The sequence below is a fragment of the Hemicordylus capensis genome, chromosome 6 (genome assembly GCF_027244095.1).
Source record: "Hemicordylus capensis ecotype Gifberg chromosome 6, rHemCap1.1.pri, whole genome shotgun sequence".
In the NCBI taxonomy this organism is placed as follows: Eukaryota; Metazoa; Chordata; class Lepidosauria; order Squamata; family Cordylidae; genus Hemicordylus; species Hemicordylus capensis.
The window spans coordinates 164527276-164670428 of record NC_069662.1 but is presented as its reverse complement, the minus strand read 5'-3'; the positions used below and the strand labels follow the sequence as shown (position 1 = coordinate 164670428).

The 143153-nt window shown below is 48.1% G+C and overlaps 3 protein-coding genes across 7 annotated transcripts; 2 read left to right on the top strand and 1 right to left on the bottom strand.

Moving 5' to 3' along the window:
• Positions 1-13554: 13554 nt before the first annotated feature.
• HHATL (hedgehog acyltransferase like) lies at positions 13555-48321 on the top strand. Of its 4 annotated transcripts, none has more exons than XM_053265267.1 (12): positions 13555-13709; positions 25933-26084; positions 28252-28319; positions 30282-30395; positions 33437-33631; positions 34303-34512; positions 39027-39198; positions 40699-40843; positions 43576-43611; positions 43777-43978; positions 46757-46898; positions 48019-48321. In XM_053265267.1, the coding sequence occupies exons 2-12, from the start codon at positions 25979-25981 to the stop codon at positions 48129-48131; spliced, it is 1503 nt and encodes a 500-aa protein (XP_053121242.1). In that variant the 5' UTR covers positions 13555-13709; positions 25933-25978; the 3' UTR covers positions 48132-48321. The 4 variants fall into 4 exon arrangements, with proteins under 4 accessions (XP_053121242.1, XP_053121241.1, XP_053121243.1 ...); XM_053265266.1 differs by lacking the exon at positions 13555-13709 and adding an exon at positions 16656-16872; XM_053265268.1 differs by lacking the exon at positions 13555-13709 and adding an exon at positions 20738-20860.
• A 15924-nt stretch (positions 48322-64245) lies between these two features.
• On the top strand, positions 64246-73904 carry KLHL40 (kelch like family member 40). The gene is made up of 6 exons (XM_053265609.1): positions 64246-65585; positions 68469-68629; positions 69783-69890; positions 70871-71056; positions 72762-72908; positions 73639-73904. The coding sequence occupies exons 1-6, from the start codon at positions 64434-64436 to the stop codon at positions 73748-73750; spliced, it is 1866 nt and encodes a 621-aa protein (XP_053121584.1). The 5' UTR covers positions 64246-64433; the 3' UTR covers positions 73751-73904.
• Positions 73905-74865: 961 nt separating this feature from the next.
• On the bottom strand, positions 74866-135971 carry ZBTB47 (zinc finger and BTB domain containing 47). 2 transcript variants are annotated; one of them, XM_053263652.1, is made up of 7 exons: positions 135643-135971; positions 97183-98622; positions 89950-90097; positions 89477-89592; positions 86011-86155; positions 84647-85115; positions 74866-82778 (listed from the first exon to the last, which is right to left on the bottom strand). In XM_053263652.1, exons 1-6 carry the CDS (start codon positions 135643-135645, stop codon positions 84694-84696), a joined length of 2274 nt encoding a protein of 757 aa, XP_053119627.1. In that variant the 5' UTR covers positions 135646-135971; the 3' UTR covers positions 74866-82778; positions 84647-84693. The 2 variants fall into 2 exon arrangements, with proteins under 2 accessions (XP_053119627.1, XP_053119628.1); XM_053263653.1 differs by having other exon boundaries at positions 74866-82775.
• Positions 135972-143153: the final 7182 nt, after the last annotated feature.

Genomic DNA, 143153 nt, shown 5'->3' with positions numbered 1-143153 from the left:
TGGACAGAATCTTCTTAGAAGTGAACTCACAGTAACCAGCCTTTGCTTCCTTGCTGCTAGAAGCAAGATGAGTCTACCAGCCTGTCTTCTGCTCCCTTACCCAGTCCAGTAAATTAGTATAGGGGTCAGGCAGTGGCAAGGAGAGAGAAGGGACCAAATTTATTATTCATTTATGTATTTATTTTAACTTATATACCGCCCAAACGTTCGTCTCTGGGCGGTTAACAATGACATAAAAACAATTAAAAGAAATATAAAAGGTTAAAACAGTTTAACAATTTAAAAACAGTATACAATTAAAACCTACAAATTTAAAAAGCTGAAAAAGCTTGGGTGAAGAGATGGGTCTTCAGATGTTTTTTCAAAATAGTCAGAAATTCAAAGTGAGCCCTTCAAATTGGACTGAAGTGGGATTCTGCTCCCCTGCCCCACCACTGAGAAGCATCAAATGATGGACCCTCTGAAGCACCAAGGTAGCCCCTGAATCAAAGTGATGCTGCTTTGCACAGCTTGCACAAGGGAGAGAAGAAGCGTTGGCACCAACACAAGAATGAGAGGAGAGGACACTCTAAGGTGGCCTAAATATTTGTAGTTTATTTGCCCCAAAGTATTTCAAGTAGTGCTCTTCATGAGGGGCACCATAATCTCTATCTCCTATTATAAAGTATTTTCATGCACCTTAGAAGTTTCCTCAATTCATATTTTCCAAGGACTATTACTTGCATCTTCCCATTCTGGATGGTCATTGCAGCTCCTGAGTCTCCAGTCTTAGTGCTGGATTTGAACCCACTTCCTGGCACTGATAGTATAGTCAAGGCAGTCCTCAACAGCAATGCAAATGGGGGTGGGGGGTGGGGAGGGAAACCTCGCAGATTTTGTGAATGTGGCCTTGGGAGTTTCACCCTCCTTTAACCTTTTTGAACAAAAACTACAGAGAAAACAGCCTCCTGCCCAGGGCTCCATTTGTGCAGGATACAATCCAGGAATCTGTTTTTCAGTACTAAGGGCAACGTAGAGAAGCAGTGCCTGATTCAGGACTCACACTCCAGACTGCAGTTGGACGGGTGTGTGTGTGTGTGGGGGGGCAGAATTCCTTGTGTTGACCTTGTGAAAGTAAGTCACGGAACACCTATGAGTTACATACCGATGTGTGTGACAAAGCCTCAGTAGTCCTTTGGTGGTTTTTTTAAGTGAAAAGGAGCCTCAGAAGTAGGGGCGTAACTATAATAGGGCAAGGGGAAACAGTAGTCTGGGGGCCTATGGCCTTTGGGGGGGGGCCCAGAGGCAAGTCACATGACTGACTCCCCCAGCCACGCACCCGCCCGGGCTTCCTTCAGCTGTATTCATCCTCCAAAATTGATGGGAGTGTTAAGACCTGGAGTTACCAGAACAGCACGTCTTTCTCTAGTACCATTAAATGACTTGCATCGTCCACAGTTTACAAAACCTTTAAAAAAATAATTTAGGATGATGTTCTATGAGCTGAGCTTCGGTGGTGGGGGTGCATTTTAAAATCATGTCTCTGGGCCCACTACAACCTTGCTACGCCCCTGCTCAGAAGGCTGTGCTTTTGTGAGGAGAAGGAGAGGCGTGGGTGTATCGGGAAGGGAGGAAGATGTGTAATCTTCCCCACTGTATTTTTCTGCTCAAAACTGAACCCTTCCCCAGCTGCTCTTCTTATCTACTTAATACTTACTACCTGTATATCCCACCTTTCTGGCCAAATGCTCAAGGCATTTTACAGTTTAAAACAATGAGGCTGTTCTCATGTGCACCCTAACCCAGGCTTGAGAAGCCCTCCTAATTTAGGCTGCACATTAGAACCGCTGAGCCTGGTGGGGCAGTGTTGCCTAGCCCAGCTTTTAACCCAGCTCAGACGGACCCTTAAGACAGGCTCCGGGATCGTATGTTTGCGAGGAATATGTTCAGCCCCTGTGAACACAGAGATGGGCACCTAGAGCGCTCATCTCCTGGGAGAATCCCTCAATGCATCGTGCATGTTGCGCGGTACATTGTGGGCTATCCAGAGGCTGGGACACGTTCTCCCGGCTTCTTGAACTCTGCGCTGCTCCACGGAAACGCAGGCCCGCACTCCCAGCAGTATATCCTTCCTTGTCTGGGGGGAAGGTGAGTTCCACCAGCCCTCCCACCTGCCTGCCCAGTCATGTGAACAATGGTTTACAGTCTAAGAGACTGGAAAGGAACAGGGAAAGAAGAGGAAAGTCAGCAACAGTTACATGCTGTTACATAATGGAGTTGCATAATGACCAGGTGGAAAGGACCCTGCAAGAGATCCTTCTGCAAAATGGCAGCTGGTCTCCATCAGGACCTTGCTGCCCCACCTCTCCCTCTGATGCAGCGAGGTGGAGTTTTCCTTCTCCGAGGATTCCTGAAGCACAATTAAACTTCCCACCATGTCCTGGAATCCCATGAGCGGAAAAGAAGCATAGGAGGATTCAGAAGTGACTTTTATGGCCAATGGGAAAGGGGCTGAGTGCCCCCACCCCTTGCTGCGCCCCCACCCAAAATCTCCTTCTCTTTGGAGACCTTCCTCCAAAATCTCACCCTTCCTAAACACACATACGTACGAAATCTCACCCTTCCTAAACACACATATGTACGAAATCTCACCCTTCCTACACACACACACACACACACACACACACACACACGGTTTGCTACTTATATTCCCATACAAGGTGTACCTTGACCCTGTGAAGCCCTGTTCCTTGGTCAGCAAAGGAGGCGACATCTGATGCAAGTCAATTAGCACCTGCCAGTCAGACCACTGGCCTGGAGCTCCAAGCCAGGCAGGCTGCCAGAGCCTTGAATCGCCAGCAGAGAAGGCTACCGTGCTCTTTTGTGCACCCCTAACTAGCATGTGAGTTCCCTCTGACTGTTTCGGTTGCATTTCATGTTTGTCAAACACCTTCCATATCACTGCATAGAACGGCATGGTATTCATAATTGGGCAGTAACTCCCATTTTCCTCACACACTGCCCAACAGCAAACCTCTGTGGCTTCTGAGACGGAAAAATTCTGGGGGGCTTTTCTGCCTCTCTTACTTCTGTTGCATCCAGTGCTTGTGGGGCTGTTGCCATGAGCACAACAAAGGCAGCCAAGAGCCAAAGAGAAAACTACAGCAAACATTGTGCTCTAAATTAAGCGACAGCCAGGCAGAGCCACGGATTGTGTTTCCCTCACCCTCTCCCTTTGCCATGAGAGTCTTTTAGCTCACAAGGGACACCTTCATCTCACTTTATTTAATCCTATTCGAGATATTCTTGAAATCCCAACCCCTCCAACTATTTGATGGGGCAATAAACAGTTCTCCGTGATGCAGGAGTTGAGCTGTCAGCGCTGATGTAGCCCCCAACGATGTTCATCAAAGAGATGACTTGCTTACTTCTGACAAGGTGTAGTCAGTCTCCACACTGGAATTGATTTATTCTAGTTTAGTTAGAGTGTTTATACCTCGCCTTCCACAAATGCGTTCCAAGTAGCTTACAATAACTAATGTAAATAACAGAATTTTTGATACTTTGAGACCTTCCGTAGTGTTCAGTTGGTGCTCCATAGCTATTTTTTTCTTTTTCTTTGAGTGCCTCCCAAGATTCCAGTTTTGCCAGTGCCCTCTGCATGCCACAGGGCATTGCTCTTCTAAGAGAGAACTCCAGTGGGCAGCTGAGAAGAGCCAGTCCATGGCTGAAGCATCCGAGAAGCAGGCAAGGCCAGGATGGACCTTGTTCATGGGACGAAGGCACCACAACGTGCCCCTCCCTCATCACTTTTGTGTACTGCATGTCTGTTCCAGACATAGACATGGAAGCTATTCTCACGACCACTGGAAAGCGGGCTAGGGGAGCTTAGACCGCTTTCCAGGGATCGTGGGAACCACCAGGCTCGAAGGCGAGCCCGGTGTTCCCAAGGCGGCTAGCCTGCCTAATTACCCCTCACCATGAAAATAGGGACTTCTTAGTCTCAGACCAAGGGATACCACCTAAATAGCACCCAACACATTATTGACACACTGGAGCTCTTCTCACAACCAATGAGAAGAGTTCCGGGACGGTCTGCACGGAAGGTGGGTTTAACCTACCTTCCCCGCAGACGATCTTTCTTTTCCTAGGCGGGTGGATCGCCCACACAGACAAGTGGCAGCTCCATCTGCAGCTCCAGGGGCCAGGGTGCCAGGATGTGCCACCACGTGTCTCCCCCCCCCGCCAGAACTCCAATAATGTTCTGCGCAAGTGTGGTGGGATTATTGAGATCCCCCCTCCCCTCTGAGTGTGCCAGCCACAGCTGCAAGCAGCTGACACACAAGCAAGAAAATCAAGGCTGACACAATCAAGGGAGCGCTCACTCCCTTGACCTCATTTAAGTGGGAGGCTACTTAGGCAGGTTTGCTGCCATATAGCCGCTGGGATCAGATCTGATTGGGCGGTTCACATGCGTGTGCAAAACGGACCGGGCGCCCTTAGCCCAGTTTTGCACGCACATGTGAATAGCCTCACTTTCTGTCTGCTCTTGATGAAATGGAAGGAGAACTGGTTTTGTGGTAGCAAGTATGAATTGTCTCCTTTGCTAAGAAGGGTCTGTCCTGGTTTGCATTTGAATGGGAGACTACGTGTGTGTGCAGGCACTGGAAGATATTCCCCTTAGGGGATGAGGCCACTCTAGGAAGAACTGCCTGCTTGCATGCAGAAGGTTCCAAGTTCCCTCCCTGGCGGCCTCTCCAAGATAGGTCTGAGAGAGATTCCTGCCTGCAACCTTGGAGAAGCTGCTGCCAGTCTGTGAAGATAATCGATGGACCGAGGGTCTGACCCAGTATAAAGCAGCTTCCTATGTTCCTCTGAAGCTGCCTGGTGTTCTTAGAGAATTAGAAAGAAATGGCTTTTCCCTAGGCTGGGTCTGGTCACATTTAAAAGTAAAGAGGGGGAGGTTCTTTTTAAAATTAAAAACGTAAGCCCTGTTCAGGTGCTGTGAAACCAGACACGGGGTACCACAGTGGAGGGGAAATGGGTGCACCCTAGCCCTGCCCTCTATGCGGCTGTGCTCCTTAGCCACACCTTTGAGCTTCCCCGGAGTCGGCACTCATCTGAGGAGGGAAATCCTGGGCACGCTTCTTCTGTGTGATTTAGAACCCTGGAATGCCCCTTTGCCCAGCTTCCCGAATGGGCACTGCGGTGAGGTGTGTACGTGTTTTGCGGGTCTCCAGTTTTCTTTTACCATGAGAGGTTGATTTTCAACTCGAGGTTTCCAAGTGATCCCAAGCAACATGTGGCTCATGCATCACATGGAGAAACAATAAGAGAGGAAAAAGTGGGAGCAATCCTATTCACCAGAAAGCAGGGGTCTCAGTTCAGGCCTTGGGAGAGTCCAGCCAACCTGTGCGGAAGCTAACCCAAAGCCAACAGAGCAAGATTGCAATTCGTGTGTGCTTTAAAAGGAGCCCACATTGCAATAAGACACAGTATCCCCTCTGAAATCCCAGCGATACTCATTAGAATAGGTGCTATGTGAAAAACTGGATGGTGACTCCATACCCCTAATGATTCATGAAGCCCGTATCTATTTTCACCTTTAAAATGTTGGAAGGCATGGCATGGGTGGGGCAGCCACATGGCTGGGTGGCTGCTCTGCCTAGCTTTGGGAAACGTGCAACCCTCCGTCCCCAGCACCACCCTGTAAGCCTTTGAAATCCGACGCCAGCTCAGCCTGTGCTCTTTGGAGGAAAGAATTCAGCTCTTGCATTCAGCAGCTCTGCTGTAATCGCAGTCCTGTACCCAGCGGGTGAGCTGTCTGGGCAGCTATTTATACCTCCTCCACATATTAACGGCAGGATTCAGGCTGGGCAGAAGTAAGGGGTGGTGATGGAAGGAGAGGAGAGCTGGTCTTGTGGTAACAAGCATGACTTGTCCCCTTAGCTAAGCAGGGTCTGCCCTGGTTGCATTTGAATGGGAGACTTGATGTGTGAGCAGTGCAAGATATTCCCCTCAGGGGATGAAGCCACTCTGAGAAGAGCATCTAGGTTCCAAGTTTCCTCCCTGGCTTCTCCAAGATAGGGCTGAGAGAGATTCCTGCCTGCAACCTTGGAGAAGCCGCTGCCAGTCTGTGAAGACATAGGAACATAGGAAGCTGCCATATACTGAGTCAGACCATCAGTCCATCTAGCTCAGTATTGTCTTCACAGACTGGCAGCAACTTCTCCAAGGTTGCAGGCAGGAGTCTTTCTCAGCCCTATCTTGGAGACATGGAACCTTTTGCTCTTGCCAGAGCGGCTCCATCCCCTGAGGGGAATCTCTGACAGTGCTCATACATCAAGTCTCCCGTTCATATGCAACCAGGGCAGACCCTGCTTAGCTACGGGGACAAGTCATGCTTGCTACCACAAGACCAGCTCTCCTCCTAAGACAATACTGAGCTAGATAGACCAATGGTCTGACTTGGTATATGGCAGCTTCCTATGTTCCTATGACAGTAGCAAGGGGACACATGGAGCACACACCGCTCTGAGATTTCCCTCCCATTTCCTGTTTTTTTCAAACACAAGCAGGCATTTGTTACATAGCTGCAGTTAACCTGGAGGGTCAGCCAGCCCTCCCCAGGCCTGTGGGCCTGCCCCAATCTCCAACAAAGAAAAAGGCTGCTGAGAGACTAGAAGAAGATTCTGGGATGGGTTAACCTTTCAGATGGGGAGAAGAGGCTGAGGAGGAGCTCAGCGGACAATAGCCTGCCCCCTTATATCTGGCCCCACACCCTGAGATGTACCTCCTTGCCCTGGCGTCAGGCTTAGCCGAAGCCCAGACTCCCAGCTGTGGGGTTTGGGGCCCCAGATGGAGCTGGTCATCAGTCCAAGTGGGCTTGATAGAAGTGTAGGCCAGAACATTCAAGAGTCAAGTGCCATGGCTGTATCCTTGCCTTCAATGGAACCATGAACTCTCGAGAACCCAAGCTCCACAGGAGAGTGCCCCCACATTCTTAACCACAATGAGTTATTTCTGTTGAGCCAAATGATCCAATTTGCCATTGATTTCCAGGTCAGTGTTCCCAGTTGCTGTGCCACACCCCCCACTTGACTGTCCCTTGCATTTGTATCATCTCTCAGCTGTCCCTTCACAAAGTGCTCCATTGTGCTTTTTGGCTGCAGAAGAATCTGGTCATTCTCTCGCTTGGGTTACAACCACAACACACAGTTCCTCCTGTTTCTCTCTGGTTTTCCCATGCCGGCCTTAAATGCACCTACTGTTCCTTTAGCAGCCTGGGAAATGCCATACCTGTTGAGGTAATCTTATCCCAGTCATTTGGGGGAAGGAGGGGTGCGTTAACTCTCTGCGTGCTGGGTGCCCACACCAGACTGCCCACCTGCATCACCCTCTGCAAAACAGGTAGGAAACTGCTGCAGGGCAGGTGTCCACCACTGTTGGAACTGGAAGGTGAGTGCATCACCAGAAAGGTCCCTTTAGGACACCTTTGGAAGCAAAGCAAGAGTGGCCAGAACAGAGGCAGAGAATACAAAAAAGGGAGGAAGACAGCTTGAACTTCACCAAGAGAAAGGACTAGGTTCAGGTAAGTCTGGGAGCATTTTACAGCTGAGAACTTTGGACAGGTCTGCACAATGAGTGAGTGAGCCACAAGCATCCAGCCATGTGATGTGGCCAGGTGCTAGAGAATATCCCAGTTTGGGCTTAATGCCATATGCAGTGCCAGATTTAGGCACAAGCTAAGTAAGCTACAGCTTAAGGCCTCATATTATGAGGAGCTTCTGAGTTAAAAGAAAAGAAAAGATGGAATTTCAAGTTTGACATAAAGTATTTCCATTTAAAGGCATTTCCAGCCCAAATAGGCTTATTGCAAGAGACCTGTTTTTGTTAGATGAGTCGTTTTCCGTTGCATCTTTGCCAAGTAAAAACAAAGCTTTCTTATTGCTATTTTCATTGTCCTTTTTTGTTAGAATGTGGTGGGGTTTTTTTGGTTTGTGTGTGTGTGTTTTAATGCTAGGGGGCCTGTTAAGCTTGACATATCTAAGGGCCTCAGCGTGTCATAATCTGGCCCTGGCAGCATGCAGCAAAACCTCTTATCGCTCTACCATTCTGCTATTTTTGGAAGGGCAGTATAGAAATAATAATAATAATAATAATAATAATTCAGTGGGCTTAATCCTGTGCTGAAGGAATCTCAACAGTCAAGAAAAACCCATCCATGCAGTCAGTCACCCTGGCACAAATCCACAGGCAGAGCGCAGTAGCCACATGGTTCCCATAAAAGTAAAGTGTGCCGTCCAGTTGATTTTGACTCCTGGCGACCACAGAGCTCTGTGGTTGTCTTTGGTAGAATACAGGAGAGCTTGACCCATTGCCTCCTCCCGCACAGTGTGAGATGATGCCTTTCAGCATCTTCCTGTGTTGCTACACATCCCTACTTACATCATATAGGTGATGGACATGTACATCTGCTCTGTTCTGTTCATGTGACTAGCCACAATCCATGCAGCCCCAATAGCTGGATGCAGACATGCAGAGAGAGGGGGGATCCATGGAGGAAACACCCTATTGCGTGTAGGCAGAGGTGCACCTAGGTAATTTCGGAGCCTGGACCTAAAGGCCTTTGGAGGCCCCCTCCCCTGCAAATTAAGCATCATCATGTTCGGCCAGGCGACCACACCACCCGGGACAGACTAAAGAGGATTTGTGGGGGGGGGGGGCCCAGGGGCTGTGGAGGCCCTGGACTTTGGCCCAGAAGAAGTCCCGGGATAAGAGCACCTCTGCCTGTAAGGATCCTGGCCTGTATGTGGGATCCTGCTTTCAGGATGCAGAATCTCCCTTGGTGGATCAGGGGACTTCTCTGTCGTTCAGAAAATACCCGCAGCTCTTGCGACTGTTCCCATACATTCCAGCAGTCCTGCTTGCTGTGTGCATGGTTTTGTCCTTCTGCTGAGTCCTATGCACATTTAATTAAAAGTAAGCCCCACCGAATTCAGTGGGCCTTGCACCCAAATAAGTGTGCACAAGATGGCAGCTTCCCTCTCAATTCTTCAACACGGTTCTGACAGCAGTCCTAGGTCATAGCTGCCAGCGCTTTCTGATGCATACTGGGAGGCAGATCATAAACTGAGATGCCAGCCAATGAAACAGGCACTCTATAAAAGTACCGCCATGAAAAACTGCCAAGCTCATCACTGTGACTGTCTTAATTATTCTGCCTTGAAGTGCACCATAAATCCAGGCTGAATTTGACTCAGCATATTTCTGCAGACAAGAGTTGACTGGAACATCCATTAGAGAGGAGGAGGGCAGCTTCTGCTTGCTGTCCCTGTGGGCACGCCATCTCCAGGCTTACAAGGGGATGATCTAGATCCGAGCAGTTAAAAAAATCAAACAAAACCTTTCCAGTAAGAATACATAATTAGGCAAACTAATTTTCACAAACTTGCCCTAATTTATTCCAGTTTTAAAACTGGCTTTTGGGGATAGAATGTGGACTGCCTGGAAGTGATGTTAAGCCGTTCTGTGGTTGCCCCGTTATGCTACCCCATCGCGGAAGCTCCCTAAGATTGATATAGGGCTGCCCGTCATGTTGGCCACTGAGAGAAGATCAGCAATTAAAACCTTCCCCAAGAAACAGAAATTGCTATGGGGCAATTCAGAGAGGCTATTTATGGGTCAATTTCTCACAAATCCCATAGCTAGGGTCAACAGAACAGGCTGATCCTGCAAAGAGGAAGTGTTTAAAGTCATAGGAACCCTAAAAAACCTTAATTGTGCATTATCTGTCCACACTGGGCAGACTGGAGCTGCAATCATGTTTTTTTTAAAAAAAATTTAAAGGGGTCTGAAAAAAGAAGGCAATGCGGAAACCATTTGACTGTAACAATATAACCATGACATTCTTTGTGTGCTGTGTTCCAGACAAAAGGACAAATATGGAAGCATCTGTGGTTTTAAGCTTCTTCCTAACAGTCATTCCTGAAAAGCAACAGGTCTGGTGAGCTTAACAAATTCCACAGAGTGGGTGTCACCACTAAAAAGGCCCTTCTCCTTAAGACTGGACTCTAGGTACCAGTGTTTCACAGAACAAATGGGGTATTCTTGGAACACTCCTCTTCTCATCCCAAAGATCGCTGCCTGAGACCAACCCCACCACAACATTACACATTGTGGAAGGCTCTTCACTGGCCATAAATTGTGTTTATTTACTCTACAGTAACTACATACAGCAATAGCATAAATAAACAATAGCCACACTGGCTTTTCAGCACAGTCGATTTGTAAATTTGCCTAATCTGAAAAAACCAACAAACCACCCTTAAGAATGTTGAATAGAATGTTTAGAACCAATTTCTTCTACAATTGCAACTTCCAATATTTCCAATATCCTCTCCAATAGAGAGGAGGGGTGGTTTGGGGCCACAGCCCAAGAGGAACGGGGTACAGCTTCTGCCCCTCTCGTGGTAGTCAGTGGAGGCCCGAGGCATTGCGGCTTCTGAGGAGATTTTCAGAATGCTGCCTTGCCACATGCCCCTGCTCTGGGGCAGCCCCCCTTTAAAGCTGACCTTTGTAAGCTTTGAAAGTGCATGGAGCAGCAGCCTCCTCTCCTCTCCCTTCACAAGCGTCACAAGGAGTGTGAGGAGCAGTGCTCACTGCAAAGCTGGCAAAGGTCAGATCGGTCCCCAAAATGTCCTCCCATGACAATGGCAGGCAGGCTCGTGCCATCCTGATGGCACCCCAAAAATCTTCCGCCTGAGGTGACTACCTCACCTTGCCTCATGAAAGGGCCGCCCCTCACAGTAGCCCTGATCTGTTCAAAATCACATCTCTGATACACAGGGCAGCCATTTTCTGAACAAGGAAAAGAGATCAGGAGTTCTAACCATAGAACCTCTGTCACGTCTTGCTTGGCCCTTAGTCTTGGAATGGAGCCAGATGCACTTACTGCATAGAATGGCCTCTCATAAGAAAGAGCACCTTTCTTATGAGGCAAGGCTACAACACCTGGGGCTATTTAGTTTAGAAAAAAGACAACTGCGGGAAGACATGATAGGGGTCTATAAAATCATGCACGGCATGGAGAAAGTGGATAGAGAGAAGTTCTTCTCCCTCTCTCACAACACTAGAACCAGGGGTCATCCCATGAAATTGATGGCCAGGAAATCTAGGACCAGCAAATGAAAGTATTTCCCCCCACACAACACATAATCAACTTGTGGAATTCTCTGCCACAAGATGTGGTGAAACCCAAAAACCTGGATGGCTTTAAGAGGAGTTTGGATAACTTCATGGAGGAGAGGTCTATCAGGCTACTAGCTGGAGGGCTATAGGCCACCTCCAGCCTCAAAGGCAGGGTGCCTCTGAGTACCAGTTGCAGGGGAGTAACAGCAGGAGGGAGGGCAGGATTCATTCCTGCCTGTAGGCTTCCAGTGGCATCTGGTGGGCCACTGTGTGAAACAGGATGCTGGACTAGACGGGCCTTGGGCCTGATCCAGCAGGGCTGTTCTTATGTTGTTGTTGTTTATTTACAATCTTAGATCAAACATCAATATACACAGAATATACACAGTAAAAAGAGAAAACAAAAACGGAAACAAAGTCTAAAATGTCATCAAATACATAAAATCAGGAACCTTTGACAGTAACCGATTGTTAATAGTTGCAACTCTGGAGTTTTCAGCTGCATTATACTATGTGCATGGTAGATGGGTGGAAAGGAAAGCACACACTGGCATTTTGTGCACCCATATTGGCATCCATGCTCATGAGAGTTGAGCTGCATCTGCCCCACTCTAGATTTAGCTTCTAGAGACCCAGGCCTGATTCACACAATAATTTGAACCTAGGTTTAATGTGGGTTACCAACATTCATGTGTTTGTGTGAACCCATGTCAAGGCAGGAATCTCAGATTCATCTAAGGCCATAAACCACCTTCATGTGGGTTCACACAATCATGCCAATGTCGGTAACCCACACTAAACCTAGGTTCAAATGGTTGTGTGAACCCGGTCCCCGAAGAGTGAAGGAGACTAATGCCTGAAGAATGGAAACTTCATTACCTGTGTGTGAATACTTATTACTTCTAAAAATATCAGCCCTGAAGGGACAAAACTGGGATAGTAATCAGAAAATAGGAGGCCTGGGAAACAGAGACCATTGGAGTCTATTAAGACTCCATCTGAATAGAGCCCTGTTTAGACATTATGCTGTACAATTGTACATATGTCTGCACACTTGTACATCTTTTTGTGTGAATGACTGTACTTGTGTTCATTTTTAAAGTAGCCTGCATACCGGCCCCTCAAATGCATGGTGCAGATAGTAAGTGTATTGCTATACTTGTGTTCAACATTATGAGGTCATTCACACAACCAAAAACTGTATTCTACCCGGGTTTGGGAGCTGTGTGTGCTCCCACTTTTCAGTTGTGTGGAAGCAAAGTAGGAGGAAAACCTGGGTAGAAGTGATTGTGTGGAAGCACAGTAGGAGGGAAAGCTACCCAGGTTTTCCTCCTACCTTGCTTCCACCCAATCACTTCTACCCAGGTTTTCTTCTTATCTTGCTTCCACATAACCAAAAACTGGGAGCACACACAGCTCCCAAACCCAGATAGAATGCAGTTTTTTATTGTGTGAGTGATCTCAGTTTGTGAATAGCTGTACCTGTCTACAGATCTACATATGTATGCACTGTATGCTCACTGTAAGAGTGTTGAACACAATGAGAAATAGGGTTTAGGTGTTAAGTATTGTTAAGCAAGGTAGGTTTGGGTCACCCTTTATGCCACCCATTGTCAGTCCAGAGTGATTTTGACAGACTGGCTGTAGAGTCATAGCAATACAGATTTCAAGGTCTGGAGCAAGGCCATTTGGGGGGCATCTGAGGTTAGATGCATTTCATCCATCTATTGCAATTGTCCTGGGGCCATCAGGAACAGTGATGGAGTGTCTAATGGCTTTTGTGAGTCCTGATCAGCCATGTGACATCCAGATGAAACTGGCAAGAAAGGAATCTGAATCGCTGGGCGCATTCAAAAGAAAGCCAACCAATCGGTCAGCAGACACAGAAACAAGAAATGCTCAACGGAGCATCAGCAAGAAGCCATGAAGAGCGTCAAAGTATCCATTTGCACCAGATGTAGGGTACTTCCATTCTTCATTGTGAGATGCTTTGAGTTTCTCTGAAAATAGAAAGAAACAAATAGTCTAAATAATAAGAGTATTTGTGTTTACCTGAATCCAAGTCTACGTTTCCCCCCAAGTTCTTTTATGTTAGAAATAGCGGGTGTGTGTGTGTCATTTTAAATTTAAGGTCCTGTAACTTTTGGGTAAATAGCATAACCTGTTTTTAACTCATATTTTGTAAGGGGGGCATCTTAAATTCAGGGTCATCTTCTATTTAATTTATCATTATTCACTTTCCCTTTAAGCTGGAGTCTTTAAGGCTATCAGGCTGACTCAGGCACTGCAGTAGGCTTCGTCCCAGCCATTACTTGGAAGGAGATGAGCACACGCAAGCCAGAAATTCTTCACTCCAAAGAAATGTCCCTGTGTGGGTTTCATGCCATCCGCAGTCTCTTCCTTGCAGCACTGCAGAGCCAAACATCCAGAGAGCTCCCTTTCAACAAAAAAACCCCACGATGAACTCAAAATTTCGAGGGTTTCAACCTGTGAGCGGCTTAATGAGTGATGTAGCGTGCAAAGGAAGAGAAGATTGAAGGGTCAGTGCTTTTTATTTCTCTAAAGCAAAACTATAGATTTAAATGGGTTTCCCACCTCAGGCCCCCAGAGGTTGTTGGACTACAACTCCCATCACCCCCGCCCACAATGGCTGTTGGCAACATCTGGGGACCCAGGATGGGCTGGGGATGATGAAAGTCATAGTCCATTAACATTTGGGGATCCCAGGTGGGGGACCCCTGATTAAAACTACGCCATGGGTCGATCTACCCCTGACTGAGGATTGACAACATTCTTACTGGCTGTGCTACTGTGTACATAAATGTGTGTGGCCTTCTTTTTAAAAACAGGAGCCCAGCTCACAAAAATGTGTTGGGAGGAGCTTCTCCCGTTGCTTATCTCCATGTTAGGAAACATTTCACCTGCTCAATGTCTGTGTCTCTGGCTGCTCATAAAGATACAGAGCTGGAAAACAAGATGGCAAGCCTACGGTGGGCTCTACTGCATGTGAACCTCTTGCAAGGTCCTCCTGAGATTATAACCCTGCAACTCAGGAGGTGGGGGCTGGGAGCTAAGGGTGATACTTGACAGATCAAGGGGTGGAGCTTGGTAACCTGGAGAGAGATCCACCAGGTGCATCACCTGGAGAGAGATGACACCAGGTGCATTAGGAACATAGGAGGCTGCCATATACTGAGTCAGACCCTTGCTCCATCTCGCTCAGTATTGTCTACACAGACTGGCAGCAGCTTCTCCAAGGTTGCAGGCAGGAGTCTCTCTCAGTCCTCTCTTGGAAGTGCCAGGGTGGGAACCAGGAATTTTTTGCATGCAGGTGCTCTTCCCTGAGCAGGAATATCTTCCCTAAGGGGAACACAGTGCTCACACATGTAGTCTCCCATTCAACTTCAAACCAGGGCAGACCCTGCTTCGCAAAGGCGACAATTCATGCTGGCTGCCACAAGATCTGCTCTCCTCTCCTAAAAACACAGGAGCAGGAGACAGAGCCTAATGGGCAGGAAGGTGGAGAAAACAGCAAAAGTATTTCCTAAGGCCAAGGAGAAAATAGCTGCCCCCCTGAAGACTGAAATGGAGTTGAGTCTTTCCCCTGAAGACCCCGAGAAGGAAGTTAATCCCCTGAAAGCTCAGGCCAGACACTGAGGGAGGCCTGGCAAGAACAAGAGTGAGTGGTGATGGCTGAGCAGCAGAGCAAATGGTCCCAGGTGAAGTCCAGTGCTTGGGCATCTCCAGTGAAAAGGATCCCATTCAGCACTGCAGGGGGAAACGTCTGGAGAGATGCTGTCAGTCAGAGTAGATAACACTGGCTGAGAGGGCCTGATGGTCTGACTCGGGTAATAAAATAATAAATAAACCTTATTTGTTAGCTGCCCCATAACACATTGTTCCAGGGGTGTAACTGCAATAGGGCAAGGGGAGACAGTTGTCTGGGGGCCCAGAGCCTTGGAGGGGGGGCCCAGAGGCAAGTCACATGACTGACTCCCCCAGCCGCGCACCCACCTGGGCTTCCTTCAGTTGTATTCATCCTCCGGAATTGAGGGGAGTGTTAAGACCTGGTGCTACCAGAACAGCATGTCTTTCTCTAGGACCATTCAATGACTTGCATCGTCCACAATTTACAAAACCTTTTTAAAAATAATACTTTTTGTTATCACTGTTCAGCCTCATTTAAGATTTCTTTACTTCATGAGGTGAACTTCAGTGAGCGGGGGGAGGCATTTTAAAATCTTGTCTCTGGGCCCACACTAACCTTGCTACGTCCCCGAATTGTTCTTTAGGCGGCTACACAGCATCAGATACAAACACATCACATGGCATCACATGAAAGAAGACTCTGTGTGTGTGTGTGTGTGTGTGTGTGTGTGTGTTTTACTGTGCCTTTAAGGAATGTGTGGAAGAGGGATATTGCACAGGTGCAGCTTGTCATGTTTCAATGCTGCGAGGACAGGAAAAGATGCCCATGCTGAAATTCTCTCCTTGACACAGAGTCATGTAGCACTTTAAATGTTTACACACTAAACACAGCAACAGCTTGACTGGACAGAACCCAGTTTGTCAAATGCCTGTAGAGGCCTCCTAGCTAGAGGGTGTTTTTTCACCTCTGCATTAAAATATTCTCTTCCAAACAGCCATGAAACTTCAGGATACCTGTGGCTTCTTGTTTGCCTCTGGGTCAGCCTCCCTTTACAAACTCCATGTCAGCAAGAGAGGACGTTGCGACTTTGCAGTCCATCTTTCTCACCCACCAGTCCCTTCATCCACCGAAAAGTAGAGTCCTGCCCCCTACAGTAGGGGTTCCCAACGTGTAGACCTCCAGATGTTGGTGAACTACAACTCCCATCATCCCCAGCCACAATAAATTGTGGAAAGGAGGGAGGGTGAAGACTGGTGGAGGATCACGGTGGGAGAGACACAGCCTCTGCATCCTCCTATACAGTGTGAGAAATGTGTGAGCTTCTTTTAAAGCTCTGGGATTGCCAGGTCTTAACCCGGAGATTGTGCCAGGCACACTCGCACAATCTCTGGGTTAAGACCTGGCAACCTCCCGGCTTCAGAATCTAGATTCTGCAGAACACGCTCACGCGTTCCTCTTCTTGCATGCTTCACGTTGATGCTGACTAGCCCTGATTTACATCTGGAGAACAATTCTCCCACCCTGGGCAGCGACAGTAGCCACTTCCAAAAGCCATGTCCCAGGGAGCAATTTAATCCTGCTGACCCAGAAGCCGGAGAGGAGGAAACACTTACCAGATAGCTGTTAGCCTGTGCGGTGCCAGTCGGGTTCCCTGACATGGCTGATTTGTTCTGTTCCAACACGGTCCTCTCTCCCTTTGCCCTGAATTAACTCTGGCTGCTGCTGCTGCTTCTCTTGCTTTGGGTCGTCTTCAGCAGTTGCTTGACAGGCAGCTGCTGGACCAACCCCTCTCTCTGCAGTGCTGCTCCAGAATTAAACTATCTGCAGCCTTCCACTCTTTGCTAAACTCACACCAGGGACCTACCAAGGAGGGAATCCTTCTGGCAAACAATTTCTAAAAGTCACAGGACCTGGTGCTTTCCAGGAGGACCTTTTCTTCATGCCTCTGTAAACTTTGGGCTCTTGAAGAGAGATCACCACCGGGGGCCCCCTCTTAATCCCGAGCTCCCCCTTATTCCTGAGGTCGGCTGGGGTGCTGAACTCTGTTTCTCAAGGTCAGTGAGAAGGAACTGCATGCTGCCAGGAGAGCAGATGCGGGTGGGGGACAACTGGGTTACAATGTTTGCACCAGGGAATGCTCTTTGCACTTGGCTGTGCCATCTCTGCTGAGTGGATTCAACAACTGGAGTGTGTGGCTAGCTAGAGAAGGGTTAAACGGGATCTGCATTGAGCTGGCACCGCAACTTGAATTAATTGCTCAAGTGGGTGAGAACTGGGACCGAGAGAGAGCTGCCTCTGGGGATGGCACTCACTCATCCTCAGTGCAGTGGTATACACCTGCAGTGCAGCTCTGAAGTCTCCCTGGCTGGCACATCCTGCACAGGTGTGCTGCAGCAAAGGAGAGAGGCAGGTAATGGGAGCTGCTCTGAAAGGGCCTTATTATAACTTTCAGCTCTGCCTCTGTGTCTTTGGGGCAGGATCCTGCCCCAGGAAAGGGACCTCCCGTGCTATCACATTGCACCGCAGCTGCAGATAAAGCAATTACGAAGCTAAAATTGGAGTGGACGGCGGCTGCCAGGCAGCTGACTTGCTTTTCTCTCCTTCTCATTGACTCCAGTAGTGCTGCTGCCCAGCCTTCTGCTATTTAAGTCCCTTGCTCTAGAACGGCCTCTCGCCCTCACTGCCCTCAATGGTGAAGCCACCTTTAAAACACGCAGTAAAATAAAGACAAGTTAAGTACAGCAGAGAGAGTTCACACACCTGCAAAGTGTCCACATTCATTTCTGCAGAGCTCGAGAAAAGCTTCCTGTTTTTGGTTTTTGGAGGAAGAAATTAATAACAAAGTCCAGGACCTGAAACCAGCCGTGCATCTTCTGTCCATCACAAGCGGCCTGTTTGTTCTAACTCCACTCTCTGGTGTTTGCAGCCTCCAAAGCATAACTGGAGGGGCAGAGCAGGGCAGGAGGAGACCCTTCAGGTATTTGGTTGTACGGGTTCCTAGAGACCGGGGCCCCAACCCAGCCAGAAGTTAAATAACTGTTATGTGCTGCAATGGTTTCAGTGGGAAAGCTGAGTATGTTCTGGCTTTCCTGCTGAAATCAGCGAGATGTAAATTTGGGGGGTGGTAGCTGCTGTTAATTTGTGCTTCGAATTTTCGCTCGAGGCACAAATGATGACCAGGCTCAAACTATCATACTTGGGACACATTATGCAAAAGAAGACTTTTGAGGAGACCATGGACAGCCAGGAAAACAAACAAATGGATCACAGAACAAATCAATCCAGAATTTTCACTCGAGGCACAAATGACCAGGCTCAAACTATCACACTCGGGACACATTATGCGAAAACCTAGCTCCCTTGAGAAGTCCATAATGATGGGGAAGGTTAAAGGAAAGAGAAGAAGAGGACGACCAGCAGCAAGGTGGATGGACTTGATTACAACAGCAATGAATGCACCACTGAGAGAGCTTCAGGGCCAAGCTGAAGACAGATCATCCTGGAGAGAGAATCGATCTATGTGGTTGCTAAGAGTCAACACCGACTTGACGACACTTAATCAATCAACCAGTCAATCAATCAAGCTGCTGTTAAAGCCCAGGAGCAGGTCCAGTGAAAAACGTCAGCAACCTGGGAAGAAATCCTTAGGGCAGGGCTGGGCTAACTTGGCCTTCCAGATGTTGTTGAACTGCAACTCTCATCATTCCCAGTGGCTGGAGATGATGGGAGTTGTAGTCTAACATCATTTGGAGGGCGGTTTGCCCAGCTTTGCCTTAGGGGATTGCACCCTGAGAAATCCTTGATACAATCACATAGCTGCTAGGTGTGGAATCAATGTCACATCTTAGCTCTTAAACGAGGGCCAGCAGCTGGCATACAGAACAAGGAAGCTAGCGGAGCAGGCTAACGACACGTCTCAACTAACTTCGCCAGAGAAGGGGCGATTTCTGATGACTTCCCCTTCCCCAGGAAGCCCTCTGTGCCACCTGAAAATATGTCCCTGAGGGCTGTGCAGCCCTTGGGTGGCACAGAGGACTACTGGGGAAGTGGGGAGGTCATCAGAAATTGCCCCTTCCCCAGTGCACTGATGCAGTTAGTTGGGAAGTGCTGTTAGCCTGCTGCTCTGGCACTGGCAGCATTAGTGCTTCCTTATCCTGTAGGTCGGCCACTTCCTTTTTCCTGTAAAACAGAAAGATGGCCCACAGCACTGCCTGATCTCCTGGAGCTCAAACTCTGATGCCCAGGGGGTGGAGTCTAAGAACTAAGGGGTTGGATCTGGTACATCGGGGGAGGAGCCTGGTGAGGTGGGTGGAGCCTAGAATGGTATCTGACTAGTCAGGGAAAGAGGCTGGCTGTGCTTGGCACCTAATGGTAGAACCTGATGAACATAGAACATAGGAAACTGCCTTCTGCTGAATCAGATCCTGGGTCCATCTCGCTCAGTATTGTCTATGTTGACTGGTCCAACTCACTCAGTATTGTCTGTGCTGGCTGGTAGCAGCTGCTCTTCAGGTTTCAGGCAGGAGTCTTCCCCAGCCCTATCTGGAAATGCCAGCAGGACTGAATCTGGGAGTTGTGCATGCAAAGCAGATGCTCCAACACTGGGCAATAGCCTCTCCCTGACATGGCGGGGGGGACTTCAAAAGCTCTCCAGCCAAGCAAAAGAGAGCCTGCCCCTCCTGTGTTGGGATTTGTGATCATTTAGCAAAGCACCAAGGAAGCTACCATTCCAGTTACAGAGTGCAGAGTTTAGTGGTTGCAGCTGTATAGAGTAACATGCATCGAGATAACTGTAGGGTCTAAACTAAATTGATTTATTGGTGAAGTACATTTGAGATAGGAAAGATCTATCTTATCTATCAGTCACATAATAAAGCTCTTCTCATGATTCATGAGAAGAGCTTCTATCAGGTCTGCGGGGAGAGTGGGCTTAGCCCACTCTCCCCGCAGACGATCCTGCCCAGAGCCCTGGGCGGCCAGATTGGCCATCCACACGATTGCCAGCTCCGTCATGGAGCCGGCAGGGGTAGTGGGGATCGGAGGCTGGCCAGCCCCCCAGAAATTCCAGGATGCCCCATGCGGTGCATCCTGGAGAGACCCCTGAGCCCAGGAGTCTACTCGTGTGTCACCAAGTGCCATGGTGATGCATGAGCAAAGAAATGAGGTTAGCAGAATGCTCACTGCATTAACCTCATTTAAGGGAAGGGTCTTTAGGTGGGCTAGCCGCCTTGGGAGCACCAGGCTCACCCTCAAGCCCCGTGGTTCCCATGAGCACTAGAAAGTGGTCTATGCTCCCTTAGCCCGCTTTCCAGTGATCGTGGGAATAGCCCCATTGAATAGGTAGGGAGAGAGATAGATGTTTCCATCTCTTCTCTAAGAGGAAAGGAAGAAGACTGACTCACTACAGGAAGTACCTGAGGAGTCAAAAGAGGGGTCTCCCAAAGCCCCTAGTGGTCATTAGGATAGTCGGTGCAAAAGGTCGATGCACTGGAACGCCAGCATCTTGGTCCTGGTCCCTCTCTGTGAGGTTTCATTCCTTTGCCTGGAGAGCACAAAAAGGAGGTCAAAACCCTGACGCTTCAGATCGGACCCTGAGATCTGGCACGTCTGCAGCTACGTTCTCTGTTCCCTTTTAAGTCTTCTCCTGGTTAATGTTACAGGGGAGCATTCGCTGAATATAGACAGGATTAGAAACTTCATCTCTCTGCTGATCGGGATTGAATCACATCTCGCTGTGAAATTCTGCCAGGGAGACCTACCTGCCTCTGCTTCCATCCCCATGCCTTGCCCTCTCCAGAGATGTCAAGGCCAGTGAGAGGGAGCAGGTGGCCCTCCAGGGAGGTCTCTCTGGCCACACCCCTTCTGGAATGCTGTGACATCAGGGTGTTCTGTCAAGGCGGAGCAAAGGACTGATGTCACAATGAGCAATGCCACCACAATCCCTCGCCACATCGCCCTGACGGCCTCACCATGATGGCAGGAACGCATGCATGTGTACATTTTTATGGGCAGTGGGTAGCGGCACAATCAGAAGAAAGTCAGGCGAGTACACAGGAACGTCGGAAGTTGCTTCATACCGAGTCAAACCCTTGCTCCATCTAGCTCAGTATTGTCTGCACTGACTGGCAGCAGCTCTCCAAGGCTCTCCCAGCCCTACCTGGAGATGCTGCCAGGGATTGAACCTGGGAACATCTGCTTGCAAGCATGCAGAAGCTTAACCACTGAGCTATGGCCCCATCCCCTAATGGGAATATTTTACAGCGCTCACATGTAGTCACCCATCCAAATGCAAACCAAGGCAAGCCCCGCTTCGCAAAGAGGACATTTTGTGCTTCCTACTGTAAGATGGGCTCTCATCCAGTCCCCACCAGTCAAATAGCTGCATTTAATTCAGTACATGGGGGAGAAGACAGCTCACCCCCCAATCTCTGCTTGTGCCCTATAAGTTCTCTCTCACATTTTGCAGAATTGTCTCGGAATCAAGAATATTTACTTGTTTTTAGTTCAAGTTCTTGAACTTGAACTACTTGTTTTTATATAATTCTGATTAAAACCCTAACATTTCGTGTGCACTTTGTCACCAAATCAGAATAAAACAGTGCCAGTGGCTTCCAGTCTGAGACAGTGGTTCTTAACTTGGGGTCCACCAGATGTTTCTGAACTACAACTCCCAGCATCCCCAGGCCACAATCTATTGTTGTAGTTCAACAACATCTGGCGGACCTCATGTTAAGAACCACTGGTCTAAAAAGTTGAGAGACATAAGAACAATGAATATAAAGGGAGGGAAAGCAAGAATATGTTAATATTTAGGCACATTTTGTATAAAGGTTGTTAAAGACAGTAATCACTGTTGTGCTATCTTACTGGTCAATGATCGCAAAGTACTTTGCTTGATTGTGATGCACGTTCAGTAAAGCGCTAAGAAGAATTTTGACTGTGTCTTTCCACACATTACATGGCAGCAAACTCAGGTTTGTTGGGACTAAAGCTTTAGTCAGACACTGAGGTGTATATGTGTTCAGGTCTCTGTAGACGTGTACATGTTTATGTATGAATGTGTTATGTACATGTGTTCCTTTTAAAAATGAACCTGGCTACAAACCCCTTCAAATGCAGGAAACAGATCGGAATTGTGCTACTGTATGTGCAGCATTCAACAGAATGTGTGATTAACTGTATATGTGCACAGATTTGTATGTATGTACACCAGCATTCCCTCTAACAAGGAATTCCAGATGTTGTTGACTACAGCTCCCAGCATCCCTGGCTGCAATGGTCTTTAACTGGGAATGATGGGAGTTGTAGTCCACAACATCTGGAATTCCCTGTTAGAGGGAACACGGGTGTACACTGTACACAGATTGCATGTAAATTGAACATCTATATATATGTCCCTTTGACGGGGAGCTATAGTCAAGCCTGCCTCTCTGATTAGTGTGCATATATGTGCTTCCAGACATGTTTGTCCCATTCATTAATCCATTACATTTTCAGTATGATTATAAAAATCTTAGGTGTGCACCTAAAATCCAGACTGTGTGAATCAGCCCTATTGACAAGAGGACATAAGGCCCATTCACACATTATGTCCAACACTCGTACAACGAGTGTACACAGGTGCAGTCATTCACATGTTACGTTGAACGCAGGTACAGAGGCAGACATACACTTCTTCTCCATACCCTGCATTAGAAGGGCCTGTATCCAGGTTCACTTTTAAAATGAACACAGGTACTGTCATTCACACAAATGTATATGAGTGTACAGACATCTCTATACTCGTACAGCATAATGTCTGACTTGGGCTCTTGTTAAAAGCTGATCATGGCAAACTTGAACAGGGGGAGCATTCTAAGTAGAAGAGAGCATCAATCCATAGTCTAGCCCGGGGTAGGTGACCTTGGCTCTCCAGCTATTGTTGAACTACACCTCCCATCATTCCCAGCCATAATTTATTGTGACCAAGAATGATGGGAGTTGTAGTTCAACAAAAGCTGGAGAGTCAAGGTTGGCTTCCTCTGGTCTAGTCTCTCTTTCCCTCTGACAAGCAAAGTTTTCCATGTGCATTTTTTTTAATGGAGCATTCAATAACACAAGCCACCCCTGTAGTTTAACAGGGTATTGCCCAGACAGATTTAGCATGTCAGAACTAGAACTAGAGTTAGGAACATAGGAAGCTGCCTTATGCCGAGTCAGAACTGTGGTCCATTTCTCTCAGCATTGTCTACACAGACTGGCAGTGGCTTCTCCAAGGTTGCAGGCAGGAGTCTCTCTCTCTCAGCCCGATCTCGGAGATGCTGCCAGGGAGGAAACCTGGGACCTTCATGCAAGTGGGCAGGAGCTCTTCCTAGAGCAGCCCCCTCCCCAAGGCGGAATATCTTACAGTGCTCACACAAGTGGTCTCCCATTCAAATGCAAACCAGGGCAGACCCTGCTTAGCAAAGGGGACAATTTGTACTTGCCGTCACAAGACCAGCTCTCCTGCCCTGGAGTTGCAAGGAGATTTTCCTGTGCCAGGAGTTCCCAGCCTTGATCCCCAGATGTTGTTTGTTGTTTGTTTGTTGTTTGTTGTTTGTTGGTTGTTGGATGACAGCAACCATCATCTCCAGCCACAGGGCATTGCGGCTGGGGATAAAGGGAGTTGTAGTCCAATAGGACCCAAGGTTGGAAACTCCTGAAATAGAGCTCAGGTGTTTATAGAAGTTGCACTTGCTTGGTTATGACCCAGGAAATTGCCATACATTGTGGGGGGGTTTATTTGTGCTGCATAAGAGACTTCTGGCAAAATGTCAGAACCTAAGCCACACATCTTGTGGCAATGTGTCCAATGGGAAGATATCAGCTACTCACAGTACATCTGGCTCTTAACAAGCAAGGCATGCTGTCAGAATCCTGTGGTGAGTAAAAGAATATTAGCTAATTATGAACCGTGTTGAGAAGGTATAATTTGCAGTACAGAATGCATTGTGATAGTAAAGTGAAATCGTAAAAAGGTCACTGTTGTCAACGTAGAAATGGCTAGTAGCATATGTGTAGAACTGCCAGTGTTTTCTGACTCCCTGCCTATGCCTTTAACAGATGGGGGCCCAGGAATTAAGCAGGTGAAACTTTTCCTTCAATAGATGTTCTTGCTAGCAAAAGCTTCACCAGCTAAATGCTTTCTGGCTTTTCAGGTTGTTGTTAAAGGCTTAAGCACAGAGTCAGAGAAAATGTAAGACAGGGCCCAGGAATGTGCATCCAATCCAGTTTGTAAACTGCATACTACTGCTGCTACTACTACTACTACTACTAATAATAATAATAAAATAGTTGCTTTTTGTAATTGGCTGATGGTGATTTCTGTGGCCACAGAAATCACCATCAGTCAATTACAAAAAGCAACTTTACTGGGGACAGCCTATATTTTGTGACAATATCTATAATAACCAACAGTATTGATGATAAAATTCAGCCATCCCAGGTCCTTGGGAAGGACTCAATGTCTGGATAAAACAAACCACTCAATAACACCTGTCTGACTGTGTAAACAAAAATAACAAATTAATTAATCATCCACATTCTGTTTAGAATATTCATTTAGATTATGTTTACACTGCTTTTCCGCACAAAGTTCTCAAAGCTACTTGCATAGCAAAAGGAATGGGAAGATGGCTTCTTGTCCCAACAGGACAGAGAGTTTAAAAAGAAACTCAAGGGAGACCCCAGTAACAGCAACTGGGAGGGATGCAGGGCTGTGCTGAAAAGGGGCAGTTCAGCTCCCCCTGCTCGATAGACAAGAACCATCACTTGAAAAAGCCAGGTTAGCAGGTTTCATGGGCTCCAGAACATGTGTGGGTTACACTTAATGCTTGTATAGCATGCAACCCTCTGTGGCTATCATGACTGAACCAAGGAATCCTGGGAAATGTAGTTTTGTAGACATTAGAAATGCAATGTTTTGATTAATTTATAATATTATTAAAAATATAATATATATTATTTTTAATATCTGCCACCTAGTTAAGCAGGAGTATCTTTGTAGTTGATTAAAAGGTGCCCCTGATTAATCAGGCAGCAGATTTTTCCAAATGCAATGTAAGTCATCATCATCCTCATCCTCATCATCATTATTATTACATTTATATCCTGCTCTTCCTCCAAGGAGCCCAGAGCAGTGTACTACACACTTGAGTTCCTCTTTCACAACAACCCTGTGAAGTAGGTTAGGCTGAGAGAGAAGTGACTGGCCCAGAATCACCCAGCTAGTTTCATGGCTGAATGGGGATTTGAACTCGGGTCTCCCCGGTCCTAGTCCAGCACTCTAACTACTACACCACGCTGGCTCCTCCTCCTAAAAACGGCATATACCAGGGGCTGTCTTGGAAGAGGCATTCCCAATTTCATCCAGGAGGGAAAACCTCTCCTAAGATTATGACTCTTGGAATACTTATATGCATCATCTTCAAACACACAAAGCATGCTTTGTGCTTCAGGACCATTGCTGTATTGTATGCGAATACAACTCATCCACTAAAGCTCGTATGCCTGTAATGAAGCCCAGGAATGTGCCCATGAAATAATCACATGTTCTTCCCCCTGTTTCCCCCTGCCTCCATTTCCCTCCCTTTCTTCTGTTGTCTCTCCTGTCGGTATTTTTAGATTGTGAGCCCCTTGGGGCAGGGACCTGTCTTCTCACTCTGTGTCAAGCACCATGCACACAGATGGTACTACATAATAAACAATATGATAGAAACACCCAAATAAGTCTTGGCATTCTCACAAAGTGGCAATTCCTCATATTTATTTGGAGGGGGGGGCATGGCAAGTAATTGGCTCCAGATCAGGTTTTTTGACAGGCAGAAATCCAACAGGGGTTTCCCCAGGGGCCGAGATGGGGAAAGCATCTGTGGAATGTCTGCCTGTCACGCATATGCTAAGGACCAGGGAAATGTGGCCAGAAAAGCATATATATACACAGCCATGATACCTATGATATGGGGCAGTTGAAAGGTGTGTGAGGGGTCTGGGTTCTGTGAATAAAACAATCTGAGTGACACCCGATGTCCTTATAGCCAAATGGTTAAGATGCTGACATATCTCCCCTTCTTTCTCTCCCCCCACCACCCTGACAGATCTGGATCAACTTGGAGTGGGCTGTGGTGGTGACCCTCTTCCAGCATGGGCATTAAGGCGGCATTGCCCTCTTATGAGTTGGCGCTCTACGCTCTCGTTGTGGCCTGTGCCATCGCTTATAGTGGTCATGAGGTCTTTGAAACCTCTAGAGGTAACTGCTCCTATCCAATCTAATCATGTCAGGAGAGATTGTGATGCTTTGAGTTGGTTGGGACAGGGGTGAAGACCTCTTCTTAGGAACATAGGAAGCTGCCTTCTACCGAGGCAGACCATTGATCCATCTAATTCAGCATTGTTTACTCTGACTGGCAACAACTCTCCAAGATTTCAAGTAGGATTCTTAAGCTAGGTTTCAGGTAGGACTCCTATCTGGAGATGTCAGAGATTGACCCTTGGGCCTTTTGCATGCCGAGCAGAGTTCCAGCCCCATCCCTTTCCCACCGAAAAAAGAATATTTTCACCAGTGCAAATACCAACGGTGATTTTGTGCTGCTCTCTGGGTCTTTGGTACCCCCCAGTAAAGTAAGCCCCTACTAGCTCCCATTTTATGGTTGGTGCTGGAACGTTGCACCATGTGAAATTTGAAACAAATGTTATGGTTTCTCCCAAGGAGAAGTATCTGAGAACATACAAGGGAAGCCCAACAAGTGTTTATAAGACAAGTGAAATTTCTTAGGGGTTTATTGCACATCCCTGGGATTGGCACCGAAATTTCACACAGAGTAAAGTTCGGTGCGAATTTCAGAGTTCTTCCTGAGGCGAAACATCTGAATATTTCCAAGGGAAGCTGAATGCGATTCTAACAGACAGGGGACCAGGGGCGTAGCTAGGGGAGAGAGGGCCCGTGTTCATCCCTCTCTCTGGCGCCCCCCGCAGAGTAAGGAAGATAATGAAGAAAATAGGGAGGGGTGGACCTGGAGGGCCCTCAGGAGCTGGGGACCCGTGTTCTTGGAACCTTTTTGCTCAATTATAGCTACGCCCCTGCAGGGGACCATTCTTAAGGGATTTCTGCACATCCATGGAATTGCTAGATATACGCGGAAGCCTTTATGCATGCCCTGAAAGCCCCCAAGGCAATCCTGGGCTCTGTTTCAGAGCACATACTAGAGACCAGAATTCAGTCTGTGCATGCAAAATGTTATTGGTGGATTCCAGAAGTGGGGTGGAACCACCTGAGTCTACCAGACCATTCATGGAGTGGAACAAAGTGGTCCCAGCCCTCCCTAGTACCAGTTAGCTTCCCCCAAAATGTGCCCCACATTTTCACTCTGAGGTGGAGCCTACAGTGCACCTCATGATCAGGCTGGCCTTGGAAGATCCTGCTGCCTTTAGATACAAATAGATCACAGTGTAATTCAGGACCGATAATTAGCAATCTGTGGCATGCCCAAATGAATAAATCTTGAAACGCTTAGGCAGATCCTAGCTCACAACAGCCATTTTCTCTTCTATATTTACTGTTCCTGTATTTACTGTGGGAGTTTTGAACTATCTCTGCACTGGACTATAAAGTCAGTGTGTTGTAACAGATAATATTGGTCTTTCAGAAGGAAGACCTGGGTTCAAATTCCCTTAATAAAAATGAGAATAAATAATCCATTATTTGCCTGTAGTCTCTCCAAACATGTCTAATTCTGGATAACATGGCACCCTATGAGGAGTCTGTTGTGCCAGGTAGGGATTGTGCCCCTCAGTTTGTTATCATAAGAAACTGCCCTATACTGAGTCAGACCATTGGTCCATCTAAGCTCAGTACTATTGTCCACACTGACTGGCAGCGTCTTCTTCAAGGTTTCAGACAGGAGTCTTTCCCAGTCCTGCCTGGAGATTCCAGTGAGTGACCTTGGGACCTTTTGCATGCAAAGCAGAAGCTTTACCACTGAGGTATCGTCCTATCTTGTAAGGGAATCTCTTACAGCAGGCAGTGCTGATATGTAGCCACCCATCCATATGCAAACCAGGGTGTTCCCTGCTTAGCAAAGGGAACAACACACACACACACACACACACACACACACACACACACACACCACCACAACTGCCTTCTGTGTTTATTGTTTTTGTGGCATGACAACACTGCCATGTGTCAGATTGCTCTTTACAACCTGGGTGGTGTCCAACCCCCTGACTTTCCCCAGGCTCCACCCCTTGCCCTTTCCAGAAGTTGGCAAACCTGCCCCTCGCATGCACTGGTGTGGGAAATGATCTTAACAAATATTGCATACGTATATTTTTCCGTGCAAAGTGACTGTGACGTCTCTGTGACATTTGCTTCATGTCGCCAAGGCTCCCTCAACAGAACCCATCTTCTTTTTCAGATGTCATGAACCGAAAGGCCTTCCGAGAGAACATAAAACCTGGATGGCATTACTTTGGCAGGAAAATGGTAAGCGACACCATGCCAAGGACTCTTTTGTCAATCAAGACTTAAGTAGAGCATAGTTAAAGCTAGAGCTGGAATGAGGATTCGTACATATTCACAATCCACTCGACTTCCCTGATGCTGTAGCGCCTTCAGAGGTGGGGGTGGGGGAGAAGGAGAAGCCCCTTACAGAAGTTCCAGCTGAATATAATGAACTAGCTAAACCCACACAGATATCTGTGCACTAGGACTTTGTTGCTGTCCTTATCCTCCGCCACAGCCCCTGCTTTATTGCTCAGTGTAAGCCACCCATTCTCACTCGCCCCCTCCCCTCCCTGCTGCTTGCTCACTCACTCTCCCCCTACCAGCTCCTCATCCCTATCTGCATATGGAATCCCCACCACCCAGTCACCACTGTGCTTCTGTTCTGTTACCTCCAATTGGTAAAGCATTGTGTGGGCGGGGCTTGCCACGCTTGACCTTAGTGTATTATATATATAGATGCTTGTGTTGGGGGAGGAAATTGCAAAGGGCGCTCTGCTTCTAGTGAGTGTGTGTGTGTGTGTTGTAGCATATTAGCAAAGAGTGGTGGAGTACCTGGTAAGAGAACCATAAGGGCAAATGGTTGTTTGAGTTTGGAAATGTGACTGGAAATTGGAAAATGTTGACACGTACCCATGCATTGGGGGCGGGGGGGAGAGTTACCAAAAAATGTTTTGTTTTAAACCATTTTGGTAACTCCCCACCCCCACCCCATCTCTTGGGAAATTTATTTCACGCTGTAGAAAGTCATTGCAACTCGTTTTGTACTAACACTTGTATTAATAATATACTGGGGCTATTCTGATGATCAGCAAAAATCGAGCTAGCCTCTGCTAGCCTGATTTTTGCTGATCGTCAGAACCACTGGGCTCGGCTGTGAGCCTGGTAGTTCTGGAGCGGGTAACCCGCTCAAGAACCCCTCCCCCAAAACCAGGTTTGTGGAGTGAGCACGCTACAAACCTGGTTTTTAGAATCGTGAGTAGCCGCAGCATGGCTTCACGTCATGCCTACTCACAAGTAGACCCCCAGAGGGGAGGCAAAAAAGCCACCTCCCAGCTCCGGGGGTCTCCCCAGTATGTTCTGCACGCTCACGCAGGGCATATTGGGGCTTCCGGAGGCTGCACCACCCCTGAGCTCCCCACCCCCCACCGACTCTGTCTCGGAGCCTGCAATCGTGTGCGTGGCCGATCCGGTCGCCCAGGGCTCCCTCCCTGCTTGTGAGCGGGGAGAGCGGGCTTAGCCTGCTCTTCCCGCTCACCGCCCCCAACCGGGTCTCACGGATCGTTAGACCTGGTCCACTGATTGCTAATTTTTTAAAAAAATTCTGGGCATTTTGCCCATGCATGGATCTCCAAAATAGTGAGGGATAGAAACTCTACTGTTTTCTCAATTCCTGTGAGACTTACTAGTGCTATAATTATTTCACTATATATATATATTTTAAAGAAGAAACAATGAGAGGGATCAGTAGTGCAAGACACTACATCCCCTGTGGGGAAACAGAAACTGACATGGGGCAATTCACAGAGAGGTTATTCAAGGGGCAATTACTTACTAATCCCCCAGCCGGGATCAACGGGAAGCAGCAAAATGAGCTGAAACAGCAAGCAATACACTTATTTCGAATTGCCAGGGACTGAGTGCTGCATGAAACTTACTTGTGAGTGGGCATTATAAAAGGGTTTTGGTCGTGGGGAAGAGCATTGCTGGTTAATATAGTGCTCTGTTATGTGCTTGAGAAACCTTCATTTTAATTCTGCTTCCAGCAAACTGAAGAAAAGCAATGCCTCCACAGCACTAGAAACTTGTTTGGAGACACTCCACGTTTATTCAGACAAGAGCAGCTTTAACCCGAGAGAGCTTGCTTGTGTTGTGGTGCACACAGGGCTATGAACAACACATGTGAGATTCATTGCTCTTTTTGACATGGTTCTGTCCTGGCAGGACACAGCTGACTTTGAATGGGCCATGTGGTTCACTTCATTCAGAAACTTCATCATCTTTGCCCTTTCGGGACACGTTATCTTTGCCAAGATCTGCTCCATGACTGCTCCCCAGGTCAGTGACTTCTATCTCCACCACCTTTGCAAGCACCGTGGCTTTAGCCAGAAATGTGGAGGAAAGCAAATAGCGCCGCCTGCTGGTGGAAGTTATGTTTCTATTGCACAAAGAACTGGTTAATCCAATCTCAACTCTTCTCTACAAAAACATAATAGCTGCTTTAGGTCCCATTGATTTCTGTGGGGAAGGGAAGCAGATGAGTAGATGTCACCTCACCCACTGAAATCCACGAGGCTACAAAGTGTCTGTATGACTCTGCATATTCCATGAGGGTTTTTTAATATAGTTAGCAACTGTGTGTGATTATTGTAGGACTGTGCTGCAAATTCTCAGGGAGAACTTCTGGCTCAGATTTGAAGGACCGAGGGGAACAAGAGAGGAGAAACTGTCTTACCTTTTTTGCTGGCTGCCTGCCCCCTTTTCCAGCCCTGCTTCCAGTCTGGTGGTAACAGCAGTCCTTTCAATGACCACCAGTTGGTGGCTGCCATGTTTTCCCCAGAATACTCTTGTAAATGGCAGTCTACCATCTTACTTAGGAAAGTCAGGGCTATTGCCACTTGTAAGCCTGTTCCTGTCTCCATTGTGCCCCTCCTGAAAATCATCCAAAAAACCCCCCATGACACTTTAAAAGGAATTTTAACTGGTGTCCTTCCCCACAATGTGATGCGGCTCTGCTTTCTGTTTTTTGTCCTGCTGTAGCAGAATTCTTACAAAGAAAAGAATGAAGATATAGAAAACCTGATATATCCAGATATACAGAAATAGCTTTTCTTCAGAAAGTGGTGTAGCAAAATCCAAACAGGCCCATGTTTCATAAGTGAACCCCCCCCCGACTCCTTTTTTTGTGCCTTAGGCACCACCCACATTTTTAAGAGACTAAGTGTTTATTTGTTTTAGCACTCCGGCCATTGTCCACTATCTGCACACCTCCCTGATGCCAATAAAGAGCCAGCTTGCCATCCACCCACTTCCCCCAGCAAAGAAGCTGGTAAAGGCTAATGGCACATACCGGGCGGTGATGTCATTAGCCCTTGTTGGCTTTGCCAGCACCAATGAGGGTCAGTGGGCAGCCCCCCCCCGGGCTCTAGCCCCAAGTGCGCCAGCTCTTTACCAATGCTGGGGAAGGAGGGAGACAGGTGGGCATGCATGCATGGGGGTCAGTGGTGCTGCCATTAGTTTATTTCAGAGCCTGGATCTAAGGGCATTCTGGGGGGCAACAATATACAGATTCTCTATTTGTTTTAAAGCAGCTCTGTCATTTGTAGAGCACCTAAATTATTGTAATGCAACTTCCCGACCAAGTTCTCATACATGGAGACAGACAGAGGAGGGAAAGGGAGTGGAGAGACAAGTGAAGTGAAAGAAGGTGAGGAGGGGGGAAGAGAAGGAAGGAAAGTGGGAGGAGGGAGAAAACGAAAGAATCTGCACATCTGAGGGTTGAGAATCCCTGGGGAAAGTAGGCAGGTCTCTCTTCCTCACACACTCCCAGCTAGAAGCGCTAGAAGGAAGAGTGTTTGGCTGCTTCCAGCTCCTTCAGCCTGAAGTGCTGCTGAGCCTCCTCTCTGGCCTCCTGCTCTCCCCTTCCCGTCTCAGAAGGGCTGCCTGCCAGACAAACTCGGGAGGTGGAATGGGCCAAAGACAGCGGCGTGTGCCTCTGCTCTAGAGTTGACTTAAAGGGCCAGCACACCAGCTCCTCCAACTGGCTGGGACCCTGGGTGGGGAGAAGAGAGGAGTTCTGTTGGCACTTCCGGGGCACTGGGGCGGGGTGGGGTGGGGGCTGGACCTCTGCCGAAAATGTTGCGCAAAAAGGTGTCACTGTGTGAGCGGCTGGCTGGCAGGAGTGGGAGGCGCCCCCAAAGGATTTCCCCACTAAGCTCCGGCCCCAGCCCTGGTGGGTGACCCCATTCAGATGTGACCCCGTCCAGCCGTTCACTGCTGCCCCATGGTTGTTTCTCCCCTGGTTTGGAAGTTTTCAGAAAAGCAGTCGGTATCGTGTATCAGACTCATATACATTACTGAGCAATCGCTGTTCTAGTGATACCATAAACAGTATTAACACTTTTTGTATGAGTTTAGTCATAACTGCTGACATACTTGGTCACTGCCCCAAGATTGTGGAATGCGCTCCCTGCTGAGATACGATCCTCCCCATCTCTGGCAATTTTCAAAAAACACCTGAAAACCCATCTTTTCACCCAAGCTTTCTCCACTTCCTAAATTTTTAGGTTTTAATTTCTGGTTTATTTTTAAATTGTTAAATTGTTTTTAGTTTTTGTATATGTTTTTAACTTGTTTTATTCTATTGTTAACCGCCCAGAGACAAAAGTTTGGGGCGGTGTACAAATTTGATAAATAATAATAATAAATAATAATAATACTTCATAGTTAGCCTACAGCTCCTCATACTGCTTGAAACAAGACCTGTGGCTTCATTTTAAATGTTACCCCCCAAAATGGCACATTTAAGTATATTTCAATTCATTTCATAGTCATCGTGTCTCAAATTATTTTCTCCCCCCCCATTTCATTGTATGGATATTATGTGTCCAAATCATATTTACTGGGTGTCCACGAACTAAGACTGGCTATCCATTTGGACACACAACTATTAGTTCAAAAATGCCCCCTGCCAATGGGGCAGCAAAAATGCAGGGTCACGTCCACCCTCATTGTTGCCTTATGCACTTTTTTGTCAATACAACATTTTGCACTTTCTGGCATCTTATGTATAGTATTGCACATATAAATGCTGCGATTTTATACTCCTTTATGTGTGGTTTTTCCTCCTTGTGCTGAATTCTGATGTAGGCAATGGCTTTTTCCTTGGGCATCTATTGCAGGGATGGAAAGGGATGAAATGGGGAAAACTCTAGTGGGTTTTCATGCAGCCCAGGGCATGAGAAGAGATCTGAAAGGTGAAGTCGTTGGGCTCATGAGAAGGGAGCCCATTCCAGCCTCCCAAAGTACTGTGGCATCAGAGGAGGAGGGACCACCTAGAGCTGTTAGCAGATGAGTGAAAGGGCTTTGTTTCCTCACAGCACAGGTCTGTGGTTTACATGGTCTATGGGATCCTGACTGTGCTGGTCACGATGGGCAGCACCTACCTGATGATAATCTTGGCTCACTGTCTGGTGCTCTACACCGTCTCACTGGTGAAGCAGAAATGGCTGTGCTTCATTGCAGGCCTTTGCAGCCTGGCTTCGTTCAAGATTGAGCCCTTCAGCACCTGGCAGGTATGTGTGCAGCTCAGGGGCGGCCCTTCCATGAGGCAAAGCAAGGCAGTTGCCTCAGGCAGCCAGTTAGTGGGGCACCAGCAAAGGCGGGGTGAGAGGCCCTCATGCATCCCCTTATTTTTGAAAAGGGAAAGAGGAAGGTGCTCACAAAGGGGGGAGGCTATTTGTTGCCCTGCCTCAGGGACACACAGTTCTTGAGCCACCATGGGCACAGCTAGAGGTGCCATCTCTGAACAGAGGCTTTTGCTGAGTCCTTAGGCCATACGATCACAGGAATCTGCCTTCTTCCGAGTCAGGCCACTGGTCCCTCTAGCTCAGTATTTTCTACACTGACTGGCAGCAGCTCTCCAAGGTTTCAGGCAGGGGTCTTTCCCAGCCCCACCTGGGGATGCTGCCAGGGATTGAAGCCGGCACCATCTGCATGCAAAGCTGGTGTTCTACCACTGCGCCACAAGAGCGAGACTGAAGCAAAGTTGATGCCACCAGGCCTGTTTGTTTAAATCTGGTTCTGCCCTGATTGTGGGGGGCAAAAAGGGTGTGTGGGTGAATGTAGGCAAATCTCCCTGTGCCTGTCTCTAACTTCCCTGTCACTTCTCTCCCCCTCTGTCACTTTGGTTCCAGCTGAGCTCACGGTTCCTCGGTATATGTGGTAACTATTTTCTTTTGCCCAGAACGGGTTTGTAACAGGAACTTTTGATCTTCAAGATGTTCTCTTTTACGGAGGAAGCGGCTTCAGCATCATGCGCTGCATGAGCTTCGCCCTGGAGAACTGTGAGAAGAAGGAAGGCAACCACTCCATCTTTGCCCTGCTGAAGTACAATTTCTACCTCCCCTTCTTTTTCTTTGGGCCTGTCATGACCTTTGATCAATTCCATGACCAGGTAGGTGTGTAGGTGTGTGCAGGGGACATGCCTTGTGGTTCTCATGGCTGCTTCACATCTGGTCCCCACCCCACTCAGAATTGATATGAATATCAAAAACCATGTGCAATATAAGGTAAATAATGTTATATCAGATGGTGCATTTGGAACTCTGCCACACATTCCTGTGGACTAGGAGCTTGCAGCCATGGAGATGTTTATGGTCCACACAAGCCAGCACAATGCAGTGGATGGTGTTGGGCTTAGTCATGGGGGACGAGGGTTCAAATCCTGTTCAGGTTTGAAGCTCACCTTGTGGTGTAGTCTGAAGAGGCAGACTGGAGAGCTCTTGTGGCCCTTGGGTCTTCGCTTTTCCCAGATGAAATGTGCAGTTCCTTCAACCTTTCCTACCACCTGAGATCGTTTTAATGGAGAGGCCAGGGACAAGTTATTTATTTCCCTTAAAACATGTATCCCATGGTATAGCCCCAAGAGGCTATCCCAGTAGCTTGCAAAATATTATTTCGATAAAACTACATTAGAATCTGAGATCAGGAATGGATTCCACACAGTGCCAGGTTATTCGGGCAGGTTCCTGCCCTAACTGATGGTTTTCAAACAGAGCCAAGGCAGTCATCTGTCAGGGATCCTACAACAGTCTCCTGCATTGAGCAAGGAGGTGGACTAGAAGACCTGTAATGTCCCTTCCAACTGTCTGTGATCCTTGGTCTTTCCCAGCCACCATTTGACCTTGACCTTTGGCCATTGACCATTAGGCAGTAGACTCCTGAGCAAATTGGGACCCTCTGCATGTTTTGTCACTGAGCTATGGCCCTACCCCACCTGTTGAATTTCTGTCTGTTGCACCACGTTTAAAGGCACGGAAGCCCTGCAGATTTTTTAAAAAATACCCACACACATATCTAATTGCTATTTCCCTTAGAGCTCAGAGTCCATAAACAGCACCCCCCCCCCACACACACTTAACTGGAATAACCCAGCCTTGCCAACAAATCTAATCACTATAACATTTGGCAGAGTGGCTGTTGGATTGCAGGCAGGACACTCCCTGCTTACAGGCAAGTAGGGGTGGACGAGGGGTGGTGGAAGAGGTTTCCAAATATAGAAGCCTGCTAGCCGAATTGGGATTTTAATCCGGCTAGGATCAGCTGTAACAGGCTGCTTGTACCAAGTTATTGACATCTTTGGCTTCCATCTGCAGGCATCTTTGACTTCAATCTATTCCAAAGAAATCTTCTTTTGGGCATTGGGAAGGGAGGAGATCTGCCAGGGTTTGGCTAGTGGCCTTTTCCATTAAGGTGACATGTTCTGGGATGCAGAAAAATCTGGGAGAAAGGAAGCCCTGGAGACATTGCTGTGTGCATTTTTGTTTCCAATGCCCTTCATAAACAGTACTCTCGGGGTGGGGGGGGGGCGCTTTTGCACAAGATGACGGTTGTTTCTGGCTTTCCCTGCTCCAGCTGGCAAGAACACCATGTCCTGGGAGGCAGGTCTGGCTGCATCCCTTCCTATATTCAGACCACCCTCTTCCTTTGATGTAGGCCAGTCACCCCTACAGGACACAATCTTTTTGATTCTGTTATTTTCTGTCGTTGCACCTTGGGTTTTGATGCATTCATGGAGCTGTTTTGTTTGCTGCTTTACAGTGGCCACTTTCGCACGTAACGGGAAACTGGAGGTGAAGGAGCCCGAGGTTGAATTTCTTGTATGTCTGAACATGTGCAGTTCCCTCAGAAAAGCGACCCAAGGTTTCCCTTCTCAAACTCCAGTTCGAACCCTCTGGTTGAAGTGAGTTCCGCTGCTGCTGCCTGAGGTTTGCGTTTGGCATTGTTATGTCCAAATTCAGAACCGCAGGCTGCGTTTCCTGTGACCAGAGTTCAGGGAGGAAGCTCCTCCCTCACTCCAGCTGTGATTGGCTACTGGGGCTGTCTTTCATGCCAGAAGGAAGCCGACACAGTCAGTTCCCCCTCCTCTCTGCAGTCTCCGAGACTTCAGTTTGCAATTTTGAATGTATGGGAAGCATGTGGGGCGTGGGGGGAGCAAAACTGTGGATCCATTGGGCCTGCAGTTTCCCGTTATGTGCGAAAGTGGCCAGTGATGGTGTTTTGTTTTTGGGGGTGTGTTTGTTGCTTCTCTTCTCTTGGGAGCTGCCTTTTTGGTAGAAAAGGAGAGCATAATTTTTGAAAATGAAATAATAAAGAAGGCTTGCAAACAATGGTGCTCTTCCATGCACTCTCTTACCCACCCCCAGAGCTACCCAATGGACTTACCCAATGCCAAAATTCCAGTTTTATATTGGAACAACACCTATCCTCAATATTTTCTACATGTGTTCTGGGTCCAACCTTGGATCCTCACATGTTGCTGAACTACAACTTCCATCATCCTCGGTCACAATGGCCTTCAGATGAGAGTTGTAGTCTAACAACATGTGGGGACCAGTGTTCTCTGTAACAGGGATTCCCAGATATTGTTGATTACAAATCCCATCATGCCCAGCTGCAATGGCCTTTGGGGATGATGGGAGCTGTAGTCAACAATATCTGGGAACCCCTGTTACTGGTGGGCACTGGTGGGGAGAGCCCCTCAAATTATTAATGCCTGAGGCATGCTAGAGAGTGAGCTGGCTTGAGATCACCATCACCCCTTCACTGAGCTGTGTATGTGCTACACTAGAGAGTGTGTGTGTTTCTTGGGGAAAGTTGTAGCAGCCTCACTTGTGTTGGAAATGATGCAAATCATCCGATGCTCTGGTGACATCAACAATTATTTATGAATTACAGTTAAAATGGGGTAGACCGTGATGGGGACAGTGGCTGTACATACTGCCAGCCAATAAGACTAATGTAAATGTGTTATACATAGCTAATGGCAGAGGCAGGAGGTGAACCGAATCCTCCATGTTCCCAATATTGTGCATTTATTGCAGGGGTCCCCAACCTGGGGTCCCCAGATGTTGTTGGACTTCAACTCCCATCATCCCCAGCTGACGGGAATTGTAGTAATAAGAACAGCCCTGCTGGATCAGGCCCAAGGCCCATCCAGTCCAGCATCCTGTTTCACACAGTGGCCCACCAGATGCCTCTAGGAAGCCCACAGGCAAGCAGTGAGGGCATGCCCTCTCTCCTGCTGTTGCTCCCTGCAACTGGTATTGAGAGGCATCTTGCTTCTGAGGCTGGAGGTGGCCTATAGCCACCACACTAGTAGCCATTGATAGACCTGTCCTGTCCTCCATGAATTTGTCTAAGCCCCTTTTCAAGCCATCTAAGCTGGTGGCCATCACCACATCCCATGGCAGAGAATTCTATAGATTAATTATGCACTGTGTGAAAAAGTACTTCATTTTGTCAGTCCTAAATTGCCCGGCCTTCAGTTTCATGGGATGACCCCTAGTTTGAGTGTGGTGAGAAAGGGAGAAAAATTTCTTCCACTCTCTCTCTACTCCATGCATAATTTTATGCACCTCCATCATGTCTCCCTGTAGTTGCCTCTTTTCCAAACTAAAAAGCCCCAGATGCTGTAGCCTTGTCTCATAAGGGAGGTGCTCCAGGCCCCTGATCATTTTGTTTGCCCTCTTCTGCACCTTTTCCAGTTCTACAATATCCTACCTAAGATACAATCACCAAAACTGTATGCAGTACTCCAGATGTGGCCATGCCATAGATTTGTTTAAGGGCATTATAATATTAGTATTTTTATTTTCAGCCCCCATCCTAATGATCCCTAGCATGGAACCCTAGCATGGAACTGCTTTTTCACAGCTGCCACGTACTGAGTTGACACTTTCAACTAGCTGTCCACCACAACCCCCAAATCTCTCTCCTGGTCAGTCACTGACAGCTCAGACTCCATCTCGTATATGTGAAGTTGGGTTTTTCTGCCCCTATAAGCATCTCTTTACACTTGCTTACACTCAACCGCATTTGCCCTTTTGTCGCCCACTCCCCCAGTTTGGAGAGATCCCTTTGGAGCTCCTCACTATCCATTTGGATTTCACTATCCTAAATAGTTTAGAGTCATCTGCCAATTTGGCCACCGCTGCTTACCCCAACTTCTAGATCATGTATGAACAAATTCAAGAGCACTGGTCCCACTCCTTACTTCCGGGGGGGGGGCACTTCTTACTTCCCTCCATTGTGAAAACTGTCAATTTATTCCTACCTTCTGTTTCTGTCCTTCAGCCAGTAACCAGTCCATACATGAACCTGTCCCGCCCCTAGATGTAATCTAACTACATCTGGGGAGCCAAGGTTGGGAGCAGTGTTCCCTCTAACAGGGATTCCCAGATGTTGTTGACTACAACTCCCACAATCCCCAAGCAAAAGCCGTTGTAGCTGAGGATTCTGGGAGTTGTAGTCAGCAACATCTGGGAATCCCTGTTAGAGGGAACACTGGTTGGGAGCCCCTGATTTAGTGTATGGCCTTGTTCCCCTGTGATGATCTCTTGCCATCCATAAACCATGGTGTGTTCTCTGGACTTACGAACAAAATGCACACTTTCTCACCGCCCCCAGGTGCATATCAGTGAGCTGCGGCGTAAAGACAAAGAGCTTTGGCACATCAGCATCCACGCCGCGGTCCATCTTCTGGCCATTGCGGCTGTGGATGTCTTCTTCCACTACTTCTATATCCTGACCATTCCTTCGGACATGAAATTTGTGAACCGTCTCTCAGACTGGGCATTGGGTGAGTAAGTGGTCCTGTCTGATTGCTAGCACTTTTTCTTTTCGCTTTGCAGGGTTGCTATCCAAGATCTTCTCGTAGGCTCTTAGATGGATTCCACGTTTCTGGAAAAACAGCCACATCTGTACATGCCAGACAACTTGCTCTGCAGCACTTTGTGTCTAGGGTTGCCATGTCCCCCGGCATTTAGGGTAGCCCCCGGATTTTGGCTCCTCCACCTGGCTGCTAAATTCCACCCAGATTTACATGGGTTTCGAATGCACTGCCCGGATTGCCCGGATTTTACTCTGGATCCAATCACATGGGAGCGCAGAGAAGGAGGGGAAAGTATACAAATCTGTCAAATAAATAAATTTTTAAAATGCAAATTAGTTGCCTCTTAATTTACATAATATGCAAATTAGGCCACCTGGATTTGTGAAGCTTGAATATGGCAACCCTATTTGTGTATTATCATTATCCCTGCTAACTGAACAAAGAGACACCTTTTAAAGTGGCAATCCCCTTATATTTAGCAGGCAGAGAGCAAATGGCCCTATCCACCCCAGCTGTTGCTGGTGTCTACCTTGTGTTTCTTTTTTAGATTGAGAACCTTTTGAGGACAGGGGGCCATCTTAATCATATATTATTTATTTTTCAATGTAAATCGCTTTGAGAACTTTGGTTGAAGAGCAGTATATAAATATTTGTCGTCTTTGTATGCCTAACCTACTTCACAGGGTTGTTGTGAGGAGACACTTAAGTATGTAGTACACTACTCTAGGCTCCTTGGAGGAAGAGCAGGATATAAAATATAAAATAAACAAATAAATAGTAGTAATGTCTGAATATGAAATAGAATGTGGCTGAGAGGTCCACCTTTCTCTTCTCTCTTCAAATCCATGTTTCTAGTCCTGATGGGTTAATGTGTGAAAAAAACAGGGAGTGTCAGACTGACGTGTACACACTATTTTTTATTATAATATTTATATACCGCCCTTCATCCTAAGACTGCGGGGCAGTTAACAACAAGATAAAAACAAGTCAATAAAAACAGAACAAAGACAGCTCAAAAGAGCCAAGGACAGCTCATTGGCCCAAAGCCCAGATTAAAAGGGCAGCCTACTAGAAAGACAAACCTGGCCAAATGCTTCCTTGGTGGAGGCCCAGCCACTTTCAAAATCAAGCCTTACCAAGCTTTCAAAGTGCCACGAGGGGCAGGAGGGCGAAAGGTGGTCAGCAACCCCCAATGCTCTCCTCACGCTTCTTGCAAACTTTGCAAAGAGTGTGGGGAGAGGCACTCCTTGCAGCGGTCAGAGTCGTGCGGAAGAGCTGCTCTGATGGCAGTGGAGATGCAAGGGGGACATCTGGCTGCCCTGCTTGTGGCCAAAATCCACCACCCGTGGGAACTGCCTCCCTCTGTCTCACGAAAGGTCCGCCCCGGTTGATGCTGCATGTAAAGCAATGCTGTTGTTTGCCTGATCCCCACTGGGCTTCTCCTCTCCTTCCATTTTCATGCCACAGCTGGCCTGGCTTACTCCAATCTGGTGTACGATTGGGTGAAAGCTGCCGTGATGTTTGGGGTCATCAACACCATTTCCCGACTGGATCACCTGGACCCACCTCAGCCGCCCAAATGCATCACCATGCTCTATGTCTTTGCAGAAACGTAAGTGCCCAGCAAACCCTTCGCAGGTTGAGGCAGAAGGGTGGGAGGAGCGGGGCCTTTTTCACAGTGGCCCCTCGAGGGACCACGCTTGTATTTATTCCAAGCATTTATATGCCACTTCTCCTTCAAAGACATCTTGAAAGCAGCTTGCAAAGCCAACTATGGCACTGAAACAAAAGAAACAGCTTTTAAAACAAATTGTTTTAACAGAGCAAGACAAGGAAATAGCATGACAATAGCAACAGTTGAAGGGGAAAAAACAGCAATAAAGTGAACAAAACAATGGCGGCAAAATGCAGGCAAAAGCCTGGTGCTGAACCTTTATTAGCTTTCAGAACAATGTTCACAACCCCCCACCCCACAACAGACTGGCTCTTGAGGTGGAAGAGGGTAATAAGGCCCCAAGGTTGTATTTTCGCCTTCTTGTGAATTCAAGTTTTACTGTTGCTTGTTTTGATGATATGATTATGCTTCTAATTCGTTTCTGGATTGTATCCGTCAGCTGTAACCAGGGGGTAGCTATAATTGAGCGAATGGGTTCAAAGAACCTGGGGACCCCAGGTCCTGAGGGCCCCCAAGCTCCACCCCTCCTACTTTATTCATTATTTCTCACACTCCAGGGGGCTTCTGGGTAGAGGGGCAAACACACAGGCCCCCTCTCCCCTAGCTACGCCCCTGGCTGTAACCACCTTCAGCTATGGAGGTGTGGTGCGGCCACACCTGGAGTACTGCGTACAATTCTGGTCACCACATCTTAAAAAGGACATTGTTGAACTGGAAAAGGTGCAGAAGAGGGCAACCAAGATGATCAGGGGCCTAGAGCACCTTTCTTATGAGGCAAGACTACAACACCTGGGGCTTTTTAGTTTAGAAAAAAAGACAACTGCGGGGAGACATGATAGAGGTCTATAAAATCATGCATGGTTGTCATGGCTCAGATTTCTGACTCAGAAGAGTCAGAGCAGGAGGATTCGCCTGCTAGTGAGTAGGGATGTGCATGGAACCACGCGGCGCGGTCCGGCACTGAGGGGGGGTGTCTATCTTTAAGCGTGGGGGGGTAGAACTTACCCCTCCCGCCACTCTTCCCCCTCCGGCGCTGCAGTTTAAATCGAAGTTTTTGGGGCGGCAGTGTTCCTCCCTGCCGCCCCTGCCCCCGTCATTGCCAGGAAGTCTCAGTAACAGGAGCACGCATGTGCGCATCGTAGTGTGACATAGTGTGATGCTGCGTGTGACGTAGGTGGCAAGTGCGCGCACGGCGGCGACGCACGCATGCGTGCTCCTGTTACTGAGACTTCCTGGCAACGACGGGGGCAGGGGCGGCAGGGAGGAATGCTGCCGCCCCAAAAACTTCAATTTAAACTGCAGCGCCAGAGGGGGAAGAGCGGCGGGAGGGGTAAGTTCTTACCCCCTGCCCTTAAAGGTAGACCCCCCCCCTCAGTGCCGGACCACTGGACCAGTCCAGTTCCGAACCGGTTCGGAGGCCTCCAACATGGCCTCCGAACCGGTTCGAGACTCTGGAGCTGAGGATTCGCAACAGCTGCCAGACATGATTTCTGATGGGGAGGAACCTGGGATTTTGCCTGCCTTGAGAAGGCGTAGGCAAGCTCAGTGGCAATCACGCAGGCGTAGGAGATCACAAGAGAGGAAGCCAAAGTGCTGACTCAGGGAAGCCTAATTGGCTGCTGGTTCTCTTGAGCCATATGTATTTAGCAGTCTCTCACTTACTCAGATGCTGTTTGCAACGTTCGCTGGCATGCAGACAGTGTGCTATTGAATTCAAAAACTTTGTCCGAGTTCCAGTTTTCCTTGTTTATGCTTTCTTGCTTTGTTCTGTTAATTCCTTGCTTCTATTGTCCTTCGCTATTTTCATTCCTTGCTCTGTGTTTTCCTTTCACTTATTACTCAGTTATTGTTAGAGGAGGGGTACCTAGTTCAGTTCAGGGGACTTAATTCATTTACTCTTTGTGAGCCTTTTATTTTTCACTCGTACAGTTCCGCTGCCGCTTTCTGTTAACTCACTGGGGAGTGCTGAAGGGGGTTGTAAATCCTGTTGGGTTAGCTGAGCTAACAGATTTACGACAATGGTGTGGAGAAAGTGGATAGAGATAAATTCTTCTCCCTCTCCCATAGCACTAGAAGCAGAGGTGATCCCATGCAATTGATTGCCAGGAAATCTAGGACCAACAAACGGAAGTACTTTTTCACACAACGCATAATCCACTTGTGGAATTCTCTGCCACAAGATGTGGTGACAGCCAACAACCTGGATGGCTTTAAGAGGCGACTGGATAACTTCATGGAGGAGAAGTCTATCATCGGCTTCTAGGAGGGCTATAGGCCACCTCCAGCCTCAAAGGCAGGATGCCTCTGAGTACCAGTTGCAGAGGAGTCACAGCAGGAGAGAGGGCATGCCCTCAACTCCTGTGTGTGGCTTCCAGCAGCATCTGGTGGGCCACTGTGTGGAACAGGATACTAGACTAGATGGGCCTCCTTGGGCCTGATCCAGTAGGGCTGTTCTTATGTCCTCATGAGGAGGCAGGATGTAAGTGCATAAATGAAAACAACAGGGTCCATGTTCCCGTGGTCGTGTGTCTTCCCTCCTGGGGACTATGCCCAGCTAGGGTGCCTTGCGCCATTCACACAGAGGCAGAAGTTGCTGTGCATCTAGAAACAATTCATGCATTAAAAGCTTCTGCTGTATCCATGTATCAAGATTTGCTTTTGTCTTGCAGGCACTTTGACAGAGGAATTAATGACTGGCTCTGCAAGTAAGTCTCCTTCCACTTACCTCTCTTAGGGCCCCGGGGAAATGTTCAGGTCTCAGAACAAATGATCACTTGCTTGTGATCGAGAAATAGGCAGATCTGGACAGTGCCTCCATGGTTCCTTAACAGCAGCATGATGGGTTGTGTTGTTGTTTTTTGGACACCCAGGTACGTCTACGATCATATCGGAGAAAACCATGACAACATCTTGAAGGAGCTGCTGGCCACCATCTCCACTTTCCTCATCACTACCCTCTGGCTGGGCCCCTGTGAGATCGTTTATATCTGGTCCATCTGCAACTGCTTTGGCCTCAATTTTGAGCTCTGGGTGCAGCAGTTCTTTCAGCTGAAGATGTTTGCTGGGATTGAAGTAAGATATCCTTCCACCACTACACAGTCACCCTCATAAGATGTCATATTTGATGCACCGACAATCTGTGTACAGGGTGCTCATGTGCAGATAGGAACATAGGAAGCTGCCATATACTGAGTCAGACCAGTATTGTCTTCACAGACTGGCAGCAACTTCTCCAAGGTTGCAGGCGGGCATCTCCCTCAGCCCTATCTGGAGATGCCAGGGAGGGAACTTGGGACCTTCTACATGCAAGCATGCACATGCTCTTCCCAGAGTGGCTCCATCCTCTAAGGGGAATATCTTACAGTGCTCACACAAGTGGTCTCCCATTCAAATGCAAACCAAGGAGGATGCTGCTTAGCAAAGGGGACAATTCATGCTTGCTACCACAAGACCAGGTCTCCTCCCATACGATCTGTACACATGCGCAGTTATTCACGCATGTCCAGCGCATGTATAGTAGTTCACTTTCTGCCTGTATCTTGAATTGGGGGGGGGGTCTGTAACCAGATTCCCTTTTAAAATGAACATGCCATTCACACAAAAATTTGGACATGGACAAAGACACCTATATGCACACACACAACGTATTGTCTGTATAGGCTTCGTTTCAATCTTGTAGGATCCTCCAGGCACTGGGGACTGGACATAAAATAACAATTTATGATGATATTGAGACTTTAGCTCTGTTCCCACGTTAGGTTCAACATTTTTACATTCTGTTTTGCAAGTAAAAGCATAAAGCCATTGTAAGATGGTTAAAGCAGCCACACAGGTAAAACCTTGAAAGGCCTGGGTGAAGATCAAGTTCTTTGCTTGGCACTGAAAGGAGAGCAACACAGGCATCTGGGCGCTTTCCAGATTACAGCTACAAGTGCAGTAAAATGCTTTGGCTTGGCAGAATCGAATTCACAACATAATTAAAGGATGTTGTGCAAATCCACCAGCACAGGGAGCAGTCTTTTCTAGACTGCCCCAAACTCCCTAAAATGGAAAAAATACAGCTATTTTTTAACAATGTTGTAGGACTAAAATGGAAGGATAAAATCCAAAATGAGGCATTTCTGAGGCATCGGAAATGTGAACAGCCCCTTGCCAACAGCGCAGGGACTGCGATGTCGATACACAGGCAATACAGAAGCACACTTTGCAGATCCGTAGTGACACTGTGGTAAGGGTTAATCTGGAAAGCGTCCCGGTGGGCATCTTTGGGGAGGAAGGTCTTGAAATATCTTGCTGCTTGTCATGGTTTTATTTTCTTGTTTTGAATTTTTGCTTTTATCTCGTTTTTTAAAAATTGAGTATGTGTTGAATACCTTGCTGTACATCATCTTGGGTTGCCTCTTGAATGGGAAAAGTGGGATGAAATCAATGAATCCAGCCAGCAGATCCCACAACTCCCTGTATCAGCCATGCCTCTTTTGCCCAAACTTCACGTTGGGTCTGCTGGAGAAAGGGCTGTCACAAGCTGGGTAACTTGCTGTTCTTTCTGGCTTTAGAGGAACTTGTCCTTGCCCAGCAGCAAGAGGCCCCGATATGCCAAAAGCTTTTGCTACAAGAGTGATTGGCAGGGGCATATCTAGGGTAGGGCAGGCAGGGCACGTGCCTCAGGCGCCACTTGAAGGGGGGTGCCATTTTTTAAAATGAATTTTTTTTTAAAATGGCCACCAAAAACAAAATGGCCACCACACGTGCTCAAATGACCTCTGTGAGGCCCTAGGCCATGCCAGGCCTTGCAGAGGCCATTTGAGCATGCACGGTGGCCATTTTGTTTGCAGCGGCCATTTAAAAAAATGCACATGCTCAAATGGTCCCTGCGAGGCCCTAGGCATTGCCAGGTATCACAGAGGCCATTTGAGCATGTGTGGCAGCCTCCAAAATGGCCACCATGCCAATTTTTGCAGGCCCAAACAGGCCTGAAAATCAGCCGAGACGGACTGCGGCAGTGAATTAAGAGGCCGGTGGGGGAGGGGGAACCTTTGCAGACACCACCCCCCCAGCCTTTAGGAAGCCCTCCCAAGGGGCTACAGGAATTTTTTTTAAAAAAATTAATATAATATAAGTTACTGGACACATATTCAGTTTGACACTATGTACAGAGAATCAAGGCTTGTGAATACTTATGAGCTAGGATTGTATTATTTGCTCTTACTTTGCTTCTTGTGATAAGTGAGTTAAATGTGATGTCTTAATAATATGGCTATTAATGGTGACTTTGTCTTTGAATCACTGTGAAATCCTTAGTATTAAGGCCACTGGGAGTTTCTTGCTCCTTTTCTCTCATTTTAACTAACTTTCTCAAATACTAGAATATATTCCAAGCAGTGACAGTTTACTCTGCATATCCTTTAATTATTTTCAGAGTATCTGTGAAAAGTCCAATTCTCCATTTATTTTTTAAAATTTATGTAATGGTGATGCTACAATGCATAGTAGAGAATTAGACAGGCACTTCTGTTTAGTTTTCCAAGTACATCTCCATATAGTATTTGGGTATTGCATGAACCCCAGCATACTGAAATTTGTAGTTTTTCAGCATTTTTTGGTCTGGCTACGTCCACTGCTAAATAGTTTTTGAAATATTAAAAGATTAACGAGCTTGACTTGTTTTTTTGAGCTGATAATATGGTAAAGTTATCTGAAAGATGGGTGTCAGATGTTTGGACAGGGGGGCGCCATTTCAGTGCTTACCCTAGGTGCTATTTTCCCTAGATATGCCTCTGGTGATTAGGATCACCCTCTTCCTCCTCTTTTTCTCTCATGCTCCTGCCTTGTGTGTCCTTCCCTGGACAGGCCAATATGTCAGAAGCAATGTCTCGGCGGATCAGGGCCTTCTTTGGGGCAGCCAATTTCTGGGCAATTGTCCTCTACAACATCCTTGCCCTCAACAGCCTGGACTTTGCGCTGCTTGTCAGCAACAGGATGCTTCTGACAGGTAAAGCTCCTCCCTTTCCCCTTGAATGGCCCAGTCCCTTTCCAAGGATGGGAAAGCATTTCCACAATAACTATGCCCATTTGCTTCCTTGGATATCACATGTTCTGCCCCCAGTTGTCCTCCCTTTCCATCAACAGTGCACGCATGCACACTCAGGCACCCCGTTTCAGCGGCCCCTTATCTCTAGAGGAGGATCTTATCCTGTGGGCTCTCCAGAGGCATCTGCTGGGCCCCTGTGTGAAACAGGATGCTGGACTGGATGGGCCTCCTTGGGGCTGATCCAGCAGGGCTGTTCTTAGGTTCTGATCCAATATCTTGGCATCCAGACCCTTCCTTCCCTCAAAACCGAGACAGAGCATTTAAGCTGCTCCCAGTGCTTCCCGCTGTGATGGATGTGCCCTCCCTGGTGCATGATGAGCTGAGCTGGCTCCAAAGGCCAGGAGCTCTTGTGCTTAAGTTTTGGGGCTGACCTCGCTTCCTTATGCACTAAGAGGGACGTGCCATTCTTGGTGCGTTAAGGGGCGGGTCTGCTCCTAACACAGGCATTTAGCAGGGGTGGAACTATAACTGAGTGGCCGTGTGCCAAGAAGACAGGCGGTCTGGAGTCCCACGGGGGAGGGGGGCAGCTGCCTCAAGCCCCGCCATAAACCAGCCCTGCTGTGGGTCCCCTCCCTTGGCTGACATGGCACCCATCTGTGAAATCATGATGCCACGTTGCAGCCAGCGAAGGTGGACACAGGGCTGTAGAGGCCAGTGGCAGCGGGTGAGTGTGTGTGTGTGAGGGGGGAGGACTGCCAAAAAATCCAGACACGGACTGCTGCCAACATTGCTACTGCACTGGTGTTTAAACTCCCTGCTTTTGAAGCAGAGTCAGCACCGTGTCCCACGGCACACCTGTTTTCCCCCATTTGGGGGAGTTTGGGGCAAACTAGAAAAGACTGCTCCCCCTGCTGGTGGGTTTGCACACCATGGCATGGCACCCTGAAGAGCTGGCCTAGAGATGCTCTGAGCGTCTCACAACTTGCCCCGACCCCTTTGCAGGAGAGATCTGGCTCTGCCTATCGGCCGTGCCTGGAGGCCTGCTGACGTCACCTGCTTCCCTCCCCACTCTCATTCTCAGGTTTCCCCATCAGCACTTTGTCCATCTGGTTCATCACGTACTGCGGGGTGCAGCTGATCAAGGAGCGAGAACGCCTCCTGGCCATCCAAGAGGAGAAGGAGAAGGCCGAGTAAAGGGGAGAGGAAGCCCAGCCGGCAAAATGGTAGCCACTGCCCGGGTTCTTCCCACTCACGCTAGCCAAAGTGCCCAACCCCTCTGTCCTAAGCCACGAAGCTGCACTTTGGCCATGTACTACGTCACCTGTGTAATACAAGTCCTTTCCCCATTGAAATAAAAAATATTTTCTATAAGAGTTGAACACAACCGTGACCAAAGTTCTTGCTGCCCTTTGGGGTGTGGGGGTGGGTGGGGTTGTATTTCAGACCATGCATGATATAACCTCCTGGGCAGAGCCAGGGAACTGGCCAGAAATAATAGTGACAATTGTGATAAGCCAGGAGATCCTAAGCATGGGTTTCCAGATGTCATTGAGCTGCCCAGAGATGGAAGCTTGGGGCAGCATACAAATTTGATAAGATAAAATAAATAAATTGGACTACAGCTTCCATCACCCCCAGCCTTAATGGCCATTGGCTGGGGATGATGGGAGTTGTGGTCCAACAACATCTGGGACTCATACTTGGGAAACCTTACTATAAAACAGGGGTGGGCAACCTGGGCTCATCAGCTGATGCTGACCCACAACTCCCTTCATCCCCAGCTGTGATTTATTGCAGCTGGGGATAATGGAAGATGTAGTTCAGCAACAGCTGGAGAGCCAAGGTTGCCTAGCCCAGCTATAAGCCATTAAATGGGCCTGTGTCCTAAATATGTATGCCAAACACAATAGCCCCTTTGCTTCAAAAAACGAAAGAAAAGAGAGTGTACCTTTGGGCCTACAATGATGACACTGATATAATTATATCCTGAGGCTAAGCTAACCCTTTTCACGCTGACATGCCCACTGTGGCATCCTGGCATGGCTGTTAAGGAACCCTTGTCCATAGGTTTCTGGAACATATGCCAAGGTGCACACTCAGTTCAGCCAGAGTATAGCCAGTCCTGCAGTCCAGTATTGTTCATGTAAACCACACCCACTGCCTTTAAAATGCAAAGTCATCTTCAGTGTATGCAAGAGTGGGCATCTATCTATCTATCTATCTATCTATCTATCTATCTATCTATCTATCTATCTATCTATCTATCACATTTCTATACCGCCCCATCCAAAGGCTCTGGGTGGTGGACAACAGGTAAAACACTACAACAAACAGCATTTAAAACAAACAGGTTGAAACAATATAAAAAGTTCAGAGTCATTTAAAACCAATTTAAAATACTTAAAAACAATTTAAAAACATTGGAAGCCCAGGCCAAGCAGGTAAGTCTTTAGGGCTCTCTTGAAGGTCAACTATGAGCCAGACTACGGATTTCTGCCAGGAGTGCATTCCATAGGCCAGAAGCGGCTACAGAGAAGGCCCGGTTCAGAGTCATCACCAGACATGCCAGTGGTAACAGGACCTCTGCCAATGACCTCAACGTGTGATGGGGATGAAACAGAAGAAGGCGCTCTCTAAGGTAACCTGGACCCAAGCAGTTCAGGGCTTTAAAGGTAATAACCAGCACTTTGTATTTTGCCCAGAAATATATTGGCAACCAGTACAATTGTTTGAGAATGGGCATAATATTTATTTATTATTTTGTGTATGTATGTATGTATGTATGTATGTGTGTATTTATTTATTTATTTATTTATTTATTTGATTTATATACCGCCCTTCCAAAGTTGCTCAGGTTTCTCCGGGTTACTTTAAAGACCAGTTGCTGTGTTTTGAACTAACTGAAGTTTCCGAACTACGTACAAAGGCAGCCCCACATGGGGCATATTACAATAGTCAAGCCTGGAGGTGACCAGCGGATGCACCACTGTTTTGAGATTCTTCTCTTCAAGGAATGGACGCAGCTGTCGAATCAGCTGAAGCTGATGGAAAGTACTCCTGGCCATAGGAGGAGAGCTACCAGGGTGAGGCCTGCATCCAAGACCACTCGCAAGCTGCATAACTGTTCCTTCAGGGGGAGTGTAACCCCATCCAGCACAGGAAGATCTAATTCATTCCTCATATTCCAAACCTCCACAATGAGCACCTCTGTCTTGCTTGGATTCAGCTTCAATTTGATGTCCCTCATCCAGCCCATTACTGCCCATAGGCAGGCATTTAGGGAAGTCATGCCATTGCCTGATGAAGCTGACATGGAGAAGTAGATTTGGGTGTCATCAGCATACCGGTAACATCCAGCACCAAATCTCCTGATGACCTCACCCAGCTGTTTCATGTAGATGTTAAAAAGCATTGGTGACAGAATGAAGCCCTGAGGGACTCCATATAATAGCTCCCATTTTGAAGAGTAACCATAACAAAGCTTCACCATCTGGAATCTGCCTGAGATATAGGAGCAGAACCACTGCAAAGCAGTGCCTCCTATCCCCAACTCCCCCAGGTGATCCAGAAGGATACCATGGTTGATGGTAACTAACACCACTGAATCCAGAAGACAGGTGGTATCAAACATTGCTGATCGAGAAGCACCAGCAGAGTCACACACCATCTGTAGATTCCCTGATCAAGGTCATCCATCAGGCCGACCCATGATTGATTAATTGCTTGATTGATTGTCGTCCACATAGATAGATTCTCTCCAGGATGATCTGCCTTCAACTTGGCCTTTAAAGTCTCTCAGTGGTGCAATCATTGCTGTTGTAATCAAGTCCATCCACCTTGCTGCTGGTCATCATCTTCTATTTCCTTCAACCTTTCCCCATAGCCTGCTTTAAAGCCAGTTTGAAATGGGTCTAGATAATTGGTTTCCACCAAAACTGCCTGGAGCTGGTTAGTCACCATTCAATCACCTTGCCTAACATGGGAGATTGGAGACTGGCCTATAACTATCTATCGCTGAGGGATCTAGGGAAGGCTTCTTAAGAAGTGGTCTAATCATTGCCTCCTTCAAACAAAGGAGCCATCCTACCCTCCCTAAGTTAAGAATTAATGATATTAACTAGGCCATTTTCAACAATTTCCCTGCTAGATAGAAGCAGCAAATTCGGGCAAGGATCCATAGAGTAAGTGGTAGATCGTACAGCCTCAAGCAGCTTGTCCACATCCTCAAGCATCACAGATTGAAACTGATCCAATCTAATACTGCAAGAGGGATTGCTGGACACCACCTTAATAGACTGCAACCACAGTGGAGTTCAAGTCAGCCTGAATACAAGAGATTTTGTCGACAAATAACCCATTAAAGGTATTATAGCAGAACATAATCTCCGGGGACTGGTTTGAACTGGAAGGAGCCTGAATCAAACTCCTCACAACTTGGGACAACTCTGCCGAATGCAAAACTGCAGAAGCAATGTGTGCAGACCAAAATTGTGGGGTTTTTTTTGCTATACACACCGCTCCTGCATAAACTTTCAAACGGACACTATGCTGTGTTCTGTCAAATTCAGGCCGAGTTCTTCTCCATTTGTGTTCAGTCACCTACCTTGCTGCTTCAGACTCCATAACTCCTCTGTATACCAAGGGGCCACTTTTAAAGCAGGTCAGCCGGGACGCTTAGGAGTGATCATGTCAACTCCCCTGGTGAGTTCCCTATTCTAGGTTTCTACCAGGGCATCGACAGAATCACTGGCAGCACCAACATTGAAACCCTCCAAGGCCTTTTGGAATTGTACTGGGTCCAGCAGCCTTCTTGGATGGAGCATTTTAATAGGTTCACCACCCCTGCCAGGCTGGGTTGTGGCCATGAAACCAAATGTAACCAGGTGGCAATCCATCCATGACAATGGGGAAACTACAAGATCCCCCACCCATGGAGCACCCCCCTGATCTGACCAAATTGAGTGTGTGACCAGCAACATGAGTTGGTCCTGAAACTAATTGGGATAGGCCCATAGTTGTCATAGCCGCTATGAACTGAGCTGCACCAGACAAGTCAGCCTCAAAGTGGATATTGAAGTCCCACAGCACTAAAAGTCTGGGTGACTCCAACACCAACTCCAAGAACAACTCTGTCAGCTCAGTTAGGGAGTCAGTTGGGCAGCGGAGTGGATGGTACACCAACAGAATCCCCAATACACCCCTAGATCCCAGCTGCAAAAATACACACTCAATATAAGTCAGCTGTCTCACTGGGGCCCTGGTAAGGGAAATGGTATTCTTATGGACCACAGCCACTCCACCCACCTGGACCACTTCTAGCCTGCTCCACAAGAGATGTTACCATCCAGGCCTGATTTATATAACAAATATGCTCATTAGCTAGCATACAAAATTAGGCCTGTCCCATAGTGTCACATAGTGACCAAGTTCTTTTATATAGTGACCATGTAGGATCTGGGCGCAAGGAAGAAAGGAGATCAAACCACTCCTAAAAGGATTCAATGGGCTTTATTGAGTATGAAAGAATAACAACATCAATTCTAGCTGAGCAGAAAGTAGAACACTCTATCAATATTACTAACAGTATTTAAACAGAACATCCTAGCCAGCACCAATGTTCAACCCGTGTTCCTAACTAACAAGAGCCCCTGGTGGCGCAGTGGTAAAACTGCCGCCCTGTAACCAGAAGGTTACAAGTTCGATCCTGACCAGCGGCTCAAGGTTGACTCAGCCTTCCATCCTTCCGAGGTCGGTAAAATGAGTACCCAGAATGTTGGGGGGCAATATGCTAAATCATTGTAAACCGCTTAGAGAGCTTCCAGCTATAGAACGGTATATAAATGTAAGTGCTATTGCTATATGTGTGTGTATTAAATCTCAGATATAGACAGAAAAAGGGGGGGCAAGGAAGGCTGAGGGCTGGCATGGTTTGGGGAGATCAGGAATTAGTAGAGGGAAAGGGGGGGAAGGGGAAGGAGGGGAAGGGATGAAGGGATCCAAGGCTTGTAAGGGTAGCATATTACCAGGATCAGAGAGACTTGAGAGCGGTGGATCTCTTCAGCTGAAGGAGCAAGGCCTTTGGTTGGAGACAGGAGCTTTTGCAGTTTGCTCAGATCATGGCTGAGAGTCAGAGCACCATGGCTGGGGAAGTCTTGACTTCTCACTGCGCAGTAGAAGTCACAGACAGCTCCTGTCCATGGACAGAGTTCCTGCTTGTTGCCCCACGGCTTAGCAGCAAACTCTGGGATTGCTTGTGAGCAGATCTTGCATGTAGGCACAAGACTGCTAACTCTCTGTCCAGTAGCCTCATTCTTTATAGTTGTATTTTCCTTTGATCTATTCAAATCTCATCTTTTCCTGGGTCCCAAAAGGTGACAACTTGCTGCTACCTTCTGGATAATGTCTTTTAATTATTCAGGATATTGGCCAGTCCAGAGAGATCTGAATCTCATCTTCTGTAAACTGTGTGCTTGGGGGGGGGACATTGCCCGAAGCAAATCTGCATCTCTGAGCTACAAATGGCATCTTCCCCGATTTGCCAGTCTGACCCCAAAAGGTGTTAAAGTGTTAGTAAGGTAAGAATTAAAGTCTATAGCTGTTTTCTTTGTATGCATCTACCTATGCTGAATTTCCATAGAGAGCAATTGAGTTAATCATTGACAAGGATTAACGCTGACTTCTTGCAACAGGAGAGGGGAGATCAGCCTCTGGCCTCTTCCTCAGACATTATCTGGTAGTGAGTCACATATTAGCATTTGGATTATTCAGGCCTGGCTTTTGTGCATCCATGAGTATCTATTTCACAATACAATGCTGGATCTCCTCTTCCCTCACAGACCAGTTGAGATCTGGGGTGTCAGTTTACCCTGAGTTCAGGTATTATTTCATTTCTTAATATAAAATGAAATCAGTCAAAGGCCTCAATTCCACATACTTCTGAGTTGGTACCTTTAAGTCTGAGGTTGGGGTACTGTCCATAACAGAGGGTAGCCTGGTGGGAGAAGCTGGGCCCAAACTGGGCCACTAGCCTCCCCCATCTAGGTCTCAGTTATACAAGCCAGGTCGGCTCCTTCATCCATGATCAAGTCATGGATGATTTCGGTCTTATTCTGAATCAACCTGACATTGCAGAGGAGCATGGCCAAATCCTGTGCGTAACTGGGACTACTCCCCAAGGCCTGAGAGATGACAGGGCAGCTGGAAGTGGAAACAGTTTCTAAATTACTAGTTTCCCTTCCCCTTAATGTCCAGCTGCTCTGCCAGTGTCAATTCATCTATTCCCCACCACAACAGTAATAGCTGCCCCAAAGCTGCTGGACGCACCCCCTGCATCACCCTTCCCAAGAGAGCCCAAACACATGGCAGCAAAAGGCCTGGTGCAACCCACTTAAAGGGAGGATTAACAAACTTTAGCCCAGACTTCCAACCCTACCTTACTATAACCTCCCCCCCAGACCTCTGTCCCATACCGAAGGCCTGGCACTAAGGGCTGACCCCCTTTGGCGCCCAGCTTTGGCTGCCATCCACCACCAGCCGCACCGCCGGCCCTCCCTCTATCCTTATAATCACCCAAAATTCAGAGTCACCCCTCTCGCAGGTGGCTCCAAGCTGGGGCAGATGAAAATTGGTACCCACAGGTGGAGTTGTCAGGCACTCAAAAAAAAGGAATGAAAGAAGCAAAGCAGCAGAAGAACAGTTAGGCAGAGCTGGTCTTCTAGCTATCCAAGCTAGGCTAGAGGGTGGGGAGAGAGGCGAGGCTGTGACATACCTCCAGGCTGAGGCCAAGGAAACAAGCTGACAAAATCCATGCTCCCGTATCTTCTCCTCCCATCTACTCCCTGCAGCTGCTGGTGTCCCCTCCATCCTAATAATCCCCCCAAACTTTGAACCTTGTGGAGAAATTTGCCTCTCTCCACTTTGCTCTCTTCCCTCACCTTGAAATGGTACCCTCACTGTAAAGATGATGACATTGTTTTGCTACTATGGGAAGGATGCCAAAGTATCTCTCCATACTGGGTGAATGGGTAAGAAATGGCAAATACGAGTGGATGTAAGTGGCTGGCATTCTGTGCAACATCCTGTGTGCTAGGGATGTGCATGAACTGGTTCGGAGGCCCTTTTATGGGCCTCCGAACCGGTTCGAACCCTCGCTGGCTTGAAGGTTCAACAGTGCAGGGGATGGCTTTAAGGGTGGGGGTAGGTGCACTTACCCCCCACCCAACACACACCGCATTTCCCCTGCTGGCACACGGGTCCTTAAGAGCCCGTGAGGGCGGCAGCATACCTCCCTGCTGCCCCGTGCTGCCGTTTACTGGATGTAGCTGGAAGTAGGAAATGTGACTGCACGTGTCGCTCTCTCACGTGCGCACGACATGCACAGCAGGGAGGTACGCTGCCACCCCAACGGATTCTTAAGGACTCGCGCCCCTGCAGGGGAAACGCGGCGGGGGTGGGGTCCCCGGTCCTAGTCCGGCACGCTAGCCACTACACCACGCTGGCTCTCACTTGCAAGTTGTACACTTGCACAACTGTGTGTACATTGTATTAAAATGCACATGGGATACTGTGAAGAGTGGCAGCCAGTGAGTGTAAAGTAATGCACGTTGTGGCAAAACATCCTGACTTTAGATATACATGGATGGGGTCTGAGCTGGCCATGACTGCACAGGAAAGAGAGTTGTGAGAGAGCTCCATGCAAATGTTCACTCAGTGTGCAGCACCCATGGAAGGGTATTATAGAGAGCTAAAAGATATTATAGAACTGGAAAAGGTGCAGAAGCAGGGCACCAAAATGATCAGGGGCCTAAAGCACCTTCCTTATGCCGCAAGGGAGGCTACAGCATTTGTGGCTTTTTACTTTAGGGAAATTGGTGACTAAGAGGAGACATGATATGACGTGGAGAGAGAGAAATTGTTCTTCCTCTCTCACAACACTAGAACTTACCAGAAGGCATCCCATGAAACTGATTGCCAGGAAATTTAGGTTTTTCACACAGCGCCTAATTAATCTATGGAATTCTCTGCCACAGGATGTGGTGATGGCCACCAGCTTGGATGGCTTTAAAAGGGGCTTAGACAAATGCATGGAGGGCAGGTCCATCAGTCAGTGTCTACTAGTCTTGATGGCTACTTTCAGGCTCAGAGGCAGGATGCCTCCGAATACCAGTTGCAGGGAAGAGATAGTAGGAGAGAGGGGCATGCCTTCACCTCCTGCTTGTGGGCAATTGTGGGAAACCAGATGCTGGGACAAGACAGGTCTTGGGCCTGATCCAGCAGGGCTGTTCTTGTGGCCCTATGACAAATTCCATTCTTGCAATTAGTAGGATTGAAAATAAAACTGGCAGTAGCGTAATGTTCTTGTGCATTTGGAATGCAACATACACTTCTGGTCATCCCATCTCAGAAAACTTCCCCATAGCTAATATGGCAGAAACATAGTGCAGGTCTCAAGCATGAACATGAAGCACGGTGGGGGGAAATAAGACCAGAATTGGAGCCCGACTCAGTCAGACCTGGGGTCCATCTAGTAGCCCCTTCTTGCTGCACCATTTTAGAACACCCAGATGCCTTGGCCCCCTGACCCAGGGGCATCAGGTGGGATTAAGAGAAGAGGACAAAAGCTCCAAAGACCATCTGCAAGATGTTTTTGTTTTTGTGCTCATGCCAGTATCTGTAGAAGCCCTTTTAGAGGGAGAAATCTATGGCTGCTTCTCATTTCATTTCTTCTTTTTTGGAGAAATCCTTTCCATACTGTATTCCCAGGTTTCTGTATCACAGGATGCACAGTCAGACAACTCTTAGCCCATTAGGTAAAGTGTGCCATTGTTTCCCATTGCCTCCTCCCGCACAGTATGAGATGATGCCTTTCAGCATCTTCCTGTATCGCTGCTGCCTGATATAGGCGTTTCCCGTAGTCTGGGAAACATACTATTAGTATGATGTAAATCTGGCCATAAATGGCCAGTGCCTTGCCGTCTCCTTCTCCCCATGCTGGTGACCCTGAGACAGAATGCTGTATAGAACTTCCTGGACCATCAAGAGGCCAAGTTGTGAGCCAGTCCAAAGGGGAATACCTGGATGGCTCCTGTTGCTCATCAGACTCCCTTGGGGAACAAGGGGTTCAATTTTCTCTCTCTCAAACTGCAGGGGACTTGCTAGCTCTGTGGGTGCCAAAATAAAATTCTGGGGTTCCCGAGCTGGGGTCCCCAGATGTTGCTGTTGGACTACAGCTCCCATCACCCACACCCTCAATGGCCTTTGCCACTGTGACTGGGGATGATGGTAATTGTACTCCCACAGCATCTGCAGGCTCCAGCTTGGGCATCTCTGGCCTAGTTGGTGCCGACTGGGAGCTGTTAAGAAGAATCTAGAAGATTCATGTCACCCTTAAAAATATATATCAACCTCATAAACCACCCTCCTCACAATGACGACCCTACAGAAGATGTCACCAGCTGCCCCTCTCCTGATTCTCGGTGTGACTCAGGCTATGGGTCACAGTCCCTGGCTTTGAAGTGAGAGGCCCAAACGGCAGAGCTCCATGACCCATACATGAGGGGCCCACAGTGTCCGAATTCCATGCCCCGTTCCAGAAGAATGGCTGCTCTGACTCTGCTGACAAGGAGTCTAAATTTAAACAGGCAGCTGGGCCTGCTAGAATTCTACGGACGCATCTGAAGTTAGAGCAGTCCAATGGAGCTATGACGACACAGGAGGCTGGACAGGCGAGGAGGTTTCCATTTCACAAGGTGAAGGACTCTGCTGAGACAGAAGTCTTCATTCAGGGTTAGCAACGCAGCTAAGGGCTGGAACAACATTAAGACTGAATGGAGCCAAACGCACGTTTCCTTGAGCCAGGATTTGGAAGGCCCTGCATAGGCAGATTAAGGCATAGGCAATGGAGGCGTCTGCCTACGGTGGCAAAATTTGAGGAATGGCAACTTTTTAGCAGCCACCAACATCATGCCCCATCCCACTGGGCAGTGGAGATTTTTATAGGCAAAAGGGGGGGCTTTCCCCTTATGCGCCCCCCTCGTCACAGCGGCAAAATCCTCTTTGCCTCTAGGCGGCAAAGAGGTTAATCTGCCCCTGAGACCCTGGCTGGCCTGCATGCCCACCAGCTGCACCTATGTGCAGAGCCAAATGTCTTTGCATCTTTCTGTTCAGAGAAAGAGAGAGAGATGGATGCTTTGGAGCAGCAGCTTGTCATGGTCAGTTTGATGTTTGTACGACACCTTGTTTTGTCAGTGCTTAAGAAATCACTATCATCGTCATCGTTATTGGCTTATGTGAGACACACAACTAACAGAAACAGAGTGATTTGCAGAACGGCTGATGCAGACTTAGAACCAGAGCTTCAGCTGCTGTAGAGAACTAGCGTTACTGTATTTTCCCCTGTTATGAATCGGGGGAAGAACAGTAATGCTGGTAGTGCGGCCACTCATTCTCTACAGTAGCATTGCTGCTTCCATGGCGGCGTCGGCGTCTCTGCACATCATTCCGTCTCCATGGGGTGTGCACATCCTGTCAGCTATTATTATTAACATCATGCAACTCTTGCTACAACAGAACTCAAAATGGCTGCCGCCCTAGATTTCACTTTTCTGCTGGTGTTCCCCACAATTGCTTCCCTCCATACACCCACTACTGAATACTTTAGTTCCTACTATCATTGCAGCACGTCCACACCAAGGAGACTTGGACTTGAGCTGGGATTCTAAATATTTGTGTCTTAAATTTTAGCTACATATGAGATATACATATTATGATTTGTCCCCTCCCTCTTATTTTCCTGGCTGATTCTATTGCATCCTATGTTCTCGGTCTTTGACAATAATAAAAGGTGATGTATTATGATTTGTACACTACAGTGCAAGCAAGTTGACGTCTCTATTAACAAGTTGTTCTGGTAAGAACCAATCTACCTACTTTCCTTTCACTGTCATCTTTACTGATAGTCACTTTCTTCAAATTCACGCGTTTTTTGTTGTTAAACGCCAGTTGTAATATGCAGAAGACAGTAAAACAGTAATTGCCAGAGCCTCGTTTGTATGAACAAGCTGGACTGTGTGTTGATGGAGGATAGCAATGAGTGAGGAGGGGGTATAAGAGATGAATCGTTATCCCTCACACTTTGATACTATACATAACAAAATATCAATTTGAGAAGCAAAATCAAATCCTGTAATAGCCATAATAAAGTAAAATAATAGATACAGCTTTTTCTACTTCTGAACCAAATTTGGTGTAGTGAGAGGAGAGCTGGTCTTGTGGTAGCAAGCATGACTTGTCCCCTTAGCTAAGCAGGGTCCACCCTGGTTGCATTTGAATGGGAGACTAGAAGTCTGAGCACCGTAAGATCTTCCCCTCAGGGGAATCCTTACCCTATAGCAATAGCAATAGCACTTACATTTATATACCGCTCTATAGCCGGAGCTCTCTAAGCGTTTACAATGATTTAGCATATTGCCCCCAACATTCTGGGTACTCTGTGCCACTTTGGGAAGAGCATCTAGGTTCCAAGTTCCCTCCCTGGCAGCATCTCCAAGATAAGGCTGTGAGAGACTCCTGCCTGCAACCTTGGAGAAGCCGCTGCCAGTCTGTGCAGACAATACTGAGCTTGATGGACCAAGGGTCTGACTCAGTATATGGCAGCTCCCTATTTTCCTATGTTCCTATGACACATAGGGTAAGGAAGTGCACGAACCAAGGTTTGTGCACTGGTTTGGTGCTGCAGGGGTGGAAGCAGTGAGTGGGATCTTTAAACAAGAGAAGAGCAGGTCCTTACCGGCCCTCCCCTGCCACATGCAGCTTCCTGCTGCAATGGCGCTGCCAAGAACCTGCTGTGGCGCTGGCATGCACATAGTGTCCACACATATACTGGTGCCATTTGCGTGGTCTGCATGGTGTTGCGGACCATACAAATGGTGCCCGCACATGCATGGATACCATGTGCGTGCCAGTGCTACACACGTGGGTTCTTGGGGCAGTGCTGTCACAGCAGGAAGCAACATGTGGTAGCAGAGAGCAGGTAAGGACCTGCTCTCCTCTTTTTTTTAAAGATCCCGCTCACTGCTCCCCTCCCCTCGTCCAAACCAGTTCAGTGCCAAACCTGCTGTTTGTACACATCCCTAACACAGGGGTACCTCAACGGTGGTTTCTTCTTCTGAGTAAACAACATAGGCATCCCAACCAGCAGAGATCCTAGGCAAGAATGTGGCCTATTTTTTTATCCTTCCTTTCAATTCCTCAGCAAGGCATAGAGGAACTCATGGGTGGGGGATGGCTAACTACTGATTAACCCTGAATAGGATTGATCCCATGCTAGGACCTTCCAAAGAAGTGCAGCAAGGAAGTCCCAGAAACAATTCTCACTCTCCACGAATAATCTACTATGCTGGCATAGTCTGCCCTTGAACATGGAGGTTCTACATGTCAGCCAAACTCCCTGTGAAAGAAGAAGCTTCATTTCCTCACTATGATCAAGCGAAGTTTTCATATTCGTGGGCTGTTTGACTCTGAGGTAGAACCTCCATGTTCAATCTACACCCAAATGTTGGTTTCTTGGTGTTTGGGGATAACATCGACAGCAAATATGCCATTTAGGTGTCCCTTTGTGTCCCTACAACTATACACAGTTTGGTTCATATTGGTCCAGGCATTGCGAAGGTGATGGGGGGAACACACATGGACACACAGACACATGGGCACACACAGAATGCCGGGTGATCTCATCAGCTTACTTTCCTTAAAGAAAGTAAGCTAAAAAAATGCTAGTCCATATTCACAAATGGTATTACAGGTGACTGTCGTTATTCACAGGGATTTCATTCCCACCAATTTCCATGTGGATAAAAAAATTGTGAATAAAGAATCCTTAATCATATGGGGATAGGGGCATTCGGTTCCTTGAGCTTAAAAAACCACTAAAAAAGCAGGAAGAGGGCAGAAATAAGGGTAGAAAAGCATAGTACCTTGTTCTCCAGGAATGCCCCCCAAATCCTCTTCTTTTTCAATTTAATTTAAAAAAAAAAGCCACAAAATGGCTCTGTGATTCAGAATGGAGGTCAGAAATGACACCAGAAGTCTTTTCTGGCTACTCAGGAACCTCAGCTAGGCAAAAATTGCCTATTTTTCATGCCTCAGATACAGAAACTGGGTCTCCTAATGGCACTGCAGGGAAATGACTTTTGACTAACAAGCCAGAGATTGCTGGTTTGAATCCCTGCTGGTAAACCCCTCTGTTGGGCAGCAGCGATATAGGAAGATGCTGAAAGGCATCATCTCATACTGCACGGGCGGAAGCAATGGTCAACCCCTCCTGTATTCTACCAAAGACAACCACAGGGCTCTGTGGGCACCAGGAGTCGACACCGACTCGACGGCACACTTTTCTTTTAAGATCCACCTGCGGATATATGAAACCGCAACCTGTGAAACCATGGATAACAAGGGTCTCCTGTAAACAAGGGGTTTACCATTGCTTCCGCCCATGCAGTATGAGATGATGCCTTTCAGCAAATAAACATGGAAAAATTCTGGCCACAGTTCCTGTTCAGCATGGGCCAAAGTCTTGTTGGCCAACACCTACCCTGTTGCTGATCTGCCCTCCAGGCTTCACTGAACAAATACTCAATGGATGCTGTGTGAATGGCTTGTTCTCCCACGCTGTCCCCCACTTTATGCCATGCCTGCTCTCCACTTACCATGCAAGGACTCTAGAGCAGACAGTCTTCATGCCACAGGTCATGTTGGGCTGGTATGCAGCAGCTGCACATGCACGCACCCGACACATCGCAGCAAAGAGGCCTGGGGCTTCTGAAAGATTAAAGCACTGGTCAAAATGTTAAATCCCCTCGGAAGGGAGCAAATTAATGCAGATGGGGAAATATAATCCACAGAAGCAGAGAGGATTACGACCGTGGCTTGGAGTCTGGACAGCACGCGGCTCTGAAAAGCTTCTCTAACCCTTTGTTCACTGCAAAAGACATACCAAGTACAAACGGGCTTATGAGTGGCAGCTGTCACTTACCCACCATCCCCAAGGAAAAGGAGAATCGTTGGAAGTCTGTATAGGCTGGGTTAAGGGAACACCAACTCTGTTCCCCAAAAATCCTACTTCCGCCATCAGAATAAGATTGCTTAGGAGGAGAGGGGGAAATCCATCACTTTGCTTACATCGTAAAATGTGCTCACTTCTGAGATCCAGGTTGTTGTTTTTTTAAAGGGACCTTTTGTAAACAACCATTTTACTACAGTTTTGATCTAGAGATCACAGTCAACCCGTTCGATTGTTTTAAAAGAAAATGAAAAAAGCTGGAAAACTTCTGCCTTAACAACGTGAAGACTGAAATCTATCCTACATTGATATTAGTGGGAAGATATTCTTTGGGATTCTAATTTTTTGCTGGGATCCTGGCACTCCTGCCCTGCCTAGCCCTACCTTTTACCCCGGTGTTTAGCCCCTTAACCCTGGCGCTGGAGTTGTGTGTATGCTAAGGCAGCATGTTGGCAGCAAGACGGGCAGGCAGCAAGAGCGCCCAGCTGAGGGAGGAACCCTCATTGGCCCATGGTCCTGGCACAGTGCATTGAGGGATGCCAGAGGACTTCCTGCTCTGCCACTCACTGTAGCATAACTTGTGTTTCTGCAAGAGTGTCAGACCCTGGGGGATTTGTGGGAGGGGGAGAGGCAAGAGCCTAACTCATTGGCAGCATTATGCACATGACTGATGATTGATTAAGTGCCATCAAGTCGGTGTTGACTCTTAGTGACCACATAGATTGATTCTCACCAGGATTAATGCACATACTTGCATGTTAAAGATTCCAGCAGAGACACAAGTTTTGGGTGGTATAGAAATATTTTTTTAAAATAAGAAATTACCCAACTGCGGATATGTGAAACCGCGGATGCTAGATCTGTGAGTAATGAGGCCCTCCTATATCCTTGTTACAAAGACTGATTCATTATTAATGAAATATAATTGTCTATATTGGAGCTGTGATAAAACTCTTTTCCTGAGAGACAAAAGAATAAACGGTACAAATAGAGAGGCAAGAGATATTTGTATCTAGCAGTTTGGAATATTGGTGCTACTGGATGATAATCGCATCTTGTGTAAGATGTGCATTGGGTAACTGAAACGAAGACTGGGAGACTGAATCTTTATCATTTTCAAGCCACTGAGAAAGACCACGATAGGGTCAAAACCCCATTGCTTTAGTGTATACACACACAGACTGTCTTCTGCACAAGTTATATACTGTCAGTTTTTTGGCTATTTTCTCATATGAAGACTCTTTTGTCTCTCTGGGAGATGCAATTTTATTGCATCTCCAATATAGACAATTATGTTTTATTAATAATGAATCAGTCTTTGTAACAAGGATAGATATTTTTATAATTGACTAATATATGAGAGCAGCTATTTTCAGTCATATAGGTGATTTAGATGGTTACATGCCTATATCATAATTGGGGACATATTTGTGATTCCTTTTGTCATTCAGTATTTTAGAGGATTGATATTACAGTAGCTATTGGACCTTTTGGATTCTCATTGTATTTCGTTCGTTGTTTGAATCCAGGTGGTACATACCCTGTTACTGCTGTTTGTTTATAACATGTTATAATATAAGGGCAATAACTGAAACTGGCTAGGGATGGCCACTCCACAGGCCAGGAAGAATACCCTGCCCAGGAAGGTATGAAACAAAGAGAAGGGGGGGAAACTGGATCCCCTGGATCCCCCAAAGAGAAGGGGGGGAAACTGGATCAGTGGCATTTGCAATTCAGATTTCCTTCTGTCACAATGCATGTCAAATAGTATTGCTTGATTGTTGTTTCAGCTCTGACTTTGCAGTATATTTTTAGCACATTAAGCCTGCCTCCAGATTTAGAAGAGGGGAACCGGGATATGGTGGCATGAGTAGGCGGGATGTGTGTGTGTGTATGTGTGTGCGCAAAATCTTCCCCTACAGTTCTTGAGCCTGATTGCAGGGGTCTTATCCGTTTGATTCTTTCCATGGCATGATCTATTCCACACACACACATACACACACAGTTCCTCAGACAACCAGTCACCAGTCTTCCTGGCGAGGACCCTTCTGGAAAAGACCACTCCGCAGTGAATCACGACAGCTCCTGCCCCTGATCTAGAATTACACTTACAGCTGTTACTCAGACGCCTTGTGTCATCTCACCCCCACCCCCCACCCTGAGCCATCCCTCCCTAGTGGGCCAGTTTGTCATATTAAAAGGTGATCGGCTTACACATCGACCCAGTGTGGATTCCCTAAGCTTTGCAATGCTGTGTCTCTATATATAAACCCCTCTTGCTGTCTCAACCCCACCACACAGCCGGCTGCATCAGCAGCAAGACTATCACACTCCACTGGGGAGCAGAAAGACCTCCGACGGGCACCGTTTCGGAGTAGCCAGAAGACCAGATCGAGGGGGGAAAGAGGAGGCGAGCAAGTGAGTTGCCGACTTCGACCATGGCCCTGCCTGCTGCAGACCAAGCTGAAGAACTGCGCCTCTACCAGCAAACCCTGCTTCAAGATGGGCTCAAGGATATGCTGGACCACAACAAATTCCTCGACTGTGTCTTGAAAGTGAAAGGGAAGGAATTCCCATGCCACCGCCTAGTGCTGGCAGCCTGCAGCCCCTATTTCCGGGCTATGTTTCTCTCAGACATGGAAGAAAGCAAGAAAAGAGAGATCAGCTTGGAGGATGTGGACCCAGAAGTCATGGGCAAGATTCTCCACTACATCTACACCTCGGAGCTGGAGATCACAGAGCAGAACGTCCAGGACATTTTCTCGGTGGCCAACATGTTCCAGATCCCATCCATTTTCACGGTCTGCGTCTCCTTCCTTCAGAAGAGGCTTTGCCTCAGCAACTGCCTGGCCATTTTCAGGCTGGGACTCATGTTGGACTGTGCCCGATTAGCGGTGGCTGCGAGAGATTTCATCTGCGACCGCTTCATCTTGATCTCCCGGGATGAGGAGTTCTGCCAGCTCTCTCCCGACGAGCTGATCGCCATCATCTCCAGCGATTCCCTTAATATTGAGAAGGAAGAGTCCATCTTTGATGTGGTGATGAAGTGGGCCATGGCCAAAGACCGTGAGAGCCGGGCCAAGGCCCTGCCGGTGGTCTTCGAGAGCATCCGTTTCCGCCTCATGGACAAGGATTACCTCAGGGACCATGTGGAGAAACATGCCTTGGTCAAGTGCAGCCCAGAGCTCCTCAAGAAGATCCAGATGGTGAAGGATGCCCACGAGGGGAAGTTCACAGTGGTGAAAAAGACGAGAGGGAAGAAAAAGGATGAGCCGAAGTCAGGGGACAGTGTCATAAATGGAGTGGTAGAGGAAGGAAGTGAGAAAGAGGAAGAGGATGTCCTCCCGGGGATCTTAAATGACACAATGCGCTTTGGGATGTTCCTTCAAGATCTCATTTTCATGATCAGTGACTCAGGGGCAGTAGCCTATGATCCAGGTGCCAACGAGTGCTACTTTGCTTCCCTTTCTGCTCAGATCCCAAAGAACCACGTCAGTCTGGTTACTCGGGAGAACCAGGTCTTCATAGCAGGTGGACTTTACTATAATGAGGATGATAAAGAGGATCCCATCAACTCCTATTTCTTGCAGGTAATGGGCACCCTTCAATGGACAGCATATTGCTTCTGAATATGGCACAGTACTCGTTTCTCTTTGGAACAGGGAATCAACCCAGGGTTTACTTCATTTTGGTTTGGGCTCTCAGGTTCGGGTCAGATCTGGACTGAACTGGTCTAATTCTCTGTTTCCAGGTGTTGGGGCATGGGGTGGGGTTTGAACAATGACATCACATGCTAGCCAACTTTGCATAGACTGTCATTGGTTGGTTAAGAATGTAACAACGGCAGAACCAAACCAAGGCAAAATCAGACCATGTAGTCCAGCATCCTGTTTCCAACTGTGGTCAGCTAAGACCCCTTGGGAAACTGACAAGCGGAGTATGAAGGAGAGGACCTTCCTCCTTCACCATTGCTGATCCCCAGCAGCCTGTCTTTTAGAAGTATCTGTCTTTCTTGGTCCCAAGGGAGTAAAAAATACAAATTAGGTTGGGTGCCCCCATTAGGTAGTGGTGGTGAACAGTAGGTTACTACTACTACTACTACTACTACTACTACTACAATATTTATATAACGCTTGTCAACCAAAGTTCTCAAAACGGTTTACATAGAAAAATAAATAATACATCAAGGGTGGTCCCCTGTCCCCAAAGGGCTCACAATCTAAAAAGAAACATAAGGCAGATACCAGCAACAGCCACTGGAGGGATGTTGTGCTGGGGTTGGATAGGGCCAGTTGCTCTCCCCCTGCTAAATATAAAGAGAATCACCATTTTGAAAAATGCCTCTTTGCTTAGTTAGCAGGGGTTAGGGTACTACTAGTACCCTAACTACTACTACTACTACTACTTATATAACGTTTTTCGATAAAAAGTTCTCAAAGTGGTTTATTATTATGGATGTTGTTGTTGATGATGATGATGTTGATGATGTTGTTGTTGTTAATGATGATGATGTGGTTCCCTGCCTTCAAAGGGCTCACACTCTGTGGGGGAAAAGGGAGACACCAGCCACAGCCACTGAAAGAGTGCTGGGGTTGAACAGGGCCACTTAGTTAGATGACTTTAAAGTAGGGGTTCTCAAACTTGGGTCCACAAAGGATGTTGGGCAACTCCCACCATTCCCAGCCACAACAGCCGGGATAATGGGGATGCTGGGAGTTGTAGTACAACATTTTAGGACCCAAAGTTGAAAATCCCATAAGAAAGGAATTGGACAAATTCTTGGAGGACAAGGAGAAGCTCATCAGTGGTCATGAGGGCCCTTTGAAACCTGCCTGGTCAGTGGCAGAATCCCATGGAATACTTGTTGTTGGGTGGCGGCGGTGGTAGCAGCAGCAGCATGAAAGGGTGAATGGCTTCTGGAGGACTTCCCAGAAGGATCTGATTGGTCCATGTAGGATGCAGGTTGCTAGATGGACCTTGGGCTGATCAAGCAGCTCTTCTCTTATGCCATTCTTGCGATATTGACCTAATTTCACTTTTAAGCATTTATTTTATTGGACCAGTTTTGTCCTGGTCTACGAATAGATTACCATCAGTAGGGGAACGGCTACTGATCACAAAGAAGGCAGGGGCACCCAAACAGAGAAGAAAAACAAAAAGGGGGAAATATTTTCTCAAAGGGCCACCACGTTTTTGCTGCTATGCCCAATACATTTTGGAAGACTCCACCAGGCACCATCTGAATGGCACAGAAATGCCGTTGGGATCCTATAGCTGTATTCCAATGAAATCTTCAGCTCAAGGTTTGTTCCTTCCCTACAGCAGGAGTTCTCAGCCTTGGGTCTCCAGATGTTGATGGTCTAGGACAGGGGTCCCCAACCAGATGTTGTTGAACCACAACTCCCATCGCCCTCTGCTACAATTTATGGTGACCGGGGATGATGGGAGTTGTAGTCCAATAACATCTGAGGACCCAAAGTTGAGAACCCCTTCACCATGATGAGCTCAGAAGAGCTATTCTGACCCATTCGGACCTTGATGGAGTCTTCTGGAACACACATAACAATAGAACTCAGAGACACTTTGAGAGAGTGTTTTCAGCATTCTTCTTTTCACTGCAGATGGCGATTGGCATCATGTGGTGCCCTGAGGCATCTCATTGGCTGCTGCTATAAGTCAGGATGCTAAACTTGGTGGACCCTCTGATGGGACTCAGCTTAGTAATCCTGGCTCTCTTATTTTATTAATCATTGATGCAACACTTAAATCTGAATCATAGCACTTGAGAGTATCCAAATCACTTCACCTATATTTATCTCAACAGTCCTTATAAGACTGCATGGGAGGAGAGCGGGTCTTGTGGCAGCAAGCATGAATTGCCCTCTTTGCTAAGCAGGGTCTGCCCTGGTTTGCATTTGAATGGGAGGCAGACTATATGTGTGAGCACTGTAAGATAGTCCCCTTAGGGGATGGGGCTGCTCTGGGGAGAGCATCTGTATGCTTGCATGCAGAAGGTTTCAAGTTCCCTCCCTGGCATCTCCAGATGGGCTGATTGAGAGACTCCTGCCTGCAATCCTGGAGAAGCTGTTGCCAGTCTGTGTAGACAATACGGAGCCAGATGGACCAATGGTCTGACTCAGCAGAAGGCATCTTCCTATATTCCTCCTTCCAAAGGACAATAGGAATGGATGGGATTTCAAATGCAATGCATTCCATGGCCATTGGGAAGGAACCAGGGCTCTTCCACACACATTCCCTGTCATTCATTTTAGTACATTCCTTAAAGCATATGCTTTGCCTGCAGAAGGTCCCAAGTTCCCTCCCTGGCAGCATCTCCAAGATAGGGCTGAGAGCAACTCCTGCCTGCAAGCTTGGAGAAGCCGCTGCCAGTCTGGGTAGACAATACTGAGCTAGATGGACCAAGGGCCTGACCCGGTATAAGGCAGCTTCCTATGTTCTTATGTTCACTGCAGTATGACCACCTGGATGCAGACTGGTTGGGGATGCCTCCCCTCCCCTCCCCACGCTGCCTGTTCGGTATGGGCGAGGCAGAAAACTCCATCTTCGTGGTGGGAGGGAAAGAGCTGAAAGAAGGAGAGCAAACCTTGGACTCCGTCATGTGCTACGATCGACTGTAAGTGCCTTGGAGCAGAGAAGTGCTGGATTCCTCATTAATTCTCCATCCAGCATTTTCATTAATACAAGGGTTAATAACAATCCTGTAACAGAAAAGCAACAGGGATTTTTTAAAAAAGAAAACCCTCAACTGTTGGGCATGAAATGAACACAATTACTTTGAGGAGAAGCAGGAAGCCTGTTCCGCTAAGGGGGAAGGTATCTTGGAGTGTAAGGTAAAGGGTGCCGTCAAGTCAATTCCGACTCCTGGCTCCCACAGAGCCTTGTGGTTTTCTTTGGTAGAATACAGGAGGGGTTTACCATTGCCTCCTCCCGCGCAGTATGAGATGATGCCTTTCAGCGTCTTCCTATATCACTGCTGCCCGATACAGTACCAGCAGGGATTCGAACCGGCAACCTTCTGCTTGTTAATCAAGCATTTCCCCGCTGCACCACTTAAGGTGGTCATCAGGGGTGTACTACTTAGTAAAGTGGGCCCAGGGTTTTGTGGAGAGGGGCATCGAGGTGGGACACCAGAGCTGGAGGACTCAGAGAGTGCATAGGAAAGGAGCCACTGTCATGGCAGAAGAACCAGAATAAAACCTGATGTCCATGGGAGTGAGACTAGGTTTCTATGGATCAGGACCAGAAGAGGTTGACGGGAAAAACCTGAAACAAAGGAGAAGTAGTAATATATTGTTTATAGTCAAAGGCCATTCCAATCAAAGCATGATTTACAAATAAAAGACAGAGAAAAGAGAAAAGAAAAAAAAGGTTGGGGCAGTTCTTTGTGCATACCACCTCAGTCATTTGACATTATGATGTAAAAATAGATAGCAACGTATGACCAAACCAGGATATTATATATTATATGACAATATGAGAGGTCAAGTGCCATGGCAGGATGGCGGGAGCTTTGTCTTGGCAGGACTCCTGTCCGTTTAACCGCTTTATGACAGTCAGACATTCAACAGGCATGTTCCCTGCAGTATGGGGATCCAGCAACAGGGATACTCCATCTGTTGAATATCTGCCCGTTGTGCCTGTGTAAGTGACACAGAAGAGAAAAAGGTGACGATAATGGGGGGTGGGGGTGGAGAGAGGCAGGAATGCTGAGAAAGCCACAGCTAAACATCACCTGTTGAACTCACAGTGCTGTTCTTGTCCACTAGGTCATTTAAATGGGGCGAAGCAGACCCTCTCCCTTATGAGGTCTACGGCCATGGCGTGGTGTCCCACAACGACCTCATCTATGTCATAGGAGGCAAAGGAAATGATAAGTAAGTGAGTGAGAGGGGAGCGAGGGAGGTGGCGAGGCTGTAAGGAAGGCCACGATAAGATCTTAGGGTTTACTGTGTTTACCTGAATCCAAGACTAGGTTCCCGTCCCTGTCCCCCAAACATATTTGATGTTAGAAACCAGGGGCTCATCTTAAATTCAGAGTCCTCATCCTTTTGAGTAAATACATGATTGGCTGTCCTTTAATAAAGAAGGAAGCCTGTACAGCCAGCTCCCCGGTCTCTCGGCAGTCTCTCGCTGACAGCAGAGAGGACACTCTCCTGAATGGCCAAATTTGGACGAGCGAGTGGCGGGGGGTGGGAGGGTATGCTATATGAAGTTCTACATTACATCCCAAGGTAGCCACTATGCTGTATGAATATACAGACATCTTCACACTCCTGCTTGTTTCTATGTAAATGACTGTATCTGCATTCATTTTAAAAATGAACCTTCCTGGGTACAGACCCCCTCACATGGGGGATATAGATAGGAAGCGTACTGCTGTACCTGTGTTCAGCATATCATGTGAGTAAAGGTAACTGTGTACAGATGTACACTCATTGTACGGTGTACACTCCTTGTATGGCCGAAGAGGAGGAAGGGGCGGCAGGAAGGCACACTGCTGCCCCAAAGACTTCACCAAAACTGAGCACCGGGGAAAGCGGGGGGAGGGATGAATGCACCCTCCCCTGCCCTTAAAGCAAGACACACACCTCCCACTGCCTTCAAATCTCAAACACACCCATGCACATCCCTAGTCCTCACTCCTTGTTTGTGGGCTTCTCAGAGGCATCTGGTGGGCCACTGTGTGAAACAGGATTCTGGACTAGATGGGCTTCCTTGGGCCTGATCCAGCAGGGTTATTCTTATGTTCATATGTTAAGAAGCAAAGCAGAACCCACCCACCCCCGGGTGATGCCTGCCCCCTCCCACCTGAGCACATTGATGAGGCTTGACTCCGTTCCCCTTTCTCCCGCAGGAAGTGCTTGAACACACTGATCGTCTACAACCCAAAGAAGTTTGAATGGAAAGAGCTGGCACCCATGAAGACCGCCCGTTCACTCTTTGGGACAACAGTCCACAAGGACAAAATTTACGTGGCGGCAGGAGTGACCGATGCTGGCCTGACGAGCTCGATGGAAGTTTATGACATTGCAGCTGATAAGTATGTGCTGTGAAAAGGGGCACAAGGGCGGGCATGTAGAAAGAGCCTTAGAGCAGGGGTTCTCCACTCGGGAGCTCCAAATCCTGTGGTTGTTGGGCTACAACTCCCTCATCCTCAGCCGCAATGACCACCATGGATGATGGGGGTTGTACTCCAACTCCATCTGGGGACCCAAGGTTGAGAACCTCTGCCCTAAAGGAACTATTTGGAGGACCTCCGGCCAGATTTCTCAGTGCCATTGCTCTAGCAGTCCCAGCATCCCTTGCTAGCTGTGTACCAGCAGACACAGTGGGTGCCATTTCCCCCAAGGGCTTGAAAGGCAGCATCTGTGGCCATTTCCCTCAGGCCTTGACACTGCCCTAGCTCTGTCTCCAGAGCCTTTCAATGCACACCTGCAGGGGATGCTGCTGTCACAAGCTGTGAGGATGCTCACCCCCGTTTCCTGACCCTCCAATCGTGGGGGGTGTGTGTCTTTTTAAAATGATTTAAAACTGGAGACATACTTCATTCATATTGCATATATAAATGCCACAATAGGAAGAATAAGAATAGCCCTGCTGGATCAGGCCCAAGGCCCATCTAGTCCAGCATCTTGTTTCGCACAGATGCCCACCAGATGATACACATATGCTTCAGAAAGCTCTGCCCTTCGCATCTTTGCATGAAACTGCCTTCTGTGGAGCTAGACCATTGGTCCTCAAGAACAGTTTTGGCAGCAACGCTCCAGGGTTTTGGTCAGGGGTCTTGCCCAGCCCGACCTGGAGATGTTAGGGTTTGAGCCAGGGTTGTTCCCCCCCCCCATGTAAAGCATATACTCGCTTAGTGCCCCATCTCTTAATTCAAAGTGCCTTCTGACTGGAAAAGCCCAGCCCAGAGCAGTCACTCACACAAGAGATATCACAGCCTCTTCTGTGTAATGTTGCCAGATCTCTGCAACAGGAAAGGCTGGAATGTTGATTTCCCCCCACCATGTGATTGGCATGCAAAATGACTGGACAGAGGCAAGGCAAACTCATGCAGAGAGACAGCAGGAGTTCTTTGCCCATTACCAAAGTCTGTGGTTAGAAGCCGAGTATGCACGCTGCCCAGAGGCAGATTAACGTAGTAGCAAATGTAGCATTTGCTACGGGCCCTGCACACCCGGCTTCCAACCGGGAATTAAAATTTAAGCTTTAGTTGTTTTATTTGGTCCATGTTAGATAAAATAATATCCTTTTTCTGCTAAATGTGCCTTTTAAGAGAAGGCCCAGCATAGCATCTGTCCAGTGGCTGTTGCTGGTGCCTACCACATTTGTCTTTTTAGAGTGTGAGCCCGTTGGAGACAGAGAAGCATCTATCCACTCTTTATTTTTCTATGTAAACCCCTTTAAGAATGTTGATTGAAAAATGGTATATAAATGTTCACGGTGGTTGTAGTTAGTGTGAGCTTGTGGCTGGGTCTCCCATACTCCAAAATATAGCAAATGAAAAAAATTAATTACTTTAATATGGAAGTAAATAATTTATATTTTAATATTTATGTGCTTTAAAAAAAATATTTAGGGCCCCGTTATAGCATATACTACAGGCCCTGCACTAGTTTAATCTGGCCCTGATGCTGCCCTAGTCCTGTCGAATGTTTCTGTATGTACTGAGGACCCTGCCATGGGATACCCCACAGGGAGGGTTCCACAACCTAACTCTTCTGCTCTTGTGTGCTTGGCAGATGGGACGCCTTCACAGAATTCCCCCAGGAACGCAGCTCTGGCAGCCTGGTCAGTTTAGCTGGCACCCTCTATCTGATTGGAGGTTTTGCTACTGTAGAGACGGAGTCAGGTGATCTGGTGCCAACAGAGCTCAATGACGTTTGGAGGTAAGGCATGTCGGCATTTATGGGGAAAGCGGCCATGTGGGGATCTTCACTTACAGGAGGAACTCTGTTCTTCTTAAGTTGGGGCTTATGTAAAGAAAGGCCACACCATATGGGGCTTTTTCGAGGGGATGGGTGAGACTTATAAAATTATGCATGGTGTAGAAAAAGTGGAGAGTTTTCCTCCTTCTCTCCTAGCACTAGAACCCTTATGGACCTCTCCTCTACAATCACGTCCATTTATAGCCATTTTAGCCAGTTACAATCACTACATCTCATCGCCATAATGAGCAAATTCCATATATTTGCATTGTGCAAAGCGGTGTTTCTTTTTTCCAACCCCAAACCAGTGGCCAAAATCTCCCCACATTCATGCATGCTGTCGCAACCCAGGCAACCTACTCAGGCATGCTGGCACATATAGGGTCATCACTGCCACAAGGTAGGCAGGTTAAGGCACAGGCCACAACGTTCTCCACAACACACCCAGTTTCAGGACATGCCATAAGGTCTCCCTCTTCACAAAGGACAAAAAAAAAAAGCACTTCGGACAGGCTCAGGACACTCACCAGAAAATGCCAGCAGCTTTGTCACCAAAGAGATGGCAAGTGAAGAGATTCAGAAAGAGCAAAAGAATTCCCAGTGTGCCAATACCTACTTGCACCAACACAGATGGCACTCAGAAGCCTATTAATTGCAGCTCCAAATATTTTGCATTCCTGTCTTTTCCCAGGTATGATGAGGAAGGAAAAAAGTGGGATGGTGTCCTCCGAGAGATCCAGTACGCCTCAGGAGCCACTTTTCTGCCTGTGAGGCTCAACGTTCTGCGACTAACCAAGATGTGAACCTGCCAAGGTGTCATTTTGGACTCCTTGCTGTTGAACTCTCTCCCAGTTTCCTGCCCCCAACCCATTCCTTTCTTTTCTAAGTCTGAATTTAATGATTCAATGTTGCAGTGCCATTTTTGTTAGATAAAAACAACAACAAAAAGATGCTATACTTGCTGTTTTCTGTCTATTATTTTCCCCAAAGAGGGGGAGGGAATGGGCTGGCATTCATGGGAGGAAAACTAAAACCCTAAGGGCAGACATTTTTGGCAGGCATGCTATCAATCCTGTCCAGTATGACCATGCTAGTGCGCACACCCAAACACATGTGCAAGCACTATTGTAGCTCTTGCCTACTGAGCCAGGGGGAAGTGGCAGCACAAGATGAAAGAGCTAGGCAAGTGTGCAAGTGTGAGTCTATAGGCTCTCCCAAGTGTGCCACACCCTAGCCCTGCTGCTTGCTGGCCACCCATTATCATGTTTCAGGCAATGCCACAGTCTCTTCTGAGACAAAGACCAGAGATGCCCTAGTCCCTGGACAGCTCCCAGGACATGTCAGGACCACGGACAGAGCTGATCAGGAGACCGCAGAAGCTGGATGTTGCCACAGAAAGGAATGTTGCTCCAGCAGTGTTTCTCAGTGAACTGTTGGGTTTTGTGGCCTACTGCTCAGGAAAGGTGACCTGGCCCCACCCTTTAATAAACAAACTTTGTTTTTTTTAAAGGGGCCTTGCCCAGTTTTTCAGGGCCTTGCTCTGGAAGAGCTGGAGCAACTCCATAATGGCCAGGAGGTCCTCAGAAGATTTACCCAAACTGGAGGACATTGGCAAGGCTGTGTCTTGGTGAGGGTACTGGTTCATCCATTGTGCGGTGTCCCAATAGCATGCAGTATACAGGTACTTGAGTAACTAATGATGCCCAATCTGTTACTTCTCCCATACTTTCTACCCAATCCCCCTGCTGCTACAAAACACTGAAAATTCATCAGGTTTTGAGATTTGGCAACACTGAGTTCCATTCTGGTCATCTTACATGTCCAACATTTCTATATGAAAGATTGTTTTCTATACAAGAGGTGTTTGGGCTCACAACTCAATACAAAGAGCCTTCCTTTAAAGACACAGAGACAAGGGTCAGGAAACTTCAGTTTTATTTAGGTGTATGGTTGAAAACAGTTTTCCAATTCCTATAAAACCTAACAAAACAGAATATTATGGTGACTGCTAAGCAAGCCCCTCCCCCCGCCAAATGTTTCATGTGAACTGAAAGAAACAGCACCCAATTGAGAGTGGGGAAAGAGCATTAGGAATGTTTGTGGTTCACATAGGTAAGAGGTCCTCAGCACGATAAGCTCATTTCAAATTTCCTTAAAATAATTTTTTTTAATGGAATCCTTACCAAGAAGCTGTCTATAGAAAAACCCTAAATGTTAACAGGCCAGCAAGATCATCAGATCACAGATAGAGAGATCCTGGCCATCCCACATGAAACCAATCATGCCCTTTTTGAAATCTTTAGTAGGTGCAAAAATGCAGGATATACTCAGATGATGCAGTTGGTCAACACTGCCAGGCATGTTTTCCATATCTTTGCATGCAGACCTGTCTTTGTAACACTGCAGGAAAGATGGGGATCAACCCTACTCTGGGAATGAGGCCCGTGCAAAATTTGAAGCCAAATCTTTATACGCCTCTCCTGGCCCCACTTGGAAACACTTACCTCTGCGTAGAGAGGTTCACGCACAGCACTGTGAAGAGCCCTTAGAAGGGAAGCAAAACTGTGGGGACTTCCGGTGACATCATGGAAGCCGCATGGGAAGAGCAATAGGAAATGTCATACTTCTCAGGGTTGCCCTGTGGAACTTCCCACAGGGTCACTGAGACTTCTTGCGGCTTCACCTTGCTTCCCTGTAAGGGCCCTTCCTTGAGCTGTGCGTGGACCACTCTGCACGGACGGAAGGAGGTGGAGCAGGCCTCCATCCAGGGCCTGGTGCAAATGATTCAGCTTCAGCGCTTCAAAACTGAATCTTTGTACAGGCATACTGGACATGCAAGTCTTTCTTTCCCTTTCACAAGTGACGCATGGTTTAGAAACTGCAAATCATCTCTCCCTAGGTGTTCTGTGCCTTTTCGGTTTCTATTCTATGCCTTCATTGACTAGTGTAGCATAGTGGTGAAGAGCACAAGCTTCGAGCCAAGAGGATGTTCAGATTTTACCTGAGCTAGGATTTATGGGCTGGACTCGGGCAAATCTTTCAATCAGATAATCTTTGAATTATCTTTCAAGTTCTGACTGTCCCCTCCATATTTAAAGAGAGAGAGAGCTGGTCTTGTGGTAGCAAGCTTGACTTGTCCCCTTAGCTAAGCATATGAATGGGAGGCTAGAAGTGTGAGCACTGGAAGATCTTCCCCTCAGGGGATGGGGCCACTCTGGGAAGAGCATCTAGGTCCCAAGTTCCCTCCCTGGCAGCATCTCCAAGATAGGGCTGAGAGAGACTCCTGCCTGCAACCTGGGAGAAGCCACTGCCAGTCTGTGAAGACAATCCTGAGATAGATGGACCAAGGGTCTGACTCAGTATATGGCAGCTTCCTATGTCTCTATAATAGGAGCACACTGGTCTACCTTATAGGGCTGTTATAAGCATTACCAAAATAGTGTTCGTGAAACACATTGAGACCCCTCCCCCAACAGATAACATCTACTGAATGCTACCTCTAAAGGAGGAAGAAAAACAAGAGCATTCGCCTCCTCAAAATGCTCTTTCATTTACTCTCTGGAGACTGGAACAAATTTGGCCAAAGCCCTCCCAGGCTATGCCTAAAGCCTTTTCTGTTCTAGGCTAAGGGCTGCTTTTCACTTTATCTATTTAGGTGTCCTCCTAAAAACATGCTAGGTGTGAATGAGACAAAAGCCCTATTCAGCCATTATGCTGTACGTGTGTTCAGATGTCTGTACATGTTTTTTAGGCGAATGACTACACCTGCATTAATTTTAACAGTGAATCTAGGTACAGGCCCCCCAAAATGCAGGATACAGGTAGCAAGGGTACTGCTGTACCTGTGCTCAAAATAATGTGTGAGTGGCGCAGCAGGGAAATGCTTGACTAACAAGCCGAAGGTGGCCGGTTCGAATCCCCACTGCTATTATATCGGGCAGCAATGATATAGGAAGATGCTGAAAGGCATCATCTCATACTGCGAGGGATGAGGCAATGGTCAACCCTTCCTGTATTCTACCAAAGAAAACCACAAGGCTCTGTGGGTGCCAGGAGTCGAAATCGACTTGACGGCACACTTTACTTTAATTGTACCTGCATACAGATCTGTACCTGTGTACACAGTTGAAGATAACGTGTGGATTGGGCTAAACCTATTTTTGGAGCACAAAAACACGTTGTTACATGCCGTAGAGTGTCAGGAATGGCCATCACTCCCAGTCAAGAGGACATCTGGTTGTAAAACCAGGTTTTCTCCCACATAGCATATTAAAAAAAGACCTTAAGTGAAAGGGCAGGAACGCTTCCTAATACCTAGTGGTTACAGGTGCTCCTGGCACCAAACTAGAGGATGGTGACTGCCTGCAGACAGGAGGCTCCTAACCAGTCCACTAGTTGTTCTACCTTCTGGAAGTGGCCACAAAGGCATCATAGTCAACTTGAAACACCTTAACAGTGAATCTAAGCTAAACCAGATTTAATCACCCACTACAAGCTCCCTGCTAACTGAGCAAAGAGGCACCTTTTTAAAGGAGTGGTTTTCTTGGGGGGGGGGGGCAGGGGGAGAGCAACTGGCCCTATCCAACCCCAGCAGAGCATCCCTCTAGTGGCTGTTGCTGGTGTCTATCTTATAGCAATAGCAATAGCACTTACATTTATATACCGCTCTATAGCTGGAGCTCTCTAAGCGGTTTACAATGATTTAGCATATTGCCCCCCAACATTCTGGGTACTTATGTCTCTTTTTTAGATTGTGAGCCCTTTGGGGACAGGGAGCCATTTTCTTCATTTATCTCTGTGTACACCACTTTGGGAACTTTGGTTGAAAAGTGGTATATAAATATTTGATATAGCCATAGTGGAGGGAGGGGGTGATCCCAGCAATCCAGACCAGTCAAGAAAGCCAGAATTCACTCCTTGGAGGATTTTATCCTGCGACTGGGTAAAACACAAAGGGCAACTAAGAAGACAGCTCAGGAAAGAGCTATTAGTGCAACTGTTTCCCATAATTTCGGATCCAAGAGATTAGTTGATACTATGCACTTAAGAGATCCTACAGCAGTTTCCATCTGAAAGAACCTGGCGCTAGAATTCTCGGTACGGGAGAGATTCAGATCAGAAGGCGTTCTAAACAAGATAGTTGCCATACTGCTGGCAGACTGAGTGTACTCAGTGGCGATAAAATAAAATTCAAATTTTGCACCCCGGCAAATAAGTTCTGAGCCAAAACCACCACCGTATTCCGGGACCTGTACACATGATGCCGATTAAGTCCACTTGCATAACTCCTTGTTTTGTGCAATTTATTCTGAAACCCATGTTGCATGATTTATTCTAGATTCGTTACTTATGAGAGGTGCAAGCACACGGACACCCCACTCTCCGTCCCTGAAAATCTTACTCAGCCACCTCTCTGGCTTTCAAGATTTCAGTAGGCCTTCCCTAAATACTCTCAAGCATATCTCCACAGCCATGAGGACTAGTAACTTTTAAAAAATGCAAGTTGAGATTCTCATGAGGTCCTGCAACCATCATCACAACCTACATTTTTTCCCTGTGCTCCTCTCTGAATCACAGCACACACAAGGCTCCAGACAAGACCAGCTGGAGTTCAGCCTCCAGTATGCCATATTTTTAGTCATGGGTTTGCATAACAGATCATGACCCTTTTGGGGTCAGCCAATAAACTATACTGATATTGATGAAAATTAATCCACCTACTAGCAAGAGGTTGAGATTTTCTTCTGCTATTCCCAGTAATGGTTTAGCAAAACATTTCACCTCTTACAGTGCAGGTCCAGAACTCTAAAAAACAATAGACAAAGCAGTCCAACCTCTTCAACTACAGGTAATTGGTTACCAAATGCATCTTTGATCGATTCTCATCCAGTGAAATGCTTTCTAGCTGTCATCTTCAGCAGACCCATAGTGCCCAAAGAAAAAACACTGTGTTTCAAGAACCTTATAGCAATCTTGCAGTATTCCCTCTGAGAAGAAGGGGAAGAAAAGAAAGACTGTAAAGCAGAATTCCTGAAGCAGAATTCATCTGAAAAGAGAGAGAGAGTGTATGTGTGTGGGTTTTTTTTCTTCCAAACAGTAATCAATTCAGCCCTCCCTGTTTCGTGCAAAAAGCTGAAGCATCGCCTACAATACAGAAACACAAATATATTCATCCAGAGATTATTTAACTAGAAATTTCTTGAGTGGGACACACAATCTTCATTTCAAGCTGAAGACTCCCTCTGTGGATCAATATACACTGTCACTTCTCTCTCCCTTTAGATCCATCCTCTCCTCAGGTTTTGTTTTCTTGGCTTTTTCTCTTTCAGTTTATATGGCAACAACGATCTGTTTACCGCACCATTGGCTTCTAAAGAAACCCAAACACAGGAGGGCCATTTCTGACGTCACACCACTGACAGCAACCAATTCAGCCTGGCATAAACATGTCAGGATGAATTCACTAAAACTGGAGGATGATCATGATAACACTTTGTATTTATTATATTGCTTTCAAGCGTGCAAAGTGCTTCACATAGATCATCTTGTTGAAATCTTTACAACAATCCTGTAAGGTAGGTCAATACCATCTTTACCTGAATCCAAGACTAGGTTTTCCCCCCCAAGTTCTCTGATGTTAGAAATTGAGGAGTCATCTTAAATTAAATTAAGTTCCTTTCAGGTTAATACAGGTATGGTACAGCTTCGTTTAACCTCTATTTTTAAAGGGGGTTGGCTTAAATTCAAAGTCATCTTCTGTTTGGATAAATGTGGTACTATGACCCCCATGTTGCAGATGGGGAACTGAAGCAGAGAGAGAGTTGCTTGCCTAAGGCTACCTACTGAGTTCATGGCAGAGGCAAGATATGAATTGAGGGCTTCCTGATTCATAGCTCAGGCTCTTAACTATTAAATTACACCAGTTCTCAGGAACTTTAGTGCTTAAAGTGGCCCCTGGCTGCTTATCGAGTTTCCTGAAGGGTGCTACAGAACACAAAAGTCAATGGTTCAGACTGGATGGGTTAAGCCAAAGTGCATAATTCCTGCGATACACTCACAGCCCTTAGTGTGAGAGTGTGTGAACACACATGGGATCATTCATTGGGGAGAAATGGCTCTCTACTTTTGGCAAGACCTCAGCCACAACCTTTGTGATGAGAAAGAGCCTCAGAGTAGAGGTACACCATCATAAATAAATCAAATAGTCTAATAGGGTTAAGGTTTATAAAAACAATTGCCAACATTTTTTTAAAAAAGCAAAACAAAACAAAAGCAAAGTACTAACTATTTGGAGCAGGGTTTACTACTCCATGAGCAGTGAAGTCCAATACTGCTGGCACATTTTTCCTTCTATTTCTGCAAGAACTGGACACTTTGGGGAGGAAATGAAGGCAGAAAATTTAGGAAAGGGGTCTAGAACAGAGGTTCTCAAACTGGGGTCTCCAACTGTTGTTGGACTACATCTCCCATCATCCCTTACGCCACTGTGGCTAGGGATGATGGGAATTATAGTACACCGACGCTGGTGACCCAAGGCCAGGAGCTCCTGGCTAGAATGTATCTGAGGGACCCTGGGCACCTGTTGGGTCTCCTCTACCTGGTGGTTATAACCCTGATTTTCTGGCCATTGGATACTCTTTGGAAATGTACAGCACTGTGTATCACCTCATGGGACACAGTTAAAGTCATATGGAGGCAGGGTGACTTTAAGGGGAGAACCAGTGAGCAGGAGAAGGGGATGTTGAACCCTTTCCCAGCCTGCTGATTATCTTCCCAAAAATCCACTTCCCCCGACCCCTCCTTGCTCATATTTGAGTTTCTGAGCCCAGAGGGGAAGGGGTGTGTGTGCTTAATCCCTGAGCATTCCATCCTACACAAGTTCTTCCCTCCACATGTCCCTTCTTGCCCTCACTCTGGCATTTTGCAGAGAGCACATCTGCCACACAACATGAGCCCTGCACAGGTTTTCATTCTTGAGTACGCTGTATCCAGTGTGGGGGGGGTGGGGGAGATGAGAGCGAGATGGCTCTCCGTGCTATTACACACACACACACACCCCACACACACTTATGTCAACCCACACTAAGTCTCTGCCCCATTATGCCTAGGTTGAGCACCCACCTCTGCAGTCAAGTGCTGAACTTGGGGGCAGCAGAGGGCAGGACCATGAAGCATGCAGGGACTAGGGTCTGGTTAGCCAGCTCGTTTCCAGAATAGCCCTATTCAGACATTATGCTCAACACTCGTACAACAACTATACAGTATACACAGGTACAGTTCTGTACACAGGTGCAGTTATTGGCAGGTTAGGTTGGACACAGGTTCAGCTCAGCAATGCACTTTCAACCTGTACCATGCATTTGTGGGCCTGTACTGAGGAGCGCTTGTAAAATGAGTACAGGTACAGTCATTCACACACACAAATGTACAAGTGTACAGACGTCCGTAGCATCATACAACAAAATGTCTGAAGAGGGCTAAAGTCCGCATGGGAAGATGCAGTTTTGGCCCTCAAAAAGGGAGAGAGAGAAAATGGTAGAAAATGTTACTGAACTAGCAATGGCCAGAACCTCCCCTTCGACCCAAAGATAGAACCGAGAAACAGAAATGGTGGTGGTTGTGACCGTTTATGACGGAGTACTGCTTCCCTGGCAAGTTAGAAATAAAAACATATGGAGATTATACACGGCTGTTAGAATGGAAGTCACAATATATTTCCTAGCATATTTCTTAAGATGCTTCTGAATTAAAAGTATTAGAGTTCCGATTCTCCCTCGCCCCCCACCCCGCCCCGCCAGATCTATACATAATAAAGTGCTTCATTGTAAAAAAAAAAAAAAAAAGTTTCACGCTAAAGGAGAGTCATCGATACACGCTTCTTCCTCTTTTCCTTCTTGGCATATTTGGACAATGGGGACTGAAGGCTGCCAAAGCAACACAGGGCCAAATGCCAGGCATTTGAGGCATGTGTAGTGCTGAGTTCTGTTCAACACCCCCCCCTTGTCTGTCTGTCTTCCAAACTCAGACATGCGACTGAAGTTCCAGGGCAGGACTTGTGCTTCCCCCCTTCCCAACGTCCGCCACGACTCTAGTCTTTCGAAGAGGTCGTTGGGCGGGGTCATGCTGGGAGGTCTCCACTCCAGTCAGCAAAGGGCTCAATCACGTCAATCCTTCTTCCCCCAGGAGTCCAATACTGTGGCATTTGGCTTCGCATTTATTGCACCGTCTCGACCTTTTCCAAGCCACAGCCTTCTTTTGCTGCATCTTTTGCATCCTTTCTCACGTTATGGCTGTGCTTCCAGGGGCCAGCCCTGATTTAGTTCACATGTATGTAGAGAGGCAAAGTGGTCTGGATGTCTTAGCTGAAAAGGATGCACCAGGTTCTGGAGGGGGGGGGCTGGGGGGGGCAGGGATGAGGGCCCCCAAAACAAATATCCAATGGAACTCTGTTCTTCATGCACATGGACCCATGTATGCATACTGGTTCCATATGCTGACAGGGCAAATCCACCAGTAACAGGAGTGGCCAACCTAAAGCTCTCCAGCTGGTTTCGGACTACAACTCCCATCATCCCCAGCTGCAACTGTGGCTGGAGATAATGCGGGTTGTGGTCCCAACAATGGTTGGAGAGCCTCAGGCTAGGCACCCGTGACCTCTGCATTGCTGCTTCTGCACAAGCGCCTCCCATTTCCATAGGGTTTGAATGGGTATCCCACACACCGGTCTTTGACAGAATGGAGGTCACTCTCCAGCGGAGCTCTGGTGGAAGGGTTGTGTGCAGAAGTTCCGTTAACCTACAACAGAGCATGAAGCAGCTTGCAAGCGTCCTACTGAGGAAGAGATATCATGATGGATTAATAAAGTGCAAAATAAAGGTTAAAATAATAAATTCTTAACATTTAAAGAGGCCAGATATCCTTCCCCAAGCCAGCTCAAAAGCATTTGAAAGAGCAGAACCTAGGCAGGTTTGTTTCTAGAGGAGTTTGCTTAGTGCATTCGCCCACTGAAGAATGGGGGGTCTCCATTTGCTCCATATAATTCAAGAAGGATGCAGACCGAGAGGTGGAAGTTCTTGGAGGAGGCATCTGCCTCTCTGCTCCTACCTGTTTCTCTCTAAATCATTTCCCAGCACTTCATTAGATGGTTCAAGACCTTTCCATAAAGCCTGAGTGTCCTAAAGACCACCTAAACCGGAGAGAATGATAAAGACCTAAGCAGGTGGACAGGTTCTGTGTATGTCTACCAGAGAGGGCAAGGAACTCAAGACAAGGCCTCTGATACTCTGGTATGATTTAAGGAGGTTAAGCCTCATCTCTACCAGTGTGCAGAAAGAGGCTGTTCAAGGTACAGAGCCTGGGAAAACACAAGCCATACCAAGGGAGGAGAGCTGGTCTTGTAGTAGCAAGCATGAACTGTCCCCTTTGCTAAGCAAGGTCTGCCCTGCCTTGCATTTGAATGGGAGACGACATGTGTGAGCACTGCAAGATATTCCCCTTAGGGGATGAGAAAAGCGCCTGCATGCTTGCACGCAGAAGATTCTAAGTTCCCTCACTGGCAGCATCTCCAAGATAGGGCTGAGAGAGGCTCCTGCCTGCAAGCCTGGAGAAGCCGCTGCCAGTCTGGGTAGACAACACTGAGCTAGATGGACCAAGGGTCTGACTCAGTATATGGCAGCTTCCAATGTTCCTATGACCAGTGATAATGGGAGAGGGAGAAAGTGAAGAAAGACAAAGCTGGCCTGGAGAGGACATGTGACACACACTCCCTCAAATCAACCATCAGTCACTCCCAGCAATCGTCGCTGGAGTGCCGTTTGACTTGCCACTTCCTTCTGTACCCTGTTCCATGGAGAGGGGTGTTTGCATCACTCTCTTCCCCTCATGGAAAAGTGGGAAGTCACAGTTGCCTCTTCCCAGCTGTTGCCTTGGGTGAAAACACTTTGACCCAAGCTCCCAAGAAAGTGCATGCACCACCCCCTCCCCACCATAACAGGGGGGGAGGTTAGAAAGAGAATGAGGCTGTTCACACAACCAAAAACTGGGCCGGGCGAATGTGCTACCCAGGTTTGGGTGCTGTGTGCGCTCCCAATTTTCAGTTGTCTGGGAGCAAACAACTAGACAGATGGAGGGAGAAGTGATTGTGTGGGAGGCAGGAGCTGGGTAGGACAGCACCATCCTACCCAGCTTTCATACCCAGCATTTGACCAAGGAGGAGGGAATGCTCTCCAACCCAGCTCCTGACTCCTTCACAATCACTTCTTCCTCCTCCTACCTGGCTCTTTGCTCCCAGACAACCGAAAATTGGGAGCGCACACAGCTCCCAATCCTGGGTAGGACTCTTGTCCTACCCAGTTTTCGATTGTTGTGAACAGTCTCAATGTTCTTGCTTGAGTCATTGGCAACATTGGCTTGAGTCATTGGGTTGGTCTTGGCATGTCCCTAGATCTCCAGAGAAGAGAGAACAGCATTTGGTCTACACCCTTACATGCACAAACCAAGTGGAAAATTGCCGTTGTGTTATGGGCAATCTGAGCAGCAAAGGTGGCTTGCAGGCCCCTGATGTTCCCACCTGGCTGGAGAACCACAAGCCCTTCAAGCCCAAGAGAGAAGATGGAGCCCGTTCCAAAGAAAAGCCAACCCAAAGCTCCTCCCGCAACCCTCAAAGATGTTTGCGACTGAGATACCTGCTGGGCACTTACTGAATTACAGACCAGTCCTATGTGCATGTGCAGCCAAAGGGCCAGGCCTAGTTGTTCAAGTTCACTCTGCTGGCTGGGAAAAGAGGCGGAGGAGGCGGTAAGTGTGGAGGAGGGGGGATGCTCTGAGCATGCGCGTGCATGAGCGGCAGAGGGAGCGCGTGGGAGTGCGGTGTCGAGTGAAGAGCGAGCCCGGCTGTCAGGTGGGGCAAGGCGGCGCTCTGGGGGGTCAGGAGGCTGAGGGAGTTCGCGTCGCTGCCGCCGCCGTTGTTGCTGGGCTCGGAGGCCACGGGGTTGCTGACCCGGAAGCATTTCTCCTTGTGGGCCTTGAGCATGTTGGAGAACCGGAAGCGCTGCCCGCAAACGTCACAGGGGTAGGGCTTCTCTCCCGTGTGTGTCCGGCGATGCCGCTTCATATTGGGCCGGCTGGTGAAGCTTTTCCCACAGATCTCACAGATGTATGGCTTCTCGCCTAGGGAGGGGCCGAGGAAGGAGAAAAGACTGGTTAGAGCAGGGGCTGGCAACCTGGGCTCTCCAGCTGTTGCTGAACTTCCCAGGTGCCCCTGGATTCCTTTTTGAAAATGGGAGTTACATTAGCTACTTTCCAGTCCTCTGGTACAGAGCCTGAGTGTAGGGACAAGTTACATATTTTTTCTAGGAGATCAGCAATTTCACATTTGAGTTCCTTCAGAACTCTTGGGTGGATGCCATCTGGCCCTGGCGACTTGTTAATTTTTAATTTTTCAAGACAGTTCACAACATCTTCTCTCGCTACTTCAAACTGGCCCAGTTCTTTGGCCTCCAAGCCTGAGAAGCTCATTTCTGGAATGGGTATATGGTCAGTATCCTCCACCATGAAGACAGATGCAAAGAACTCATGCAGTTTTTCTGCAATCTCCTTATCCTCCTTAATAATCCCTCATCATCTAAGGGTCCAACCACCTTCCTGGCAGGTTTTCTAATTCAGATATATTGAAAAAAGTTTTTGTTAATCCCCTTTGACACTTCTAGCTACTGTACAGTGTATGCTTATAAAGACCACCATGAGCACATTATGTTCAATGCATGTCCAGTAGTAGACCTCCCTATCTCAGCCCTGCATCTGAGGGGGCCTTCACCCAGGTTCCTTTTTACAGTGAACCACATGTACAGTCAATTTGTGCAAAAACATGTACATGTGTGCAGACAGCTGTACACATTACAACAATGTCTGAATAGGGACGGCGTATTCTATCATCGGGGGAAAGCTGGGGAGTCTGAGAGGCCTGGTCTTGGAGAATGAGTCAAACCAGACATACATCTTTGGGGAACTTTCAGGAATCGTTCCACGAAAGAAGACCCAGAACGTGAGTGGATGGCGCCCCTACCTGTGTGTGTTTTCATGTGCTCGTCAAAGTACTGCTTCATGTTGAAATCCTTTCCACACCACTGGCACATGAACTGCTTGTGACCGATGTGGATGCTCATATGAGAGCGCAACTGGTACTTGTACTGGAACCTCTCATTGCAGTTCTGGAAATCGGGAGAAGGAAGTTACAAGGTTTCCTGGCCCCAGCAACAAGGCATCCAAGATCACAGGAAGGATTCAGGTGAGCTGAGCATCTGTGAGAACGTAGCAGTAGGGGGACACCACTGAGGTGCTAATCCCCTTCCCTTTATTTATTTTTTTTAGTTCCCTTAAAAGCATACACCTTAAGACTTAGTTTCCCAAGTAAATAAGCCCTTAAAAACTCCAAAATAAAACAAACACTAGTTATGAAGGTAGAAAGCCAGCAGGGGAGTAGGTAGAGTGTCACATGTACAGGTATTTGCCTGCAATTAATCCTGGCTTTCAGGGAACAAGTTTGTTGTTCCCATGAGGCCAAGGTAGTCAAAGTGAAGAGTCAGAGGGGAACATGGACGAGAACGGCAGACATGATAGAGGCGTCCCATCCCCAGATTAACAGCCTCTCCACTGTCACAGAGAATGAGGGTCTTCGGGAAGGAGGTTGTCATTTCGAGGAAGAGAAAAATGACCCTGTAGAAGGGACCCATCCCTTGGGTAATGAACCCATCTCCTACTACAATGAGAATACTCCTTGTGGGGGAGGCTGCTAGCTCTTGGCAATTTGATCATAAGGAATGTAGAAATTTGAGACGGGCATCTATAGGGATGTGCATGAAATGGATTTAGCGTTCCTTTCTGAGCGCTAAATCCATGGAATATTCTGTTGCAACAACTGGTTGAGCTGGTTGTTCCAACAGAACGACCCTGTTCCACATCGAACATTCCGAGCGCCATTTTGGAATCCTAAATGGCACTCTTCTGGCCTCTGTGCACGCGTGGCGGCCATTTGCATGGTTTCTTTATAAATGTTTTCTTTATAAATGAAAGTGTGAGTTAAATTCTAACATGTCTTTCTTTTTAGACTGTAAGTCCCTTGTGGGCAGGGAACCACATGCTCCTCATTATTCTGTGTAAACTGCAATGAGAACTTTTTTGTTGGAAGGAAAGGAAAGGTTGTGCCATCGAGTCAGTGCTGACTTGGGGCGACTACAGAGCCATGTGATTTTCTTGGTAGAATACAGGAGTGGTTTACCATGGCCTCCTCCCACGCTGTATGAGATGATGCCTTTCAGCACCTTCCTATATCGCTGCTGCCCGATATAACTGTTTCCCATGGTCTGGGAAACACACCAGCAGGGATTTCAACCAACAGCCTCCTGCTCTCTAGGCAGGTTGCTTCCACACTGCGCCAAAACCCCTGCTAACGTGGCAAAGAGGCACCTTTTAACATGGTGATTCTCTTTAATTTATCAGGGGGAGAGTAACTGGCCCTATCCACCCCCAGCACAGGACCTCCAGTGACTGTTGCTGGTGTCTGTCTTATATTTCTTTTTAGATGGTGAGCCCTTTGGGGACAGGGATCCATCTTATTTATTTATTATTTCTTTGTGTAAACCGCCCTGAGCCATTTTTGGAAGGGCGGTATAGAAATTGAATGAATAAATAAATAAATAAATAAATAAATAAATAAATAAATAAATAAAAATAAGGTGGCTAAGGGCCATATAAAAGTTGATAGCGCCACTGGGGAAAAGATCTGCCCTGTAGTTTGCAAGTTGGACATCCCTGAGCTGCAGAACTTACATTCAACAGGTAGATGTTGAATGACCCAAACTTGCTTGGTAGGGGCACATCAGTGATACCATGGCAATCTTCTGTGTTCTTTAAACTTCTTTAAAAAGAGGACCAACAGACAGATGGACGGAAGGAAACTTGCTCAAAAGGAGCAGACCAAAAGAAGAAGGGTGGGGAGTAGCATTCTGTGTAAATAATGTACAGGCAAACCTCATTATACGTGAATTCAATACCCACGGTCGCGAAAGAGACACCCGACCTCGGCAGGTGCGGGATGGGGGTGGGGACACGTCGACCTCACATATCCATGGGTTGGAGGTGGCCGGAAATGATGACAGAGGTCATTTCCGGTTGCCATTTTGTTTCCTGGAGCCACAGAATGGCTCCCTTTAAATAAACCAAACCAAACCCCAAACGATGGAGAGAATCATGAGGGGAAGCGATCTTGGAATTTATGATATCAAGGGGAGGAAAAGCTTCAGGCAATCAGACATTCGACCATGGAATGACTGCCCCATGCAGTGGTGGGCTGTCCTTCGCTGGAGTTTTTCAAACGGAGGCTGGGCAGCCATCGGTCTGGAATGCGGAGGCCAAAGCCCCTTCCAACTCTGGCATTCTGTGATGTATGAAGAAGATTGTATGAGGAAGAAAGATTGGGACTAGGTTCTAGGACTGAGAGAGAGAAGCTGCCCCCACACGGTCCCTTCACATAAAGAATTCACTGCCAAAATATATAGCTCAGTGGAAGAGAATATCCTTTGCCTACAAAAGCTCCCGGGTTCATTCCCTGCCACTTTCACTCAAAGGAATCATGCACAGCAGGGCAGGGAAAGGCTGTTTGGTCTGAAACCCTGGAGATCTGGGGCCAGTCAAGATGCCGGGTTAAATGGACCCAAGTCTGAGTCAGCAGAAGGCAGCAACATGAGCTCAGGTGGCAGGAGCAAAAGAGAGGAGAAATTTCAAAGGTGCAAGTGGAAGTCAGGCACGCATCAAGTCAAAGAATGCTTCTCGGGGACAAATGAAACTATTCCCAAGAGGAGCTGCTTAAGACATCTAGGCACGGTTTGCTGAAATAAATAGCACAGAAGACAGCTCAGAGGGAGCTTGATCCCTCTACGCTGAAGAGGCAGGCTTGCCTGTCGCTGCCCAAACTGAAAAGTTTAAAGGCTCCTGGGTTAGACAGCTGGTAACAGAAAAAGGTGTGACATGGTGTCAGAAGTGTGTCAGAATGAAACACTGACTGGCACAAAAGGACACAGCTGCAGGATAAAGAACTGGAATATAGACAGGAACATAGGAAGCGGCCTCATACTGAGTCAGACCATCGGTCCATCTCACTCAGCATTGTCTACACAAACTGGCAGCAGCTTCTCCAAGGCTGCAGGCAGGAGTCTCTCTCAGCCCTATCTGGAGATGCTGCCAGGGAGGGAACTTGGAACCTTCCACATGCCAGCAAATAGGTGCTCTTCCCAGAGCAGCCCCATTCCCTAAGGGGAATATTTTACAGCACTTACATGTAGTCTCCCATTCAAATGCAAGCCAAGGCAGAACCTGCATAGCAAAGGGGACAATTCATGCTTGCAACCGCAAGACCAGCATCACCCACCCCAGTTGGTTGGGATCACACTGATCAGTGCGTTAGGATCACACTGTAGTGTTCACTGGGAGTCAGAGAACCGGAAGGACTTTAGACAGGGGATACTTGTGCTCACCTCACACTTAAAAGGCTTCTCCCCCGAGTGCTGGAGAGAGTGCACCTTCAAGGACATGCTCCGCTTGAATGACTTCCCACATGTTTCACAGGTGAAGGGCATGTCCTTGGTGTGAGCTAGAAAGCAAGGAGAGGAAGCATGGCTGTTACATGGAACGGTTAGCCCAAAGAACCAAACTACAAGATCAGCAAAATAAAACCACTGGACATCATGAGCACAGTGGTTCCCGACCTGTGGTCCTCCAGATGTCGCTGAACTACAACTCCCAGCATTCCCAGCTACAATAAACTGCAACTGTGGGGTGATGGGAGTTGTAGTCCAGCAACATCTGGAGGCCCACAGGTTAGGAATCCTTGCACTAGCATGAAAGAGTGGAATGTGATGGGAAGTGCTGGAGCAAAGGGTTCCTCCTGGCCCCGGCCCCTGAGCACACCTGCCACTGCATCTTCCACCCACCGACTCGCCACACTCACCAACCATGTGCTTCCGCACGTGCGCCATGGTGTAGAACTTCTTCTCACAGATCTCACAGGAGAACTTCTTCTCTGCGTAGCCATGGACAATTTTGTTGTGCTCGTGGAGCGACCAGAGCTTCTTAAAGGCTTTCCCGCAAGTGACACACTGGAGAGAGAGAGAGAGAGAAGAGAGGAAAGAGAGAAAAGAGAGAAAAGAAAGAGAGAAAAGAAGTCAGGTAACCTGGACCAGGAACACTGATTCCCAAACCTAAAAAAGGGAAACCTGGAAGATGGACAAATTTCCATTGATTTTCTTAATAGGTTACAACAGGGGTTTTCAAACTTGAGCCCCCAGATGTTGTTGGACTACAACTCCCATCATCCCCTGTCACAATGTGGATGGTGGGGGGACTGGACTACAACACCCATCACAATGTGGACTCGTAGTCCAACAACATCTGGGGAGCCAAGTTTGTGAACCCCTGGATTATAACATGGATTATAATCAGCAAGATGTACTTAATACTACAATATATTGGCATTTGCCAGCACATTCAAAATTATTTGAAAGAGACAAGAGTTGCACAGATGTTCCCCCCATGAATACCAGATGCATGGGCTGGGGAGGGGAGAACCAGGAACTGGCCAGGACCCTCCTCGCAGCCATGCATTCAATGTTGTGAGTACAAGACCCTATGCAAAAAGAATTAAAACTTCTATGCTGTATGCTGGTGTATGTTTACCTGCCTTTTCCTTGGGTTACTCTGCTGCCATGGCCAGGAGAGGTGCTGTCAGAAAGCGAGGCCCACAGGCTCTGGCTGGCCTTGGTAGCTAGCCAAGGTTTGTGGTTGCCATGTTGTCCAGATTCTGGAGAGGGGCAAAGTTTCAGGGACAATCCCTGCCCTGCTCCCCAGCAATGTTCTCTAACAGGGATTCCCAGATGTGGTTGACTACAACTCCCAGCATCCCCAGCTGCAGATTTTGCTTGGGGATTCTGGGAGTTGCAGTCCACATCATCTGGGAATCCCTGTTAAAGCGCACACTGCTCCCCAGTGCCAACCTCAGGAGGAGGGCGAGGCTTGCCCCTAAAAGTTGCCTTGCGTTTCAGAGGCACTGAAGAGTACAACACAACCGTTGGAATGATCCCTCAACCCTCTTTGTCTCAGAAGAAGGGCAGGGGAAAGGGACACCTCTCAGGGCAACCAGGGTCATGAATCTCTGCAGGGAAATGTCACAGATTAGGAACATAGGAAGCTGCCGTATACCAAGTCGGGCCATTGGTCCATCTCGCTCAGTATTGTCTACCCAGACTGGCAGCGGCTTCTCCAAGGTGGCAGGCAGGAGTCTCCCTCAGCCCTATCTTGGAGAGGCCGGGGAGCGAACCTGGGACCTTCTGCATGCAGGTGCTCTTCCCAGAGTGGTCCCAGCTCCTAAGGGGGGTATCTTCCAGTGCTCACACATGGAGTCTCCTATTCACACGCAAACCAGGGTGGACCCTGCTTAGCAAAGGAGACAACTTTACTTACCCCAAGACTAGCTTGTGTCCTCTTATTTGCCGCCCTGAGCCATTTTGGAAGGGCGGTATATAAATCAAATAAATAAATAAATAAATAAAATTTTGCGACATGGGCGTAGCTAGGGGGGAGGGGGCTCGTGTTCACCCCACTCTCTGGCAGCCCTTCGGAGTGAGATAGATAATGAAGAAAATAGGGAGGGGTGGAGCTGGGGGCCCCGGGGTTCTTTGAACCCATCCGCTCAGTTATAGCTACACCCCTGGTTTGAGGAGCCTGAAACTTTTAACCCGGAAGAGGTTACATGCTCCTTTCGAATGCTCCTTTCCGCAGGAATCTCGTTGCTCTCATCTTCTTTCAGAAGCCATCAATGCTTTTGTGACATCATCAGTCGCCTTTGTACCAATCCCCACCTTATCCAGAAACCTATTTGCATCCCTAGCAACCAAGAGATCTCCCTCTCTGGAAAGGGGCAAGAACTACCACACTAAACAGGCCTGGGAGCAAACAGGCGGAATGGGGGAAGACGGCAACGTTAGGCAAGGCATACATTCCCACCATGCTCCCTGCGTGCAAAAGATACGTGGGCCACACCACCACCAGAGGCTGTAACGTATACTGCTGTGTGTACTACAGAGGCTCTATTTAGTTGCAAATCAATACACGGCATTTGCAATAACCACCAATGAACATGCACACTTGCCCAGGAAATGTGTGAATTAGAAAGCTGGAAACTGGATTTCAGTCTGTTGGTTTTCTGGATGATTTAAAATCAACCCACCCTGGTGCCTTGCATGGACCTTTGCCTATCCCAGTAATTAGCAAAATAATAAATTACGCAAAAGCAGTATCTCCAGTAGAGGCATCAGTTATACAGGCTGTGAGATTATTGCTGCCTTGGTTTTGTGGCAGAGAAGGAGCTGATTCTCTGTCTACAGCCAGCACGGCAGCCATGGAAGCATGGCACATCGCTAGGCCAACCCTGTACAACGTAAGGCCCAGTGGCCAGATCTGGCCCGCGGGGACATTTCTGATGGCCCAGGTAGCCGGCAACAGTGGGAGCCCCCAAATTTGGCATTTGTGTAGGGCTAGGACAGTCAGGCGCCCACTGACTGAGCAAGGACAGGGCTTACCTTCTGGCAACCACCCTTGGTTAAAATTGTGGGCTTGTAGCGGGAGGGAAGGACCCACAACTAACTAGCCATTACTTGAATATTTATCTTTATAATTACTTTTACTGCAATAATCAATGCACTGAAAATTGACTTCAGCCGCCACATGCATCGTCATGGTTGTTTCTGGCCCACTGGGACGTTTGAGTTGTGCACTCCTGCTCTAGGCAGGCCAAACCGGAAGTGATGGATCATAACTGCAGGTTTGCTGGTTCAGAGCAAAGCCCCATCTAACTCAGCCTCCTGTTCTCCACAGTGGCCTGCCAGTTGCCTCCAGGAAACCCACAAGGATTGGCCAACCCAACCAGCTTCTGGCCCCATGGCCACTTACAAGCGAATTACTGCCTGGTGGGTCAGACGCCTGTCGGAACGACACTAAAGACTACAGGGTATTTTCCTCACTACAAAATCCCCCTGTGTTGGTCCACAGGCTCCACGCGAAAGCAACCCTCATCGATCCAGATGCAGTTCCATCTCCTTCCACTAACTGGCATTGCAGCTCTGCACAACAAGGTCCCCTTTGCAGGCTGTCAGCCAGGAATTATTTGCCAGAAAACTCCGGCATTCAAAGCAGCCCAGTACAACAAGGGGCCCTAACTATATAGCCGGGGTGGCCAACTTGATCTCACAAGGTTGATGGGAGGCTGTAGCCCAATAGCAGCTGCAGAGCCTCAAGCTGGCCGCCCCACCTCTAAGAACAGCCCTGCTGGGTCAGACCCAAGAAGGCCCATCCAATTCAGCATCCTGTTTCACACAGTGGCCCACCAGATGCCCCTGAGAAACCCAAAGGCAAGAGCTGAGGGCATATCCTCTCTCCTACTGTTGCTCCCCTGCAACTGGTATTGAGAGGCATCCTACTTCTGAGGTGGCCCACAGCCACCAGACTACTAGCCATTGATAGACCAGTCCTCCATGAATTTGAATTCTTTGAAAGCCATCCAAGCTGGTGACCATCACCACATCTCCTGTGGCATAGATTAATTACATGCTGTGTAGGAAAGTACTTCCTTTTGTTGGTCCTGAATTTCCTGGCCTTCATTTTCATGGAATGTCCCCTGGTTCTAGTGTTGTGAGAGAGGGAGAAAACTTTCTCTCTGTCCTCTCTCTCCACTCCATGCATAATTTTATACACCTCGATCATGTCTCCCCTTAGTCGTCCCTTTTCCAAACTAAAGAGCCCCAGATGCACCGCTTTGGAAACCTTTGGTGGAAAATGGGATATAAATTGTTGTTCTTGCCTCCTAAGGAAGGTGCTCCTGGCCCCTGGCCATCTTGGTTGCCCTCTTCTGCACCCTTTCCAGTTCTACAATGTCCTTCTTAGGCAGGGGGCGTAGCAAGGTTGTAGTGGGCCCAGAGACAAGATTTTAAAATCCCCCCCCCCCCATTTTGTGAATTGTGGACGATGCAAGTCATTGAATGGTACTAGAGAAAGACATGATGTTCTGGTAGCTCCAGGTCTTCACACTCCCATCAATTTCAGAGGATGAATAGAACTGAAGGAAGTCTGGGCGAGTGAGTGGCTGGGGGAGTCAATCATGTGACTTGATGATTGGGGGCCCCCAGACAACTGTCTCCTCTTGCCCTATTATGGTTATGCCCCTGTTCTTAGGATATGGTGACCAGAACTGCACACAGTTCTCCAAATGTAGGTGCAACATTTATAAAAAAAATAAAATTATAAAATTTGTATTTTTATTTTCAATCCTCTTCCGAATGATCCCTAGCATGGAACCTGCTGTTTTCACAGCTGCCGCGCACTGAGGCGACACTTTCAACAAGCTGCCCACCCGTGTTCCCTCTCACAGGGATCCCCAGATATCATTGACTACAACTCCCAGAATCCCCAAGCAAAAGCCACTGTAGCTGGGGATTCTGGGAGTTGTGGTCAACAACATCTGGGAATCTCTGTAAGAGGGAACACTGCTGCCCACCATGACCCCAAGATCTCCCTCCCGGTCAGTCACCAACAGCTCAGATCCCATCTTTGGATGTTGGGGATTTGTTGCCCCGATATGCATCACTTTACACTTTGCTTACACTGAACCACATATGCCAGTTTGTCGCCCATGCACCCAGTTTGGAGAGATCCTTTTGGAGCTCCATATAAACCTGGGAGGACACAGCTACGCCTGCACAGTTGCCTGCTTTGGCCCAAGCAATGCAGAGCCATGTAACCCATGAACCAGGTAGGATGGCCAGAACCACCTGAGGGGACAGATGCTCATTGTGATTCTTGACAAGGTCTAGATCCCTAGAGATGGAAGAGAGGTGAAGGCACTGCAAGACTTTCGTGTCCTGCCCATTTGGTCTGCTGCAGCCAAGTCTGCAATGGTGTTTTAAAAACTTGTACAAGTTTTAGGAACATAGGAAGCGGCCTTCTACCGAGTCAGACCCTTGATCCATCTAGCTCAGTACTGTCTACCCAGACGGGCAGCAGCTTCTCCAAGCTGGCAGGCAAGAATCCCTCTCAGCCCTATCTTGGAGATGCTGCCAGGGAGGGAACACAGAACTTTCTGCAGGCAAGCAGGCAGGGGCTCTTCCCAGAGCGGCCCCATCCCGAGCGGATTCTCTCCCAGTACTCACACATGTCATCTCCCATCCAAATGCAAACCAAGGTGGGCCCTGCTTGGCAAAGGGGATGAATCATGCTTGCTACCACAAAACCAGCTCTCCTCAAATTTCTTTTAAAAATTAAAAATTTTAATTTTAAAAACTGTATTTTAAAAATACAAAAACCACTATAAAATGTTTTCGAGGTCAGAGGAACAAGAATGAAAACTGGGACGAATATCCTCCAAAGATTACTCTATGGAGAGGGTACTGCAATTTGTTATCCTGACCGTTCACTCTATTCAAACGTTTTACCCTAATCATTTGGGGGCAGGGATAAAGGAGGGGTGGTAACACAGAGAAAGCGGATATCGTCTAATTTCCATCTCTAGGGGGTAGAAGCTACCTAAAATCCCTATGTGCATTTGAGATCGTACCGATAGCCAAAATGTGAGGGCCAGCCTCATGGACTCATGTCAGCGACCTACAATTAGGCAACCAACACAGGGAACTGGGGACAATTCAGCAGGTGCTGATGCCGGCTTACATGCTACCATTTCCAGTTCTCTTGCCCTTGTCACACTTGATCGAAACGGGAGTGGATCTCCACCAGGAGTGTTATCACAGCAATCTCCATGCTTCTTTGTAAAAGACAGAGAGCCTGGGGAAGGAGAGCCAGGAAACTACCAACAGGGCAGATCAATACAACCTCAGCTGCAGGAAGTTGCAGGCCTTCTCTGCTGTGGCAGCAGCCAGAAAAGTCCAGCATGGCAAACACACACAGCTGGGCTGCACAACTTCAGCCCTCCAACTGTCGGACTACAACTCCCACCATCCCCCAACGACTGGCCACTATGGCTCGGGATGATGGGAGTCGTAGTCCAACAGCAGCTGCAGGGCCTGACACACAGGAAGTATTCACAGCTGAACAAGAACAACTATAGAAAGGGAATGAAACCTCGATCATGGAACACACCACAATCTTCGAAGGCAGGGCTGCACAACTCAAATGCTCTCATGGGCCAGAACCAGCCACAACTTGGCGTGCAAAGGCCGAGGTCAATTTTTAGCACATTATTACATTAAAATTAAGAAATATTGTTACTTGTGGATCTATTCCCCCTATCAATGGACCCATAGTTTCAACCAAGGATAGTAGCCAGAGAATAGGTCATAAGAACATAAGAACAGCCCTGCTGGATCAGGCCCAAGGAGACTCATCTAGTCCAGCATCCTGTTTCGCACAGTGGCCCACCAGATGCCGCTGGAAGCCACAGGCAGGAGTTGAGGGCATGCCCTCTCTCATGCTGTTACTCCCCCGCAACTGGTACCCAGAGGCACCCCGCCCCCAAGGCTGGAGGTCCTGTCCCTGCTCAATCAGTGGGGGCCCTAGAGTGCATGCCAGCCCCCAACAAATGCCAAGTCCTCTCGTCTCCCTAAATTGTTGTTGCTTTCAGGCTGCAATGCTAGGCATGCTTACATGAGAGTAAGCCTCACTGGGCACACCATGGAGCATATTTCTGAGAAAGCATGCACAGGATGGAGCTATAAGGCAGTTTCCATCTGCTGTGTTGCTGCAGGATACCTGGGGGCCAGTAAAATAGTTACTGTGGGCTGAATCTGGCCCCCAGGCCTAATGTTGTGCAGGCCTGTTCTAAGGAAATCAAGGGGTCCCCAGGTGTCATTGGACTACAACTCCCATCATCCCTGTGGCCTTCAGCCACTGTGGCTGGGGAAGATGGGAGTTATAGCTCCACAGCATCAGAGGACAGGTTGGGAACCCCTGTCCGAGGGCATGGTTATTCCCTGCGGTGGAGAGCCACGAGGTCATTGGCTTGACCCCTGTGAGCTGCTGTAAGTAGGCCTCTGTGACATGAGTGGTATGAAGAAACTGTAACCCACTGTCACCCTGCTAGCCTATGCCAGAGAGGAAACTTCCTATGCTCCCGGCAGTGCTGGCTGCCAAAGCAAAGCCCACTAAAAAAGCAAAGGCAGAAACCACTGGGCAGAGACCTCACCTGGATGTTCTTCTCACAGTCCGTCTGGTGGTGCAGCAGCAGCTCACTTTCCAGCAGAAACCTCTTCCCACACTTGTCGCAGATCTGCATGCGGCTGTGCGTGACGTTCATGTGTTTCTCCAAGTACCAACGGTTGTTGAAAACCCGGGGGCACTTCTTGCAGGGATAATGCTGCTTCTCCTCAAGCTTGACCTTCTGGCCGAGCCCATCCTGCTCCTTCTTCCTCTTCCTCCCTCTCTGGTCTTCCTCCTCCTCCTCCACTTCCTCCTCCTCCTCACCCTCCTCCTCCTCTTCCATGGCCACAACAACCTTGGCCGTCTCCTGAGATCTGGTGGACATGGCGGATTTGGTGGCCTTGGATGACCTGCTGGGCCTGTGAGGCTGCCCGGGTTTCTCCCTTTTAATCTCACTCGCCTCTTCACCATCGTCGTCGTCGTCCTCCTCCTCCTCAGAGGTCTCTTCCAGGTCCTCCTCTTCACTGTGCTCCTCCTCCTCCTCCTCTCCCACTTCAGCTTCCTCCTCCTCCTCCTCCTCTCCTTCACCATTCTCCTCCTCTCCATCCTCCTCTGTGGTGCGCCCATCCCCTTTGGGCCGCCCAACCACTGAGGCAATGGCGGCTGTTGGGTTAACAGCAGTGGGCATCCCTTCCATTCCTTTGGAGACATTGAGGGTTTGGTTGTTCAGGTTGACTTCCACAATGATCTGCTCGCCATGGTTATAAGAGCCCCGGTTGCTCAGATCCACCTCGGACTCTTCACCTTCCACCTTGCAGACAGGTGGGCCTCCATCTTTCTCTTCCTTGTAATACTTCTTGCCGGCTGCAGGGGGGAGGTTCTGGTTGCCTCCACACGCTGCACCATCCTCCACCCGCACAGAAAATGGGTCGTTCCCCTCCCGAGCATAGATCTTGGGGTGTAGGGGGTCCATTTCTTGCTTGATGTCACAGTAATACTGCGATGGGACGTTTTTGCCACAGGTGTCTGGAGGCAGAGCCATATTGCTTGCCATGGCCAAGCTGAGCGATCTGGTGGTGATGAGCTCCTGGCAGGAAGACGCAATGTTGTTCATCTGCAACACGGCAGCGGCGTTCAGGACGTCCTGCACGTTGCACGCGTTCACCAAGAGCTTGGAGGTGTAGATGAAATTGAGGATCTGCTGCAGGCCTTGAGAGGTCAAGACCTCTAGGGAGAGTTCCACCCGTTGGAGCTGCTTGTTCCGGGTGAAGAGGGAGTGGAAGAACTGGCTGTAGGCGGCAAGGACGCCCTTGTGGGCCGGAAAGACGCTCTTCTGCTGCACCAGGACAATATCGACGTCGCACAGGTCTGGTTGAAACAGGCGCTGTTCGTTCAGTCTGTCCATCAAACATGTGAAATGGAGGGCTACATCTTCCACCAGAGAATACTCAGCAGTAGGATAGTCAGTTGTCTTTTCAACTATCAGCTGTCAGAAGGAGAAAAGGAAGACAGATGAAGACATGCCATGGGAAATGCAACCTTCCTCCTCTGAACAGCCTAGGCCCAGTGTACCTAAGGGGGTGTCTCCACACCCTCGTCCTACCACGGCTAAGACCTACCACCATCACTCTTCAGCACAGCACTCGATCTGGGCACCAACTCGGGATCCCGAGGGCATGCAGAGAGGTACTCTCTGTGGCTTCCTCTTTACTCTGCAGGGGAGACCTGACAAAGCCTACGCTTTTGTGTCTTCTGGAAGTGGTGGAAGAAGCTTTTCATCCAAATGGGTGGCCAGGGATGCAAAAGGACAGGCTAGAATAACGAGTGTACGGTTACCTATTCCAAGCCTTTGGGATGGAGTGAGCTATAAATCTAATTTAATCAATTTCTCTGGCCCAGTAGCTACAGGTAAGGGCATGGGAGCTGCTTCCCCATGGCGAGATCCTCTGTCACTTGGTAAGCAATCAGGCAACAAACAGCCTCTGGCCAAGCAGTTCCTGGATTTAGACCAGAGCTTGAGTAAGGGTCTCAACTGGACCTCAAGAAGGTTTGAGTAAGGGTTGCTCAATTTTTTGAATTCAATGTTTTTGGACTACACAATGTTTTTGGACTACAATTTCCAGCATCTCCAACCAACAGTCAGGGATGATGGGAATTGTAGGTCAAGATCGGCAGGAGGGTTGATGTTGAGCAGCCCTGATTTAGACCTTTGCTCAAGCCTTATTCACATATTATGTTCAGTTCATGTACAGTCTGGGTCCAATATCCACATGCACAGTTATTCACACTTTATGTGGAATGAATGCACAGCTGTACACTTCATAACTACCATGGATCTGAGGGACCTGTACCCAAGTTCATTTTTTAAATGAACACAGGCACAGTGATTCACACAAATACAAGTACATGCATACAGACACCCGAACAGATGCACAGCAAAAGGACTGAATAGCACTCAAGGGGGTATCTTGAAAAAGTGAAACCGCTCCTTGGTTGCCAGTGGTGAGTGCAAATTGGGCCATAGTGGCCATCATCTGCCCTGCCTGTGGACCAGACTAAGTACAAAGAGAACATGTTACAAGGGAGAAGACTAATTTAAAAAGATCGGCCTCAAAGGCCTCTGGTTGGCAACGGCTGGGAACCGGACGGTGGGACTTGATGGACCTTTAGTCCTAGACCTTTTATATACGGTGCAATTTGGCTGGGCTTTTTCAGCTGAGGGTGGGGTGGGGGTGAGGGGTTGCTCTGAAAACAGGTTCCATTCCCATTCGAAGCATTAGGGCCGCGTTCTTGACTGTAAGGCTCAGGGGCCAGTGGTTGTTCCCATCAACCCTAAATGTGCTGCCTCCTGACTAATTGTCTATTGGGCCTGGGTGAAGCTTCAGCCAAAGCTAAATACTCTGCACAGCCCCCTGAGCATCATGCAGGGACAACCATGCTTACCATGCAGTGCTGTGTGTTGCCCAGTGCTGCGGGGGGGGGGGGCTCCTTTAAGGGAAACGGGAGACCTCCTGAGCCCCTGGACCACCTTGGAAGGCTCAGACCCTAAGAAAGTGCTGTTCACTACTTTTCAAGCAAAAAACCCTGAGAGCCATTTCCCATTGTGCTGACCTCAGCACAGTGCTGGGAGGGGCCCTTTAAGAGAGACGGAGCGAGCAAACACACACACACACACACACACACACACACACACACACACACGATCCTAAGGCCATTATCAAGTATACATCACGTGCGTGGCACAGACTGCCCATTACTGGCACTAGAAACCGAACTGCATTGAAAGCCTGGAGAGTTCTGACCCACCCTGCCTCTTCAACAAAGCAAGGGCACGCACAGGAGAACCTTGGGTAAAGAGGAGTTCTCTGAATAGCTCCAAATTTCTCCAAGGAAGGCCGTTACATCCAAGGCTCAAAAAGCCACTGACCTTCAGCCAGGACTTCCAGCAGCTATCACTCAAAAGAGATCCTGCACACCTCCTCAAAGGTAATTACAGCCTATTAAAAACTATGACTCATTTGCTTCGTTAAGAGAGCTCATTATGATGAGTTAAGGCACACACTCTAGGTGGTTTCCCCTTTTTTAACTGCCAGGGGCAAAGTATCACCTCCAAAACCTTTGAGTCACATTGAAGAATGTGCCTCTTTAGCAGCAGCTTGCAACTGGAAAGAACAGCGGCAGGCCCTTCCTAGAAGAAGAGATGGGAATCAGATCAAAAAAGAAGAATTTCTTTTCGCTTCAGGTAAGTGAAAGAAAGTGACAGTATTTGACGCATCCTATTCTGGTCATCTATAGGGGTACTGCAGCCTCTGGCTGCGATTCGCTGTGCTGCCCTGATGTCACAGAAGGTCCCTGGCAGCTATTGGCTAAACTGCTCCCATCCTAGAGAGGGGTAGAACAGGCAGGAGGACTGAAAGAAAGAGGGTAAGAAGAACCACAGACCCAGAAGCTGAGGCAGCAGTAGGTTCACAGATCTGAGTAGGAATGGTCCATGGTCCAAAGTAACGTGGGCCAGAGGAGAAGATCAATGGAAGGAGCCTGATAGGGGAAGGAAAACTGGAGCAGAGAACTGAAAAAGGTATATGTGGTCAGGAGCTCAAAAGCACATATTTATTTGAAATAAAATCAGCCACAACTTTGGCTGCACATCTCTAACTCTAGGACAGTATGGACATGCAAATAGATAAATAGTTCAGGAGTTCCCAACCTTAGTTACGCAGGTGCCATTGTGGCTGGGAATGATGGGAGTCCAACAATACCTGGGTACCCAAGTTTTAAAACCCTTGCACTGGTGAATTGGTGACCGTCATGGAGAGGAGGAGAGGAGAGCTAGTCTTGGGGTACCAAGCATGACTTGTCCCCTTAGCTAAGCAGGGTCCACCCTGCTTGCATATGTATGGGAGACTTGATGTGTGAGCACTGTCAGATATTCCCTTCAGGGGATGGAGCCACTCCAGGAAGAGCAGAAGGTTCCAAGTTCCCTCCCTGGCAGCATCTCCAAGATAGGGCTGGAAGAGACTCCTGCCTGCAACCCTGGAGAAGCTGCTACCAGTCTGTATAGACAATACTGAGCTAGATGGACCTATGGTCTGACTCAGTCTATGGCAGCTTCCTATGTTCCTATGGTGGCCAACAGAAACCCCCACAAAGAGGCAGGTGAGGCCGTGGCAAACCACAATTTAGTAGGTTAGATGTCCAGAAGGATCTGAAAGGTCCAACTCCATACAAGAAAGAGACCTGGAGCCATTGGAGACTAGATACAGATGAAACTGGCAGCAACAGACATGGAGACTTGAGATCTATGAGCTGATACTTATGATGAAGACATAAGTATCATCCCCTGCTAACTGGGCAAAGAGGCACCTTTTACCGTGGTGATTCTCTTTATTTAGCAGGGGGAGAGTAACTGGCCCTATCCACCCCAGCACAGTACCTCCAGTGACTGTTGCTGGTGTGTGTCTTATGTTTCTTTTTAGAATGTGAGCCCTTTGGGGACAGGGAGCCATCTTATTTGTTTGTTATTTCTCTTTGTAAACTGCCCTGAGCCATTTTTGGAAGGGTGGTATAGAAATCGAATTATTATTATTATTAGTAGTAGTAGTAGTACCACCACCATTGTTGGGGAACCACCCAGCAAAAAACTCTGTGCTAGGGTAACATACATGTTAAAACCTATATAAAACCATGCAAACCCCCAATTTTCAGAATTAGCTTATTTTACTTCTTCTAGTCATAAAGAAGGGGCTTCTGTTCTGTGCCCCTCCCCGACTACACAAGTCTCATCAGCTCTGCCCCTCTCTGCAACCCAGACACTGCCCACCACCCTTTCAGTTCTGTTTGTCATAAGGTCTAGGCACTTGCATTTTAAAAAAAAAGGGGGGGAAATGCCGAGATTCTTCAGGATGCGACATCCTGCTCCCAGGACCAAATCCCACACTTGTAGAGCACACTTATGGACCGTGCGTGGCCTGCAAAGCTCAACCTGGCTAGGGGAACAGCCCTACAGTCACCACTCCTGAAAGGACAAAGTCTGAATCTCAATGATGCCCCAAGCTGTGCACCGAGTCTCCTCCTCCTCCTCACGGAATAGGAGCAAAAGAGCGAACAGACTGGAGCGGATGGTTTTTGGCATCCCGGCCAAGCAGCTGCTGCTACCCTCAGAAAAGCCATTGTATAATCCAGCCGTGATTCGAGAGCTCTCTCTGCCGGCTTTTCAGCTCTGCACCCAGCCAAATCTATTCCTCCCCTCCCTCTCTCCCCAGTCTGACTTGATTCTGCACTTAATGCTTTGGTGCCGAGCTGTTTTGGCACGTGGCCGGGGTGGGGGACTCTTTTAACAGCACAGTGTCGTGCCGGGTAACCAGATTACTTTTTAAACACTTTGTTGGAGGAGAGCGATCTGATAAACTGGATCAGGAGGGGGTGGGGGGGTGGGGCGGGGGAGAAAGGGAGTTATTGAAGCCATCTGTTGGAAACGCAGGTGGCTGCCAACATGTCTTATGAAACCAGTCACAGTAATAGCGGAGGAGCTGCAGTGACCCTCGAGCAGATGCATGGAGGTGGTGGCCAGGTTGAGAGGGGAAACCTTAGTCCCCCCCCACCACCACCACCAAGTCAAGCCTGTATGCCAAAGGATGATTGCACAGACAGACTAGTGTGCCCTCCATCCATAAAGCTGCTGTTTATGCAGTCAGAGGACTAGTCCACCTAGGCCAGTATCATCAACACGGACCGGCAGCATCTCTCCAAGGCTACAGACCGTGGTTTTCCCAGCCCAGATGCCGGCAGTCTGTATAGTATAGTCTCTATGGGCTGTATGGGTGCCTGAAACCTGGAAGATAAATTCAAGAGACTTAAAGTGACTGACCTGCTCCAGCCTACAGCCGTTTAATGACCACATGCAAATTTTGGGGCGCTTCACAAATACCATGATTTTTGGTCTTGTTACAATTGATTTCAAGAGAATTCGGTTTACAGAAATCATCTAGCGAGCGGAGCGCTCAAATCATCATTTGAAAAAAACCCTATATTCCAAGTTCCTGCTAGGGATGTGCATAAAACCGGTTCTCCCGGTTCGGTTCGGATCCGAACCGGGTCCGAACCGGACCAGGGTGGTTCGGTTCTGGTTTTGCCGAACCACCCCCCCGGTTAGGTTCGGATCCGAACCGGTTCGGATCCGAACAGAACCGGTTCGGATATCAAAAAATAGCTGGTTTGAAAGGGGACCTTGTGTTCTACCTGCCACCCAAATTTCAAGTCGATTGGACCTTCCTCTGATTTTTGGCAATTTTTTAAAGTTTTAGTGACTTTGGGGCAGTTCGGGGGCATAGCATGGGATCTGGGCAAAAAGAGTGGGGTGGGGTGGTAGTGCCTAATGGGTGCAGGCTACCACCCCAATTTCAGGGGGATTGGGCAAAGGGCTGATTTTTGGTAAATTTCTGAAAATTTCATGTCTTTGGGGCAGATTGGGGCATATTGGGGCAGAAAGTGGGGGCTGGGGCAGAATAGTGGGTGTGGTGGTAGTGCCTAATGGGTGGAGGCTACCACCCCAATTTCAGGGGGTTTGGACAAAGGGGTGATTTTTTGAGAATTTTTGAAGTTTTAGTGACTTTGGGGCAGTTTGGGGGCAGAAAGTGGATCTGCCCCAAAATAGTGGGGTGGGGTGGTAGTGCCTAATGGGTGGAGGCTACCACCCCAATTTCAGGGGGATTGGGCAGAGGGCTGATTTTTTGAGAATTTTTGAAGTTTGGGTGTCTTTGGGGCAGATTGGGGGCAGAAAGTGGATCTGCCCCAAAGGAGTGGGGTGGGCTGGTAGATAGTGCCTAATGGGTGGAGGCTACCACCCATCCCCAATTTAAGAGTGATTGGGCAGAGGGGTGAATTATGGTGAATAGAAAAGGTGTGAATTCTCATTCTATCATAGCAAATGAGATATTTTTCAATTAAACAACTCTCATGACCCCACTTTCACTTTTTCACACTTTCCTTTACTATGAATAATATGAGGAAGTAATCAATTTAGCACACTTCACCTTATGAAGACAAACCTCATACAAATAAATTCACCATAATTCACCCCATTTGGGGTTTGGGTGACAGGTACCCCTGGGTGCCAGCTACCATCTGACCAATTTTCAGCTTTCCGAACCAATCCGAACCGGTCTGAACCGGTTCGAAACGAACCACCCCCAGTTCGGTTCGGATTCGAACCGAACCAGGGGTGGTTCGGTTCGATCCGAACCTCCGAACCGGAACCGGTTCGGACCCGAACCGGTTCGGATCCGAACCGGTTCGCACATCCCTAGTTCCTGCCTGTGTGCCTAGAGCGGTTTTGCGACTTGAAGTTGAGATGGTTAAATTGGAGGTCAGGGCTTGGATTGCTATCTTCGACTACTAGTTAAAACTTACATTTTGCTCCCTGGGTCTAGTGTCTTTAATACTAAAAGACACATACCATTCTGGTTGGATTAAGAATGTGGAGGATAGATTAACATACTATGGCTTCTCTCTGGCTGCTGTACTAGCCCTAAAGTATGATACTGCAAGGACCAGGTTGCGAGAGAGAATTTTTGACATGGAACGCCAGATTGATCGAGGAGCCATTCTGGCAAATGCGTTTCTGGGTAGCCAGATTTCGAATTATTCACCTGCAGCATACCTATTTCACTTAATCTATCTCTAAATTTTGTCAGGCCCTGACTTTAGCCCGCTTTGCACACAGCGGTGCTGGAAGGGAGGTTTCATGGTATCCCCCAGGAAGATTGGGTGTGCCCATGTGGTTCGGGAGAGATTTAAAGCACGATCCATGTTATTTTACACTGCCAGTTTTATAATGATGCTAGATTTGAGCTTATTTGCCCTGAACTTGCCTTATACCCAGATCTTATAACTTATGTTTATCTCGTCTTTTAGCTGAACAGAACGAAACCAGACTGTGGAAGGTTGCCAAATTTTGTTACATTGTGGGTAGGATACGTCTGGAGATTATAAATACTCCTTAGTTTGTTATTTTACCAATGCATTTTTATGGGTCCCCCCACCCCCGGGTCAATCCTATATAATAAAAGGCTAAGTGAGTGGCCGTGGCTTTGGAACGTTGGGGATCTGCGTCCCTGCCTCCCTGGGCTGTTCTGGGCCTGCGCGAAGCGCAGGCCCAGAAGAGCCCAAGGGACACAGGACCTCAGACACCAGTGTCCCACAGCCACGGGCGGCCATTAGCCGGTGTGTGGCGGCGGGGGAAAGTGGCCGAGGCGGCGGCAGAGCCGCCGCCTCAGCCATGAGCTGCGGCACGGCGAGAGGAGGCCAAGGCAACCAGAAGCGGCCGCCCTGAAAAAGGCGAGGGCAATGGCGGCGGGGGAAGACCGAGACAGGGGACAGGGAAGCTGGGCGAGGTGGCGGCGAAGCCGCCAACGAGGCCCCCGCCCACTCACAGCCGTCGCCGCCGCCTGCTCACCCGCCCTCCCAGCTGCCCAAAATCACCTTCCCCACTCCCCCGCCCCAAAAGATTAAGGGCCAAAATGGCCCATGAGAAGGTCGCCGCCCCTGCCTATCGCCCTCCCAGCTGTTGAAGACCACCTTACCCGCTCCAGCCCGAGGGAAAAGAGAGGAGCTCACGAGCAGAGCTCCTCTCTGTGCTAAGTCACTGCTCAAACTGCCGCTATGGACGCAAAGGACGCCTATTGCGTCCATTGCGACAGTATAGGCAGCAGCTTAACACAGAGAATAGCTCTGTTTCCGAGTTCCTCTCTTCTCCTTCGGGCTGGAGCGGGTAAGGTGGGCTCCGGCAGCTGGGTGCGCGGGAGGGCGATAGGCGGGGGCGGCCACCTTCTCATGGGCCATTTTGGCCGTTATTCATCCACCCCCCCCCAAAAAAGTAAAAGCAAAATAAGGAAGAACAAAAACAGAGACAACAACAAAACAAGAAACAAAAAGAGAGAGGGGACAAGGGGGGGGGGAGAGACAGAAAGAGAGAGAGAGAGACAGAAAAGACGGGAAAGAAAGCTAGCGCCCGTTATCATAACGGGCTTAAAAATACTAGTGACTGTAATAAAACTGAAATGATCTGAACTGGAGATGCCAGGGACTGAAATCGAGATCTATCCAGCCCAGCATTCTGCTTCCAATAGTGGTCAGCCAGATGCCTGTGGCAAACCCACAAGTGGCAAGGCATGAGGACAACGGCCACCCTCGGCATTTGGTAGAACTTTAAAAGGCACACTGCACCTGAAGGGCAGAGGTTCCCATGGGATGTGGCTGTGGCCGCTGGCTTAGAAAACTGCTTTAAATGATTAGACAAATCCACGGAGGAGAGATCAGCCGGCCACGAGAGTTAGGTGGAACCTCCAAGCAGTAGGGCACTTTACCTCTGAATACCAGATGCCAACAGGAGAGCTGGTCTTGTGGTAGCCAGCATGACTTGTCCCCTTAGCTAAGCAGGGTCCACCCTGGTTCCATATGAAAGGGAGACTCCATGTGTGAGCACTGGAAGAGATTCCCCTTCTTAGGGGATGGGGCCATTCTGGAAAGGGCATCTAGGTTCCAAGTTCCCTCCCTGGCAGCATCTCCAAGATAGGGCTGAGAGAGATTCCTGCCTTCAACCTTGGAGAATTGAGCTACATGGTCTGACTCAGTATGTGGCAGGTTCTTATGTTCCTAAGGTTAACCACCACGGGAAGGCCATTCTTATATTAGAATGACATTGTATTACCCTCCTGGTCTGGCAATTCTTATACTGTATTTCTAACAGCCATTGACAGGCCTGCCCTCAGAACCAGAAGCCACTGCAGTGGAGAGCACACTCATTTTCAACAGGGTAATGGTCATGGCCCCAGTGAGCTACAGGTAGTCATATGCTGCAATGGACTGGATGTGGAGTTCTGCTCAAGTTCTGAGCCCCAAAGCATGATCTGAAGGCACACCATAAAGCCTCCTTGCGGAAGCTAAGCAGCTCTTGGCAAGGGTCAGTGCCTGGAGGGGAGACCCATGGGTGCCACCTTTGGGGATGGGACCGTAGCTGTGAGGAAGAGCATCTGCTTGGCACTTGGGCCAGTGCTGCTGCTTCTCAAGGGGGGCCCTTACAAGAGAATCCGAGCACTGCATGGGTTCCAGAGACCATCTAGTCTGACCCCCTGCTCAGTGCAGGAAATCCAGAACCAAAGCATTCCAACAGATGGCTGTCTAGCTTCTGCTTAAAGACCTCCAATGAGGGAGAAAACACTACGCCGCCCTCCCCACACATAACTGGTTCCACTGAGCACCTAAAGACCCAATTATACCTATCATCATGCTTTGATTTTAACAAAGCCAATATTAGCCAAGATAAATGCAATTACTATGGTTACTTCACCAAGTGGAATTTCAGCCTGGGTCTTCCTGTTCTTAACCCACTGCTCTAGCCCAAGGATCAGCAACCTGTGGCATATGAAATGATTTTAAGTGGCACTCACAGGGATGCAAGAGAGGAGCCTGAACCACTGAATTTAGCAGGAGCCAGTTCTTCTGTGCTAGATCATTTCCCCCGCATGTCCAGAAAGGGACACTGGAATTTCTCCACGTCTATATCCAGGGATGGGCATCATTAGTGGGAGTTTCTCAGAAATTCTGCTTGTCCAGGAACAACTAATCTGGTAAACTGGTAAGATCTGCATGTTTACACGCAACAATAGCATAATTATATACATAGAGAAACCATCTATGCTAAACCTTAAGTTAGAGTGAATACTGTATTTACCTGAATCCAAGACTAGGTTTTCCCCAAATTGTTTGATATGGGATGGATATCAGGTAAAAGTAAAAGTGTCCCGTCAAGTCGATTTTGGCTCCTGGTGCCCACAGAGCCCTGTGGCTTTCTTTGGTAGAATACAGGAGGGGTTGACCATTGCCTCCTCCCACGCAGTATGAGATGATGCCTTTCATCATCTTCCGATATTGCTGCTGCCCGATATGGTACCAGCGGGGATTCGAACCGGCCACCTTCTGCTTGTTAGTCAAGCATTTCCCCGCTGCGCCACTTAAGGTGCAGGAGGTCATCTTAAATCCAGAGTCCTGTCCCTTTGGAGTAAATGCAGGTATAATTTGTATTTAACCTCTACTTTTTTAAGGGAGTCATCTTAAATTCAGCATCGTCTACGATTCCGAGAAATACAGTAGAAGAGGAGTTGGCACACCACTTCTGAAAGCTAGCCAATCCCTGCTCTAACCACTGCACCACATCCCTACACATACATTCAGAGTAACTCATAGGCTTGGTCCTTTCCCACCTCCTAACAATGTATATACGATTCTGCAGCTTAAAAAAAAATAAAAAATAAAAAATGGCTAATAATACACCAGGGCTCCAAACTAGATGTACCGAGAAGAGCACACCAGCCCGTTTCCATGCACCATTCTATCGCGCATTGCCTCCAACAGAGTGGAATTCATCCTGGCTCATCCACCTTGCCTCCCCTGGGACCTGTGAGCAATGGATGCAGAGCAACCCATGATGAGACCTGTCAAAGCACCCGGGAGCCCAGTGCTAGCAGCGTCCAGGCGGTGCTGCCTTGCGCTGTTCTCAGAGGCATTCAAGGTCACTTCCACCCCCGCAACGTCCCCCCCCCTCATTCCCATGGAAGGCCATTGTCACAGCTGAACAGCTGCCCAGAGTGACAGAAGTGCAAACTCCACTAATTGATGTAGTGGTTACAGCTTGGAAGCGAAATCGCCTCCCTGCTCCACAAGGCTGCTCTTTCCTCCTTGCCTCTCTCCCGACTGCATTTCCAATGCAGCTGTTACTCTAAGGAACAGGAGAAAGAGGTTCTTACTAAGAAGAGACCCTAACACCGAAGGCCACGGGAATCCACCCTCCTATTATTTCTGCAGATATTTCCAGCCCACCAAAAACTGACACTTCACATTTGGGACATTTATCTGCAAAACCAGAATACATAGTGTGTGAAATTGTTGTTGTTGTTGTTATTTCAATTTCTCTAACACCCCAAAATGGCTCAGGACTGTTTACACAGAGAAATAATAAATAAATAAGATGGCTCCCTGTCCCCAAAGGGCTCACAATCTAAAAAGAAACATAAGATAGACACCAGCAACATCCACTGGAGGGATGCTGTGCTGGGGTTGGATAGGGCCAGTTACTCTCCCCCTGCTCAATAAAGAGAATCACCACGTTAAAAAGGTGCCTCTTTGCCAAGTTAGCAGGGGTTACATTTATTTGGGTTAAATTTATTTATTTATTTAGCACAAAAGAAAGAGAGGGAGGGAGGGGGGAGGTGGGGAGGGAGGAAGTGGTGGGGGGAGATGTGAGGATGCAGAAAAGCCAGTCATTGTGGTATGGGATATGCAGCTCAGCTGCCTGAACATCTCCAAAAATGCAACTCCCTACTCCTTTTGGTGGCAAAGGGGCTCTTGACATGGAGAAATAACTATTTGAGAACTTATGTCACTTACTTACCAGCAGCGACAAAATACACATTTGAATGGAAATTAAAATCGTAGATATTTGCAGCATCCCCAGGAATAAGTGAAGTTTTGCCACTTGCTGACACAAAACAGACCACCAGCATTTTTCAGCTATGCACAGAAGATATATATACCTGTGCTTAAAAAACAAACAGTATTCTGTGACAAGGTAACCCAAATTTGACAGCAAGAAAAGCTGACGTGCAATCTGGGTACATTATGTAAATCTAGCAAATCCACTGAAAAATCTGCTGATTTTGCATACTTCTCCTTGCCACTCTCAGAGCCTAAGAGCTGTGGAGGGTACTGAAATCGCACCCCTTCATTCCTGGAAATCTTGCTTAGTGTAGCATTGCCCTCTCTTCCCATCACAACCTTCTGAAGACCAAAATATACACATTATATTCAACTCATAGTTGAATATATTCATTATATTCATTGGGAGAGGATATTAACTCACTCTCTCCCTATTTTTTAAAAATCGTTTATATCTCGCTCTTCCTCCGAGGAAGGTGTCCATGGTTATGTTTAGCCTCACAACAACCCTGTGAGGTGGGTTAAAGAGATAAGTGAGAGATAAGTGACTGTCCCAGTCACCCAGTGAGTTTCATGGCTGAACAGGGATTTGAACTTGGGTCTCCCCAGTCCTAGCCCAACACTCTAACCACTACACCTCACTGCCAAGCTCTTAATGAAAATCATGCTCCAGAAACTGCTATTAGCTGCAGGAGAGAAGCTTCCATGGATGTAAACAGCAGTTCTGTGGGCACAGTTTTAATTGAGATTGCATCATGGGAGAAAGGGTTAAATACTCCCCCCTCCCACACACAGCATACCTCATCTTGATCCCCCAATCCTGCAGAGGCTGTTTAGCCCTGCGTGCCTGATTTTTTTTTTTTTTTTAAATCAAACTACATGTTTAACATGACACATAGACTCCATCAAGCTCTACAGTCAAGAAGTGTCCTTTCTAAAAAGAAACCCGAAAGAAATTCTAAAAAGAAACTCGAAAGCCAAGATTCTAACCATGTGGCCCAATTCCAGTTTCCGCATTTATGCAGTGTAATCTTCAGAACACATTGCCCCAATAATGCACAAGTCTATTGTTTTGCTCCCCTCTCCAGTATCCCCTCCTGAAGCAGTGAGGAAGAGCGCAGGACAACCTTTAACGACAGTTATGTGAGGATGCAGAAAAGCCACTCATTGTGGTATGGGATATGCAGCTCAGCTGCCTGAGCATCTCCAAAAATGCACCTTCCTACTCCTTTTGGTGGCAAAGGGATTCTTGAAATGGGGAGTGCCCCCTGGGGGGGGGATCTCAAGGGGCAGAAGGAGGGGCCTTCAGTGCCTTGCATAGCTCCTTGTAGGGTTTCAGTGGCCCTCAGCAAGGTAACTCCTGGTGGGCTTCTCCGATCTGGGTAGGTTCCCTTTCCCTTATCAGGGCAGCGAACATGGGTTCCTTTCATTCTTGGTGGGCCAGCAAGAGCAGCATTCTAGCCAGCCTGCTGTCACCCACCATAGTCTCACCTCCACCACCACACTTTCCCCACACTGAGGTGCCTCTCTCCAGGGTGCTGGGCTCTGCCCAAGGGTGCCTTGTGTTTATGCCAGCCCTGACATCCTTCCCTGCTTGCAGCTACAAGCAGAGAATAAACTATGCAAAATCAGAGAGATCATGCCAATATGCATGATGCATGCAAGTCACAGACCTGGGGTTATCTTGCTCCAAAGAACACGTCTGGCCCTCTTCCGGGCTCCTCTTCCAAAACGCAATCATACTGGTGAAATCAGTCCACCGAGACTTTGCAACTACCAAACTTCCACTCCCCCATCCAGGGGGTTCCTTTTACTTTTTAAAGGGAACATTTGGAACTGCACCATGATACTGCATTTACCTGAATCCAGGACTAGGTTTCCCCCACAACCACTTTGAAGTTAGAATTTGTGGGGGCCATCTTAAATTCAGGGTCTTCTTCCTTTTGGGAAGAACCTTCCCTAATGAAATAAGAGCCTCCCCATCTCTGACAACTTTTAAAAAGTCTTTAAAGACGCATCTGTTCACCCAGGCTTTTAACTGATATTGTTTTGATTCGTTTTAATGTTGTTTTTATAATATTATTTTAAAATTTTTAAACTGTTGTGTTTTAAATTTCTTGGTTTTGTTTTTAACTAATGTTTTACTTTTGTTTTTATCTTGTTGTAAAATGCCCAGAGACTTATGTTTTGGGCAGTATAAAAATATGTTAAAAAAATACATACATAAACATACATACATACAGTATAATCTGTATATCACCCACATTTTTAAAGGGGGTTGCCGGGTCGTCTTCTATTCAGGTAAATACGGTATGTGATTGCAATTTGCAGATATAGGAACACAGGAAGTTGCCATATACTGAGTCAGACCATAGGTCTATCTAGCTCAGTATTGTCTTCACAGACTGGCAGCGGCTTCTCTACGGTTGCAGGCAGGAATCTCTCTCAGCCCTATCTTGGAGATGCTGCCAGGGAGAGAACTTGGAGCCTTCTGCTCTTCCCAGAGCAGCTCCATCCCCTGAGGGGAATATCTTACAGTGCTCACGCTTCTAGTCATCCATTCATATGCAACCAGGGTGGACCCTGCTTAGCTAGGGGGACAAGTAATGCTGTAACCCCTCCACAAAACCAGCTCTCCTCTCTAGACCACCTCTCCTAACACATGCCAGTACAACACACTTGTATACTCTAGTTATTGAACTTTGCCAATATTCCGAGACCCTTTCCTCCAGCAAATCTGATATGTTCTGGACGTGATAGACACATAGATATAGGGCATAAGTTTGTATAAGCATCATAAGCATTATCGACTACACCTGAGCTTCAGATATTCCGTCATGGTAATGAGCTTGCTTGCCATCTAAGGGCCTGACGTTCTAGAGTAACCTATTCGACTCACTTTACTTCTCACATGGTCATCAGCCACGTTTTACATCAGCTAAATTAATACCACTTTTGTTATGTCTTGAATTTTTGGACTGCATGAATCTTCTTCTGGAACTGCACTTTTCCCTGGAACAGCACAGTTTGCGTCTGTTGCACTTTTTTTTTTTTTAAGCTCTGCTCCCCAGCTGAATCCCACAGTGAATGCTGGCTTCTTAAACACAGCTTCCCTGTGAGACCAGAGATCTCCTGCTGGGCTTCGCTAGGTGCTGGGGCACGAGACAGGTGATGGCTCCAGTGGCAGAAAGTTGTTGTTGGTGGGGCAGGGTGCAACCCTAGTTCAAAGGAGAGTCAGAACTGCCCTCATCTTACAGATGGAGCTGCTTAAAGCCAAGAAGTGGTGCTTTGCTCAGAGTCTCAGAGTTTGACCTGAAGTTTTGGGGTTTCATCCAGGTTATAGATATTTTATATACGACCCATGGTCAGCTTAGAAAACAATTTTTAAAAGGGTAGAATAAAGAAATCCTACAAAAGGTTAACAGTTGCTAGAAAATAATAAAACATCCATCGCATATAGTACCAATCAAAGACTTAACTAGCAATTGCTAACAATAAATACAAATATAAACTAAAAATTCAGGAAGAACATACGCATGAAATTAAAATGGACGTAACCACATAGCATTAGAGCAAAACTTTGCCACCTTATATGTAATGGATGGAGACTGATCTGCCAAAAGATAAGAGACACAAACATCTTCTGAGCATCCTGGAAAGGGTGCCAGACAAGGAGATATCAGGGAGCGTCTCAACTCTCTGTAAAACAGACAACAGAGCAAGACATGTTGGGTGGTTCCAATCTCCCTACAACCACAAGGGCAGATTCTATCTTCCCTAGGTATACTCCTGGTTTCATCCAGGAAGAAGAGCAATAGCTCAGGGTGAAGGGCCAAAGCCAAGAGTGTAGGTTATTCTCTGCATGGCTTGATGAGAGCTTCTACTCATCCCATCCCCATGAGGCACCAGGCATAGGCAGGTTCTGCCTCTTCTTGACTGGCCAGCTGCCATCTCTTGCCTCCACCACGTGCCACTCGGCTCCATCCTTTCTATCTGAGGCTGCTCCCCACTGAATCACAGGGCCTGGTGGGGCCTAAGGCCAACCACTTTCAGCATGCTGAAGCCCAGCTTTGAACCAGGAAGTCCTGCCTCACTAAGGACTGGACTCTAGACCAGTCAGGAAAAGATTTGAGCCCACTGACTGCTCCAGTAGGGGTCCAAGTACTTTCATTTGAACAGCATAACCAGCAACTTTAATCGCAAGCAGGTTTGAGCCTGATGCTAATTCCAAAAATTAATGGGCTTGTGTGTCACCGGTGGTCTGCAGAAACTCTGCTTTCCAAGACTCATTTACTGCTTTTCAGCAAGAAGTTCACAGAGCAGTGAAATTGGGGTGGGGGGGAAATGGTTTTCTGTCCCAGAGGGATTCACCGTCTAAAAACAGACACAAGGGAGACACCAGAAAGAGCCACTGTGCTGGAATGAATAGGGATGATTGCTCTCCCCTCTGCTAAATACAAGAGAACCACCCCTGGAAAGGTGCTTTGTTGCCTTTGCTAAGGAATGACCCCAGCACGGAATCAAAAAAGGAAGGTTTCCACCCACACAACTGCAATCTTGGCTGCATGGAATAATTGACTGGAGTCAAACAATAGGTGGCCAGTTGACAGGCGTGCCAGCTCTAATGCCTCACGGCTCCTTCTCTTCACCACCACGCTACGAAATTTCTCTCCAATTACTTCTCCCGCCCTGCAAGACCTGGCCCCTGTAGAGAGGATGCTCTTCCATGAGAAGGGCAACAAGGCTCAGACCCCTCCAAAGGCATCGCCTGAGATGTCCAGAAGGACCCCCTTTCCCCCTCGGTTCTGCTTGGAGCCAGCTCCGAAGGAAGACACCCGGCCAGGCGCTGAGAGCACGCTCATCTTGGCCTCCCCCCAAGACCCAGAGGCCTCCGAAGGGGCTCCGAGAGAACAGCCAGAGTTGCTTATCCCGGTTCGGCCACAGTCCAGCTTCTCCACTGAGGCCAAGTGAAGGTCAACCTGGAGAGAATTTCTGAGCCAGGCTGGCTGGCCGGCTGCCTCTTCTAGACAACGCACCGTTTTTACAAGAGTGGGATACGTGAGGGGCTTAGCAACACTCAACTCGCGTAGGGGGGAAGGTTAGACTACAACCATTTAGAAGTGGGGGATGGCAGAGGAAAGGGGAAGCAAGGCAGATCAGGGGCACAGCTGGACTATGTTGAAGAACTTGAGCGCGGCCACCGAAAACGGCAGCTCAGCGTCCCGTTTATCCTCCTTCCCGGCTGGAATGGAAATGCATGTCGTCGCCACCACATCTCGCCAGGTCTTGCTCCTCCAGCGGGAGCCAGGGATATGGATCAGGGCCAAACAAAACACACGACACGATGTCACGTTTCCCCACTCCTGTGCATTATGGAGGCCAGGGCAGTGGCGGGAGAGAGAAGCTTGGCACATGGTTGCCACGGCAGCAGCTCCTCGTTCTGAGCTGGCAATGGGGTGAAAGGCCTTTGAGGAGAAAGAAGCCATTGGACGCCTTCCATGGCCATCCTCCACGGCTCTTCTTAGGACATAATTTCCCATCCTTTCCCTGCCTCTGAACTTTGCTCATCCACCTAAAGTGGATTTAGTCTGCTGGTTTTTACGGATTTGCTCTGTGTGTGTGTGTGTACACTGCACAACTTTGGCACTCCAGTTGTTTTTGGACCACAACTCCCATCATCCTCAGTGGCCAATAGTTAGGCATGATGGGAGTTGTAGTCCAGCATCTGCAGGAGGGCCGAAGCTGTGAAGACCTGGTATACATTTTACATTTACATTACATTTATAACACTTCTAAACCGTCCCATCCAAAGGCGGTCTGTATAGACAGACAGAACTTGATATTGGCTGCCATTTCTTTCGGCAATGGAAGGAGGGCTGTGGGTTTACAGGGATACTTGAGAGTCCAGGCATTGTAGGCTCACCGGGGAGGAGAGCTGGTGTTGTGATAGCAAACATGACTTGTCCCCTTAGCTAAGCAGGGTCTACCCTGATTGCATATGAAGGAGAGACTTGATGTGTGAGCACTGTAAGATATTCCCCTTAGGGGATGGAGCCGTTTTGGAAAGATCACCTGAATGCTAGCATGCAGAAGGTATCAAGTTCCCTTCCTGGCATCTCCAAGATAATGCTGAGAGATTCCTGCCTGCAACCCTGGAGAAGCCGCTGTCAGTCTGTGAAGACAATACTGAGCTAGATGGACCAAGGGTCTGACTCAGTATATGGCAGCTTCCTATGTTCCTATATAGGCTTCTTGCACAGTGGGCCAGATGCAAGTGGAAAAGGCTTTTGCATCAAGGGCAGAAATGCAAAAATCACCCCTCCCTTCCTTTTCATGCAAGAAGCCTTCGGGGGACCCTGTAGGCTCCTTGTTGACCAGCAGCCCTCCTTCCATGGCTGGAGTCAGTGTTCCAGCTAGCAGGGATTCCCAGATGTTGTAGACTACAACTCCCAGAATCTCCAGCCGCATTGGCTTTGGCTTGAGGATTATGGGAGTTGTAGTCAACAACATCTGGGAATCCCTGTTAGAGGGAACACAGGCTGGAGGGCTGTGGAGAACATCACCTGTTGTTTTCCTGGCTGTTGTAACTTCCCTGCTTGCAGGGCAAGGACACACCTTTTTTAAGTGGTCCCTTTAAATGTCTTACCTTTAGCAGAAAGAGAGCAACTGTCCCCATTCAGCACAGTGTAATAGGAACATAGGAACATAGGAAGCTGCCATATACTGAGTCAGACCCTTGGTCTATCTAGTTCAGTACTGTATTCACAGACTGGCAGCGGCTTCTCCAAGGTTGCAGGCAGGAATCTCTCTATCTTGGGGAAGCCAGGCAGGGAACTTGGAACCTAGATGCTCTTCCCAGAGTGGCTCCATCCCCTAAGGGGAATATCTTACAGTGCTCACACATGTAGTCTCCCATGCATATGCAACCAGGGCAGACCCTGCTTAGCTAAGGGGACAAGTCATGCTTGCTACCACAAGACCAGCTCTCCTTCCGCTATAAAATGATATTATTAGGAACATAGGAAGCTGCCACATACTGAGTCAGACCATTGGTCTATCTAGCTCAGTATTGTCTTCACAGACTGGCAGCGGCTTCTCCAAGGTTGCTGGTGTCCCTCCAGGGGCTGCTGGTGCTGATGTGCTCCCTTTTAGACTGTGAGCCTCTCAGGGGAGAGGGAACCCTTTTCTTATTACTTTCCCTTTGTAAACTGCTTGAAGAGCTTAGCCCCGCTTAAAGAGCTTTAGATGTTCTTGAAAGGCGGTATGTAAATATTTATAAATCATATTTACAAATATGATGTACATCATCACCCTTATAATCTGTTCAATGGAAGGGCGGGATTAAAAACTATTTAAAATCAACAGAACTATATCACTCTCACCCACATCAAGGTACTTACTGGACTGGAAAGGGGGCAGAAGACAGGCTGGATTAATCCCAGCAGCAAAGGGAGCAGCAACTCACATGTGTTTTCACTTTTAAAGACGCACTCATTGCATTTTTATCCCTTTTGATGCCCCTGGAGTCTTGAGAATGTTGCAAGTGCTGCTGGGAATTGTAATCTTTTCCAGGGCTGCTGCAACGGTCTCAGCCCTGGGAAAGATTACAATTCCCCTAACCGCCTGCACAGTTCCCAGGACTGCAGGGGAATTAGAAGTATAACAAGGCAAGAGAGCGTATTTTAAAATGAAATTGTGTGCAAGTTGATAATTTCTCGCTGCTGGAAGCCCACCAGCCTGTCTCCTGCTTCTCCCTGGTCCAGTAAGTACCTTAAGGGGCTGGGGGAATGAGAATAGGACGCAGCAAAGCTTTGGTAGCCGGTCTAGAGCTGCCAGATCTGCTTCAATTTGAGCCCGATTTGGGCCAATCACAGGTGGAGGTTTGATTCAGACTGAACCAGCCAAATCCCAAGAGACCACCTGAGCCAGGGGTGTCAAACTCCATTGGGTGGTGGGCCAGATCTGATTCTGATGCACCTCCAGGGAGCCATGTCTCCTGAGCACTGCGTTGCTCGTGTTCTTAGAACACACACGCCCAATCACAGTTCCTTCCCTGCATCCAGATGTCCAGATGTGCATGACCAGGGGAGAGCTGGTCTTGTGGTAGCAAACATGACTTGTCCCCTTAGCTAAGCAGGGTCTGCCCTGGTTGCATATGAATGGGAGATATATGTATATCTCTATACATATCAGACGGTATAAAAATATGATAGAGAGATAGAAAGAATTGTGAGCATTGTAAGATATTCCCCTCAGGGGATATCTGGGAAGAGCAGAAGGTTTCAAGCTCCCTCCCTGGCTTCTCCAAGATAGGACAAGATTTTTTTTTTGCCAACAAACTACCAAAGCATACAGTACATTGCCAAAGCACAATTATATACAAAGTGGTTGTTTGTACATGGCCTGAGAGAGACTCTTGCCTGCAACCTTGGAGAAGCCGCTGCCAGTCTGTGAAGACAATACTGAGCTAGATAGACCAAGGGTCTGACTCAGTATATGGCAGCTTCCTATGTCTTCCAATCCTGATTTCCAGCAAGCTCAAGCCATTGAATTGCTTGATACGCTTGCCGCAAACAGAGACTGGAAGGCCCAGAATCACAGGACACGATAAGGAGGCCAAATGCAAGCCAAAGTCTCTTCCTCCAAGCTCAGTCCTGCAGTGCCAAGCCACGTCCAGGGGGAGGGAGGGGGGTCCCAATAATGCACCATGCATTATTGGCGCTCCGGGGGATCCCGGCACCCTGGCCCTCGGAATGACTAGCATGAGCCGGTGCTCGTCTGGGCAGGCGATCTGCCCGCCCAAGGAGAAAGAACTGCTCGTCTGTGGGGAAGGTATGTTTAACCAGCCTTCCGCGCAGCCCAGCCCCTAGCCCTTCTCGCAGCTCATGAGAAGAGGCTCAATATCTCACCAGCTCAGGGGAAACATTCTTTGCCTTTATTTATTCATTCATTCTTAATGTATTGTTAAATTTATATACTGCCTTTCATTAAAACAATCCCAAGGGCTTGCCAATTCGACCTCTTTATTCATCAGCGTGGGGTACTAGGGAGCCACAAATTCTGAGTAGCCAACTCCTGATCTTAGAGGTCCGGGCGCCCTAGGCAGAGTGTCTCCCCCTTGCCCACACAACAGCTTCTTTTTTAAAAAAACGGGATTCAAAAGGTCATGACTTTCTAGCCAAAGTCGTATCAAAAGAGGAATTCCCAGAGCAGATGTTTTATCCCAGTTTCAAACATTTGTTTATTAACTAACTACAGTTAGAACAAGCCACAGTTTCCCATGTTTGGATGCCACAGCCAACGGCGATTTGCTCAAACATGAATGCCGAAGCTTTGCATCACCTCTCACACAGAAGAAGATTGTGGATGGGACTGTAGCTCAGTGGTAGAGCATCTGCTTGGCAGGCAGGAGGTTCCAGATTCAATCCCTGGCAGCATCTCCAGATAGGGTGGAGAAAAACCCCTGCCTGAATCCTTGGAGAGCTACTTCTAGTCAGTGTAGACAATACTGAGCTAGATGGACAAATCGTCTGACTCCGTCTAAGGCAGCTTCCTATGAGGAAAAGCAGGGAGCAAATGAGCTGAAGTGGCTGGGCATGATGGGATTTGTGGAACAAAACATCTGAGGACCCACCGTTGGGAACACAGGAAGCTGCCACATACTGAGTCAGACCCTTGGTCTATCTAGCTCAGTATTGTCTACCCAGACTGGCAGTGGCTTCTCCAAGGTTGCAGGCAGGAATCTCTCTCTCAGCCCTATCTTGGAGAGAACTTGAAACCTTCTGCTCTTCCCAGAGCGGATCTTTCCCCTGAGGGGAATATCTGACAGTGCTTGACTTTATTTACTTTACTCTTACAGACTGCCTTTCAAGAACAAGTTTAATTACCCACACTAAACCTTTGCAACCGGGTGAGCTAGAAGCTGAAGGAAATATGACAGACCACTCAGACCACGACAGAAATCCCTGCATCAGTGTGTGGCAGCGACACGCTCAAGCAAATGCTGGAGACCAGCACCTTGGGAGTAACCACAAATGCCTGTACTCCCTTTAACAACAACCACCACCACCACCAATATTTATATACTGCTTTTCAACAACATCAAAAGTGTCCAAAGTGGTACATAGAGAAATAATAAATAAATAAGCTGGATCCCTGTCCCCAAGGACACGCAAAGAAAGACACCAGCAACAGTCACGCGAGGTACTGTGGTGGGGGTGGATAGGGCCAGTTACTCTCTGAACCATAGTTTAAGCCTTGTCAGTGCTCCTCTTGGTGCTGCCGTAGCTGGAGACACTGTTTAGATTCCTCTCTCAGCATAGGAAGCTGCCATATACTGAGTCAGACCATTGGTCTATCAACTCAGTATTGTCTTCACAGACTGGCAGCGGCTTCTCCAAGGTTGCAGGCAGGAATCTCTCTCAGCCCTATCTGGGAGATGCTGCCAGGGAGGGAACTTGAGACCTTCTGCTCTTCCCAAAGTGGCTCCATCCCCTAAGGGGAATATCTTACAGTGCTCACACATGCATTCTCTGCCACAATGTGGTGACAGCCAACAACCTGGATGGCTTGAAGAGGGGTTTGGATGACTTCATGGAGGAGAGGTCTATCAACGGCTACTAGTCGGAGGACTATAGGCTACCTCCAGCCTCAAAGGCAGGATGCCCCTGAGTACCAGTTGCAGGGAAGCAATAGCAGGAGAGAGGGCATGCCCTCCACTCCTGCCTGTAGGCTTCCAGTGGCATCTGGTGGGTCACTGTGAGAAACAGGATGCTGGACTAGATGGGCCTCCTTGGGCCTGATCCAGCAGGGCTGTTCTTATGTGGTCTCCAATTCAAATGCAAACCAGGGTGGACCCTGCTTAGCAAAGCGGACAAGTCATGCTTGCTACCACAAGACTAGCTTTCCTCCTGTGCCCTGGCCTTCTAGGCAGCTCAGCAGCAGAGCTGTGCTGGAGCCAAGGTATCGGGGGATGTCTCCAGCTGCAGAGGAGCACTGCCTCTGTTGCTGCTGCCATTGCTCCAGCAGCTGAACCCAACCCACCCAGCCCGGTAAGCCTGTCAGGGCCCACCATCATGGGAGGGGCACCAACAGAGGAGAGGGCCCCCTGGAGAGCATGGTGATGTCCTTCGAACCCGAGCCCAGCCCTGCAAGGGCAGGAAAAATCCCAGGCAAACGCCACAGTGCTAATCCCCATCTTGTAATTCTTCCCCCACTTGCTGCACGGGGCTCTTCGGAATCTGAACTATTTCCCCAGCCTGTTTCGGGCCAGTGCAAACAGCCTGGAATTGGTGCCAACAGAAAAAAAACACGCACAGGCAGCAAACAGGAAGGACACAAGAGGTTGCTTATCTTGATGGGACCACGCCAAGAGATGCTTGAGAAGGGCAGGGAAGGATGGAAGTTATGGAAACAAAGACCTGGGCAGACTGCAGGTGGGGGTTCATGCACTGAATACACAACAAATTCCTGTTGAATACAGGGCATAGTTTTCTGAACACAGACAACCTCCTCCTGTCAGGCAGATGGGTTCTGGCCTGCCTTTCTTCCACATATGTTAGTTTTCTGTGCGCAGGGAATCTTTGTCTTCACCCCAGGAACATAGGAAGCTGCCTTATGTCAGACCCTTGGCCATCTAGCTCAGTATTGTCTGCACAGACTGGCAGCGGCTTCTCCATGGTTGCAGGCAGGAGTCTCTCTCAGCCCTCTCTTGGAGATGCTGCCAGGGAGGGAAACTGGGACCTTCTGGATGCAAGCAGGCAAGCAAGCGCTCTTCCTAGAGTGGGCCCATCCCCTAAGGGGAATGTCTTACAGTGCTCACACATGTTGTCTCCCATTCAAATGCAAACCAGGGTGGGCCCTGCTTAGCAAAGGGGACAATTCACGCTTGCTGTCACAAGAACAGCTCTCCTCCTCTTCAAACTGTAGGGTGGACCCTGGTAGGAGTGAGCCACAAACCTCCAGCCCTGCACACCTCTGCCTCTTGTGATCAACTACACAAAACTATAGTCTCCAGCCATTGTTGGACTACAACTCCCATCATCCCCAGCTACATTACTGTAGTCCAGCAATTGCTGAAGAGGCTCAGATTGGCCACCCCCGTTCCAGCACAGCTCCGGTCACAGCGGGCCAGCTGGTTCTTCTAGAGCTGGCTAGGCTATAAATGCTTTCAGCCAGGTCTCAGAATTAGGCTATGGTTTCTTTTTTCAAATCATACTACATATGTCCAGTTTTTCCACACTAACACGTACCCAAAGCAGCTTACAAGTTTTATCTACAAAACAGTAAACACAACCTATTGGGAGAAAATGACTACCAAAAGTTAGTCAGCCTAAGGTCATGCTAAATACCCTGTTTCCCCGAAAGTAATACATAGCAGTAATTTCTGATGTACCGCTAATTGCCCTAGTGCATTTTTTTGGGCTAAAATTAATATAAGACACTGTCTTATTTTCGGGGAAACACGGTATATACATGAGAGAAGGACCTAAACTGGTGTTTCTTCAACCTCACTCAACCGGGGCACACCTACATTAAAGGGCGAAAAGTGGGGCACAATGCCTGAACCCCCAACATAGGCACTGTTTAAAAAAAAATTGCGGCCAAGTGGCCATGCAATTATAAAAATGTATTTGTTTTTGTTTCCTTTCTCTGACGTGTGCAATGAGGCTTGTAGCCATCTCTCGCAATCTCTTCTGGTGCATAAGGGAGCAAGTCAGCTTTAAAGGTGGAGAGTTTAAACTCCCCGCTTTTGGAGGCTGAAGCCTGATTCAGGCATTATGCTGCATGAGCGTACAGATGTCTGAACACTTGTACAGGTGAATGACTGGTCCTGGGTTGATTTTTAAAAAGTGAACCTGGAAACAGGCCCTTTAAATGCATGGCACAGATAGGAAGTGTACTTCTGTATTTGCGTTCAAGTTAACATGTGAATGGCCATACCTGTGTATACTACACTCGTTGAATGACTGCTGAACATAATGTGTGAATGGGCCTTCATTCCCCTATGCACCAAGAGAGATGTGTCCCTTCCTTTCTTGATTGGCTAAGCAGATACTTCTTGAATTGGCAACCAAATTAATAAGCCAACAATGTAGCTACTTCTTCCTCGAGAAATCAAAGGAAAACTCTGTCCAATACAAGAAAAAAAAAAACCCCTGAAGGGTTTTATGTGCTCAAATTACTAGCTGCGTTATGAAGGGCACAATGCCACGTCTCTGGCAAGCGCATAATGGTACAGTATTTATTTATTATTTCTCTATGTACCGCTTTGGACACTTTTGATGTTGTTGTTGAAAAGCAGTATATAAATACTGGTGGTGGTGGTGGTGGTTGTTGTTAAAGGGAGTACAGGCATTTGGAAGGAAGTAATGAAATAAAGATAAAAAGGACCAAATACTAAAAGCAAAAAAAAAAGGGGGGGGGGTTCCAATAAATCTTTTAAAAGGGCAGAAAACTTGCAGAAGTACAAAGAAACAAAAAAAGCTGCTAATTCGTTGCCGTCTTAACTACCCTGCCGCCCCAATGCGTCCCTCCCAATGCATGATGGGGCAAGTCAGCTCTGAACTGGAGGCAAGTCATCATGGCACACTGGTTGGGAAATGGGGTCCTACACAACCGCAATGGCTCTCGCTCAGGGCTGTCACTCTCCCAACATTCATCTGGGGCAGTCCAGAAACAACTCCCCTCACTACCTCTGATGGAGAAGGTGTCGGATCATCAATTCTCCCTTCTGCTGCTCTGCAAAAAAACGATAACAGGCAATGCCCCCATTGCAGCCCGAAGGGGGAGTCCCTGTTGGCATTGACGCTTTGGCACCAGCACTGCCCACAGCAGCTCTGTGCAAATTACCTGGCCCCACTGAAAGTGGAAATGGGGCTTCTTCCTCCCACCCACTGGGTCATGATGTTGGCTACTGACTCCTCCGTCCTCCTCAAAGCTGGAGCGGCAGAGAAGCCGGGGTGCAGACCCTGCCCCCAATCCCCAAAGCATATTTCCTCCCCCCTCAAACGTGCCTTTCCTCTCCCCACTCCCCACATCTAAGTGAGGAGCTGCTCCTCAAACTTTCCCTCGGCCTGCCTCCCTCCTCTAGGCCCTCCCTCCCCTCCTGAAAGAGGCTCCAGCTTCGCACTAGATCACAGTCACTTCAGACAGTCTCGCGTTGCACAATGCTTGCAGCTCCTTCCCACCCCTTGGCACTCTCCAGCCACGCCGGACTCTGATCCTCTGCCCTAATCTTGCATGCCCCAGCTCAGCGCCCTGCTAATTCAAGCAAAATCATCATGACTGTACTTCCCCCCCCCCGCCCGCCCCACCAAAACGCTGTCACTTCCCTGCCATTTTCTGAAAAGTGCTCAAATTACTAGCTGCGTTATGAAGGGCACAATGCCACGTCTCTGGCAAGCGCATAATGGTACAGTTTTATTAAAAGGCAGAAGGGAAGAGCGAGGGTGGGGGGGGGCCCTGAAGCATCATTAGATCCACGGATCAGCATCCTCATTCAGAGCAGATTTCCTGGAGGAGCCACAGAGGACTTGGGAGGACAATGCCTTTTGCATCACGGGAGTCCGCTCGCTGGCCACCACGCACGGTCACAGACGCCGGCAGCCGGAGGCCTACATTCTGCGAGCGCCACGAATCCCACGGCCCGCCTCGGAAAGTATGCTACTCCTGGCAAAGGCCACACTCCCACTGTCCTGACACGAGAGCCAGCGTTATGCTTGGAATGCAGACCAGACCTGGGGCTTGGAAGGAACCCTTGCAAAAGAGGCCAGCGGAGAGGTTGGCTGCCAGCCCTTCGGAAAGGAAGGCCCACTAATCTGGAAGAAGAGGGAAGCGGCTCATTCCCCCCACTCCCCCACCCCCCGCCGCCCATGCTGCTTTTACAGGCAGAGTCCTCAACCTTGGTTCCCCCCAGATGGTGTTGGACTACAACTCCCAGCATCCACAGCTCCAGTGGACATAGGCCATTAGGGATGATGGGAGTTGTCATCCAACAACGTCTGGGGATCCATAGCTGAGAACTCCGGACTTGCTGGCCGTAACCCGAACAGCAGTTGAGGTAGCCAGCCTGGGTCTGGACTGTACCACTTTGGACTGCAAGGTAGGGGGTGGGCATGCGATTGTAGAATTGTTTTGGTATGGAGGAATGTTCGCTTCGGGAAAATGCATTGCAGGGAGAAAGGGTCTAGTTTAGCCTCTCCCCCCTCACATGCTATCTTTCTATGGGCAGAGAAGACTTTTTTCAAGGAGAAAGCATTCAGCCATGCGACCCCTACGCTTGCAACCTGAAGTGGTATAGTCCAGAAACAAGGTTACCATCTCACTTGCTGTTTGTGCAAACTGAGTCTGAATAGCTGCTGAGGAAAGACGGCACAAATGGCTGATGGCGAACCGGGGTGGGGACAGAAGGCATAAGCTCCAACGCACTCAACTTAATAGGCAGGGAGAAGGCCGTCAGAGTTATCAACTATTCCGACAACTCAGGCATAGTGCGCCAGAGCATGTGCAGAATTTCTTTCTTCCAAGTTTTTGAGGAAGGACTCCTGAGCATTTGAAGAGCGTCCTTCATTTGAAACGAGAGTGCTCCATCATCCTTTTGGAGCCTTAGCATTGGCTATCTTGCACTTCAGTCTGGCCCCAAAGGGGCTGCACTGGGTGAAAAGCAGCCTGGAAGGAGACAGCAGGCAATCATGGCACGGGGCTAGGCTCTGCTGTCTAGTTTGCCTTCCCAGGGGTGGGCAGGCATAGGATACAGCTGCCTTCTACCAAGTCAGATACTGCACAACTCTGATTGGCAGCAGCTCTCCGGGGTTTCAGAAAGCCTTTCCCAGATTGCCCTGGAGATGCTGCCAGGGACTGAACTTGGGACCTTTGGCATGCCAAGCAACAAGGACACTACTGAGCTGCAGTCCCTTTCCCAGCCTTGGGAGGTAGGAACATAGGAAGCTGCCATATACGGAGTCAGACCCTTGGTCCATCTAGCTCAGTATTGTCTACATAGACAGGCAGCGGCTTCTCCAAGGTTGCAGGCAGGAGCCTCTCTCAGCCCTGTCTTGGAGATGCTGCCAGGGAGGGAACTTGGAACCTTCTGCTCTTCCCAGAGTGGCTCCATCCCCTGAGGGGAATCTCTTCTAGTGCTCACACTTCTCATCTCCCATACATATGCAACCAGGGCGGACCCTGCTTAGCTAAGGGGACAAGTCATGCTTGCGACCACCAGACCAGCTCTCTCTAGGCTTTGCAGATCTCCACACCCAGCCATGGATCAGCAATGCCAAGCCAAGTCAACTTTAAAGGTAAAGTGTGCTGTCGAGTTGGTGTCGACTCCTGGCGCCCACAGAGCCCTGTGGTTCTTTTTGGTAGAATAGAGGAGGGGTTTCCCATTGCCTCCTCCCACGCAGTATGAGATGATGCCTTTCAGCATCTTCCTAGATCACTGCTGCCCGTGCCCGATACACGTTTCCCATAGTCTGGGAAACATACCAGCAGGGATTCAAACCAACAACCTCTGGCTTGCTAGTCAAGTCATTTCCCCACTGCGCCATTAAGTGGCTCAAGCCAACTTTACGGACGTACAACTATTCTCTTAGAGAAGGTGCCTCTTCCCAAATGCCTCCTTGCAATCTGACACCTGGAACCTTGGCACAAGAGCTGGTCTTGTGGTAGCCAGCATGTCTTGTCCCCTTTGCTAAGCAGGGTCCACCCTGGTTGTGTTTGAATGGGAGACTCCACGTGTGAGCACTGTCAGAGATTCCCTTCAGGGGATGGGGCTGCTCTGGGAAGAGCTTCTGCAGGTCCCAAGTCCCCTCTCTGGCGTCTCCGACGTAGGGCTGAGGGAGACTCCTGCCTGCAGCCTCGGAGATGCCGCTGCCAGTCTGTGCAGACAATCCTGAGCCAGGTGGACCAAAGTCCTGACTCCGTATGTGGCCGCTTCCTGTGTTCCTCTTATTACAGGGCAGATATCTACGTGGCAGCAGCACACCCACAGGCATGTACTACCACAGAATAGTCACCCTCTCCTAATGCATCAGCCAGGTCTATAAAAGAAGTTCTGGCGGGGTGGCAAGAACTTAGCACAGGCTGCCCTCTCTGGTTCAGACCTGGAACATAGGAAGCTGCCATATACTGAGTCAGACCATTGGCCTATCTAGCTCAGTATTGTCTTCACAGACTGGCAGCGGCTTCTCCAAAGTTGCAGGCAGGAATCTCTCTCTCAGCCCTCTCTTGGAGATGCTGCCAGGGAGGGAACTTGGAACCTAGATGCTCTTCCCAGAGGGGCTCCATGCCCTGAGGGGAATATCTTGCAGTGCTCACACTTCTCGTCTCCCATTCATATGCAACCAGGGCAGACCCTGCTTAGCTATGGAAACAAGTCATGCTTGCTACCACAAGACCAGCTCTCCTCTCCCTGAACAGGCTTCCAGAGGCCTTGGGGCTGGCACAGGGTCTCAGCACCCACCCAGCACAGACTCGGTTCTCCTTCAGAGATGGTACTCCAAGCTGGCAAGCTGGACCACACTTGGCCCTTCCTCTTTCATCAGGAGCCAGATGATTTATGGCAACACTGGGGTGCAGTCACTCCTGCAAATACACTTGCATGGCATGTTGGTCTAGGGCAGGCCCACTCAACTTAGCGCCCCCCCCCCAGCTGTTTCTGGACTTCAGCTCCCAAAACCTCCAGCCACAGTGGCCAATAGCCAGGGATTATGGGAGCTGTAGGCCAACATCTGCAGGAGGGCCAAAGTCGAGCGGCCCCGGTCTAGGGGCAAGGATTCTTGCTCAGTGGTAGAGCATCCCTTTGCTTCATCTCCGACAGTATCTCCAAGTAGGGATGGGAAAGATCCCTAAAACCATGGAGAGCTGCTGCCAGTCAGTGTAGACACAAGAAGAGACCTGCTGGACAAGGCCCAAGGCTATCTGTTTCCCACCGCACCCTGTTTCCCAGAGTCGCACACCAGATGCCCTCGGGAAGCCCACAAGCCGGAGGTGAAGACATGCCCTCTCTCCTCCTACTGATTCCCAGCAGCTGGTATTCAGAGGCATCCAGCCGCTGAGCCGGGAAGTCTATAGCCATCAAGACGAGTAGCCACTGATCGACTTGTCCTCCCTGAATTTGTCTAAACCCCGATTAAAGCCATCCAGACTGGTGACAACACTGAGCTAGATGGTGGACCAAAGATCTGACTCAAAGCAACTCCCGATGTACAGCCTAGACAACAGGCTATGAGTCCCCTGCTAACTAAGCAAAGAGACGCCTTTAAAAGTGGTGATTCTCTAATATTTAGTAGGAGAAGAGCAACTGGCCCTATCCGACCCCATCACACCATCTTTCCAGTGGCTGTTGCTGGTATCTGCCTGATGTTTCTTTTTAGATTGTGAGCCCTTTGGGGACAGGGAGCCATCTTATTTATGTATTATTTATTTTTCTATGTAAATCACTTTAAGAACTCTTTGGTTGAAGAGTGGTATATAAATATTTCTAGAAGTAGACTGCTGGGCAGGCAGAAATAATTGAGCAGAGTGACCTCTGCAGAAGAGAGTACCTGTCAAGTTCCCTTATTCAACTGCAAAGTATTATATGATAGACACAATCTTTTTTTTGAGGGTTGGTGCCGTGCAATGCTTAGGAGGCTGAGCTACTATCCAGGAAGTCCCTGGTTCAAATCTGGCCTCTGCCATCAACCCACGATGTGGCCTTAGGCACACCTCTCTGCCCCAACCCCTGATCTGCAGCATGGGAGTAATCAACAGGCCTACCATACAAGGCTGTTGTAAAGACAGCCGTGCAGTCTAAATATATGTGAATAGCACTGAATGTTCTAAAGAGCTAAGTAATTGCAAACTATCATGATTACTGTTTTCTTCCACTGAGGAACACAGCAAGGAGGAACAGCCATAATTCAATCTCCTACTGTGTGAAAAGAACAGAAGAGAAGTGTTTTATTGCTGGAAGTTCAATGTGGGAGTAAGCAACAATGCCCTGGTGCTTGGCGTTCACCTCCATAATAGGGAAAACGGATGTTTGAGGCTCATCAAATGTTAGTGCTTTGATTTGAGGGGCAAAAGCTTGGGGCGGCGGTGGGGGGGGATATTTCCTAAAATCTATCTTGCTGCGCATTCCTTCCTTAATTGGCTGGTGATCTGTTGGGTCGCCCCTTCTTTCGGTAATCCCAACCAATCAGGGATCACTTAATGAGAAAGACGACATCCTGTCACTATGCGGCCGATCAGATTTGGCTGTAGGAGGCCGTCATCGCAGGAGGAAGACAAAAGACAAGCCCAATTCAGGATGTATGGCTTTGCGCCTGCTCTAAATGGGCAAATACTTTCACCACCTTTTGATGTCACCCCTGGAGAAAATTAGTACCAGGGACAGGTATTTCCCTGCTGCCAAGAGTATTTGCAAAAATCCTACCCTCTTCAGATCAGCATCCATTTCTAGACAAGCAGCAACCCTACCAGAGCAGTCCAGAGGAACAGAAAACAGACTCCCCCCAATCAGCTCCCCCCCCCCAAAAGGCTTCACAGCATTTCTGGAAAACATTCAGGCTCCAATTTTGCCAAATTTCCCGTAGATAGAACCAGGGCAATGCTGGCAATTCAAACTTGGCGCGGAGGGTGGGGTGGGGTGGTGGTGGTGGTGGTATTTGCTCACTGAAACAGATAATCCTGACTTCAGAAGCCCAGCCTTAGCACACACACACACAAAAATCATAAATATTTCTCTACATACAAGTCGTTTTCAGCTCCCCCCACCCAAGGTATTTTATTAGGCTGTCTAGAACCCATCTAAAAGCATCTCCGTGAATTTTCGAATTCAGCGGTTCTCAAGCTTGGCCCCTCAGATGTTGTTGGACTACAACCACCATCACCTCGTCCACAATCGCTTTCAGCCTGGAGAGCTTAGATTCCCTGCACACCCAGCAGAAAGGGGGCATGTTAACACTCAGCTGAGAGAAAGCGTGACTAATGCCCAGAATAGGTGGACAGCCACATGCATGCCTGCTGCTCAAGAGCGACGCAGAATCCCTTGTTCACTGAGCAAAGAGGCACCTTTTAAAAGTGGCGATTCTCTTAGATCAGGGCTTCCCCAACCTGTGGTGCTCCAGGTGTCGCTGAACTACAACTCCCATGATCCCCAGCCACAATAAATTGTAGCTGGGGGTGACGGGAGTTGTAGTTCAGCAACATCTGGAGCACCACAGGCTGGGGACCCCGGTCTTGGATATGGCCTTTGGCCACCGTGGCTGGGGATTATGGGAGTTGTAGTCCAACAATATCTGGGAACCCAAGGTTGAGAACTCTTGCCTTAAGGAGATCAAGGGGCTTTAACAGCAGAATAAATTAAGCAGCAGAGAGGACTAAATGCCTTAGTCTTGCTATAATTGCGGCTTCTCCGATTCTCTGCAGATAGGATCAAGAGCGGTCCCCCCATTCTAATCTTCTTTAGGCTAAATGTGTCTCATTCCTTCAACCTTTTCTCCTAAACTTGTTCTTCTGGGCCCTTTAGCATCTTTGTAGTTCTCCCAAGCAGCGTTCTCTCTAAGGCGTGCACAAGTGCACCTGTGCGCACACTCACAAGGTGGTGGGTTTTTTTTTACTGTCTGCTCAGTTAATTTTAGATCCCGCTCAGATTGAATCAGGAAGATCCCACTCTGAATATATGTGCGCACACACTGCCTTCATACTGCCACCCAGAACAAAATTCATTCCACACAGAGACGAGAACAACTGGAGAGAACTCTGCTCCAGAAGACCCCTCGGTCAGCTCTCCAACATGCCTCTAGACCAGGCCTGCTCAACTTAGGCCCCCCCAGCTGTTTTTGGACTGCAACTCCCATAATCCCCAGCCACAGTGGCCAATAGCCAGGGATTATGGGAGTTGTAGGCCAACATCTGCAGGAGGGCCTAAGTTGAGCAGCCCTGCTCTAGACCCTGGTACCCACAACTCAATACAGGATGTCAGAAGGCCAGATTTCTACCCCCGGTGCTAAGCAGCAGAGGCTACTGGTATTTCCCCATGCTTAAGGGATGCTCTCCTCAATACAACCTGCAGCAGCTTTGGTCTTTTCTTCCTGCACAAGTCTCATGCATATGGGCAGCTGACTCCTCACTGGATTCTTTTTGGTTTTTACATTATTGACACACAGCTTTGCCCTGCTAGTGGACACCCATGTCCCACAGCCTTTGCTGGGCCCAAACACAGTGGTGTGCTCCGCCGTGAGCTCAAGTGGTAGTCAGAAACTCTTTGGCGATGTCAGAGGGGTGGGACGCTGGAGAGAAACGCTTGGCCTGGACATCTACCAGTCTCCTGATGGGCTTCCTCTTTAAGAGTTGGGCTGGCGGGGTGGGGTCCATAAAAGGCCAGGTTGGCCGCACAGTCTGGGACAAGCTCAGAAACACTGATTCACCATCAACCAACTATCGCCACTTTCCACAGCAAACTGTACAGAGGTGCGGTCCATGTATTGTCCCCTTTCCTAAGCAGGGTCCACAATGGTTTGCATTTGAATGGGAGACCACATGTGTGAGCACTGTAAGATATCCCCCTCAAGGGATGGGGCTACTCTGGGAAGAGCATCTAGGTTCCAAGTTCCCTCCCTGGCAGCATCTCCAAGATAGGGCTGAGAGAGATTCCTGCCTGCAACCTTGGAGAAGCCACTGCCAGTCTGTGAAGACAATACTGAGCTGGATAGACCAAGGGTCTGACTCAGTATATGGCAGCTTCCTATGTTCCTATGCTTTTAACTGCTGCATGACAGGATGAAATGCAACAGGTGAAGTTCTCCCCTATCACTTAGTCTCCAGTTGAAGAAAGCTTTTTACCTGTCTGTTTTCATTGCACATTTATTAAGGGCCTTGAGACTGTCAGGAAGAACAGCGCCTGGAGTCTGGTACGGGCACAGATCCGTGGTTGTTTGCCACTATCACGGTCTTATACAACTCTCTCTCATTTTAGTGGGGCCTGCACAGGAGAACTTCCTGTCAGACGTTGCCTTTATTGACGTTGAAAGACCAGTACATGGAGACCTGTCTAAAAAGCAGAGATGCAGAGCTGAAATTTTTCCAGGGACGTTTCTTTCATTTCTAAAGTACGTTAACAACAATAAATGGATGCCAATGCAATATTAGGCAAGCCTGGCAATTTCAAAGTCATAACTGATGTTTTTCAGGTGTTTACCCCCAAGAAATGTGGGAGGAAGGCTACATATTGATTTGTAAAGAAGAGGTTAATACGGTGGTTCGGTTTTTACTGCATATATAGGTCAGATAACATGCCAAATCAGATTGCAATCTATATATGGCAGCAGGAAAATTTGCATAGGAAGATTTCCCAAGGGGAAAAATGCAAATGAGAGGGAAAAATTGCATGGGAAATCTTCCTGAAAAGTTTCCACTCAAAATTTTCAAGGAAACCCACATCTCTGCAAAGAAGTTCCATCTAGAGCAGCATCCTAGTGGCTGGCTAGATATTAGGTATGGGAGGAGAGCTGGTCTTGTGGTAGCAAGCATGAGCTGTCCCCTTTGCTAAGCAGGGTCTGCCCTGGTTTGCATTTGAATGGGATACTGCATGTGTGAGCACTGTAAGATCTTCCCCGGGGATGGGGATGCTCTGGGAAGAGAAGAAGGTTCCAAGTTCCCTCCCTGGCATCTCCACGATAGCGCTGAGAGAGTCTCCTGCCACGGAAAGCCGCTGCCAGTCTGTGTAGACAATACTGAGCAAGATGGATCAATGGTCTGACTCAGTATAAAGCAGCTTCTTATGTTTAATTTATTTTTTGTTCAATTTTTATACTGCCTTTAATAAGGCATCCCAAGGTGGTGTACAAAAGTTAAAATACAATAAAACTCCATAAAATCACATTTAAAAACCTTAAAATCAGTTAAACGATAAAAACCATTAACACAATATAAATAAAAACTCACCATAAAAAAGACACACAGAAGCAGGAGAGCTGAGAAACCCGGCAGACCCTAAGGGGCAAAAACCTGGACAAATTCCTGAGTTGTTGTTGTTTTTAAAGTAGCCACAGATGTCAAAGAGCGGACATTCACCAGGAGAGCATTCCAGAGCGGGTGGGGGGCGGGGGCAACAACAGAGAAGGCCCTGTCCCTAGGTGAGAACAGTCTGCAGGACTCTTCTTATTTGTTATTTCTCTTTGTAAACTGCCCTGAGCCATTTTTGGAAGGGCGGTATAGAAATTGAATTATTATTATTATTATTATTATTATTATTATTATTATTAATCAATATTGCTCCAGTCCTGCCGGAATCAGAAGAGTCTCTGTTGCTGTGCTGTGGCGTGGAGTCCCTGGAAGCAGAGGGTCCTGGGCAACGTCCCCCAGCCCCTGTTTCGGACAGACCTGCCACCAGGAAGCCCACAAGCCAGGCAGAAAGGCAACTGTCTGCCCCAGCAACTGGTTCTCCAAGATATGCTGCTTCTGAACATGGGGGTTCCACATAGCTGTTGTTACTCACAGCCCCTGATGGTTTTTTTTCACTTTTTCACGTAGCGCCTAATTAATCTATAGAATTCTTTGCCATGAGATGTGGTGATGGCCACCAGCTTGGATGGTTTTAAAGGAGGCTTAGATAAATTCACGGAGGACAGGTCTATCAATGGCTACTAGTCTGAGGGCTATAGGCCACCTCCAGCCTCAGAGGCAAGAGACCTCTCAAAAGCAGTTGCAGGGGAGCAGTGGCAGGAGATAGGGCATGCCCTCACCCCTTGCCTTTGGGCTTCTCAGAGGCATCTGGTGGGCCACTGTGTGAAACAGGATGCTGGACTAGATGGGCCTTGGGCCTGATCCAGCAGGGCTGTCAGCGACTCTGTCTTCCACTCTATAGCAGCAATCGGAGGCTCTCCAGCTGTTTGACTATGACTCCCATCACCCCCACTGCAATTTACTGAAGCGGCAGGTGATGGGAGTTGTAGTCCAACAACAGTTGGAGAGCCTCAGGTTGCCACCCCTGTTCTATGGGCTGGTTTACAAGGACAGCACATGTTATCTGACTTCTCAGCACGTGACAACTCACAGCTAAATGCACGAACAGACTCCACTGCATTTGGAGCGTGTTCGGTCGTATTCGGATTCTGTCTGTGGCCTTATATTCAGGATGGCCCATTCATACATGCAAATCAGCTCAATAGTGCGGCAGTCAAATGATGAACATACATTCTGAAACGGCCCAACAACACAGAGCACACTAAACAGAATAGTAAGATACTTCGCATTTTGGGATTTCCCCCAGACATATTTGCAGTCAACAACACCTGGAAATCCCTGTTACGGGGGAACACTGCAGCCGGCCAAATGGAGCAGTTAGTTAATCCCCACCCGGAGTGAAAAGTACCCTCTCCCTATGAATTCTTTTTGCTCCACATTCCAAGCCAGTCTTGCAATCCACTCATAGCTAACAATCAATAGCAGTTTCAGATGCAACTCTTGGGCAAGAACCCTTCCTTGGAAACCTCACAATTAAAAACCTCCAGCAGATTCGAGATGGGCCTAGAGGCCATCTCCTGGCAAAGTAGGCCAGATCTTTGCTTGGTCCAGGAGCCTTTCTAGCCATCTGAGAGATGACTCTAGCCTCCCATACTCCACTTCCCACACGCACACATTTATATATGATCATCTTCTTTCTGCCCTTGAGCATTTGTGCACAGACGCCTCCAGCTCCCCCTTCTCCTCTGAGCCTGCACCTTCTTAGATCTGTATTACAAGCCTTCTGCCTTTCTGAACGTGTACACGCGCAGACACACACACCTTGCACTCTTCTGCAAAAGGAGAAGGAGGAATGAACCCCCAAACCTGAGCCGACTTCCTTGCTCCAAGAAGGATAAAGAATGTGAAAGACTGCCAGACACAAATCAAGAACAGATCCCCTCCTTTTACAGGTCTCCGGCTGGATCCTCCCCCTCCCCCGCCCCAGGGTCAGTTTCTAGGCATCCTGAATGCATGGGGATGCTCCTGTCATTAAGAACTCCACCAGAAAGCCGAAGAGATGCCCGGGCCAGCAGGCTCCCGAAGTGGATCCCGTGCAACCAGACCAGTCCACTTGTAATGATTGCCTTCAGTGAGCTAATCCATTGCAACAGGATCAGCCTGCTATGAAGGAATGTTAACTCTTTGCATGCAACAAGCCAGGTATCGTTGCTCTCTGCACATCCCAGACTCCCCCCTACCCAGGAGGAAAAAGTGGGAGGGGGGGCACACCAAAGGCTATTTTTTAAAATCATAAAGCATGCAAACAAGAAAACCTTGCTGCCCGCTTCTAAGCCGCCTCCCCCAGCAAGATCCTGCGACATATGCACGCCCAGAGACTCAAACCTGGGAGTAAGCAGAGAGAGGAGAGCATTCACACGGGGTTCGGGGGTGGGCTGCGGGGTCATTGCAAGGGCTGGGAGTCAGTCCCCACCGCCTCCCGCGAAGACCGTTTGCATTTTTTTTTTTTTAAAGAAGGAAAAATCAAGCAAGAGGAAGATAGGTAAGCGAAGGTCTGAAGCTCTACCATTTTGATGCAAGGGTCTCAGGTCAAATGAGCCCCGATGCTCCTCTGCTGGCAGGGGGGTTGTGATCTCCATGAAAATGTTAGGATGTGGTGGATTTTTGTCCTTTAATTTGGATTTTCCGCTCCCCCCCCCCCCCCCACGACGGCGGTGGTTCCTTCTGCTCGGCTGCAGCGGGCCTGGCTCTCCCGCTTTCTCCGGCGTCTCGGATGCTGCTGGTGCGCCTTTCCCGTCGCCCGCCCCTCCGGCGGCGGCTTCACTTCATCCCCCCCACCGCCATGTTCGCCCTGCAGGGAGAGCGAGGAATGCTGCTGGCACCCAGGCCCAGCTGATCCGGGACGTCGCCTCCAGCGCGCCTGCGCGCGCGGCCCTTTAAAGGGGCAGGCCTCCCCGCGCGGCCGCTGCGACGCTGCGCGGCAGTGTGGCCGCGCGCGCGCGCGCAGGGAGAGAGGCGCAAGCCGCGTTCTTGCCTAAGAGCGGCTGATCGAGTAACTGCCGGGCGCCCAGTCTTTGCTAAGGCTGCCTTCCAATATGCAAGCCCCTTTAAATCGGGAGACTTGCTTCGGAGGAAGCAGATCGCCGCTGCCAGTCTGGGTAGACAGTTCTAAGCTAGGCGGGCCAATGGTCTGACTCGGTAGAAGGCAGCTCCCCATGTTCCTCTGAAACAAGATGCATGGGATCAGACTGCACGCAGGAAACCTTTTCAGGCCCTACCGTGGAAGAGAAACAGCCCGGTCGTCCTAGGCGTGTAGAGTCAGAGGGGAGACTTCAGTGGGGCTTACTCCCAGAGAGTGAGAGGGAGTCGCTCAGTGGTAGAGGCAGAGCTCTGCTTTGTGTGCAGGTGGAGGTCTCGGATCCCTGACAGCATCTCTTTGTCAGGCTGGGAGAGACCCGATCCCTGCTTGAGGCTCTGGAGAGATGCTGCCGGTCAGGGCTGACGCTGCTAAGGCAGATGGACCAATGGTGTGCTTCGCAGATATGAGTATGTGTTGGATGGATTGCAGCCTTAGGAGGTTTAGGCTGGAGTTCCTATGAAACAGCTGCTCTTTTGCAGTGCATATCATAGAAACATAGCTAGCTGCTTTCTACCGAGTCCGACCATTGGTCCATCTAGGTCAGTATTATCTACACAGACGGGCAGCGGCTATCTGCTTCCTCAGAAGCAAGTCTTCTGATTTAAAGGGGCTTGCCGGGCCCCAGACAAGCATGTGTTGGAAGGCAGCCTTAGGAAAGAATGAGTGTCCAACAGCTTTGCAATCAGGTCAGACCTTTGGTCTATCTAGCTCAGTATTGTCTACACAGACTGGCAGCGGTTTCTCCAAGGTTGCAGGCAGGAGTCTCTCTCAGCCATCCCCAAGTTACAGCACTACCTGTATATACTTCATAACCTTGTGGGTTGCCAAATCCTTGTGTGTAAATCTTTGTAGATATATCATGTACAAACAACCACTTTGTATATAATTGTGCTTTGGCAACGTATTGTATGCTTTGGTAGTTAGTTAAATAAAAAAAATCTTGTCCTATCTTGGAGATACTGCCAGGGCGGGAACTTGGTGCCTAGACGCTCTTCCCAGAGTGGCTCCATCCCCTGAGGGGAATCTCTTACGGTGCTCACACTTCTAGTCTCCTATTCATATGTGCAACCAAGGCAGACCCTGCTTAGCTAGGAACTTGGAACCCCTTGGAACTTGGAACCTTCTGCATGCAACTGCTCTTCCCAGAGGAAGAGGAGAGAGTATTCAAAGAGGAGAGAGTATTTTAAAAAATGCTCCAGAAAGAGGAGAGAGTATTCAAAAAATGCAAGGCCCCTGCAGTCTGAAATGGTACAGTCCATTAAAAGCTTTCCTCTTCTTAAGGGGCAGGTTCATTATAGCAGCATCCTAACGATTGGTGTATTAAAAACATTTCTGCCTGGTTTTCTAATAGTTTGAGGCCACTTACAAACACAGTTCAAAGCATAACAAAAGCTACAGAACCAAACCAAGAAATCCCACTGCAGCAAATCCACAGAAATAAAACCTAATCTTAAACATAGTTTCACCTCAATTTCCAAAAGCTTGCTTGAAAAGATGGGCCTTATCATGCCTTCTTCATCATGCTCATTCCAGAATGTGGGGCTGCTGCTAAGAAGGCCCTGCTCCTTCTCTCTTCCATTGGCAGTTTTTACAGTGGAGGGAAGTAAGAGGCCTGGCCCCCCAGGGATCTGTATGACAGGGATCAGTAGTGAGACCTGTGCTCTTTAACTTGTTCATCAATGATCTAGAAGTTGGGCTAAGCAGTAAAGTGGCCAAATTTGCAAATGACACTAAACTATTTAGGATAGTGAAATCCAAACAGATGGTGAGGAGTTCCAAAAGGATCTCTCCATACAGGGGGAGTGGGCGACAAAATGGCAAATGTGATTCAGTGTAAGCAAGTGTAAAGTGATGCGTATTGGGTAAAAAAAGAAGCCAACTTCACATATACACTGATGCGGTCTGAGCTGTCAGTGACTGACTAGGAGAGAGATCATGGAGTCATGGCAGATAACTCATTGAAAGTGTCAACTCAAGTGTGTGGCAGCTGTCAAAACAGCAAATTCCATGCTAGGGATCATTAGGAAGGGGATTGAAAATCAAAATGTGAATATTATAATGCCCTTATACAAATCTATGGTGTGGCCACATTTGGAGTAGTGTGTGCAGTTCTGGTCAACATATCTTAAGGAGGACAGTGTAGAACTGGAAAAGGTGCAGAAGAGGGCAACCCAGATGATCAGGGCATGGAGCATCTTTCTTATGAGGCAAGCCTACTGCATCTGGGGCTTTTTAGTTTGGAAAAGAGGTGATGACAGTGGGGACATGATAGAGGTATATAAAATTACGCATGGAGTAGAGAGAGTGGACGGAGAAATTTTTTCCCTTCTCTCACATTGCTAGAACCAGGGGTCATCCCATGAAACTGAAGGCTTTGAAATTTAGGACTGACAAAAGGAAGTGGTTTTTCACACAGCTCAGAATTAATTTCTGGAATTCTCTGCCATGGGATGTGCTGATAGCCACTAGCTTGGTTGGCTTTTAAAGAGGCTTAGACAAACTCATGGAGGACGACAGGTCTGATAATGGCTACTAGTCTGAGGGCTATAGGCCACCTCCAGCCTCAGAGGCAAGATGTCTCTAAATAGAGTAATAGCAGCAGAGAGGGCATGCCCTCACGCCTCACCTCTTGCCTATGGGCTTCTCAGAGGCATCTGGTGGGCCACTGTGAGAAACAGGATGCTGGACTAGATTGGTCTTGCATCTGATCCAGCAGGGCTGTTTTTGCATTCCTACTCTCCCAACATGTTGGAACCTCACATAGGGCCCACTCTAAGACTGCTGGGTTGAGACCTGGAGAAGCAGACAAGAGCCAGCGTGGTGTAGCGGTTAGAGCGCTGGACTAAGACTGGGGAGACCCAAGTTCAAATCTCCATTCAGCCATGAAACTAGCTGGGTGACTCTGGGCCAGTCACTTCTCTCTCAGCCTAACCTACTTCAGAGGGTTGTTGTGAGGAGAAACTTAAGTATGTAGTACACCGCTCTGGGCTCCTTGGAGGAAGAGCGGGATATAAAATGTAAAATATAAATAAATAAATAATGGTGCAGTCCCTATCACTAGAGTCTGAACCAGGGTTGATTAAACTGAAAGAGATCTTGGGGTTGTGGCAGTGGAATGAAATAGCACCATGAAAATGCCAACTTCATGCTAGGGATTAGGGAAGTCACTGAAAAGGAGGGTTCTCAGCCTTGGGTCCCCAGCTGTTGTTGGATCATCCCCAGCCACAAAGGCCAAAGGCCACTGAGCCCCTCCTTGGTAGGATGTTCTCACTTAGAATACTGTGTATAGTTCTGGTCACTCCGTTTCAAAAAGGATATTGTAGACTTGGAAAAGATGCAGAAAAGTACAACCAACATGATCAGAGGGCTGGCTAGTGCAAATATGTTCCCTTTGAGACTTTGTAGTGCTGAATAAATTATAGCTTTGTTTGGGGGACATGATAGATTATGCATAGATTGGGGAAATTCGAGAGAGAAACGCCTAATACTAGAATTTGCAATAATCTAAATGAAGAATCAATTTCAGCAAATTCAGGACAGCCAAAACCAAGTATTCCTTCATGCAATGCAGAATTAATCTGTGGAATTCACTGCCACAAAACGTGCTGATGGCCACTGGCTCAGACGGCTTTAAAAGGCCACAAATTCCTTGAGGAGGACAGGTCAATCAGCAGCTTTGTCCTGTCCTCCTGCCACTTCATCTCCATCTCCCTGTGGGGCAAGACCTGGGCAGAGCTTGATGGCAGAACCAGAGAAGAGACGGGCTGGTGCATAACTAGAGTCTGGCTCCCAGAGGACAGAGACATGGAAACACACACACACACACACACACACACCAGGAGAGCTGTGGGAGTTGGATATGGTTGTTTGAGATTTCACTGGTTTCCTCTTACTTTTGTACTCCTTCTTCTCTGATTCCCCCCCCCCATCCCTTCCCCAAACAGGACGGATTTGCATCTGGTATGCATTTTGATACAGATTCAGCTGTCTTGAGCAGTAAACCATTCCAGATGTGTGTTACCCTCTGCAAAGCCATTCGATACAAGCCTGGTATTTCTTTAGCCTATAGTTTCCTCCACCCCTGCAACCTTTTTCAATTCCAGCCCTCTGAGTTTTAACCCTCTTCAGGCCTTGAAAAGCAGAGTCAGCCTTTTGGATCCTTGTCTAAACTCCCACTCCTTCCAAAGACTCCACATTTTTCAAACAGTGGCATACTTGACCAGAACCTTGCATCAGGACTTGCTCCTGTCAAAACTTCCATGGGCTATAGAAATAACACAACAAACATGTTTTTTTTAAAAAATGAATATTGGGATTTCCATTCCAGTGCCCTAATTACTGTATGTCCCATTAGATCAGGAAGGGTTTGTGTCTTCCTGCCCACAGAGGCACTCTTACCCCTGGACTTCAGGGCCAAAGTCCAGGGCCTCCACAGCCCCTAGGGGCCCCCAAACCCTCTTTAGTCTGTCCCTGGTGGTGTGGTCACCCAACTGAGCATGATGATGCTTAATTTGCAGGAGAGGGAAGCCTCCAAAGGCCTGGTACTCCAAAATTACCTGACTATTTAACCCTGATAGACACCAGGTTTCTTTGAGTCAGAAAAACTAGAATTTGTTCCTGAATTTCCAGATGATCTTACTAGATGCAATCACAGGATCCATCTGATCTCAGACCTCCTCTTGGATGTACCTTGAGGCCTAGAGAGGCCTGCTCAGAGGTCTCAATCCCCGACATGTACCAACAATTTGCTAGTTCAGGCATCACATGAAACCTCGTACAATTTCCCTGAGTTTCAGGAGTGCATTCTCCCCACTCACCGGCTCACATCTACTTCCAACTTAGTTGACAATAAACCAAGCTTGCTGATGTCCAAACCAATCAATCTTGGTTCAAGCTACTTTCTTGGGTGGGAGCATAATCAGTAACTCACTTGAAAACTTGGGTTCAGATCCTGGTTTCTTACAAGTATGTAGGTTAGAATAAACCAAGACTGGTCTCTTTGGACATCATGACCTCTCTGCTTATTCTAACCTACTTACTGGAAATAAACCATGATCTGCAACCCACTTCAAACTTCTCTTTCAGATCATGGTTTCTTTCAAGCAAGTAGGTTAGAGTAAGCCAAGTTTGATTGATTCAGATGTCACAACTGATCTTAGTTTATTTTTGCCTAAATCAGAAGTGGATGATCCTGTGGGTATGGGAAGGGGGTGCATGTTGTAGAACCCAAGGGTGGTATGCAAGGACAAGGCTGTGGAGTAGATTTGGGAATATCAGTAGTTTAATGAAATAGATATTATGCACAGAGAGGCAAGTGCAAGATGCTTTTCAGTGCTCTTGCTGGGGGCTGTTTGTTAGCCCTGCCTCTACCCCAGGACTGGAATACAAGTAACTAAAGCCCTATTCAAAAGCTGGCATGGATCAAGGTTTCTCTTTAACCAAAAACACCACAACGAGGCTCTACACACAATCAGTTTTAGCCTCTTGGTTGGTGGTCTCCTCATGAGTCACTGTGGCAACTCACAATCACAGAAACGGGGTTAGCAGAGCTTTCGCTCCGCTAACCTAATTTTAGGGGAGAAGTATTTAGCCAGGCCCGTTTTCCCTTAGCCCGTTTTCAGGAGATCGTGAGAATAGCCTCAATATGTCCAAGGTCTGGTGAAGAGGTTGTTCTCACGACCAAACTGGGGGTGGGGATCTGGAGGAGAGGCAGGCACCTACCTCCCCACTCCCAGACTACCCGAGCCTCTCCCACAGCGATCAGGGTTCTGCCACTTGTGCACTCATACGAGTGGTGCAGCGGCATTTGATGGGGGTCATTTTATGAGAAGAGATGGGAATAGTGGATGCCAAGCACACAGGGCCAGTGTCAGGAGTCGTTATCATCAGGCAGCTTCCAAGGGCCCTAGGCTCTCAGAAAGCCTCGTTGCCCATTTCCTTAGATTGTCTCTGTGTCCATAGCCTTCTGTGATGGTGAAGAGGAGGAGAGCTGGTCTGGTGGTAGTAAGCATGACTTGTCCCCTTAGCTAAGCAGGGTCCACCCTGGTGGCATATGAATGGGAGACTAGAAATGTGAGGACTGTAAGATATTCTCCTTTAGGGGATGGAGCTGCTCTGGGAAAAGCAGAAGGTTCTAAATTCCCTCCCTGGCATCTCCAAGATAGGGCTGAGAGGGAGAAGCTGCTGCTAGTCTGCGTAGACAATACTGAGCTAGATAGATCAACAGTCTGACTTGGTATATGGCAGCTCCCTATGTTCCTAAGAAACTTTCTCCAGGCAGGAGACAGCTTATGGAGGACAGCTTCCCTTTGGCCCCCTGAAACCTGGAGCTGGCCTTGAAAGCATATACTCTCCCCTGCTCTGATACTTCTTCCCTAAGGAAAATGAAGACCTGATTGTTCAGAAAAGGCTCCTCCCCACAAGAGTAATGGGCAACCCCTCCTTGCTTCAAGAGGCCAGACTGTACTCTTGTTTCAAGGCAAGGACACAAAGGTAACCAAACAGGACTTGGACACTTTACTCTGGTGCTGCTAAAATTAGATTCAAGGCTGGGACAGAAGTAACAAATATTTTTATTGGTGTTCTTAACAAGAGCCCTTTAATTTTCTACTTTCAAACCAAATGGTGCATTTGTGTTTTTGTAATTGTTGTGTTTCAGGCAAATGATTCCTAGGGACTATGGTCTTTACTCTTCTTTTCTCATGACAGTGCAAATCAGTTCATGCATGTTTTCTTCCAGAAAATCTGAGACCCCAGTATGGCTCTAGGGTGCACAGAAACCTCTCTACGCACTTGCTGGCTTGAGTAGCCCCATTCTGATTGTTACTCACGCTGCTTTGGGGGCTGCTAACAGGCCCCCCCCCGCCTTTTGATGCAGCTCCCTGGACGGTGCAAGGCTCTGCTTTTGGAAGTAGGGGTTCACAGTGGGGGGCACCACA

Excerpts from the sequence above, each read along its gene's own strand:
- ZBTB47 (XM_053263652.1), bottom strand. Across the intron at positions 89,593-89,949 it reads CGTGCGGAAGCACATGGTTG|CTCACACCAAGGACATGCCC; the intron begins GTGAGTGTGGCG and ends CTTGCTTTCTAG. Across the intron at positions 86,156-89,476 it reads AGAAGCCTTTTAAGTGTGAG|AACTGCAATGAGAGGTTCCA; the intron begins GTGAGCACAAGT and ends CCCGATTTCCAG.
- HHATL (XM_053265267.1), top strand. The coding sequence starts at position 25,979 with ATGGGCATTAAGGCGGCATTGCCCTCTTATGAGTTGGCGCTCTACGCT. Across the intron at positions 40,844-43,575 it reads CTCTATGTCTTTGCAGAAAC|GCACTTTGACAGAGGAATTA; the intron begins GTAAGTGCCCAG and ends TTTGTCTTGCAG. Across the intron at positions 43,612-43,776 it reads ATTAATGACTGGCTCTGCAA|GTACGTCTACGATCATATCG; the intron begins GTAAGTCTCCTT and ends TTGGACACCCAG.
- KLHL40 (XM_053265609.1), top strand. The coding sequence starts at position 64,434 with ATGGCCCTGCCTGCTGCAGACCAAGCTGAAGAACTGCGCCTCTACCAG. Across the intron at positions 69,891-70,870 it reads GGAGGCAAAGGAAATGATAA|GAAGTGCTTGAACACACTGA; the intron begins GTAAGTGAGTGA and ends TTTCTCCCGCAG. Across the intron at positions 72,909-73,638 it reads GAGCTCAATGACGTTTGGAG|GTATGATGAGGAAGGAAAAA; the intron begins GTAAGGCATGTC and ends GTCTTTTCCCAG.